The sequence below is a fragment of the Diplotaxodon limnothrissa genome, linkage group LG22, assembly GCF_057381915.1.
Source record: "Diplotaxodon limnothrissa isolate DT_005_m linkage group LG22, D_limnothrissa_male_GT1.1, whole genome shotgun sequence".
NCBI lineage: Eukaryota > Metazoa > Chordata > Actinopteri > Cichliformes > Cichlidae > Diplotaxodon > Diplotaxodon limnothrissa.
Window position 1 is genome coordinate 26,088,869 of NC_140616.1, and position 111,317 is coordinate 26,200,185.

Here is a 111,317-nt window from a genome sequence, read left to right on the forward strand (position 1 = left end):
ACTTGGTGTCTGTATGTATGTGTATGAGTGTGAGATACTGCAGATAAGTGCTTGGTAGTGACATGTGTGAAGGTGTGCGTGTGCCAGTGCAGTCACTGAGTGTTCAGGGGTCTGACGGCTTGTGGGAAGAAACTTTTCCGTAGTTTGGTAGCGAGGGCCCGGATGTTCTGGGACCTCTTTCCAGAAGGCAGCAGGGTGAAGAGTGTGTTTGAAGGCTGTGTGGGGTCCTCCAGCAAGCGGGTGTTATAAGGAGGGGAGAGGGACTCCAATGATCTTCTCAGCTGCTCTCACAATCCGTTGTAGGGTACTGCGATCTAATACGCTGCAGTTACCATACCAGACAGTGATGCAGCTACTTAGGATGCTCTTGTTAGTCCCACTGTAAAAGGTGGTGAGAATGGATGGTGGGAGATGGGCTTTCCTCAGCTTCTGCTTGAAGTAGAGACGCTGCTGGGCCTTCTTGGTTATGGAGCTGGTGTTGAGGGAGCAGGAGAGGTTCTCCGCCAGGTGGACACCAAGAAATCTGGTGCTCTTGACGACCTCCACAGAGGATCCATTCATGTTAAGTGGGCAGTGATCCCACTGTGCTCTCCTGAAGTCAACAATCTCTTTTGTTTTGTCCACGTTCACAGACAGGTTGTTGACTCTACACCTCTACAGATGGCCCGCAGTGCAACCCTTCAGCTTCCTACTAGATTCACCTATATACAAATTTAAAGACCTAGGAGACTTACTTCTCGTCACAGAGTTGTAGCATTCACAAGATTTTCAGAAAACTTGAACTCAAGGTCAAGGTCACTGATATTCAAACTGACCCCAGAACTTTAGTAGATGCACCAATGGTATCAATTCAAAATCCTACGCTTCTCGTTCCATTTTTATTTCACTATCTGTAACTAAGACAAATAAACAGTATTTGGGACACAAGTCACTATTAAAGTGGTTCGTGAGACTCCACATCTGATAACAGTATAACACACTGCTTATTTATGTAAAATTGTCATCAATAAATGTGTTCAAAACAGAAGCTACACTGGCTTTAAAAGTTTTTGTTAACTCTGACTACCTGTCTGCTCTTACCTGTTTCTTTTGCTCTCTGCTGTCTTCATCCTCCATCCAACTCTACATTGTATTGTTAGGGATGACATGATGAAACTGAAGGGTGTCTGGGCACCGAAAAAAGAAAAGAAGAGAGATTGGATTAGGCTGCAGCTGGCGTGCCATTCTCTCACTTCAGGATGAGATGCTGTGTCTTCTTACGTTAATCTTGTAAAACAGGATGTAGGCTGAGTGCTGCTGTTCCTCACAAGCTGCAGATCTAGTTGTGTGCAGCACCTGTGCGTCATTATAGGTGAGCCAAGGATGTAGAGTGTGGACTCTCCTCGGGACGGACAGAATTACAGATGCAGCAGCTGTTTCCGATGTATGGAAACCTGACACACAAACAAAAGTTTACAGTATCAGTGTAAAATAATTCATTTTGTCCAGGTTGAGAAGGTGAGCTTTGGTCCTTGTGCACCACGTGTACTCACCTGAAGCTGTCTGTAGTCTGAATTTTATTTTCCATTATTTATCCACCGCCCAAATGTTTCACTGCGCTACTGCAAAAAGGTAAAAACACAAACACACAATTAGACACTGAGCACTGGATGTGCATGCATGCATGAGCTTTGAAGTTTAAACTTTTTTTTATCATCAACAATTTTTATTTATTTCATTTTAAACTTCAATAACAGAGCTTAAGGATAACTACATAAATAAATAGTTTAAAAAACAAACAAACAAAAACAAAACAACAACAAAACAAAACAAAGGGAAGTTATCCTATTCTTTCTTCGCTCACCAATTCCCACACCACCACTCTGTCATTACTCCTCTGTTCTTCAAGTTACAGAAAGCCAGCTTGTAAAGGGGGACCAAATACAATCATATTGATGCAATTTGTCTAATAAACCATAAGTCACTTTTTCATAAGACGCCAACTTAGCCATTGTCTTTAGCCACTCTTCATAGGGAGGGGGGGTTCTTTTTCCGCCAATGTCTTAGCAGGACCCGTTTGGCCGTAGTAAGAGCCAAAATAATCCATCTTTTTGTATAACTGGAAAAATCTACAGGGAGTGCAGAATTATTAGGCAAGTTGTATTTTTGAGGAATAATTTTATTATTGAACAACAACCATGTTCTCAATGAACCCAAAAAACTCATTAATATCAAAGCTGAATGTTTTTGGAAGTAGTTTTTGTTTTTAGTTTGAGCTATTTTAGGGGGATATCTGTGTGTGCAGGTGACTATTACTGTGCATAATTATTAGGCAACTCAACAAAAAACAAATATATACCCATTTCAATTATTTATTTTTACCAGTGAAACCAATATAACATCTCCACATTCACAAATATACATTTCTGACATTCAAAAACAAAACAAAAACAAATCAGCGACCAATATAGCCACCTTTCTTTGCAAGGACACTCAAAAGCCTGCCATCCATGGATTCTGTCAGTGTTTTGATCTGTTCACCATCAACATTGCGTGCAGCAGCAACCACAGCCTCCCAGACACTGTTCAGAGAGGTGTACTGTTTTCCCTCCTTGTAAATCTCACATTTGATGATGGACCACAGGTTCTCAATGGGGTTCAGATCAGGTGAACAAGGAGGCCATGTCATTAGTTTTTCTTCTTTTATACCCTTTCTTGCCAGCCACGCTGTGGAGTACTTGGACGCGTGTGATGGAGCATTGTCCTGCATGAAAATCATGTTTTTCTTGAAGGATGCAGACTTCTTCCTGTACCACTGCTTGAAGAAGGTGTCTTCCAGAAACTGGCAGTAGGACTGGGAGTTGAACTTGACTCCATCCTCAACCCGAAAAGGCCCCACAAGCTCATCTTTGATGATACCAGCCCAAACCAGTACTCCACCTCCACCTTGCTGGCATCTGAGTCGGACTGGAGCTCTCTGCCCTTTACCTTTTTTTTTTTTTTTTTTTTTTTTTTTTTTTGCCTGTCCCGTTTGGCTCTTTTGCCACCAGAATTGTTGTCTAAAGGCAAAGAAAGATGCCCAACGGATTTACTTTACCAAATTGACCATCCCAGCCTTGCCGTAATGGTCCATTTGATTCACCTTTTATTGTTTATTTTATTTTCACTTGCTGAATACGGGACAGACTTGACTGGGGGAAAGAAGGGGAGAAAGAAAGAGGGAAAGAGAAACAGCTGAGAAGAGGGACGGGGGAGAAGGGCAAAAAACAAAAACCAACAGAATGGGCAGAAAAAAAAAAGAAAGAAAAAGAAAATGCATATATCAATCACCTGGATCACCTGTTGAGAAAGAAAAAGGAAAACAAGCAGAAGAGAACAAGAGTAATAGAATAAACAACATCACAATGATATATGGGAATATGACAGTAAATACTAAATATTAAACATTATTGTGCAGCACATAAGATCAACAGAACACAGTGTGCTTTGAGGTAGGAGCCAAAAAGGGTGTAGTTTGTGGATGTGATCACCTGTGTGTACACCTGTGAGCATGGACGCGCTTGTTTTTTTAAAAGGTTCCTTCATGTAATGATCTGCTAGAGGGTGTGGGGGGGCCACAGCCCCGTCCCCCAGGGCATGAAGCAGGTATGGAGGAGATCAAAACTCCAGACATCCAGAGGCCCTCAGAACACAAGAGACCAAGGAAGACCAACAGAGGGGCAGCCGCGCCACTGTCCCAGAAAGAGCTGAGGAGAGTCCCGGATGAGGGTTCACTCAGCAGCCGCGAAGCAGAAGCCAGGGGGAGTTGCAGTGACGCGCCCGTGAGCTCCGCCGGCAGCCAGCTGTGCCTGAGTGACCGAGCCCCAGGCCGAGAGGCCGGGGGCACCCCACCTCCGAAGTGGCCCGAGCGAGCCCCAGGCTCCAGGCCCCGACAAGCGGCCGCCAAGGAGTGAGCCGGTGTGTACCTGGACGCCCATCCCCAGACACAAAGAACCACCAACGCACCGATGTCTGAGGGAGTCCGCCACTGGCAGGGGAAGTGGTGGTGGGGGGAGATAGGCCTCTAAACCTTGGAGGGCCTGAGATGTCCTCAGAGAGGTGGCGTCTGATACCCAACCTGACATATAGACACAGACATACAGGCACACACAGATACAAACATCCATTCCCACCCTCATGCTCTCATATGCACTTACTCCACACTCAACCAACGTGGAGACAGACATAAAGAGACGCTGTACACACGATCACACTCCCCAAGCGTACTCTACGAACCGGGTCTAGGTACCCTTGCCCCTGGAGGGGGGAACTGCACCCAGACCCAGGTGGTGTTACCCTTTTCCACAGAGCTCGGGACAGTCCACCCAACCCAGAACCTCACGCCCATCCCGGACCCACCCAGGCTACCAGGTCAGTAACCCACGTCCGTCAGCACAGACCCTCCCCTAGCCCCGCTGCACGCAGCCACGAGGAAACAGTCACCCGAGAGCCAACAGAGCCCCTAACCGGACATGACCGCTACCCCGGATTGAGCCCCCCAAGGAAGATGCCTCTGGGGAACCCCCTGACGCCCTAGGCCTGTCCCTACCCCCACACCAATCACAACAGTGAAGGCGGGACCAAACTATGACCCCCCACCCCCACTAGGTGATGGAGCTGATCAAAGGAGCCCAGAGCAATTGATCTGATGTGGTGGCAGAGGCTGTATCAAGACTAATGTAATCTAATAGATAATTTCTATATTGGTTAGAATTAAGATTATTTTTATTTTTCCAGTTCATGAGGACTGTTTTCTTGGCTATGCATAGGGCAGTGAAAACCATATGGGCGATATTCTTTTCTGAAGTAACATTATCTAAGCTGCCCAACAAACACACTAAGGGGGAAGCTGGAATGTTACATTTCAGACACTTCGATAAGTCTTCACATATCTCGCGCCAAAACTTCTGAACTGGTGGACAGAACCAAAGAGCGTGGATATAATTGTCCGGTGAATTGGTTTGGCAGTGTGAGCAGTTGTTGGTAGGCGTAAAGCCCATCTTGAACATCCGATGACCTGTATAGTGCACTCTATGTAATATTTTGTATTGAATTAATTGAAGACTGGGATTTCTAATTAGATGAAAGGTTTTTAAGCAAGTCTGAGACCAGAAGTTTTGGTCTAAGTTAACTGATAAATCCGCTTCCCATTTTGCAATAGGAAGTGATATTGATTCATCTGTTTTAGAAAGCATTCTATATATTTTGGATAGTAATTTGGGGGTTTTAAGAGTAAGAAATTGAACCACACTTGGTGGTGTTTGTAGTTCAACTTGACCCGGTTTAAATTTCTTTTTTACTATGGATTTAATTTGTTGATATTCTAAAAATCTTTTCTTGTTGATCCCATATTGTGTAACTAGTCCGTCAAATGAAATAAATTCTGTTCCTTCTAGTATATGTTCTAAATATTTGATTCCTTTACCACTCCAATCTGAAAAGTTTAGAGTGTGCATCCCTGTCTGGTGCCCCTCAAGAGACAGAAGCTGGAGGATGTCTGGTCATTTGTTCTGACACAAGCTGTTGGGGAATTATATACTATTTTAACCAGTTTATGAAAGAGGATCCAAAACCAAATTTGTGTAAAGTTGCAAATAGAAATTTCCAGTTAACTCTGTCAAATGCTTTTTCTGCGTCTAAAGAGAATATTGTAGTTTCTAGGTTTTTACTGTATGAGTAGTCTATCAAATTAAGTAATCTGCGTGTATTTGTTGATGAGTGCCTACCTTTTATGAAACCAGTTTGGTCAGGATGAATTAAGAGGGGGGTTATTTTCTCCAGTCTCTTTGAGAGAGCTTTGCAGATTATTTTAAGGTCTACATTTATAAGGGATATTGGACGATAGCTTGAGGGATATACAGGGTCTTTGCCTGGTTTTAGCAGGAGATTAATGTTTGCAGAATTCATATTTGATGGAAGTCTGCCCTTTTCTTTAATTTCCAACAACGTTCTGTAGAAAAATTCTTTGTAGAATTCTGCAGGAAAGCCGTCTGGACCTGGAGCCTTATTATTGGGCATACTTATCAGGGCTTCCTGGAGTTCACCTGGTGTCAGTGGTGAATCCAGTGCCATTGCTTGAGTGTCTAATAATTTTGGAAGAGTTATGTTGTCCAAAAACTGATCAATTTCTTTTTTAGATGGGTTTATTTGTGGTGAATACAACGTTTTATAGAAATCCCTGAAAATGTTGTTTATTTGTATCGGTTCATATATTGTGTTCCCAGATAAATCTTGAACAGCACATATAGTTGTTTTTTCTTTATTTATTTTTAGCTGGTTTGCTAGAAATTGACCAGATTTATTACCATGTTCATAATAAGCTCTCTGCCCTTTACCAATCCAGCCACGGGCCCATCCATCTGGCCCATCAAGACTCACTCTCATTTCATCAGTCCATAAAACCTTAGAAAAACCAGTCTTGAGATATTTCTTGGCCCAGTCTTGACGTTTCAGCTTGTGTGTCTTGTTCAGTGGTGGTCGTCTTTCAGCCTTTCTTACCTTGGCCATGTCTCTGAGTATTGCACACCTTGTGCTTTTGGGCACTCCAGTGATGTTGCAGCTCTGAAATATGGCCAAACTGGTGGCAAGTGGCATCTTGGCAGCTGCACGCTTGACTTTTCTCAGTTCATGGGCAGTTATTTTGCGCCTTGGTTTTTGCACACCAAGGCGCAAAATAAATTTTTAATATTTTGAAAACATGAATCCCATTCAACTGAAGATATGTCCAATGCCATGTCCTGGGCCCAGTAGCCCTTAACTTTAAGGAGAGGGTCAGCTGACCGTTCTTGCAATAAGTGATAAATCTTAGAGGTAATGCCTTTACCCAAGGGTGATCTTGAGAGCAGGACTTCCACAGGGCTGCCCACAGGACAACTCAAAGGGGTTCCCAGCCACTTCGATAATGAACTATGTATTTGGACATATCTCCAGAATTGATTACGCTGCAACTTATATAACTCTACAATTTTATCAAAGCTTAAAAAACATTTAGTCCCACAGTCAAATAAATCTGATACATTAAGGATGCCTGCTTTACGGCACTGTAACCAGTCAACCGATGTCCCTCCAATTAAAATTCTTTTATTACTCCATAAGGTTGCCGAAGGTGATTTAATAAAGTCCCAGCGACCTGCCCTATGTAATTTAAACCACAATGTCTTTGCAATTATAGGATGGGTAGTTTTATGACTGGTATCAAACAAGCAAAATCCTGTTTAGCCATGGCTCATCGAGGTCGGGGGGTTTTAGCAATTTTATTCGATAACTTTCCTGGGGATCTTGTACTACAACGGACTGACTTGAATGGTCATTGGTTGATTGCTGTAATGAGAGTTGAAAGTTTGTTTTTCATTTTAGTCAACGTTTATGGATATAATAATGAAAGTCAAAATAAAATTATGTTAGAAGATTTAACTCTAAATATTTTTGAACGTAAAGGTCGATACCCTACGGAATACATTTTAATGGGTGGTGATTGGAATATGACTCCTGATGAATGGACTGATAGATGGCCCTCAAGGACAGGTAGACCACAAAAAAATAACCTAATTATAGATTTTTTGATAAATAACAACTTGACAGATATTTGGAGAGTAAGAAATCCAGGAATTAAGAGCTTTTCCTGGTTTAAACCAAATGGAGCTTGTAAATCTAGAATAGACTATTGGCTAGGAAGTGACATCATTCTTAGCCACACTGTAAAAGTTGTGATGTCAAATGCACCTCTATCTGATCATTGCTTTATTGAACTGTGCTTAGAATCGGAAATTAGACAATCAAATAAAAGAACTTATTGGAAGTTCAATGCCAAACTTTTACAAAATGAAGACTACTGCAACATAGTCAAAAAAATTATAAAAGATAGTATGGCTGATCATCTAATTGTAGGATATATCAGTAAATGGGAATTCATTAAATTCAAAATTAGAGATTTTAGTATTCAATTCAGTAACATAAGTCAAAAGCAAAGAGAATATGAATGTAAATTATTCCAAGAAATTACTTATTGCTGTAGTAAAGATGATCTAAATACCCAAGAAAGGAGTAAACTTATGGAGTTGCAAACTAAATTAGATCAGCTCTACCTAAATAAAGCAGAAGGAGGTTCTGTGTGTTCACGGGCCAAGTGGATTGAGGAGGGGGGGAAAAATTCCTCATATTTTTTTAATTTAGAAAAGAGCAGACAGAAAAGAAACTTTATATCTTCTCTGTTAATTGATGGCATTGAATATGACGACCCTAAAATTTTGGAGAATGAAACTTCTACATTCTATTCCAATTTATGCTCCTCACAGTTCTCCCAAGCAGATTGTGATGTCTTTTTTGATCAAATAGATAATCTGATCCCTAAAATTGATGAATCATTTAAGGAATTTTGTGAATCTGACTTTAGAATTGAAGAGTTAGATGCATCTGTTAAGAAAATGGCACTTAATAAATCCCCTGGTCCAGATGGGCTTACAGTTAATTTCTTCCAATTTTTTTGGGAAGACTTACGGGAAATTTTATTCAAAGCTATACTGGCCAGTATTGAAAAGGGAGAATTGATGTCTAGCATGAAACAAGGATTAATTACATTAATTCCTAAACCAAACAAAGATAAACGACAATTGGATAACTTAAGGCCCATAACTTTATTAAATACAGATTATAAAATTTTCTCTAGCTCAATTGCAACAAGGCTCAAACAAGGGGTTTCAAGTATAATTAGTGAGACACAATCAGGGTTTTTGAAAGACAGGAACATTCATAATAATATCAGATTGGTTTTAGACTTACTGGACTACAATGATCTAATTAGTGATGACAGTTTTATTCTTTTCTTGGACTTTTATAAAGCTTTCGATTCAGTAGAACATCCTTTTATTTTAGAAACACTAACTCGATTTGGATTTGGGGATAAATTTAGGAAGATAATAGATATACTGTATAATGATATAAATAGCTCTGTGTCATTAGGCTATGGTACTGGTAAAAGATTTAGCGTCAAAAGAGGAATTAGGCAAGGGTGTGGAAGCTCTCCGTTGTTGTTCATAATGGTTGTGGAGATGCTCGCAATTCTAATTAAAAACAGCAGCGTTGCCGGAATTGAGATTATGGATAATTTTTTAATAATTAGTCAACTTGCGGATGACACTACTCTTTTCTTAAAAAATGAACATCAGATTCCCCTGGTAAAACAAATAATCACTACATTCTCAAAAGCTTCAGGCTTAAAGTTAAATTTAAATAAATGTGAACTATTGGCATTAAAGGAGTGTAATTCACAATTACTGTACGATATAAAGGTGAAGAAGGAGGTAAAATATTTGGGCATCACAATTTCAAAAGATCACAAAGTCTTAGAAAAAGTAAATATTTTAGATAATGTTGACAAATGTAAGACAATCTTAAATAAGTGGTTGCAAAGAGACATCACAATTTTTGGAAGAATATTATTAACCAAAATGGATAGTTTATCTAGATTTATATATCCAGCTTACTCTTTATCAATATCGAATAAAGTTATTAAAACAATTAATAGCTTGAATTTTAATTTTATTTGGAGGAATAAGTGCCATTATATATCTAAAGATGATTTGGTTAAACCATACATTGAAGGCGGTGGAAACGCAATTGATTTTGATATAATGAATGGTGTTTTGAAACTTAAATGGTTAAAATCCTTCCTAAATAATCCACACTCCATTTGGTTTTTTATACCAAGTAAGGTCTTTAACACACTGGGGGGTATCGACTTTCTCCTAAAGTGTGACTTTGAAATTACTAAGCTACCTGCTAAACTCTCTGAATTCCATAAACCGGTCCTTCTTTATTGGAAAATGTTATTTAAACATAATTTCACTCCACATAATAGCCCAATTTGGAACAATAGATATATACTGATGAACAGAAAATCTATTTTTATTCAAGATTGGTTATCAAAAGGTGTTTGGGCAATTGCCCATTTTGTAGATGAGGAAGGACATGTTCTAGGACATCAAGATTTTTGCCAAAAGTTTAATATCCAATGTTCTAAAAGTAAATTTAATCGGGTTATAAAATCCATTCCATTGTCACTTAAAAACATAGTTGTAAATGATATAATATATTCTGACATCTCCCCCGAGTTAGGGCAATTATATATAGATGGTATTCGATTTTGTGATGTTAAATGCAATAATAAGTTTCTTAGATCTTCATTAAGGAGTCTTTATTCTCCAAATTTACTTAGACGTAATTACATATTAAAAGATTTCCAAAGGGAAGAAATTGAAAAAATAAGAACTGATTATATCACCTTCCCTATCCCTCCTAAAGGGAAAGAAGTCCAATTTAAAATCTTGAATAAAATTTACCCGACAAATAGACTCCTTAGTGATAGATTCAAAATAGAAACGGGTAATTGTGTATTTTGTGAAACAGAAGAGGAGGATTTGGACCATCTATTCTTTTTGTGCAATTTCATACAAATATTTTGGTTGGATTTTCATACCTGGCTTTATTCCAGTGGGATTCAAATTACCCCATTTACCTTAAATATGATAATGTTTGGAGTGTTTTTGAAAGAAAAGAAAGCTAATTATGGTGTTAATGTGTTATTAATCCTGTGCAAGCAATTTATACATAAATGTCGCTTTTTTAAGACTAAACCAACACTAGCTTACTGGAAAAACGACTTAAACCTGTTGGTTAAATCTTTGACCTTAGTTAAAAAGAAAAAGGCTGTTTTTTTTGTTTCCTTTATGGAAGATTTTGATTTAGTGAGTTAATAATCTGTTAAATTATGTGACCCCATCTTTATATTTTCTTTTCACTATGTATGAAAGTTGCTAATATATAAGAAATGTCTATTCTCTGAATCTGTAATATATGGTGCATTTTGTTTGTATGTTTATATTACTAATAAAAAAAAAAAAATTTAAAAAAAGCCTTCTTTTTAAAGGAAGCGTAAGAAATTGTCCTCCCCCTTAAGAGACTGCACGCTTGAAGTACGCGTGTGATTTTGAGTGCGATCCCAATTCGAAGTGTACTTCAAATTTTTTATTAAAATTGGAACAATACAGTCACAAACAACATAACACAATATAGTATAGTGCAAATGAACTCTCGTGGAGGATAAATAAAAAAGAACACAGTCAATACAACAAAACTAACAGCAAGGATATGGGGGGAGGGGGCTAGACGAAAATTCACAGTATTAACGGGGAAGAATTAAAAAAGAGCACAGGTTGATACACAATAGAGGTAATGATCAAAACAGTAGCAAATGGGAAATGTCATCATAGATTGTGGCAAATCTGCTTGACTTCAGTTTTTTAAGTGACATGAAATAATGTTTGAAGTCATTGATGAACCATGTAAAGGATGGTTTTCTATCCCTCCATTTACAACAATGTATATGGTATTTACCTAACAGGATGACAATGTTGATCACAGTAGAGACAGATGGATGTTGTTTAGCCATATAGAAAATAATATCAGAAATATTAAACTGGGGAATATCGTTGCATACTCCAAAGCTGTGTCCCAAAACGTCGGCTGCATCCTCCGGAGGCCGCATTTGAAGGCCGATTACGTCACAGCCAGGCGACAAAGGCTGTCCCAATTTGTCGACTCCTTCAAATCCGGCCGACAAATGCGTCTGTCACTACCCGATCCGTACCGGAAACCCGATCGGTATCCTGCATGCGCAAATCTTACGTCACTTCCTCTCTTTGCCAACATTGCGACATTCAATATATTTGGCGTTCCAAGATGGCCGAGTAAGTACACGCTTACTGCCGAGCTTAGCAAATGTAACCTTATAATACGGTAGCAACACTGTGTCAACTCAGACCTTAGAAGCTTTTACGGTATTTAAGCCAGAAAAGGACTGATTTTGATCAATTAAGAGACAAAATGTCACAGCGTGACAATAAAAGACCCTCGTCTAGCTCCAAGACGAAGCTACTGCTAAAGGCTAATGCTAGCCAAACAACCGGGTCGGTAAACCCACTCCTTGACAACTGCCATGACTATACGGCTCTTTCACTACCTCTCCCAATAACTAAGGACGTAATGGACGAGTTTCCACCTCTACCCGTCTCACCCAGCCAGTCTCCGGCGCCAAAGAAAGCGATGCATTCAAAGGGAGATAGCGTGGATATTGTTGAAACTCTATCAAAGCTAATAAACGAAAGAATGGATAACCTTCCACTACAGATTGACGGGATCAGAAAAACTGTGGACTTTGCATGTGAAGAGATAAAAGATGTCAAATGCAGAGTGGGCACATTGGAGCAGAAAATCTCCAAAGAGGAAGAGCGTATGGATAAAAACCAGCAAAGAATCACAGATCTCGAGCGATATTCCAGACGGTGGAACCTCAGGCTGTTTGGTGTCAAAGAAGAGCAACAGGAGGATACATGGAAAGTTGCTGTTGAGATTTGTCAGGCTGCATTGCCTGAATGTAAAAACCAACTTTATGACACCATTGACACCGTACATCGGGTCGGCTCCAAATGCCCAAACAACACCAGTCCCAGACCTATTATCATCCAGTTCATCTCCCGCAGAACCAGAGATAGCCTGTGGAAAGCAGCCAAGACATCTCCATTCTTAAAGGAAAACCAGGACTTGAAGTTTGCTGAGGACCTTTCCAGAGAAGAGAGGGAGCGCCGGAGCAAGTTGTGGCCCATTATCGAGAAGGCTCGCAGAGAAAATAAAAAGGCCTATTACGTCGGATGCCGGGGTTTTGTTAATGGGACAGAAGTTTTCCCATCTTCAGAATGAGAGGTGAATATGGGGGAAGCTAAGGAATAGAAAAGACCCTACAATGTTGCACAGTTGCTTGGACTTGGTTGGCTGTTTTTCCATTGATCCTTCTGGTGTTTTGGATCATTAAGTCTATGCCTCATTTATAGTGTGAGGACAAGTTTCAGCACCTGAGTTGTATCCTAAAAAATATTTCGTGTATTTCTGCCGAGTTATTTTCATCCTTGCAATGCTCGGTCCCTTAGTGAGGTTTATTTTTTGTTAAGCACATAATATTGGTTCTTTAAATTTCTAGCTGTTTATTTTTTGTTTTCTTAATTGTCATTTTCTATTGTTTCCCTAAATGCCAGGGGGTTGAGACAGATCTGTAAACGTAAAGCCTTATTTTTGTTTGCTAAGAAATATAAAAGTCATTTTTGTTTTTTCCAAGAAAACCATTCTGTATCTGCTGATGTGAACTTCTGGAAGTCTCAGTGGGGTAACGATGTTTGGTATTCGCACGGCACAGAGAGGTCAGCTGGGGTCACAACTCTCAAAGGTAGCTTCGAAGGTATTGTTCTACATTCAGATTGTGACTCTTTGGGTAATTAAATTTGTCTGGTAGTAGAATACAATCACTCCATTTTCATAATTGTCAATTTATATGGCTATAATACCAAACCTGAAAATGATAATTTAATTGACTCTTTAGATACAAGGATTAGTTTTTGGCTCTCTAAATATCCCAGTTCAAACTTAATAATTGGAGGAGATTTTAATGTTTCACTAAATGACACTATAGATAGATGGCCACCAGCACAACATTTTAGGAATAATTTGAGATTGGAAACATTTATGGATAAATTTAATGTAACTGATATTTGGAGAGACAAATTTCCTGATGATATATCATTTACCTGGAGTAACCGTTCTGGTTCAAGGAAATCGCGTATTGATTTCTGGTTAATATCAAGTAGTCTATCAAAGAACAGTGTCACGGTCAATATCCTTACAATTCCACTTACGGATCATAGAGCAATATATATTAACCTGCAACTCTTTCCTACTATTGCAATTAATAGATCCTCATATTGCTCGCTTTTGAGCCATACAATTGTAAAATCTGAAATTACACGACTGTTAAAACACTTTATACACAAGGCTAATATTGAGAATTCCTATAGCACAAACTGGGAAATTTTTAAATTTGAGACGAGTAAAATGTTGAGACAGTATGGGGCAAAAATAGCTAAGTCAAGGGCAGCAGAAGAAGAAAATCTAATTGTTCAAATTTCCGCAATATATCAACTCCCACCAGACGAGGTCTCGGAGGAGGATAGATTACATCTTAGGTCCTTTCAATCTAAACTGGATGAGATTTACCGCCAGAAAGCTGAAGGAGCTTTCGTTCGTTCAAGAAAAAGATGGATAGAGGAGGGAGAGCAGAATTCTGCTTATTTTTTCAGCTTAGAAAAACATAGCTCTAAAACCAATACTATTCATAAATTGAATATAAATGGTACGGTCAGTGATGATGCAAAAATTATCTCTCAATTTTGTTGTAATTTCTACTCAAAGTTGTATGAATCCAATTATAACGCAAAGGTTGCTACCCAATTTATTGACTCTGTAAACAATGTTGAAATGATTAAAAGTGCTGATAGGCTTTTTTGTGACAGTCCAATTACTGAAAAAGAGATATTGACATCTATTGAATTTCTTAAAAACAACAAATCTCCAGGCACAGATGGGCTGGTGGCTGAATTCTATAAATCATTTTCTTCTCAGCTTGCACCCTTTTTGTTGCAGGTTTATAATGAAAGTATTGAAAGGGGCACTCTTCCTCCCAGCCTTACTCAAGGACTTATTACTTTAATTCCCAAACCTAAGAAGGACCTACTTTTTATAGACAACTGGAGACCAATAAGCCTCCTAAATAATGATTATAAAATATTAGCTCTATTGCTAGCTAGAAGAATTAAATATATTTTGGACGATATTGTAGACGAGACACAGTCTGGTTTTATGACAAACAGGCACATCTCCAATAATATTAGACTCGTCTTGGATATTCTGGACTACTCAGCATTAATATCGGATGACTCATTTATCCTTCTCCTGGACTTCTATAAAGCCTTTGACTCAATTGAGCATGAATTTATATTTCTTACACTTCAGAAATTTGGTTTTGGTGATATCTTCTGCAAAGCTATCAAAACTCTGTATTCCAATGCTAATAGTTCTATTAGAATGAAAAATGGCACCACTTCTCGTTTTAGAATAGAATAGAATAGAATAGAATGCCTTTATTGTCACTATACAGTTGTACAATGAGATACAGAGCATCTCCTACTCAGTGTAAACATGCTGGGGGGGTACAGTTCTGCAGCGCTATGTACATATGGACAGTATTAACAAAGGGAAAAACATATATATATATAAAATGTACAATATACAAGACGTAAGTAATATGTAATAAATAGTGTTACGTATATACAGTTGAGTTATTGCACATAGAATTGGTATTGCACAGTGGTGGTCCATAGAGGAAGTGGGAAGTGGGGGGGCTGTGTTATCTGTGCATGTGTGAGTTCAGGGTGGTTATCGCTTTGGGGAAGAAACTGTTTTTGAGTCTGTGGGTTTTTGTGTTGATGCACCTGTAGCGCTTCCCTGAGGGAAGCAGGCTGAACATGTTGAAACCAGGGTGGGAGCTGTCCTTGATAATGTTTGCTGCTCTACTGAGGCAGCGGGAGGAATAAATGTCCATCAGGGAGGGGAGAGGGCAGCCGATGATCTTTTGTGCTGTCTTGACCACACTCTGAAGCCTCACTCTATCTGCTTTGGTGCAGCTGCCGTACCATACCGTGATGCAGTAGGTTAGCAGGCTCTCAATGGACGAGCGGTAGAAGGTCAGCAGCAGGTTGGAGTTCAGCTTGTACTTCCTGAGGACTCTCAGGAAGTGCAGCCGCTGTTGGGCCTTCTTGATGACCGCTGAGATGTTTCCTGTCCAGGAGATGTCAGCAGAGATGAGGACACCAAGGAACCGGAAGGTGTGGACCCTCTCCACACACTCCCCGTTGATGTAGAGGGGGGCCAAGTCGGTGCTGTGTCTCCTGAAGTCAACAATGAGCTCTTTGGTTTTCTTAGTGTTCAGTGCCAGGTTGTTTTCTGAACACCATGCTGCCAGCTTCAGGACTTCCTCTCTGTACTCTGCCTCGTCTCCCTTTGAGATGAGTCCGACTACCGTGGTGTCATCAGCAAACTTGATGATGAGAGTGTTGTTGTGGGTCGAACTGCAGTCGTGGGTGTAGAGAGAATACAAGAGGGGGCTCAGCACACAGCCCTGTGGGGAGCCGGTGCTCAGTGTGCGAGTGGAGGAGAGATGAGGGCCGAGTCTTACAGTCTGGGGCCGGTTTGTGAGGAAATCCTTTATCCAGGCACATGTGAGAGGAGGGAGGCCAAGAGTGACCAGTTTGGTGATGAGGATGTCCGGGATGATTGTATTAAAGGCTGAGCTGTAGTCCACAAAGAGCATTCGGACGTAGCTTTGCCGCTGCTCTAGGTGACTCAGCACAGCGTGGAGGGCTGGTGGGGGTCGAATTCTGGGGGGAGGTAATCCTTGATGTGCTGAAGGACTAGTCTCTCAAAGCATTTCATTTTAGTCTTAATCAAGGTGTACGCCAAGGTTGCCCGATTAGCCCTTATCTTTTTTTACTTTGCACCCAAATTCTTGCCTCTCATATTTTGAATAGCCCTGTGAAGGGTATAAACATAGCAGACAGAGAGATTGTCATCAGTCAATTGGCAGATGATACCACAATTTTTCTTAAAAATGCCAGCCAAGTGCCAATTGCTTTACGTGTAATAGAGGATTTGTCAAAAGGGTCTGGATTGGTCCTAAACTTAAATAAATGTCAATTATTACCTGTCAAAGAGTGTAATGTTCAGAGTATTTGTAATATAACAGTTAAAAATGAAGCAACATATTTAGGTCTGATTATCTGCAAAGATCCAAAAGACAGAATTTTACTAAATTTTCCCCCAATTATTAAAAAATCTCAAACCAAATTAAATCAATGGTTGCAGAGAGATTTAAGTTTAAGAGGAAGGGTATTGCTCTCAAAAGCAGAAGGTCTGTCTCGACTGACTTATGCAGCAATTTTGCTGCATGTGGACGGCAAAACTTGTAAGGATATTGACCGAATGCTCTTCAACTTCCTTTGGAAAAACCGGACACATTACATCAGAAAAAGTGTATTGATGAATGACTATGAACACGGTGGTCTCAATGTTTTGGATTTTACTACTCTAAACAATACATTTAAGATTAATTGGGCTAAACATTTTCTTAAAAATCCAGTATCCATTTGGAATTTTATTCCTCACTACATTTTCTCTAAGTTTGGTGGTCTAAGTTTTATCTTAGGTTGTGATTATAATATAGATAAGCTTCCAGAAAAGCTCTTGATGTTTCACAAACAAGTTCTATTAGCTTGGTCCCTTATATATAAACACAACTTTACACCCCATACGTATTCAATTTGGAATAATAGGAACATATTGTATAAAAATAAATCATTATTTTTTTCTAGGTGGGTTGAGAAACGGATTGTTTTAGTGAATCAGCTGTTTAATCCTAATGGGCAGCTTATGTCCTATTCAGAATTCTTAAACACCTATAAATTTCCAGCCACGCCCAAAGAATATGCCATATTATTTGATGCAATACCTACGGGTATTATAATGCTTTTTAAAGGTATTCAACCTTGCATATCATCTGTTTCTCTCCCCAACCCTTTAGATTCACACATAGGAAGAATCTGTCTAACAAACCACAGTAAAAGTAATAAGAATATCCGTGCTTTGTTCCAGACAGAATCTCTAACTATCCCACATGTGGTCTCTTATTGGAATTTCTTTGTCAGTGACATTAACTGGAAAAGAGTATGGACAATTCCTAACAAGTATCTGGTAACGAATAAAGTGAAGGAAGTCTCATTTAAAATACTGCATAAATTTTATCCTGCTAATCATTACATGACGAAGTTCAAAAGGGACATAAATGTGAACTGTGGATTTTGTGGAAGCCATCCTGAGACTGTGCAACACCTCTTCTGGATCTGTTCATACGCTAGAACATTTTGGAAAGACTTCAGTAGATTCATTGCTGGACATCTCTATAAAGACTTTACTGTGAAATGGGAAAATGTTGTATTTTGTTTCTTTCGAAGGCAAAAAAAAGAAGATGTTTACTTTATAATAAACTTGTTAGTTATCTTAGCTAAATTTTATTTTCACAAATGCAAATACAGTAACAAAAAACCTAATTTTAAAGATTACTATAATGATGTTTTATGTTACATAAAATTGATTAGTGGATCACTTAACAAAAAGGCTATGAAAACTATTACTATTTGTAGTAATTACAAATTATTTGAATGTTTGTAATTCTTTGTATTACACCCCCTGGCATATGTTAATTTTGTTCTGATTGTATAGTATACATGTTCTGTATACTGTTTCTTAATAAAGTTTAATATTTAAAAAAAAAAAAAAAAAAAGGATGGGTAGAGAATGATGACGTTTAAATCTACGTGTAATTTCTAGCAAAACAGGATGAGGCTGCGCCTGCACTCTGCCCTTCAAAATAACGGTTCCTAACTTACATAAAAGGTTTAAGAGACAATAGGACGTAAATAAAGACAAAAAGTGTTAAAATAATCTTTACAGTCCGTAAACTTTATTTAAAAAACCTAGCGAAAAATGTTTAGTGCGTTTCTCCCGGGGCACATGCATGCATATATATTATTGTATTTACATGAATATAACAGACGCTTTTCCTGGGAGCATTTTATCCTTGCGGGTAGTGAACTCTGTGGCGGAAGTGCTGCCTGTGAGTGTCGTGGTTAACCTGTCTGTGTGAATCCGGTAACAACAATCGATGGACTTCAGCTGCTCGCCGCTAACTCTGCGCTTTATTTAACAGCAGTGTCGAATCATCGGCGGTTCTGATGTTTAGGCTCCTCTTCTCTGCTTCCCTGCGTTGAGTCCAATATGGCGGGTGTGTTTTTTAAGAGATCGCGGTGAGTAGAGCTAACGGTATTGCTAACGTGTTAGCAACTTGTTAGCATTAGCAGACTGCTCAATACAAAGAAAATCACGTTGTAAGCCGCTTAAAGTGTGTGATATTAGCTCTTTTTTAAGTTATTGATGGGTTATTAATGATCAGCTGAGTGAAATATTGCTGTGTCTGTGTTAATGAATCTGCTCATTACTCATTTATTGATTAGGTTTGTTGCTGTTTTATTGGATGATTAATTTTATCATCCAATCAAATAGTAATTAGGCTGTGTACTCTTATATTAAATACACTGAACTGTGATCATCTGCACTCTGATTATCGATTAGCAAAGTGACACATGTTTGATTTTTCAGCTCTCAATAGCGTGGAGCCTTAAGGCTTTGATCAATGTGAGCATCATGGTAAAAGACTGACTACAGCTTGGACTGATAGCACTCGGCCACGAATCATAATTTTTCAATAACCGGTCAGGAAGCGGACAGCGTGGCGACGGCGTTGTGGTGCTGGGGCAGCAGACTGATGGAGGGTGACTGTCGGATCCCTGTCGCCTGCTGCCGCCCACGCGTCCTTGTACTGCATGCCCTGTTCTGGGGTCTTGTGTCACTCAGGTAAGTTCAGAGGTCAACCAAACCTGCAGGCAGCACTGTGGTAAAGTCATATGACTTTCAAAAATGTTCATGTGTTCAGGGTGTTCGGATCAGCTCTGCTGAATGAGGAGAAATCTATAGGAACAGTTACAGGTATGTCTCAAACTCTTGTCATCTGTTTTTAGAGCTATGTTTTGTTAGCTTGCTTTAAAAAAAATGCAGTTATTGTTCTTTCTGTATTAAAGTCAAGTCCATAATTATTCATTCCCCTGGCAAATTCTGACTTAAAGTTACTGTTATTCAACCAGCATGTGTTTTTTTTTTTTTTTTCTTTTACCAGAAATGACACAGGCTTCTCCTAAAATATTAAAATATAATAAGACGACATACAAGTGGCATCATTGTAGAAAAAAAATATTTCTCAGCTTTTATTTACAAAAAGTGTTGCGTCTAAAATTATTCATACCCTTCACAACTGTCACAGTCTCTGGGAAAATCCAAAGTTCTATACTATTCCAAATAGTCCAAGCACTTATAAAGCATCATAATTACCCTGATTAATTGGGAATAGATGTTTTAATCAACTCAACAGGTGAAAAACAGCAGCTCTCTGCAGTTGGCTTGTGGATAGTCATTGCTAAGACAAAGGAGCTCAGTAAGGACCAGCGGCTGTGCATTGTGGCTGCTCACAAGGCAGGAAAGGGCTACAAGGCCATATATAAATGTTTTCAAGTTCCAGTGGCTACAGTATAAATTATTATTAAAAAATACAAGATGTTCTGCACTGTGGAAAATCACAGAGGATATGGTCGGAAGCCAAGTGACACCTGTGCTGGCCAGGAGGATAGTGAGAGAGGTGAAAAAGAATCCAAGGCTCACTACCAAGATCATCCTGGTGAATCTGTGCTCTGCTGGTGGTTGTTGATCAATGGTCATGAGAATTTGCATAATTATGATGAAGGAACTGACCTCCCAGCCCATTGTTCATTCAGTGGGCTGGCTTCAGTCATTATGCAAATGTACTGTTTATAAGATTGGGGAAACCTTCAGTCAGCTGAGACTGAAGAAGTCACTTGGATGAGTGACGAAACGTTTCTCCCACTGAAAATGCTACATCCAAATGAACAGAATCAACTTCTAGAGAGACCAAGGATAATGCCACTTCTCCAGAGAGGCATACAAAAGCCTACATGGCTAAATGCTCATCTGGACAAAGAAGAAGACTTCTGGTCTTCTGTGTTAGATGAAACAAAAATTGGATTGTTTGGCCACAATGATGTTTCCTTAATTTGGTTTGTTTATTTGTTTGTTTGTTTTTAAAAAGATCAGAAGCCTTCAACCCTTAGAACCCCATCCCCGCTGTAAAACATGGACCTAATGCTTTAGAGCTCTTTTTCAGGCCATGTACCAGGCAACCTAATCCGGGGCTCTAGACTGCGACCAATTTGGTCACACACAATTTCTCAATCGTGTGACAAAAAAAAAATCCTACATTGCAACAGTGCGACCAGCCGTTTGAGGGAAAAAAGATTCCGCACAAAGACGTAAAGACAGCGTGGACCATATGCATCAGAATCAGTGAGATGTCGGGTGAGAAAGCCGACATCTCACTGATTCTGATGTGCCAGGTCCGCGCTGTGTGTTATGTCTTTTTATGCACTAGACCAGGGGTTGGCAACCTTTCTGATGACGAGTGCCTTCTAAAATTTCCTCAGAAGTCAATGTGCCATATGATTGCATTAGCAATAAACTTTATAACACTCTATATGAACAGTTACACACTAGAATCTGGTAGTAATAATTATGGGCTTGACTGTATACCTCGCTGAGCTAACCAGAAATCCCATTTGTTCTATGTGTATCCCTAAATGGATTCCTCCTGCCTCTTCCTTCTTTGTTAACAGCATAAAGTGTGGCTTTAATTAAAGATTTCTTTTTTTTAAAGAACTGTTGAAGAACTCATTCTGTGGAAACAAAGTCATGTCATGTGACAGGTTCACTAGTTTTAATCCAACAGCAAAAATAATAATAATAATAATAATAATAATTTCACTTCCAGGTACACACACAAAGTATATGCAGCCAATAACATATTGTTGTTGTCCTGGCAGCAGTTAAGCCTGAGGCCCCCCCCTGCTGGCTGTTGGAGGAGTTTGTGGTGACGGAGGCGTGCGTGCGCTGCAGCGACTTCAATACTGTGAGTCATTTCAGTCCCACATAGGGCAGCGTCAACTCTCAGGTCACCACTGTTCAGAAATCAGCTGATCAAGTCATCGGACAGGCAGATGAAGTTATCTGGCAGATGGTCATGTGTTTTGTTTTGTTTTGTTTTTTTGTGGGTTTTTTTGTTTTGTTTCAATTATTTATTTATTTATTTATTTTATTTTATTTTAAAATACATTTTTATTTATTTATTTTTTAAATAGTTACCTAAAGCCCTTTTTCCATTAGTACTTACCTGATTGGCTGCTCAGTGGCATCATGAGTCAGGAGAGTCTTAGGCTACGTTCACACTGCAGGCAAAAGCGCATCAAATCTGACTTTTTTGACTCTATGCGACCCATATCCGATCATAGTATGACATTGTGAACAGCACAAATCCGATATTTTCAAATCCGATCTGGGTCACTTTCGTATGTGTACTGTATTTGATGTTTTAGAAAGCGACTGCTGTTTGAATGAATGAATGAATGAATGAATCAAGGCTTTATTGGCCACATGCAGGTTGCCCCGCAGTGGAATAGACCCCCCCCCGACTTGCACACACAACACAGACATCACATGGGAATACAGGTCGGAGATCGGCAGCGTTACAGAAAAACACTGAAAAAGTACACAACAATGGGGAAAGTAGAAGAGGAAAAAGAGACCTCTACTCATGCTGGGCTCCTATTTCTCCTAATTCTCCGATAAGCCAGGCCCAAGCCAGCTCCGATCAGCAAGAACCCTGTTATCATGGTTCCGAATAGGTAGATATCTTCAGCGTCCTTGATCGACAGTCCCGCCAGGCACACGACCCTCCATTTCTGCCACCCGTCCATCGTGTATCCGGCACGGAAAGTCCCTCCAGGGCATGAGTCGTTTGGTACCGGGCCGCGAGAGTTGAGGCTCAGGTGTGAAATGTATGGTTTTCAGGGTTTTTATCGATTTTCAGCGTTATGTTGTTATCGTTTTTATCGTTTACTCGGTTTTCCTTGGTCTCTTCACGTGTGTTATGAATAAATTTTCTTTTTTTCGGTACCGGTACTAGTTATATTTTGTTGTATTTATCCGCGACACCTTAAAGGCCGGTCCGTGAAAATATTGTCGGGCATAAACCGGTCCGTGGCGCAAAAAAGGTTGGGGACCGCTGCTCTTAATTGTTGTGACACATGTTCGAAATGCAGAGAGGTGCGCTCGATTTGCCACACGGAGCAGCGCGAGGGTAAAGCACGAGGGAGGGGCTAATAATCGGCTCAGTCATTTTTAATGATCGTTGAAAGCCCAGATCGTAATCGAGATTAAAATTCGATTAATTGAGCAGCCCTATCTGACAGAAATCTGCAACTATCCTTTGAAGCACCGCTCCTCTCTAAAACAGCAACAAGGACAATTATTAGGCCATGTGTAAATAACAAAATTACGTTTCCCAATTTTCCTTCAAGTTATAAAGTTAAGTCTGGAACAAGTCTTTATATTCAGGGCCATCAGTCAAACAATGCTGTTTGGTCTGGGTCTAAACGGAGCGCATTGTGTGTGACGTCTTTTTTTGCGCATGCGGGACGCTTGGAGGGTTCACACTAGAGCGCGTTTGCTGTCACATTTTATTTGTAGTGTGAAGGAGTGTGAGGATTTCATCAAAAAATCGGAATTAAGCATTAAGACCTGCAGTGTGAATGTAGCCTTATTCAAGAAAATCATACCAACCTCTTTTTGAAACCTGGCAATGAGAGAAATGGCTACAAAAAACGCTGTGCTCCCCTGAGTCTGATGAAAAGCCACAAACCAAGTAGCAGGCCTCGATGTCTACCTTTGTTGTAGTGTTCGTGTTACATATTAATTACATCACGGGAAGCGTGGACGCAATGCTATGTAGGGCTGCCACTATTAGTCGACTAGTCACGATTACGTCGACTATCAAAATCGTTTAATAGTCAACGCGTCTTTTGAAGCTTTGTAAGATCACAAAAGCCGCAGAAGTAGTAGGATTTAAGAGTGTAATAACGGATTGAAACAGAAGATGACAGCACTGCATGTACAAGGATGCCAGCTGCCGTTAAACCCCGAAGAAGAAGCTCTGTCCCAGAATTCATAGCGCAGCCCAGCTCAGTTTCCAACAATGGCGGCAGCTAGTTAGTTTTGATATTACTCTTATTATTCTTTCTGGGTCACAAAATACACGTTTAACATATTTTCAGACGAGAATGTAGCTGTGTAAACCTCAAATATCTGCTCAGTTTATCAAGACACCACATACTTTCAAAAGCGCTCCGACGTTTTCGGAGACGTCTGTTACCCACTAGCTCGATAGCTAGCCGGGGGCAAGGCTCACTAGAGCCCGTGAGAACACCGGACTCCCGGCAAATCGTTTTCAAACCCACCGCTGTCTTTCACTACTCAGGTTAAACATGATACAGGGCTCTAGAGTGCGACCAATTTAGTCGCAAATACGACCAATTTTTTCAGTGGTGCGACTAAAAAAATATTTGGTTGCACCTGTGCGACCAACTGTTCGGGTAGCAAAAAAAAAAAAAAATCTGCAACCTTCCCTGTGGTCAACAACAGACACATTTTGCCCCTATCGTGGACTAAACCAATCAGAGATAGTAAGGGGCGGGACCTCTCTGATTGGCCGTGGTCCAGTTGAAAGTGCAGGTGGAAGTGGGAGGTGAGTAGCTTGAATAAAGCGATATCAATTCATTAAATCCTGAATGACTTTTAAATATAACTGTGTTTTGCCAGAAACGTCAGATTAAAGCTCACAAAACCATTTCAACAACAACCAAACAGCAAATGAGAGCAGGTACACGGATTCCACACAAAGACGTAAACACAGAGGACTGACGCATCAGAATCAACTTTGTCTTTCTCGGCTTTCTCACCCGACGGCCCGTAGACGGACACGCTGTCGGAGCTTAGCGATCCTGATGCGTCCGGTCCGCGCTGTGTTTACGTCTTTTTATGCTGATTCTGAGCTGCAGGTTTTGTCTCTCTCCAACCAAAATTCACCGAGCCAGCAGCAAAAGAAGCAGCAAACTGCGCTTCACATTTGATCGATGTCGTCATGAATTTTGCTGTTTTGCTTCCACGACTATTAAAATCCCACTCCATGCACAGCTAGCTCTCTCTATCTCTCTCTGTACTTCAAGAACAGTTTTCCGTCTCCAATCTCTGTTTTCTGTATTATTCATTCGCTTATTACCCACCAGTCTACCGTTGTTTACAGCGCTGTCGGCTGCTGTCTTTTTCTTTTCTTTTTCTTTTTTTCCCTTAAATGACCTCTGATAAGAAAGCCTATTTTTTCTGTTGTTCAATACTGAAGAAATTTAAACTTTATATGCAGAACATTGTAGAATATTTTTAAGGTTATCTGCTATAAAAAGCCAGACCAGGAAAATCTCCTTCATGTTTTTCTGTGTTTTATTCTCAGTTACTTTCACACAAAGGCATCTGCTGTGATGTTCACAATTCTGATGAAGTCAGTACTGATAAATGATCAGAGTTATAATATTTCTGACTGTCTGAGGCTAAGTTGAATCGAATCGGGACTTTGAAAACCGGAATCGAATGGATTATAGAAATCAGTGATGATACCCAGCCCTAGTGAGCCGCCTAGCCACGACAGAAGTGGATGTAGCTGCAATAGGAAAAGAACTATTGCTAACTTTTCTGTTAAGTTAAGGCCTGATCCTTCTGAAATTCATAGCCAGTGCTCGGACACGGTGTCATCAATCTTTGAATGCTGAAAAAGCACAGTGTATCCAGAAAAACACATTATATTATATAAATTATTATAAAATTTGTGTGCGCCTAACTTTAAAAAGTTAGGCGTACCGGTACGCCCATGACAAAAAGTTAGTCTAGAGCCCTGTGATATATAAGTCACTTAGATAACTTAAAAATGTTATTGTTTGGCTTTTTTTTTAGTGTTTTATTTGTTCCTGAGTAAATCGGTTTGGCTGAGATTAAAGTTATAGTTTTTACACAGCTGAATAAACGTCAAGCAGACAGCTGATTATCAGAAGTGTGAGATGCTCGAGAATATACTCCGGTGTCCTGATATATTTTAGATAGCAAGAAGTTTATTAAATTTCACCAAAACAATCTGCAAATTTCATTAACATTTAACAAACTATCATCTTGTCTTTATTTTTAGTTAGCACATACCTTAAACACTTAAAGCTGTAAGCTAATGATAGTTATATAAGAGCAGATGCTGCTGGTGCAATAAGCTGTACATTTTACGTCCAATGGATGCACGATCTGCATGATTCGACTAATTGCAAAAATAATCGGTGACTAGTCGACTATCAAAATCATCGTTTGTGGCAGCCCTAATGTTGCCACAAACGATGTTGAAAACACATATTGGGTTCTACTCGATTGCAATGGAAAACCAGCCAATCAGAGTTGTGTTTTGGTGACTCCATCCGAATGGGTACTAATGAAAAATGGGCTTTTGGGTGAATCAAAGTAAAAATTAGACACCTCCACATGAGTTTTTTCCATCATATTTAAAATGTAACTTTAAATACATAAGCACAGATCAATCTTCTCTGTTTTCTGAAGCATCATCTAATTGGCCGTGTGTGTGTTTTTCAGAAGTCACAGTTGGCCTGCAGACTGACAGGCTATGTAGAGCGAGTGAACTGCAGCCAGTCCAGCAGAGAGGAGTACAAAAGGTGAGTCTGGGTCCTGATTAACCAGACAGGCGACATGTATCATTCAAAATCATGATGAATGCAAGCAACAGGTGGGAGGACTAAAATCTGAGCAGCTGATCATTCTAAATTAAAGGAAATACTCTAATGGATGACAGCAAGCAAACAATAAAGGTCGCCAACCTTCAACATCAAAAGAGCCATTTTAGCCCCTCTGACCAAATAGTGGGAGGAAAACAAAGCAGTGAGTGTGGTAACAAACAGACGGATATAATTCAGAGAGGATAAAACATATACTTTTAATACAAGAATAATAAGATGTTTTAATAATAAGAAGAGCTTTTTTACTTTTTAGAGGTGAAAAAAATAACACTGGCATGTGCAGGCATACCTTTAAACAAAACCTAAATTTAACCTCCTAAGACCCGAACTCTTACACGGCATGTTGTCTTGTGTAGTTAGTGTGTAGTGTAGTCGATAGTTTTGTTTTGTGTGTCAGAACAATGAGACGACTGCTGAATGTCACAGTTGCTGCAAAAAAGCCACCAAAGGCAGACAGCAACATGAGTGATACACCTCTTTTTTATTTTTTTATTTTTTTGAAACTGACATTTTGGAATCACTGTACAATACCATCAACTTCAGCAATTTGTCAGTGTGTGTGTGTATGTATGTATGTATGTATATATATATATATATATATATATATACACACACACACACACACACACACACACACACACACACACACACACACACACACATGGTTTTGTTTTTTTTTTTGTTTTTTTTATTAAACCTCTTGTTGTCAGACCTGCAGAGTTTTGGTATGTGGTGTTCTCCTCTGTCTTAATTTGGACCGAAAATATTTTTTGGATTGGTACAACTAATTTATGTGCCTTCTTATTTGATGCAGAACACCTAATTGTTCTGTTAATAGTTTTAAATGGTTATATAAAAACTGCCTGAGGCCTTGGCTGCATTTTTAGGTAAATAGCTGCATATAACTTTGTTTTTTCCCAAACCTGTGCATAATTTTAAAAAAATTACAATTTCTATTGTTACGACTATTTGCATTTCCAAGTTATGAAAATGATTCATTGAACATTCTTCTTTGGTTTTTACAGTGAAAAATAGAACTTTTTTTTTCCTACTCTGATGTGATCTTTTTTGTCTTAATTTAGATCAATCGTGCTAATACAGTATGTCAAAATGAAATAACTGTAAATTCAGACATTTGAAATTGTGCTGAAAAGAATGATTCCAAACAAGACAAATCAAAAATAGTCAAAAATGGCCAATTATACCCTAGACCCCAGAGAGTTAATTGCTATAGTCATTTATGGACTAGGCTACACATGGTTCATGAATAACTTTCACATCACATCAGAATATTTTGAACCCTTTATGGACTCATCAGCTAATAGATGAGCATGCACCTCAGCCATAGATTAATCGTCACTACAGGAACTGACGTTATTCCAATGAAGGTACTAATTTTTCTTCCTCCTCCTATTCAGCTGCCGCTCTGTTCTCATGGAAGAACATCTGTTCTGGAAGTTTGAGGCGGCCATGTTGGCTCTGACAACCCTCTTCGCCGTCCTCGTTGTCATCCGCCAGCGACGACTTGACCGCCTTGCCTCTGAGAAGGTCCGTCGCCAGATTGAGTCCATCTAGGATACCTGGACAAGAACTATGACTGTAGTGGTGTCTTAACAGTAGAGGGCAAATGGACCTGCAGAGACTGTTTTCACACTTAACTCTAAATTTGAAACAAATATAGGAAACAGAAAGTCTTGGCACAGAAACAAGGATGGCTGACATGCCCTGCCCTAAGAAATATGATAAACAGGAACCAGTCAAGTCAAGGGGTGGAGTCATGTCCGCGACATCATTAGAATTAATGAGATTGGAGAAGATGGATTGCGGCTATTGTTTCTGCTTCCTGTTTTCAATGCCATGGTAACCAGCAGCTCTCACCTTCTTCTTTTTTTTTTCTTCCTTTTTTCTGGTTGTTTGGTTCTTTGCTAAAACGTTTGGATCAATAAAGTTAGGGGATGAGAATTGATAAGAATTTTGCAATTCTGATTCCATTATTAATATCACTTATAAATTCGTTTCCTTATCGATTCCTTTATCCATTCTCTTTGGCTCCACTTTGTGAGTCACCACCATCTCTAAGCAGCATATCAAAGACACTGCAGTCACCCAAAATTATTACATGCTCAGATGTCAAATGTGTGTGCATGTTGCAGGTGTTTCCTCTCATTGTTTTGATCAGTGTTAGGGTCAATACTCAGTCATTCTTGCTCATATTACACAGAACCCTTTTATTTTAAAAGTAATGCAGTACGTTACTTAATTACACCCAGGAGAAAGACATTTGTTATACTACTCGTTACGTTACTGTCATGTTAGTCTGTAAAATAATCTGCAACACACTGTATCATAATTAGCAATACAAACCTGAGGCTACAGCCCGACACACTAACACAAATCCCTATCCTAATGTGGACAGCACAAAGCAAAGATGAAAACCTTAAAGGTTTTCACAAAGAGACCTTAAAGTGATTCTACTTTAGAAACATGAACCAGTAAAAACGGAGGCTGCAAGTTGTGTGGGCTGGGGTCAGCATTTACTCAGCTTTAACATCACTCGGGGTTCTTGTTAGCTTAGTGTTAGCATGCTGCCGGAGTTTTGTTAACAGTATAATGCAGTTGTTTCTGTCCTGAAGTGGTCTCCACTTTACCATCACGCTCTCATCCTTTGAGAACTGGTTCTCGATTCACATCCCTAAATAAAGTTATTCAGTACTTAATTTAATGCAGCAGAGTTCTGGTCCTTTCTTTGAAGCTTCACATCCTGTGTAGCTGGATGGGCAGGGCCTTTGACACGAATGTGGAGTTGATAGTTGATCAATAGATATTTAAAGTGGAAATATGAAATTTGCTAATCTAAATAAAACATTTTCCGTTTTTGTTCTGTTTTTGTCTATATTTGTTTGGGAGTTTGTAAAGAGGAGTGGCTTTGTGTTCAGTAACAGAAGTAGACACATGTTAATGTGAGAAAGGTCATAGCCTCCTCATCCTCAATACACATACAGCTGACAGTTTGTTTTTTAAACATTTTCAGATTTCTTTTTCTCCAAATAATAATAGGAAAAACTATCCATCCATCCACTTCCACTTATTTAATTAATGGTCACAAGAGGCTGAAACCTTTCCCAGCCGTAGGGCAGTGTATCCCTGGACAGATCACCATTCTGTGCCATGGCTAACAACAAGACCCATTCACACCTATGGGCAATTTAGAATTACCAGTTCACCCTCTAACTGGATATCTTTGGACTATTTAAGGATGCTAGAGCCGGCTGTGATCCTTTCTGGTTTTTTATTATTATTGTCCGCAATCACGGGTTTATGCATCCAGTGGGACCTTGCTGTGGCTAGAATTCTTCTCTTTGCTGTCGTAGGGATTTGGCTCAGCAATCTACATCTGCATCAAGTATCCTTCACAAATATAATTAAAACAATCCCAAAAGTTCATTCTGCTCATCTTGAGGCAGCGTTTTAAGTGGGAGAAACGTTTTGTCACTCGTCCAAGTGACTTCAGTCTTAGCTGACTGCTGGTTTCCCCAGCCTTATAAATATCACATTGAAATATCACATAATGAGCAAAACTAGCACCACTGATTAACAATGGGCCATGGGGTCAGTTTAATGATCATTAATATGCAAATTTTCTTGATTATAAATAAATGGCTGCAAGTACCATACACAGAGAGTTGGGAAATGGTTGCAATCAAAGCATTGTAAAATAGTGAAAGATGTACCCTTAGGCCTTCCCTCCTGGAGCATTCTTTAGGCGCCTTCCCATCTTTGACAAATGTCCAGCTAGGATAACCACATTTACTCAGGGCTTCTTGATATGAAGTTCTTCTGCTTTCCTAGCTTTCTCTGTGGGGATGGTGTTCTCTGTGTTGTAGCGTCCTGATGACACTCAATTGGCCCACGTTTAACCAGTGGTGCTAGTTTTGGTCGTTATGCAAATTTAATCTTTATGAGTTTGGCATAGAAATAAAGAATTCTGTCTTTAAAGAATGAATTGTAGAATACATTCTGCATTTGTAATTCATTTTTGAATTCCAATTTAATAAAGTGATTTTCAAAATTCTTTTTAAATTACCAATTCCACTCATTTCAAAATCCATTTGCCTTTCCTGTTGGCTTAGGGATTAACCTTTGGATTAGCAACTTCAACTTCCGTTGCCTACTGGTGGTGTTCAGAGGGCCCGGTGGCGCCAGTGTCTGATAGCCTCGCCTCTGTCAGTGCGCCCCAGGGTGGCTGTGGCTACAATGTAGCTTGCCATCACCAGTGTGTGAATGGGTGGATGACTGAATGTACTGTAAAGCGCTTTGGGGTCCTTAGGGACTAAGTAAAGCACTATACAAATACAGGCCATTTACCATTTTCATCTCTCCAGACATTACACACAGACCCTTTTTGCCCACCAGGTGTCAGTTCTCTATGCTTCTTTTCCCTCTTAGGCCCTCTGTCCCCCTTTAACCATATATGAGATGACTGCTGTGTTTGGGCAATTGTCATAACATAAAAATAACAGACTATTACTAAGGCTAATTCTTAGATCACCTATTCTGGTTGTTTCCTGCTTTAACCTTTGTGCTCAGACTAGAACCTCTGTCTGAGGGGCTTTTGACATTCTTTACAGTTAAACAACTAATCTTCCAGGATGGGTGATTCTCTGCGCTCTTCTCCTCTTCCTTCTTCAAACCTCAGGGGTTAGAATATAGTGATGTGTTGGTCGCGAATCAAACAGCTCTTAGAGCCGACTCTTTGAAGTGAACCACACGAGCCGGCTCCTTATTGGGAGCCGTGGGGGTTTTTTTTTTTTGGTTTTTTCCCCCCCCTTTCTCTCTCACTTTTTTTCCGCTTCACTCTGCACGTGAGCCTTGTGCTTGCGCTGGGCAGAAGGGGGAGGGGCGGTAGTTACAATCACAATAGCACAGGAACAGAGTGGGAGGGAGAGAGAAAGAGTGCCAGGGACAACAACGTCACATTATAAAGGTATAGTAATCATCCACAACTATTTTCAGTTGAAGATGATAAAGGATTCAGAAAGTTTATTCATGCAGGCCCATATGACAGAGAATGTGCATCTTTTTGTTTTCATATTATAATTTACCGTATTTTCACGACCATAAGGCGCACTGTGCTAAAAGGCGCAGTCTCAGTTATGTGTGCCCTTACTGTATTTAACACACACATAAGGCGCACTGGACCATAGGGCGCATACAAGTACCGTATGCGTATTTAAAAATAAAGCGGGAGCAAACCTGAGTTTGGTACCTTACTCACATTTTTATTACCAGTAATCGTCATCATCAACAACACACAAGCATACAAGTGTGCATATTTAACAATAAAGCAGGAGCAAAACAAAGTTTGGTACTCACATTTTTATCATCAATCAAACCCATCGAAGTCCTCATCCTCTGTGTCTGAATTGAACAGCTGCGCTAAATCTCCATCAAACATGCCAGGTTCACTTTCTTCACTGTCAGAGTCACTTTCCGTGCCGTGCGGCTCCTCGGAAATGATGCCGGCTTTTGCGAAAGCTCGAACAACAGTGCCAGCAGACATGTTAGCCCAAGCATCTACAATCCATTCGCAAATTGTGGCGTAACTCGCCCGGCGCTGCCTTCCACTCTTAGTGAAACTGTGGTCTCCATCGGTCATCCATCGCTCCCAGGCCGCTCGCAGCCTTACTTTGAACGGGCGGTTCACACCGATGTCCAGCGGTTGGAGTTCCTTTGTCAGGCCTCCCGGAATGACAGCAAGCTCACAGTTCCTTTGTTTCATTAGTTTTTTCACATCGGCTGTGAGATGGGCACGCATAGAGTCACAGATTAAGAGCGATGGTGACGCGTGGAAAAAACCACCTGGTCTCCTTACATACACCTCCCTCAGCCACTCTTTCATCATTTCCTCATCCATCCAGCCCTTTTCATTTGCCTTAATGATGATTCCTGCTGGAAACTTCTCTTTAGGCAAAGTCTTTCTCTTAAAAATCACCATAGGCGGCAGTTTCTGTCCATTAGCATGGCAGTCAAGCACAACAGTAAAAGAAGACTTTTCGTGCCCTGTTGTGCGTATCGCTACCGTGCTGGTCCCCTTCTTCTCCACAGTGTGACTCACCGGGATGTCAAAAGTGAGCGGGACCTCGTCCATGTTTGTGATGTGGCTGGGCTGGATGTTTTTGTCGCCGATGTGTTTGCTGCAGTAGGAGCGGAAGATGGCCAGCTTTTCCTTATAATCCGCTGGAAGTTGCTGCGCTACCGTAGTCCTGGTCCGGATGGAAAAATGGCACCGTTTCATAAAAAGTGAAAGTGAAACTGCTTTTAGCCGAATGGTGACCGTCGAAACGCTTCTCCCGCTCGTTCTTTGCTCGATGATCCACCGCTCGAGTCTTTCCTCCAACTCGGGCCACCTCGCCTTATGTCCGCGGAAACTCAGCTGCGTTTTCTTGACCTGCCGGAGCTTGTTTTCCAGCTTCCTCCATTTGCGAACCATCGATTCGTTAATCTTAAATTCTCTCGCCGCTGCTCGATTTCCATGTTCCTCCGCGTAGCTGATGGCCTTCAGTTTAAACTGTGCTTCATAAGCGTGTCTCGTTGCCATTTTCAGGGTTGCGCCCACACTTCACCCTTTAGCGTTCTCATGGTGTTCTCTACTACGTCCTCCTTACAACACACAGGGCGCACTGCGCTATAGGGCGCGCCGTACTTTTTGAAGAAAATCTAAGACTTTTAAGTGCGCCTTATGGTCGTGAAAATACGGTATGTTTAATTGTGTTGTGGTTTGCAGTGTTTTGTGTTGTTTCACTTTAAATTTGTAAAAGGAAAAAGCTGAAAATTTAAATAGTTAAAAGTTTAAATGTGAATAGTTGGTTTTTGTATTATATGATTTATTTATTACATTTTATGTGGAGTGAATAAATAAAAGCATATTTACAGTGGCCCCTAGAGACAAAGCACATACAAACTTCAAATCACGTACAAACTCTGAAGCACGTACAAACTCCAAAACACGTAAAAACTCCAAAAACACGCAAAAAATCCAAAACACGTAAAAACACGTACACACTCCGAAGCACGTACAAACTCCAAAACACTTAAAAACTCAGAAGCACATAAAAACTCAAAACACGTACAAAACACAACAGAAGTGCTCCAGGATGCTGGGCGCAGTGTTGAGCTTTTGTTACCTAGTGGCTACACAAGCCAGCAAGTACCAACGACCGGATTTGGTGTGTGGTAATAACAGGTAAATGAACATTTTTTTTTATTTTTATTATTTGACTATATATGAATGCTTGTGTATAAATACACAAACAATACACACATGCTTTCAATTGTGTACTTTAAGTGATCTAGGTAGCTCTGTTTTGGAAGCTCAGTTCATGCTAGAAATGTGTTTTGGAGTTTGTACGCGTTTTGTCTCTAGGGGCCACTGTATATATTTATATATAAACATATATAAATAAAACCACTTTCTTTTTTTTACAATAGTAATTCCTTTTGTGCATAATTTTATATTATTGTTAATAATAAATTAATTAAAGCAACAAAACAACCTGAAGAGCCGGTTCGGAGCCTAAAGAGCCGGGAAACAGGAAAGGGAAATGGATTTTGAAATGCAGTTGATTAAAGTGCAATTCGAAAATGTTTTTGAAATGAAGACTTAAAAAGCATTTTAAAAATCAGTTTATTAAATTGGAATTCAAAAATGAATTTACAAATGCAGATTTTGTTCTACAATTCATTATTTAAACACAGAATCATTTATTTCGATGCGCGTGGCTCTTGTGGTCCTCCATACCACACAAAACACAGCTCTAACAAAACTACTAAAGATGGATCATGTTTCACCACAAACTACGGGAACTCTACTTTCAAGACATTTGATCTTTGAAGTCTAAAACAACTTAAAAGATCAAATATCTTCTCTTTCACTAAAAGCCATATTCTGGCCACCTACGGAGGTTTGGCTTTATTCTCTCTCTCATTTGATGCCACAATGGTTTCCATCACTCAGTGGTACTTTTAGAAAGAGATGCTGGGTACACAAGCACTACCAGTCCAGTGCTTAGAGGGCGAGGCATCAGAATTTGGTTTCTGGATGGTCTACGGTTTGCAGAACGACAGACACGCTGATGGTCTTGCATGTGATGCTTCCGAGTAAACATTTTGTGACAGAAGCCACAGCTGAAACTTTTCTCACCAGTGTGGATCTTCATGTGAGTCTTCAAGTTTGTTTTACGACTGAATGTTTTATTGCACTCTGGGCAGCTGTAGGGTTTCTCTCCTGTGTGAATGCTCAGGTGCTGTTTCAAACTGCCACTGTGTGTGAAGGTTTTACTACAAAATGGGCAACTGAATGGTTTCTCGCCCGTGTGAGTCCTCAAGTGGTTCATTAGAGTAGACTTGTCTTTAAAACCTCGGCCACACTCAGAACAGCTAAACGGTTTCTTCTCTGTGTGAATCCCCACGTGTCTGTGCAGGTTTCCACTGTCAACAAATCTTTTCCCACACTGAGAGCAGATGAAGGGTTTCTCTCCAGTGTGGGTTCTCAGGTGCCTGTTAAGATTTCTGCGATGACCAAATTTTCTCCCACACACAAAGCAGTTGAATGGTTTCTCATCATTGTCACATTGCATCTGAGGCAGTGCAGGTTCACAGGGCTGCTCACAGTCGGCATCACTGACATCTGTGTCTGAAGTCTTCTCATCAGGCTGCAGATATGGATCAGGATCTGGCCATCCGACAGAATCTTTAATGTCTTCAGTCTGGCTGTGATGAGGCTGTAAAGATCCAGGTTTTTCTTCATCCTCTTCACTCTTAACAGGGAGAGCACTAAAGGTGAACTGGGTGATATTGACTTCCTCCTGCTCCTCTTTAATGCTTGGGTCCTCCTGGTCCAGACTGGAGCTCCACTCTTGCCTCTCTTCTTCACCAACAATCACTTTTCGGATGCCTGGAGGTAAACCTGAAACACAGATATTGATATTGAGCTTGCGTTATCTTTAAACTACAAGTATTTTTATACATTGACAGTTTATTGGAGTTTGACTCTTTAGTTAGAAATAAAGAGATGATTGCTTTACATATTAACAGCATATGAAATTGACTTGTAAAGGTTTCACATCATGAGATTTCATAAGCATACATTACACAAGGCTAATATGTCAAAGGAGTTAAAGAAGAACAACAATCATCTGGTTTGGTCAAGAGAAGCAGACGGTTACACAAAACTGTACCAACAGGATAACATCCACACCAGGTGAGCAGCAGAAGACCAACACATAGCCTAAGCTAAAACTAGAGTTTACTGTCAAACACAGCAATAACGCTGATCATGTTGCAGCTACACCACAAACTGAAAAAAAGATTGTCATTAAATTGAAATTGTATTTTATATTTTGAAAATGAATTAATTTTCTTTGAAACTGTATTTTATCCTTTAAAAAGTAGCTCTCGAATAATTTCAGTTTCACTTCTCACTATTATGTTTAGGGATGGGTACCGTTCTGACATAAACGGTAGTAACCAGACTGAAAAGCAGCGCACATTTCGGTGCTTTATTTCGGTGCTTTTTTTTCCTGAGCTGTGATACACTTTAGATTCTAGCCAATCATTTTACGTTTCCGAGGATAGTAGGCGGGGCCAGGTACGTACGTTCTGTTAGAGCAGAGCTACAGATTAAAAATGTCCAAGGCGAAGCGGTCAGAAGTCTGGCTGTACTTCACAGCAAAAGATGCAAACTCAGCAGCCTGCAACAAGTGCTTGAAGCTGATACTGTGATACTGTCAAAGGAGGTAACACCTCAAATCCGATGAAACACCTGGCGACGCATAGCGTTTTTTTTAAAAGCCCAGAAATGCGCTGTATTTGATAGCTTGCTGCGAGACCTCACACCGAGCACATCTACTGCGGGTGGGTTGCCTGTTATGCAACATCCCCCAAAAACACGAAGAGGAGAGTCCTGGCCCCTAGCCCTGCCAGTGTAGCAGAAATGATGACGGATGATGGTGGCAGCAGCCGTTCTTCTCTGCGTGAGTAGCTAATTTACGTTGAGTAGGCTAACCACGTTATTACATTAATGCATGTAAGGTGAACTAGCAAACATCATCATAGCTACATGCGGCTGTCCTCTTGTTTGATGGCAGATACTCCCTTCACCCTGGCTAAAAAGGCTAAAATGACCAAAGAAAAAGTGGAAAACAGTTAAACATGAGAGGTTTAGGACAAAGTTTGTGTTTTTTCCATTGTTTAAGCACTGCTTCCAGCCAAGAGTGATACCATATATGCCCCATAGCTGCAGAAAAGGCTAACATTGTTATATTTTTTACAAAAAACAGCTGAACATGAGAGGTTTTTGGACCAATTTTGTGTTCTCCATTCTTTAAGCACCGGTTTGAGCACCGTTTGAGCACCGGCACCGTTTCAAAAGTACCGATTTGGCACCGGTATCGGATAAAACCTAAACGATACCCATCCCTAATTATGTTTCAGTTCTACAATTCAATTTCAGTTCCAAAATTCAGTTTTTTGGGACTTAATCTGGTTCCGGTTAATAGAACTCCATTTTACCAGCTTGTTACTGACGGGAATCTACAGCATCTTGAGCTGGATTAAGACCTCAGAAGTCATGTTGATTGACCTGCAGATAAACTCTCAGGTTGATAATAAATGTATTACATGTATAAGAACATGTTAACAAATGATAGCCGTACAGCAACTTTTATGCTTATTGTAGCTGTTAGCTAAAAACGCTAATTTAGCGTAGTTTGCCCTGGGTTCAGCTTTGACAAACAAATATGATTCCAAAGTTGTCATCTTGTACCTTCTAAGAGTCCTGTATGCTTGAGGAAACCGCTACAGTAGGGAAACATGCAAAAGAATGTCCAAACCATTGTATTTTAGGTTTATTCATGTATTACACAGCATCCCAACTCTCTAGCTAACCTAATAACTACACTAATCCGGATAAATTTGAAAACGTTTCAATTGTTTTAATCCATATTGAAAATGCTACATTCCTGTACTGCGCATGCGTGAAACGTAAGACAATTTGACCTGCATCATTTCCGTCTGCTGCTTATTTACTTTCCGGTAAGATGTCGAGGACAAATACTTTATCCAGAGCTTTCTGGAGCATGTACAAATTGATATTAATCTAATAGGGCTGTCCAAATTGAGAGCAAACAAAACAACTGCTGTAAAATGCCGTCCGTCATCTTAGTTGAATTGGTCACATGACTGCATCATATGACAAAAATACATCATCATATTCGAAAGACTCCGTTTATGCAGTCCACACTGTGACGCGAAAACAGCATTTTCAAATTTATCCACTTTGGAGAGCATTTTCAAAAACCTCAGCTTTCCTTGACCAAAAACGCCATCTCATTGTTGACGGAAAGCCAAAACAGAGAGAAAAAGATGCATTTTCAAACGAAAACCTATTAGTGCGGAAATGGCTTGAGGCAGTTCAACAACTCCTTGGCAGCAGAGCCTCTGGGGTGGATGAGGTCCGCCCTGAGGGGGTGGTACCTGTGGATTGGCAGACCGGGGTGGTGGTGGTGCCTGTCCACATTCTCATGCTTTTCAGCCTCTTTATTCTTATGCTTGCTGTTTCACAAACAAACGGCTGCAGCTTTGCAGCCACACACACACACACACACACACACGGCCCAATACAGACTTTAAGCTGGTGAGACATGATTGCAGCTGCCATGCAGGTGCATCTGGCTTCCCTGCAGCAGCACCGCAGATCACTCCCCACCACATATTCCATTGCCCAACTGAGCCCCCCCCCATTTGAGTTTACTCCAAAGATTTTTGTACTTTTGTTGTGCTTTTCTTTCTATTCTGACTTCTCTGTTATGGAAAAATATTGTTTGGCTTTTTTTTTTGGATTACCCTGCAAATAGGACAAAAATTTTATTTGATTAATTTACTAATCTTACTGGCTAAATTTCGTATACATAAATCCACTTTTTCTAATGCAAAACTGTTTTTTCAATGATTTATAAATGAAACCAGACAATATTTTAAAAATGTACAGCATTCTCATAATATAAAAGCAATTAAAACTATAAACTTATGCTCCTCGTGGAGCTCATCGTGGACTACAGGAGGAATGCTGACCCACATCCACCCATCTACATTAAGGGGACGGCTGGGGAGCGTGTGAGCAGCTTCAAGTTCCTGGGAGTCCACATCTCCGAGGATCTTATCTGGATGACCAACTGCTCCAAGCTGGTCAAGAAGGCTCACCAGTGCCTCTTCTTGAGGACTCTGAGGAAGAACCACCTGTCCTCAGACATCCTGGTGAACTTCTATCGTTGCACCATCGAGAGCATCCTGACCAACTGTATAACAGTCTGGTACGGGAACTGCTCTGCCTCGGACCGGAAGGCGTTGCAGAGGGTTGTGAAGACTGCCCAGCGCATCGCCGGAGCACCACTTCCTGCCATAAAGGACATCTACAGGAAGCGGTGTCTGAAAAGGGCTGGGAAAATCATCAAAGACCCCAGTCACCCATCACATGGACTCTTCACCCTCCTGCCCTCTGGGAGGCGCTACAGGAGCCTCCGGACTAAGACCACCAGGTACCGGAACAGCTTCTTCTCCACAGCTGTCAGACTCATGAACTCTGCCTCCTGACATCTGACCCACGTTAACACATGGACTGGACATACACACACCCACAACCACCCACACACACACACACACACACACAGGACAACTGTACCCTCAAACACACAATAATAACATGGACTGAACCACCACTCACAACCACTAGCACTTTATATAGCCTCTTAACTGCACTACTGTATAGTTCTGTGTAAATAATCATACGATCATTTTTAATTCTATAACTGTTTACAATTTGCGTAGTTCCCATTTCTGTATAGCTGTATATCTCAGATTTCTGTAAAGTTCTTTATTTCATATTCTGTATAGTTTTTTTTTCATATTTATATCCTGTTCATAGCCTGTACATAGCTTGTACTCACTACAGCCTGTACATACTTGTAGCATATTCACAACATACTTCATACTGTGTACATATAACATACCGTAATAGACCCATTTCTGTAATATACTTACATATCTCTATTATTGCTAATATATATTGTAATATATCTATATCATGGCTAAAGCACTTCTGAATGGCTGCAAACTGCATTTCGTTGCCCTGTACCTGTGCATGTGCAATGACAATAAAGTTTAATTCTATTCTATTCCTTGTTTGGTATCTTCTTAGACTTGTTATAATTGTTATTACACGAAACACTCTGTAACACTGTCTTCTGCTCGTTTAATTCTGAAATGTTTGAACTGCTAATTAAGACAGAGAACCCCCACCACACAAAAGTACGCATATTGAGAAACGGCTCCGGATTAACAAGAATGCGAGTATGTACTTGTGTACTTGAGAAACGCCCAGTGAAATGCAGAAAGCACAGAAACTGATAACTGCTGGCACCAGGACCGATGCTGTCAGAACAGCGTCAGGAACTGTTTCAGTTAAGATCTAACTTAATACAGTCCTCCGCTCTCCTCCTAGTACGCTATGTACGCAAGTAGGAGCTAAGAGGAAGTGACGTAAAATAAGAGAAAGGAAAAGCTGAAATTAGCACGATGCTAACGTTAGCTTAGCAGCTCCGTTTCTAGCAACAGGAATTAAACTAACCTCCTCTTCTCGCCTCCATTTCCGCTTTTAATTCCACATCCGGCGGTTAACTATGTCAGCCCCCCTCTATTCTGTCCACAGAACCGAACTCTGGAGGACTTTCTGGCTCTGCGGTTCAATCTGCTAACGGAGGGTGGGTCAAGTCCTCTGAAGTGTCAGTTACTACTTCCGGGACACTTTTAAAAATAAAGCTACAATGACGCGAAATAAAAGTATGTTTCCGGCGTGATTACAACAACTGGTACATCATACTGCAAAAATTGGTCAAATGCAGTATCACTGATACCAAGTACAATGCTAATACTTTTTACTTATGAAAGTAAAGGGTTATTATATCCAGATATTTTCATACTCACATGTTTGATGTTTTTTTTCTTGGTTGCATAAAATATCTTTTGTTCCTTGCTTGCTTTTGTTCGGTTTATTTTATATTTCCATTCTATTCCTCTACTTTGGTTTCTGTGTTTCTTTAACTCCTCTGTTTCCTCACAGACTGTCATGTCTCTCTCTATATTTTGTCTTCTGTCTATGTCAACTTTGTGTATCTTAGTCCTGGTTTCTATGTTTGTTACCTTGTATGTTATATTAAGTTTTGCGTTCCCTTACTTGTTACTCTTGATTTGTCCGTGCTGTCTCCACCCCTAATTAGCCTCTTGTGTATAGAGATTGAAAATGTGACGTCATTTCCGGGGTAAAACCGCAAAGGATTGTAGGTACGAGTGGCAAGCGGTACTAGCGCACGCAGGCTTTCACATGAAAACAGTCACACAGCGATAAAAAGAAACACAAAGAATGGCAAGAAGCTGTAGTATTATTAACTGCAATAGCCGGTCGCATGACAGCCATGGGAAGCCAACGGGTAAAGAGATCAGTCTTTATCGAATTCCGTCGTGGAAGAGAAATTGTTCAAGCCATGTTTCCGAAGTAACAAAGAGCCGACGGATGGCCTGGATTGCAGCCATTCAAAGACCAAATATAACGTTCCAGAGCACTCCAGCTCACATGTTAGTCTGCTCCAAGCATTTCCACAAAGGTAAGTCTTCTGTTATAGTTATTACGTAATTAATCATAACATCATTGTTGATGTAGGTCACAAATAAGTCTTATATTGATTTGAATTAAATTTGTTGCGCTATGCTGCTTTGTTCACTGTGGCTTTGCGGGCTAATATTTGTTGTGTTTTGTAGGAAAACCAGAATACAAAATGCTGGAATGCGATCCAGACTGGACACCCTCTATCATCCTGGGTCATACAGAGTTTAAAGCTGCTACCACAGCGAGATTTGATCAGTTAAGAGAGAGAGAGCAATATCAAAACAGCCACGAAAAGTCTCTCCCTGGCACTGTGTCACTGCTCAGTGCCAAGCGAGGATCTGTTATGACTCGGCCTCTCCAGCCAGCAGCTCCGACTTCCTTCTGGAGCGTCATCCGCATATCGTGGGTTTCTGTCACGGCGATAGCCAGCTGCCGTGCTCGAGTGGTAGACTGGGTTCTCCTGGCATATTGCCTGCGTTCGCCAGCTTACACGCCAGTCTGACCTCGCTGCGGCGAGTGACAATTCTCCAGCCTAGTGTAGCCTATTCTGTCTGGCGTGTTGCCCGCAGTGCGCTGTTACATACCTGTTACAATACCTGATGGGCTGGGCTTTTGTCAAAATGTGTGTAACTGTTAATATAGGCCGTTATTAAATTGATTGCTAATGCAACCATATGGTACATTGACCTCTGAGGAAATTTTAGATGGCACTCATCAGAAAGGTTGCCGACCCCTGATTTAGAGCAAGCAATAACACAGTTGTCAAGGGGCCTGGGAACCAGTACATGGGAGTGGACCCAAATGCAGACACAATCGAGACAGCAATTTTAACAAAGCTTTACTGAGTACACAGGGATTCAAAATCATGGAATGTGGGAACATAGCGAAAGTCTCTGCTGGAAAAGCACTGAAACAGAGGGAGAGAGAGAGATTGGATACAAAGCGAGGAAAGAGCTGTACTGGGCAAACCCCAAAAAGTTAATTCTGTTCATCTGGACATAGCGTTTTAAGTGGGAGAAACGTTTAGTCACTCATCCAAGTGACTTCTTCCATCTCAGCCGAGTGGAAGTTTCCTCAACCTTATAAACAGTACATTTGCACAATGACTGAAATTCACCACCACTGGTGAACAATGGGCTGTGAGGTCAGTTCATTAATATGCAAATGGTTATGACTATTGATCTTCAACCACTGATTAAAGACCGCCGATCAGTGACCATTGATTAATGGCCATAAGTACCATTCACAGAGAGTTGGGGAGTGGCTGCAATCACAGCACTGCAAGATGGCGAATGATGTACTCTTGGGCCCTGTAGCGTAACTCTTCGGTCCTTCTTTGCTTATTCTGCAGAACGTAAAGTTTCTGACTCGAGCCTTTCTTGGATAGCTTCTATGCTTTATGCCTAACCCGTCTCCCACTGAAAACTCTACGTCCAGATGAACAGAATGAACACTTTGGTAATTATTTAGCTGTAACATGATAGGACAAAAAAAGCAGCTATGAATGGTCTAAAAACAAATGCCGATTGCAAGAGCTGGTAAATGACTAGAGCCAAATTGGAACCAAATTGGATGAGACTGACTTCCTCAGCCTGAACAAAAGTAAAGCAGAAATTATTTTATTTGATAACCCATCCTGTGAGACTGATAAAACATCACCATTGGTCTTTTAGTTTCTTACTGTCATTTGGTTGCAAAGAACCTTGGTGTGACTTTTGACACTGTTTTATCACATTAGCTCTGTTGTTAAGACCAGTTTCTTTCAACTGAGGCTTCTCAGTTAATAGTTTAATATGTGCATTGAAGGACATGTCCTGGTCAAAAATGGCTCCAAGATTCCTCACAGTGTTACTGGAGACCAAGGTAATACCATCCATTGTAAGCATCTGGTTAGATACAGGATTTCTAAGATTTTTTGATGAAATACAATAACCTCAATTTTATCTGAATTTACAAGCAGAAAACTAGAGGTCATACTGGTCTTTATGGCTTTTAGACATTCCTGCAGTTTAACGAACTGGTGTGTGTTATCTGGATTTATGGATAGATAAAGTTGGATATAATCTCCATACGAGTGAAACTGTATGGTATGCGATCTAATGATACTGCCTAAGGGAAGCATGAATAACGTAAACAGAATTGGTCCAAGTGGAACTCCATAATTATCCTTAGTGTGTAAAAAGGACTCAGCATTTACATTTAGATAAGATAACATAAGAATCTATATCGCAATATAATGCATTTTCGGTAAATTCAGTGAATAGTTTATATAATCACCACATCAAAAGTACTATTTCTCATATACATTTAAATGAAATGATCAGTAATGAAATAAATATGGGCCTTACCTGGCATTATCCTATAGCAACACACACTAGATGACTCCATGCGGTCACGCAGGTGCTTTCCTCAGGCCTTAAGCTAACATTACTGCTCCTGTATGGTTGTTAGGAAACCAGCCTGTCTGCAAACGACAACTGCAGATGTCCAGTCTGTGAAGAGCACAGTTAAGCTCATAAAGGTATATGTTGTTCAGCTCCTCCACATATCTGTTGTTGTTTGGTGGGTGGTGACTATACCATGGAAAGTATTGCAAATCATCATCTAAAGCAGGGGTGGCCAACTCCAGGCCTTGAGAGCTGGTGTCCTGCAGGTTTTTAGATGTGTAAATGGCTAAATTACCTCCTCAACATTTCTTGAAGTTCTCCAGAGGCCTGGTAATGAACTAATTATTTGATTCAGGTGTGTTGACCCAGGGTGACATCTAAAACCTGAAGGGCACTGGCTCTCGAGGCCTGGAGTTTGCCACCCCGGATCTAAAGCAATGGAAAAATATTGCAGTAAACGGTAATTTTTGCAACAGCACAAAATACATGAGTATAATCGTCTATCATCTAATATATTTTCGTCATTTGCACAGCCCTGATTCAACCACAATCTGTCAATCTGAAGACCCTTCACACACTGGAGTGCCAGTTCACTTGCCCGTTCTGTGAGAAAGGGTTCTTGCACATGACTCGGCAAATGGCCATCCACATGGTGAAAAGCAGTTGCAGGGCATGCAACAAATAGTTCACTTGACTGTCAGGCTTAAAGCAGCAAAAGTGCTGCGGTGAGCAGCTGGAGCTGGACAATGGTCGAACAGACTGTGCAGACCAAGAACCCAGAGAAAAAAAACATTTTCCTGCCATGAGTGTGAGAACAGCCTGAAATATCACATGAGGAATCAGACTGGAGAGAAGCAAATCAAACTCCATTTGTGAGAAAGGTTTCACAGTGAATGCAGTACTGAACAAACATCTGACTACTCAATCATTTGTTAAACCCTTCAGTTACCACTTTTGCAGTGAGGAAGATATCTGGAAAGACATATTACTCAGCACACAGATTATTTCTTAATCTGCAGAAAACTCTTCATACAGTCTCAAACATAAAGTGACATATCCAGTGGCTGAAGCTGAGCTGCAGGAAGGAAGGTTCACACAAGACTGACTTCATACATGAGTCTATAGAATAAACCACAGACAAAAAAGAGATACAGGAACATATGGAAGGCAAGAAGGACGTGCGGAATAAACTGAGACCAAGAACAGACACAACTGGCCAGTAAGCAGACTGAACATTCTTATGTGGTTTGTAGTGACACATTTGGTTCATTTGCAGTTCACTTGGATTTTTATCTGTGTGAAAACAAACCTAACCATGGGTAAAAGCTACAAGTTTACAAACTTGTAGGTCTGAAAACACCCTTAGATTCCAAACAGGAAACAGAGTTCCTCAGTCTCGGTTTCCCTCTGAGATTATCTGATTCTGAGCGTTTTTATTTCTTTGTGGGGGAAAAGTAAAAGTTGACCTGGCTTTTAGACCACACTGAGGAAGTGAATATGCTGATGAGCCTCTTTCAGTGGAGTGTTTGGAGTTTGGAGTGTTCAGATAAATGTTCAAAATTCCAGGGTAATTCTGAATAGTCATTCATCTCTAAAATTCTTTAGAAAGCTTTTTCACTTGATCCAGAGTGCACCAGATGTAGTGAGATATTCATTCCCAGCTTATTTGTGAAAACATGAAGCTGACTTAGCAAATGGAATGATCAAAAATGCAGCTGTCCATCAGATGGCGCTCTGTTACAGATTCAGAATACCTTAATAATCCCTAAGGAAATTACATAAATTATGTTTATCTCAGATTATAATTACTGATCAGTTCCTGATTAATTTATATTCAAACAGCTGTTAGTGTTTGAATAAGAATAAAATGTGTATGTTTTTCTGTCATATACTCATAGACTTAGGGTGTGATTTGTAAAAACAGGGAGCACTGGGATTGGTTTAGTGGACTTTCAGTGGGAGTAGTGTTTCATCGCTCTAGGTGATGTCTTCAGTCTCTAAACCACAGTGCTCCCTTGTACTCTGTACCTGTCACAGCATATTGCTGTTGATAAACCTAGCACAAAAAGTAAGGACATTTGTCTTTGGCTGATTACTTCTTTGTTGTAACAATGCTTCTTGGCAACACCTTTTATATTGTTGGAACACAACAATAAACAAGAGTAAATCAGCTGTTTGACTCTAGCAAAGAAGTTTTTCATGGGCTCAGGCCACATACTCAACTCTGCAAAGCAACCCACAAATGCATTTTCCTTAAAAAAGTGGCACCATTTAAGGGGAAATAAACAGGCTTTCCAACAATATAGGATTTATTGCGTTTCACAGAAGCATTGTTACGATAAAGTAATAAACAAACAAACAAAATTACCTTGCTTTTGGTGTTAACTTTAAAATAATTAAGAACAAATGAATAATTAGGATTATTATAACTTTAATCATAAACAGCTTTGGCATGGACACTGTAACATATTTTCTTTAAATAATATGCACAGTACTCTTCACATTTTCTTCTTTAGGCACATAAAACCCAGTCAATCATAATGCCAGCGTTGTCATACAGAAAATATTTATGCCAACATTTGAACACAAAAAGAACACAACACAGTTTGCCCATCGGCAGCAGACTTTCCAGGTTGGCAGTTCATTATGCTGCCGGGTCGTTATCGCATATTTATTAACTTGTGAATAATGACTGACTGTCAGATTAGGGTTGACCTGTCTAAACAGCTGTACCTTCACGCAATGCCAATGAACAGTGAATTTCCTTAGACTCTTTTCACTGCAAATTCCTGCATGATGCCTCTTTTTAAAATTTAATTACCGTAATTTTCACGCAGAAACAGCAGCACCTATAGCTTAATAGATATCACTTAGCTTAAAAATCACAAGTTAATGTCTTAGATAATATAATATATACTTTGACATAACTTGTGTTACATAGCACTACAGTCTTTTCGATTCGATTACACTGTATTATCGTTTATAATTATGTCTGTTAGAATTCACAGACGGCCTGTATTTCATGAATTCTACACTTTCTACTTTAAATTTAAAGTGGTGTATTTTTTTATTTGTTTTAATGCGCTCTTACTGTAGCGTAGAGCTGCCACCCAGGCAAAAGAAAAATAGAGCTATATCACGTTATAACCTGAAAAGTTTGTTTTTCTAACGTTATACTTTTCATGTTTGTTCAATATACTATCAGTACAATATACTTTTCACGTTTGAACAACACAATATCACTTTATTAAAGTATACATAATTATCACGTTTTAGCAAAAACATTTTAGGTTCTTACAATATCAATATTATAACGTACTAACGCTTTCTTTTGTCTGAGTGGCAGCTCTACGCTGTACCATTATTCTTTCACATTATTAAATATGTTTGTTATCGATCCATCAGTTGACTGGGTGACTGACTGATGACGCTGTTTGTAGCTTCCTCTGCAGCTCTATCTTTACTCCTCCCCCCCGCCCGACCAGCTGATCTTTGTTGTAGTACGTCACGTCGTGCCCCCCTCCCTCCCCGTCATGTGAAGATTTATTTATTTTCTCCTCCTCGCCCCTGCGCCTGTTATCGCCGAGAAGCACCGTACAACCACAGCGGGACACCGCGACCACAGAAGGCCAAGTATTAGGGCCGCAGGGCCGGGAGGAGCGGGACGGAACCGCCGCTGACCCCGGAGGCGACATGACTGCGGAGTAGCGAGCAAAAGGACGCCGCTGCGCCTGCTGGTGAGCCGGAGGAGGAGGAGGATGGTGGTGAATGGTGGATGGTCTGATGGAGGTGCAGCTGCAGGTGGAGCGGCTCCTCGAGCCTTCGCCGCGGCAGCACAGCCGCTGAACGCACCTGGAGCTGGACAAAATAATGTGAACACTCTGCAACTCCCTGGCCTTCGTCGTTAACATCATCATTTATGATTATGATGACGGGATCCAGTCACGTGGCTCTGGCCTGACCGACGCTACCTTCTCTTCCAGCGGCCCACAGACACAATGTCCGGGCCGGCTGGACCGGCACTGGCTGCGGAGCCTGGGCTTGGGCCGGAGCTGCCGGACCTGAGCCACCTGACGGAGGAGGAGCGCAGCATCATCCTGTCGGTGATGGAGAGGCAGAAGGAGGAGGAGACGAAGGAAAAGAGCATGCTCAAGTAAGATTATTGATTATGGAATCAGCTGGTGTTCAGAGAAAATAAAAGCATCAGTGAGCATTTTAATTAAAAAAACCTCAGCAGCTGCAGCAGGAAGGTTTAAGAAGTTGACCTCTCCAGATCGTCAGTGGCAGAAGCAGACTGCAGGTGTTCAGGCAGCAACGGAAGAAAAAAAGTGAAGATAAAATAAAGTAAAGATTTAAAAGCTGCTCATAAATTTGGCGTTTACTTAAAAACAAAACCGATTAAACTAATCAGAAATGGTTATACCCACACAGCACGCTGGTCTGGCCTGGATCACCGTCAGCCAGCAGTGGCTGACGTCTGGCATGCTGAGTGGTATGTCATCCAGATATGGGCCAGGCCTGGCATAGTTGTCACTGTTTAAGTGATGGCATGCCGTATCTGGCTCGATTGTGGTTTGGTTTATGTGGCCCAGGCTCATAGAAAACGGGTCTGGCCCAGATCTATCATCAAGCTGGCACTTCTGACTGACTGGTGTCATGGCAGGGTGTATTCCAACCAGATGTGGGCCAAGTCTGGCATTGATAGCACTATTCATGTTCCTAATTTCCTATTTTAGTTTGAAGACCCAAATCCCATGTTGCAAACATTTCAAATGCAGGTTTGACAGGTTTGTGAGTGTACACTTTATCCAAAACCTAGTGAAGGTTTACTCATGTTTACCACTGGGTGGCTGTAGCTCAGGAGGTAGAGCAGGTTACCTACTGATCGGAAGGTTAGTGGTTCAATCTCCCTAGCTTCTCCTATCTGCATGTCAAGAGTGTGAATGTGTATTAATGTAGTTAGGACGTACTCAGTTGATAGAAAGGATGTGATTGAGTGAATGTGGCATGTTGTGTTCAGTGCCTTCCGTAATCCGGCAGAGTAGAAAAGCACTTTATAAGAATCGTTCTTCATGTTACTTTGCAGTATTATGTTCCGGCACGTTGTTATTACATGGCTTGATTAAGGTACACATTAGGCTTACATCTAGTGCCAGAGCTGAAACTGTTCTGGGTCAGTACAGGACCACCAGTTTGTCTGCAACTGGCCTTGTGCGGGCCATCATTCTTTGCGGTATGTGGGCCATGTGTAAGCACATTGTGCGGGCCAGATCCGGGCCATACCAATTTTGCTATGTGGGTATTAGAATAACTGCTTAATGCAATCATTAATCTAATTCACTCCCCTATAAAATTTTGCTGTATGTCAGGTTAGGCTGATTGATGAACTGTTTCACTGATCACTTTTAATTGGGTTGATATTGAGCTCACAGAGAAGAAGCTGTTTCTAAGTTTCATTTGAGGGACCTGTACTGATTGGCAGAGAACAACAGATCCTTCAGGTGAGAACAAGGATGTGATTGGGAGGGCAGAGAGTGGCCAGCTATCTTCTGAGCTGTGCTCATTGATCTGCTGAAGCTGTGATATAAATATGCCAGAAGATGCTACTGCTAATCTTTTAGCGTGCTGGCATAAAGATTAGCAGTAGCATCTTTTGACCCAGGTTGTTTTTCCTGAGCATTGTCAGGAAGTGACATAATTGCTCTGCCTCTTTGGTGTTTTCTGAGATGTTTTAGAATGAAATTAAACTTCTTTACACCAAAATAAAGGGGAACCATGTGAAGGTCACTGGGAAATATTTTTAGTGATCAAACTGGTCTGAATGTGGTGCACAGACTGAAGTGAGTTAGAACTTTCTGCTGAAAGCAGTCAGTATTTAAGGAATGAATACTCCCCCCTTCACAGAGCAACACAGTCCACTGAAATGTCTTCATTTTTGACATAATAATAAAATCAAATAGGCTGGTGATCTGCATATTAAACAGAGGTTCATTGGTTCATTCAGCAGATCAGTTTCACCAGTAACTGGAAAATGTTTTTGTAATGATCAATCAGCCTTTTATTGTGTTATTTATTATAGACTGGTTCTCATAGTGGTGAAGAGAGAGCTGAGCATAAAAGCAAATCTCTCAATTTACCGGTCGATCTACGTCCCTACCCTCACCTATGGTCACGAGCTGTAGGTAGTGACCGAAAGAATGAGATCGCGGATACAAGCGGCGGAAATGAGCTTCCTCCGAAGGGTGGCTGGACTCTCACTTAGAGATAGGGTGAGAAGTTCAGCCATCCGGGAGGGGCTCAGAGTAGAGCCGCTGCTCCTCCACATCGAAAGGAGCCAGTTGAGGTGATTCAGGCATCTGACAAGGATGCCTCCTGGGCGCCTCCTGGAGGAGGTGTTCCGGCAGACCCAGCATCCATTTACCATAAATGCATCCTTGAAGAGTTGTTTGTAATTTTTGTGTCTCCTCACACATCAGAGTGTTGTCCTGATCTACATACAGTAAATGTTTATACATTCACTCGAGAAGGTCACCAGATAAATGTGAAAGCTCATCAGATAATAGATGAATAATTTTAAGTCACATTTTTATGTCATGTTGAAATTTTTTGGAATCTTTGCTCAAATCCTTCATGACGTGTTTTTAATGTAAAATCTTCCAAATGAACTGCGGCCATCTCAGTGTGGTTCATCCTGTTCGAGGAGGTTTTGATGAGACAGCGGTGGCAGACTGAGCTAATTGAGACAGGCTTGGTATGAGTACAGATCCTACAGAATGAGGACTGGCGTGTTCAGTTTGATTGTGCAGGGTGCAGATGGAGCTGGTTTTCACTGTTTCTCTGTACAGTGCTGTGCTGCAGTAGAATAAGTAGTGTCTGTCAGAATTTTTCCCAGAATGCTTTGCTGTATTTCTGGTGGATATTGTAGGTTTTACAGGCTTGCTGGTTCTTAACAGTCTGTCTCTCGAGTTTACTGTAACTGCAGACTAAATCCAGTTATCCCATTAGTGTGGGTGTTGCTTGGTGGATGAGGGGGTTTGTGGTTTAACAGGGATCAGAGCATCTGGTGGTTTTGGGCCGTCTGAGGACTGTAGCTATCTGTGAGGTGCTGTAACCACGTGTGGCCTCCAGATGTCACTGCAGAGTCACTGAGGTCAAAGGGTTTCAAAGCAGTCTTCGTGAACACATCTGACACAGTTTTATTTTAGTCTGTTTAAAATGTTTAGTTTGTGTGGGCCCTTTCATCAGTGAAGTCAAACCGAGCATCTTACTGTCCTCACTGTGTGTTGGATGTTTTTTTTCTTTTGTTGTTTTAAGCCCCTACATTGCCTGTCACTTACTGCCTATCCCAAGCATGATTAGCTTTGAAAGTTTTGTTTGTTTGTTTTGCTTTTTTGTTTGTGGTTTGTTTGGTGTGTGTCACAAGTATGAGCCAATCAGCAATGACTTCTATGTAAACATTGCTGTGTTAAAGAGATGGCACACACTGTAGACCAGCTGCCAACCTTTCAGGGCAGGACAGGGCAGACATCGCAACACTTTCATGATTTTATTGCCAGCATGTGATTAGACCATAAATCACAGACCTCCCGACTCTCAGCTTGCGGACTCTTATGGAGCTGCTGTGACATCATGTCAGGCCTTGGCCAAGCCTGCATCATGACTGTTGACCGTGTGCATTTACTTATTTTATTGTTTCATTCATATTTTGTTCATTTTGCTTTTATGTTTGATTTTCAGTTAAGAACTGGTGAAGTGACAGGAAGACTAATAAAATCATTTCAATGAATCCTTTGTTTGTTTGCTCGGTTTGTTTACCTTTATGGTTGGCCAAACCAACAAACAAACTGTTTCAGCTGTGTGTGCTACTGGATGAGTTGTTGCATTCTGACGCATCCTGGTGGTGGCAGAAGAGAACTGAATTAATCCCGTTTCAGCAGCTCGATGTCTCATTCTGTTTCTGCTTATTTGAAGTAGAGCCCTGTGTGGGACTGTTTTTTTTGTTTTGTTTTGTTTTTTAAAATCCCTCTTCCTCTGAATTTCTGACCATTACCACCCACTCCGTCCGTCTGTGTCCAATCCTGCCCGCACCCACAGACTTATTGATATTTATCTTTCACATGATGTCAGAGCTACTAGGACTCACCCTCCTTGAGGGCAAAACAGTACTTCAGTCCTTTGCCCTCCAGCCATCCATCAAACGTCCGCACATTTAACTTAAACAAAATGCCATTTAGTTTCTGTGCTATCAGATGCACTAATCAGCATTTATTTACAGCTGCCAGAAGGATGTAGAGTATGGCATGTGAGTACATCTGCTAGCCGTGCCTTACAGGCCAAATCCCACCAATACCTGCTTCTCCACAGCAACATGATAATAATGTGACAAATTAATACTACCAGAACTTTTCTGACACTACACTGTAAATGTACGAGTCAACAAAATATAAGATTTACATGTGGTAGTTCGTTTAAGCGAACTATGTAGCACTTACCTTTGCTTTAACAACAAACGGTTTCTTTCTCTTCACCTCCTACACACTGCATTATTTACCTAGATCAGAAGTACCTGTAGCTTTTGAAAGCTTTCGTCCTGGCAGCAGCAGAAGGTGAGGGATTCTCTACAAGATGCATGTAGATGTTATCGAACTGGAGCCTTTATGAGAGGCATCGCCACTTTCAGGGATTTAAATAAAGCGTCTCTCCATGTCTTCATTTTTCTTCAATCAATTGATTATCCAGTTAATCTTGGGTTGAGACAGGTGAAAAAAACAACACTTTTGTCCTGCAGTACTATCAACTGTAATGTCTTGCCCACTGGGGTAGTGAGTTGGTCACGTGAACCACATTATAAACGCGCTATGATTAATGCATGTGTATGTGGCACTTTATGTCCAGCGCTTTACTTTCTTTATTTTATAACTTTTCCAAATATCCATCTTTCCACTCTTTTCTTTAGTTTTAGACTCTCCAATCTGAATTTTGTTACCAACAGCAGTTGCACTCTTCGTCCTGCTAACAATTTTGAGACCAACTGTTGCCCACGGCAACCTTAAAACCCCCCACTCCTGCGAGATTTGCGTTGGGTGGGATCCCAGTCCCAATGCAGGGCTCTAATTTAAAGCTTCAGTTTCAGTTTGTTTCTGTTATGATTTTGTTTTTATATTATTTCATGATTAATTATATCACTGACATCATCATCATCATCATCATCATCATCATCATCATCGCCATCATGTCTATGTCTGCAGGGAGCAGGAGGAAGTGAAACCTCCCTCGTCCTCGTAAGTACCTCATCTCCCAGAGTGCACTCCCTTAGCCACGCCTCTTTTCCTCAATAAGCTATTTCTTGTGTCCCACGCTGCCCCTCCCACCCACTGATGTGCTTCCTGTCAGCTGACTGTGTGTATTACCTGGACAGGTGGAATCCATTCTCAGGGTTCAGTCAGTTGGTCAGTAACGTTGCCACCAACGTGTCCGAAGTTCTGCAGGTTAAAAGTCCAACAGACAACGAGCTGCAGATGTGAGTAAACCCAGAGGCTTACCTGAGCACAGGTGTTTGTGTCTCACCTGAGCCTCAGTTCAGGTAGACACCTGATGCTGTGTTTATTCATCATGTCGCAGTCTGACACTGAAGGTCCAAATCCAATCGTACATGCCTGGCTTCGCCTCTTTAATGAACCAAACAAGGACCAGCTCACTGGTCCTTTAGACTTCAGTACAAGTTTAGCATATGTCACCCTCTGACCTCTCCTCTCTCTAAAAACCTCCTCCTCACAGGAAGTTACATCAGCAGTTTGAGATGTATAAAGACCACATGAAGAAGCTGGGTGAGGAGTCTCCAGAGGCTCAGACAGCGCGGGCAGAGTCTCCAACCTGCGGGATCTGTCGCAAGACCAAGTTTGCCGATGGCTGTGGCCGAGCATGCTGCTACTGCCAGAGTCGTTTCTGCGGCCGCTGTGGGGGGCGTGTCTCCTTGAGAGCCAATAAGGTTGGTCTATGAGTGCATTTTTGCTGTGGACATTGCTGAATATCTGGGGTCATTTTCAGTTTAATTATTTTTTTCAGTGACAGTTTAACAACTCTAGATCGTCTGAAATGAAACGATTAAATGTCAGACTGTTAGCTTTGATTTGATTGACACAGGCTGGATACTGTGCATAAAAGCAACAGCAATTCATAAGTGGTAAATGAAATGTTTATACAGCCATGGTCTGGATGCGTTTGGTATTGTCCCTCAGGTAGCTCTGCTTTGATACGGTAAAATGGAAATGTTACTTAAGATCAGACTCACAAAGTTTCAGCACCACTGTCACTGCTTTGAGTCATCTGCCCACTTATGTATAAATCAAGATTGCTACCATCAACTATCACAACTGTGCCCTGTACTACAAAATGCCCTGTACTCACCCTAACACTGGAGATCAGGATAAGTGTTCACACGAAGCTGATTATCAACTCAGCATTTAACCTGTGCATTCACATGAAAGGGATGGTGCTGCAGCATCTGATCAATCTAAAAGGGGCATTTTGCAGGTCACGGGACTCTTCTTCCACAGAAAATGATCCCTATGAGTGCCACCTACTCTAGACATGTTCTAGCTGGTGATTAAATATTTTTAAAGAATCTAAAAACAGAATTCAATACAAATTTGATACGAGGTCAGCAGGTGCAGTGCAGGTTTTTTGTTTTAGGATCAGATTTTAATGCTTTGAATCTTCCTACCAAGCTATTCTCGACTCTGTGGCACCATTAAAAACCAGGCAGCTCAAGGCTAAAACCGAGCCGTGGTTTAATGACACCACTCGGGCTGTGAGGAGGCAGTGTTGTAGAGCTGAACGCAGATGGAAGAGGGACAAACTGCAGGTGTCTCTTCAAATCTTAAAGGACTGGTGGTGTCTCTATCAGGATACAGTCAAGGAGGCTAAAAGGGAATACTTTTAATACAAGACAATTTCCTCCAACAGTTATAATCCACGTGTGTTATTTAACTCCATCAACTTAGTTTTAAATGCTCCACAAAGTGGCTGTTTGGAAGCCTCTCATAAACTATCTAAGGATTTTGTGTTGGGTTTTTTTATTAATGAGAAGATAGCAGCTACGTGGGCTCTCATCTCTGCCCCTGAATCTGACCCCTCCGTCTCGATCCCTTGCTCTGCTGTTTTTGACCAGTTTGAGCCTGTAACTCTCTTTTTTAGAGGATGTGGTTGGTCATCTGAGGCCCTGTTTGTCTCCAAATGATCCTGTCCCTTGACAATTTTTTAAAAAGATTTTGCCTCACACAGACTGTTCTTACTACGGTATTATAAACAGCCGTTTAATGTCTGGTGTAGTCCCTGCTTATTTTAAGCAGGAAGTAGTACAACCCCTTCTTAAGAAACCCGCCCTGGACCACACTGTATTGACTAACCACAGGCCTATCTCCAAGCTGACTTTACTGTCTAAAATCTTAGAGAAAATTGTACATTCCCAATTGATTGATTTAAGAAAAAATGAGAATAGTATCCTGAGTCAGCACTCTTAAAGGTTTTTAATGATATCTTCCCTACCTGTGATTCTGGTAATCATGTTGTTCTTGTCCTCCTTGACCTAACAGCTGCTTTTGACTCTGTAGACCACAACATTTTACTGTCTCGTTTACACCGTCTTGCAGGCATTCGTGGTACTACTTTGAATGGGTTTAGGTCTTATCTTTCTGATCAAACTTAGTGTTAACTTTTTAGGGTATGAGTCCTTTTCTGCGGCTCTTCAGTTTGGGGTCCCGAAGGGCTCAATTCTAGAGCCTCTGCTTTTTTCATCATATTTACAGCCCTTGGGAACCATCCTTAAAAAGCATGGAATTTCCTTCCACTGTTATGCTGATAACTGCCAGATTTATCTGCCTCTGAAGCAGAAAGATGCCTTCTCTATTAAACTACTTCTGGCATGTCTAGAAGATATTAAAACTTGGATGTCCCTAAACTTTTAAAAATGTAATTCAAGAAAAATCGAGGAGATTGTGTTTGGTCCTTGCGGACCTAGTGATCCCTCCGCTATTGATTTGGGACCCCCGGCATTTTAAACTTGTTGTTACTAATTTGGGTTTTAAGATGGACAGTGACTTTAAATTGGACACTCAAATTAGGGCTCCTGTCAAGTCCAGTTTTTATCATTTAAGGTGCTTGGCAAAGGTAAGACCTATTTTATCCAGGCCACATTTTGAAACAGTAAGCCATGCTTTTATTTCATCTCATTTGGATTACTGTAATGCACTGTATTTTGTAGTAAGTCTGTTTCTTCTCTTTCGTCTGCAGCTGGTTCAAAATGCTGCTGCACGACTTTTAACCCAGAATTTGCAAAAGAGAGCACATAACTCCCATTCTGGCTTCACTCCATTGGCTGGCTGCCTTTAATCTAATGTGCTGATTTATAATTTTAATTTAATTCTAATTAGTATTTTATATTTCTTAAGTTATTCAATGTATTGTTTCTTAGGCATGTCAAGTGTACGGCACTTTGTTTTCAGCTGGGAGTTGTCTGAAAGTGCCTTATAAATAAATTGCTTGCTTATAGAACAATAAAGTGTTGTTAAATTGTTTGCTGACAACAGGAAAAACTTAGCTCTGTGAACCTGACTGGCTCTCTGGCGGCTGGTCCCTCTGACTTCTCCCCTCCTGCCGCACATGAACCAGCTGACTGACCATATGACTCATTTTCTCATTCATGAAGCCGGAGCAGACAGAAACATAAGAGCAGACATTGTAGCTATATCTTATTCAGTATTTGATTAAAATTACTTTTTTCTCCCCTCCTGTTTCTACGGTAAATATCATGTCAGCACTGATGCATCTTCATATTCCAGCTCCTCTGGATTAAATGGAAGCTCTACTCTTCATTTACCCGTTGCCACACATTGCTATGGTGAATTCTGATACCAGGGCCCTGTTTCAGGAAGCCGGTTTAGAAAACTCAGAGTGAAAAACGATACGCAGGGTTGAGTAACCCCGAACTGTCCAACTCGGAATATTCGGTTTCAGAAAGGCTGATAACAATTAGTTCAGTCAACGCGGAGTTGCTTTAACCCCAAGTGAAGCGCGCGGACGAGGATACATAAAGCCCTGATAAGCGGAGCACAGATTAAGCGAGTCACCATGGAGACGGAGGGAAAGAAGGCGCGGTCAATGTATGTCACAGCGCTTGAGGCCGAAATTCTGATGGCAGCATATGCCGATAACATACAAATTCCGCGGAAAAAAGTAACGCAGCCACAGCTGCAAAAGACAGGGAGCATGCATGGCAAAACATAGCTGACAGAGTCAATGCGTGAGTGTTAATATAAACATTGATCTAGGGATTTCCACCCATTTAACACGTTATTTTATCATATGTTATTTTATTTGTTATTTTATACATTTTATTTTGTGATGTGATGTGAGCGCAGGTGCAACCCAACAGGCCCCAAACGTGCCTGGCAGCAAGTAAAAATGAAATATAAAAATATAGTCCAAACAGGTAAGGTGTAATTGTATTATGAGCCACAGTGCTTGGTCAGTTTGTCCCATGTAAATCAATTGCAGTTAGAGGCTACATTAATTTCCTTTCTGTAAGCACTTATTGAAATTATCTGAGCACATTACAAGTACATATTTGCTTACTCTGTATGCTCAAATGTGGCCTGTTATAGCCAACAGAAAAAAAGCGGAGGCCCGAAAAACAGGTGGGGGTCCTCCACCACCACTACACAGAGGCTGAGCAGTTGGCCCTCAGCCAAAACAGTGGGCGCCCTGTGGCCGAAGGCATCTCTGCGGGGACATCCTCTGAGTCAATAACCCCGCAAGACACAAGTGCCGACATAAGGGGTAAATTCAAAATAATACATGATGTGTATACATCCTTTCTTCACAGTCACCTTTGCAGTGCCACTCATTCATCTGATAAACTCTTCACCATAATGGATTATTTTGTAGTGAAGTAATTTTCCTACTGATTTTGCCTTCCCTCAGTCTTGGTTGTCTTTGAGAGCATAATGACAATGAAGTGTAAGGTGCTTGGTATGTTTGTTAATTGCCATTTGGTCCCTTGTAAGTTTAAGTGACCTGTATAAACCTCATATTCTATCAGTTGATGGTGATGGTGTACTGCATCTGGTGCAGCCTCCTGTTGAGCCAGACCAACATGCAGTTGTGAGTAATACTCCACAGATTAGATGAGTTTACAGTAGAACAGCAATGTTGTTTATTTCTTTACTACAGGAAAATAATGAAGAAACATTGACAGCTGTTACAGAGGAGGAAGCAACAGAGACACTTTATGAGGTTTACATCTTTTAATACTTTGTGTACAGGAAATACAGGCGACCAATAAAGCCAGTTGAACAAAAAATCTGTTTATTCTTCTTTCAACATGTTGAGGTGATGGGTCAAAAGAAATGATTGTGACATATGGTGTCTCTGACTGCACTTCCATCTTGTATGTCCGTGGGAGGGTCAGGATGTTCATGGTTTGGATCACTGCTGATGTTTGGTTCAGAAGGACAGTGTTCTCCTCTAATTGTGGCAATGTTGTGAAGAATCACACATGCCACAATAATGTCACATGCCCTTTCTGGGGTGACCCTGAGTCTTTGCAGGCACTGGAACCGGGCCTTAAGCATTCCGATAGTCATTTCAATTCTGGCTCTTGTCCTGCAATTAGCCAGATTATATCGCTGCTGTGGGCCCGGTTCAGGGTCAGGGTAAGGGGTAAGCAAATAGGGTAAACATGGATACCCCCTATCACCAAGCAAGTAGCCAGTGAACTCTCCTAAGACAGAAGGATACACTTCAGTTCAAATGTCCCTGAAGCAATTGGTCTTTATATATTTTAAAGTATTCTCAACTCACCATGTCCAAATTTTGTGCTCAGTGTACATTCACGGAATATTTGTGAGTCATGGACAGAGCCTGGCCACTTGGCTTCCACATTTGTGATAATGTTGGCAGCATCACATATGATCTTCACAGTGCAGAGAACACGAATTAGCATCCATTACTATAATGAAATAATTTGTTAGTTTGAAATGCTACAGGGAACTATGTACCTGTACATTGATGCTGTGGAAAGACTTCCTGTTCACATAGTCTCCTTCATTTACTGAAGGAGCAATGATTGGAATGTGAGTGCCATCTACAGTGGGGCAAAAAAGTATTTAGTCAGCCACCGATTGTGCAAGTTCCCCCACCTAAAATGATGACAGAGGTCAGTAATTTGCACCAGAGGTACACTTCAACTGTGAGAGACAGAATGTGAAAAAAAAATCCATGAATCCACATGGTAGGATTTGTAAAGAATTTATTCGTAAATCAGGGTGGAAAATAAGTATTTGGTCAATAACAAAAATACAACTCAATACTTTGTAACATAACCTTTGTTGGTAATAACAGAGGTCAAACGTTTACTATAGGTCTTTACCAGGTTTGCACACACAGTAGCTGGTATTTTGGCCCATTCCTCCATGCAGATCTTCTCGAGAGCAGTGATGTTTTGGGGCTGCCGCCGAGCAACACGGACTTTCAACTCCCGCCACAGATTTTCTATGGGGTTGAGGTCTGGAGACTGGCTAGGCCACTCCAGGACTTTCAAATGCTTCTTACGGAGCCACTCCTTTGTTGCCCGGGCGGTGTGTTCTGGATCATTGTCATGTTGGAAGACCCAGCCTCGTTTCATCTTCAAAGTTCTCACTGATGGAAGGAGGTTTTGGCTCAAAATCTCACGATACATGGCCCCATTCATTCTGTCCTTAACACGGATCAGTCGTCCTGTCCCCTTGGCAGAAAAACAGCCCCATAGCATGATGTTTCCACCCCCATGCTTCACAGTAGGTATGGTGTTCTTGGGATGCAACTCGGTATTCTTCGTCCTCCAAACACGACGAGTTGAGTTTATACCAAAAAGTTCTACTTTGGTTTCATCTGACCACATGACATTCTCTCAATCCTCTGCTGTATCATCCATGTGCTCTCTGGCAAACTTCAGACGGGCCTGGACATGCACTGGCTTCAGCAGCGGAACACGTCTGGCACTGCGGGATTTGATTCCCTGCCGTTGTAGTGTGTTACTGATGGTGACCTTTGTTACTTTGGTCCCAGCTCTCTGCAGGTCATTCACCAGGTCCCCCCGTGTGGTTCTGGGATCTTTGCTCACCGTTCTCATGATCATTTTGACCCCACGGGATGAGATCTTGCGTGGAGCCCCAGATCGAGGGAGATTATCAGTGGTCTTGTATGTCTTCCATTTTCTGATGATTGCTCCCACAGTTGATTTTTTCACACCAAGCTGCTTGCCTATTGTAGATTCACTCTTCCCAGTCTGGTGCAGGTCTACAATACTTTTCCTGGTGTCCTTCGAAAGCTCTTTGGTCTTGGCCATGGCGGAGTTTGGAGTCTGACTGTTTGAGGCTGTGGACAGGTGTCTTTTATACAGATGATGAGTTCAAACAGGTGCCATTCATACAGGTAACGAGTGGGGGACAGAAAAGCTTCTTACAGAGGACGTTACAGGTCTGTGAGAGCCAGAGATTTTCCTTGTTTGAGGTGACCAAATACTTATTTTCCACCCTAATTTACGAATAAATTCTTTACAAATCCTACCATGTGGATTCATGGATTTTTTTTTCACATTCTGTCTCTCACAGTTGAAGTGTACCTCTGGTGCAAATTACTGACCTCTGTCATCATTTTAGGTGGGGGAACTTGCACAATCGGTGGCTGACTAAATACTTTTTTGCTCCACTGTATACACGCCTGGGAACCCTGAAAATAAATGTAAAATTTAAGTAGTAGTCCAAGTATCACCACATCATACATTACGTTTTGGTCACCCTGATACCTGCAATTTTGTGGCATCCCTCTTTGATAAATCTTGTGGGTCTATGACTGGGGAACACCACAAACGAGTACAGGAGACATTTCAGTGCAACTGTAACATTCCTGACTGCCCGACAGACGGTAGCCTTGGAAGCGTGCTCAGCGTCACCAATATTATACAGAAAGCTCCCGTTTGCAAAAAACCGAAGTGCAATACAAATAATATGTACAGAACTGAGAGCATGTCCGCGATGTGTCACATGCGTAATATATGGCCTGAGGATGTTATTAAAATAAATTATAGATTGTGCTGAAAAACGGTAACGTTCACACAGGAAATCATCAGGAAATGATAAGATGTCCAAACGCGCTCTGATCACTCTCTCCCGGCGGAGAGCTCTGCGGAGAATTTGGGCTTCACGATCTACTGGCTCTTCAAGGAAGGAGCACGCCATGTCCGACACTTCCTACTGTCAGGTTTCCGACAAAGGGGCGGAGACAGTCAGGGTTAGTTGTAGTAAACCTGCTAGGGGGCAGGTTAGCTTCACGGCGTGTGTCGTCATAGTGACTCACTCAGGCTTCAGCTGAACTCGCTTTGTGAAACCGAAAAACCAGTTTTCGTTAACTCAGGGTATACTTACTCAGTTTTTCCACTAAACCGGCTTCCTGAAATAGGGCCCAGGATTCACCATGGCAGGAAAATCTAAGTACAGAGAAAACCTATCCGTTTTTCTCAATATGTAAGTTGTGTAAAAAGATAAACTTACAGGAAATTTAACAGAATGTATTAAACTGAAAGACTAGAAGTTCATTTTCAATAAAAGCAACTTATTTATCAACATCCACTAATGACATAATTGCATCATCTCTGGAAAATATGTGAAGTTGTGCATCTTTGGTTGTTTGGAACTCAGGAGACACCACATGATCTGTAAAGCATGCCAACTATCACATCAGGAGGAAAACCAGCCAATCAGGCAACAGCAGCCTCTTACATGCGTTTATAGTAAACAAACTCGGTGTGTGTGTTTCAGGTGATGTGGGTGTGCAATGTGTGCAGGAAGCAGCAGGAGTTTCTCACTCGGTCAGGGGACTTTTCCCCTGAAATGCTATCCATCAATTACAGCTTACACAGGGCTCCCCACCCACCTACACATGGGCCACTGGGTGCCACGGGGCCCTTGAGTAATGGTGCAGCAGAATGGTGGGTATTATTCATTGTTTATATTATTTATCATTTTTTTGTTCCTGAGGCCATTTAACTGTCAGCTGTGCCTGCATGCTTCTCATTTAAATTTAAACTTTTAATTAGTGAGATTGTTTTTAATTAGAGAGTGACCTCCATCTCTCTCTCTCTCTCTCTCTCTCTCACACACACACACACACACACACACACACACACACACACACACACACACACACACACACATCCTGTAATCAAATTAACAGATTAATAATCTGGTACCTTGCAGAGGATTACTGCTGGTGCTAAATACAGCATGCAGGCTAACAGCAGTGATGTCATTTCCTGTATTGCTGGGATTGGAGAGGGGGAGGGCCTTCCGGTGTGATCCATGTCAGTCATAAACTTGCTGAGCGTGTCAAGGTGTTGGTCAATATGAAGCTTCAAAATTCCTAGGAGAGCTGTAAAAACTTTAATTAAATGTGTATGTGGTTGCACTCAGACTGACTGCATGTAAGTACACATCTCAGCTTCTTTATGCTGTTGTTGTCTGTTTATGCTGTTGTTGTCTGTTTATGTCTGTTGATACAGACTCAAACTTTGTTGATCAGAAATCGGATTCACTTTCACCGTTAGTAGGTTTAACCAGTGCTTTGATATTTTGATGCTTGTGAACACTGCATGTTGTCTGGAGCTGCTGGAGAAAAGTTTAAATGTTTCTATGCTGCATCGATGTCTGCTGCTGGTTCTGGTTTTGGTAACAGAATTTAACTCAGACAGAGTTGAGATTTTATGGCCGTAAACATAGAACAGGAGTCAAAATGTAGTTTTCCTTAAACAATGAGTTTATTATTACAGTGAAGACCTTTTAAAAAAGTTGACAGTACAGGTGAAAAAGCCTTGAAACAGGTCGATAAAAAGGAAGTCTGAACAGGAAGAACTTCATATACTGCTACTAGTAGTAATACTATTAACAATAGACTCCTCAGTTCTTGAAGCTTTGGTTCTGTGTAGAGTGTGGGTATATATGTATCAGCTGGCTGACAATCTGCTCCTCCTCCACTCTCACTGGATCACACTCTGTGACTGACAGGAGGCAGAGCCCCTCGGGATTGTACTATAATGGCAGGAGGAGCAGGATGCCTAGCTCACCATCGGACCTTGCTGTGAACAACCGTTCTCGATCGCCACACTACTGTCATGGTTACGGAGAGGAAGAGCTACAGGCACACAGGCAACCAATAAGAGATGGGCGAGGTCGCTGGTACTCACAGGTGAGTCTGACAGGTGAAATTCATTTATTTGCTCACATTTCTTGTAAATTATTTGATCTGATGCGGGAAGCTGTTTAATAATTTATTTTCTTTAGAAATGAAAGATGAAATGCAACAAAGAAAATGGAGTAGTTGTTGCACAGGTGGTTGACCAGGTCTGCTAGTGTAAAGGTTGAACTGCGTTCCAAATAACTTTTGGGAAAGTTGCTCTCCAGTGCATCCATCAGAGTGTGAATGTGTGTGAATATTAGATAGAAAGCACTGCATAGTATTAAAAAAGTGCTTCTATGAATGGGAGAATGAGGCATGTTGAGGCATATAGCGCTTTTCATTCTGTTTGAGGACTTTATACAACATGCCACTGACACCCATTCATTAAATTCATTCATACGATTGTCTTTGTTACATGGACTGGTTGTCATATAGCATTTTTCTGCACTCCCCGAGTACACAACGTGCTATAAAAGAACCATTCTGTTTGCCAAAAGCAATTAATTAAATGTTTTAACTATTTTTCACTAGTTTAATAGTTTTTTCTTAATGATTTAATTAATTTCATTTATTGATGGTTAAGTCGTGCTATGAATGACAGTTGAGCTGTGATAAACATAGCAGGCTTCAGGGCTTACCAAACTGATGATGATGATAATGTTCACCTTTCTCACCTCCTGGCTCAGGATCACCCTCTAGACCAACGTCAGGATGAGCTTGAGCTGCGGCGACAACAGGAAGTGGAGTTTCAGGCACGGTACCGTAGTGACCCAAACCTTGCCCGATACCCAGTGAAGACACAACCAAGTGAAGAAACCATGAGGATGTTAGCTCAGGTAGGCAGGGTCCGCCACCAGCGCCGCCACAGTGATGTTTCCCTGGCAACCCCAGAGCCTGACCACCTGACCATGAGGCATTCAGGTAAGGGCATGTCCGCCCATCTACTCACATCTTATTTTGTCTCTGTCAGTGCGCCCCAGGGCAGCTGTGGCTACAATGTAGCTTGCTATCACCAGTGTGTGAATGTGTGTGTGAATGGGTGAATGACTGAATGTAGTGTAAAGCGCTTTGGGGTCCTTAGGGACTAAGTAAAGCGCTATACAAATGCAGGCCATTTACCATTTATTAGCAGGCTGTGATCGGTTTTACTCGTTTCATTCTCAGCTCTTCGTCAGAATCTGCCTCTGGGATTGGTCAAATCTGGAGGTCAGAGGTCATACTCTGTGGACCGTGCAACCACTCACATAAGCCCAACATATTCCCGTCACAGCCCATTATCACAACAACTACTGGACCCAAGCTCAACCCTGAAGAGGAAGCCAGCCACTGAGAATGTAGCACAGAGGAGTCGGCATGTAGGGAAGATGCACGTGATTGGCAGCTTTAGCAGCTCAGAGGAGGATCTTGTTACCACACCTGAGTACACTAGCCCTGATGAGCCTGACAGTAAGTGGCTACATGCTAACAGCCAGTCAATCATTTTTCTTACATGTGTGCACATTGCTTGAGAGTTGTTTGTCGCGCTGGATATGATACAGCCACTGGTCACGAGAGAGAAAAGTGTATTCTCTGACCCGTGATCAAGTGGTTATTTTTTTTATTCAAAATATTTTTATTGAGTATTTGTGGATATAGTTTACAAAGAAAAAAAGAAGACGGAAAACACAAGCTGTTTACAATGAATACTAAACAGAACTTCTCATGTTGGAACATTGTTTTCCTCTCGACGTGAAAAAAGAAAAAAAAAACTAAAAGAGGGAAAAAACCACACAGAAGTTAGCTATACCACCACTACAGCTACATTACAGCTTTGCCTGATAGTTGCAAATTAAGGAGCTTGTCCAGTAAATTAGCAGCTGGAGCTTCTGGAAAATTGGAGAGGTGGGATTGCAAAAAATTTCTGAGTTGTAAGTATCTAAAAAAGTGAGTTTTGGGAGGACTGTATTTTCCTGCCAGCTGATCAAATGATGCTAGTTTATTATATATAAAGAGATCTTTAAAGAAAATAATACCTGCTCTAAACCAGACCTGGAACAAGTTGTCCAAAGTTGGGGGGAGGAATAGGTGGTTTGAAAGGATGGGGCTTTGAAGTGAAAAATTATTAAGATTGAAATGTCTCCTTAACTGTGCCCACACCCTGAGGGAGTGCCGAATTATCGGATTAGATGTAAAGTTGTCAATGGATAAAGAAAGAGAAGAACCCAGAAAGGAGGCAAGAGAAATACCCTGAGTTGAGTCTAATTCCATTGCCAGCCAGCTGGTGGGGCCCACACCCTCCCCAGACTGTAACCAGTAGGTCAGGGACCGAATATTGGCAGCCCAATAGTAAAAGCGGAAGTTGGGGAGTGCCAGACCCCCTTCAATCTTAGGTTTCTGTAAATGCATCTTAGCTACTCGAGATCGTTTACCCTTCCAAATATAAGAGGAGATTATAGAATCTAGAGTTATAAAGAAAGACTTGGGGATGAAGACTGGTAAAGATAAGTATGAGAATTTAGGAAGGATATTAATTTTAATTGAATTAATTCATCCGACCAGAGTTGTGTTCAGGGGTGACCACTGTTGAAGGCTTTGTTTGACATTCTTCAATAGTGTAAAAATGTTGGCTTTAAGAAGTTGTTTATACTTTCTTGTAATTGTAATACCCAGGTAGGTGAACTGCTCTTTGATGGGGAAACCCAACAAACCTATTGGAAACGCTTCTTCATTTAGTAGACAAAGTTTGCTCTTGGACAGATTTAATTTATAACCAGAGACTTGACTGAAACACGTGAGTAGTGACAATATAGACGGTAGGGAAGTATTTGGATTTGAAATAAAAAGCAATAAATCGTCAGCATAGAGAGAGACTTTGTGTTCAGTTTGACCTCTTTGTATACTCTGGACAAGTTTACTGCTTCGAAAAAACATTGCTAAGGGTTCAATAGCTAGATCAAATAACAACTGGCTAAGGGGGCAATCCTGACGTGTGCCTCATTTAAGTTAGAATGGTTTTTATTTCTGGCTATTAGTGCAAACAGACGCAACAGGGGACAAGTATAGGTACTTGATCCATGAGATGAAGTTGGGACCCAACCCAAATCTTTCCAGCACAGCAAATAGATAGTTCCATTCTACACGGTCAAATGCTTTTTCCGCATCAAGGGAAAGAACACATTCTGGAGTGTCCTTGGACGGCGTGTGCAGGATATTAAGAAGGCGTCGGATGTTGAAAAAGGGGTGGCGCCCTTTAACAAAGCCAGACTGATCTTCAGATATGACTGCTGGCAGGACCCTTTCCAACCTGTGGGCCAGCGCTTTAGCTCGGATCTTAAAGTCCACATCAAAAGCGAAATTGGCCTGTATGACGCACAGTTTGCCCTGTGTGAATGCTTCAGATAGAACCGAGTGGAGTAGAGGTACGAGCTGTGGGGCAAATGATTTGAAAAATTCTACCAAAAAGCCGTCTGGGCCAGGGGACTTCCCTGACTGTAGAGAGAAAATTGCAGCGCTAATCTCTTCTTTGGAAAATGGCGCATCCAAGATCTCTCTGTGGGTCAGGAAAGTCCAAGCTTTTAAGAAAATTTGTGATTAGTGAGTGGTTGGTGGGAGATTCAGAGGAATAAAGCTTCATATAATATTCCCTGAATGTGTCATTGATTTTGGCATGATCAGTAACGAGCACGTCATCTGAGTTAATGGCAGTTATACACTGACGTGGCTTTACACCCATTATTTGGTCAGCTAGGAGTTTGCCTGATTTCTCTCCATGCACAAAAAAATGTACTCCTACTCTTTAATAGTTGCCTCTCCACAGCATGAGTTGAAAGAAGTTCAAATTTGGTTTGGAGTTCAGTACGTTTCTTGAAGATCTCAGAGTCCTTATTGTGTGCATAGTGATGGACTAAGTCTTTTGTTTTATCGGCTAATTCTTGCCCTTCTTTTAAGTTTACCCTCTTCATATTAGCTGTGTATGAAATAATCTGTCCTCGGAGATAGGCCTTCATTGAATCCCAAACTAAAAGGCTAGAAATATTTGGGGAAAGGTGTGATGGATGTTAGAGAAAAAAAGAGTACTCCCTGTCAGTTGGATGCAGATGTCACCAGATATCCCTAATCCCAAGTAGAAAGAAAGGAATGAATGTGTGAAGACACTTTTTATCCATAATAGCAAATGAACTGTACAACAGAAAATACAAATGCTATTTATGGTCTCCTCACAACACTGATAAGAAAAATAAACTGGGCCAATATGGCATGTCTGTTAATACAGAGATACACATGTTAATATGATCTCTGGTCTCCCACTCAGAGACACAGGTCTCAGAGTGTCCAGCATTCAGACGGCTACCTGAGGACACTCATGTGAGAGAAAATCTGCTCACACAGATATGTAGAGCAAAATACTGTCAATAAGGCCTCTGCAATGTTCAAGACAGTTAAACTTGTCAGGTAGTGATGTCCAGCAGGTGAAAATGCAGCTCCATGAACACACAGCTATGGATTCCAGCTGTTTGTTGCATTAACTGGCATTAACTGAGCCAGTTAATGCCAGTTAATGCGAGACAAATCTAGCTGCTCATTATAGATTTCTGGTTTGTTCAGAAAATAAAACATTGGTCATAAACCATTCATAAACCTGAAAGTCCCAAAAATGCATTGTCTCGAGTCTACGGATGTATCCGTGTATCTCTGTGGTGCTGATGCTGTGCTGAGCGGAAAGCTCCTGAAGCTTTTGAAGTGTTGGAATGTGGAAAGCTAACAATGTCCCTCTCACCAGTAGGCTAAGTTATTTTTAGCCAATTACAAGTTGAATCTGGTAGTTTGGGTTGTTAGCTAAGATACCGTCATTAAGAAGAGACACAACTAATGTGTCTATGCAAGCTGATTTGCGATGTGCACCGCTGGCGCAGCCATTTATTTTTTTGATGCACCTTCTCAGATTAATTCACTGCGTGTCGTGCACAGGGCTGGACTGGGACAAAAAAAAACCCAGCCCGGGCATTTTGACTAAAGACCGGCCCACCAGGTATTAAAGCCATAAAGCCTTTGAATGAAAACAAACGCTGTTGTGACAGTGATGTACAGTCTTGTTGGTATATGTATGATTTCTATACATTTTACGTCAGATAAAAACTTTGGTTGTAAGCTTCAGATAATTATTTAATAACAGCCAGACATTTTAAATGAGAATAAGAAAGTATTTCTTTGTGCCCACCTTTCCCTGTTAATGCCCTACCTGGCCCCCCTGGCAAAACTTTGCTAGATCCACCCCTGCACAGTTACCAGCTGTCAGCTACTTAGAAAATGATATTGGTGTTATTTGTCTCTCAGAAACAGTTCATAACTTCCCTTCAACCCATTCATGTCACCTAAAAGGTAAACCTGTTTCTCCATCACTGTTCAGCTCTGATGATTCAGTAAGGACATCTCCTAGTTTCATCTTCATGTTTCCCTCTCACCAGATATACAAACCGATATCATGACCAGCAGGTTTTACAGCTGTGGCTCCAGCAAACCTCAGCTGATAGTAGAAATTGATATTAAATAAATTCTAACAACATCTGATCAAGCTTAAACGTGCTGCTGTTGTTTAGCGCGACATCCGCTGGTTTCCGCTTTCTGGCATAAAGTGGGCAATAAACAAACAAGAGAGAAAAGCCGATCAGCTGATCATTGATCAGTTTCATGATTAAAGTAGCAACAGGAGAGGGAGGGGGAGAGAATGAGAGAAGAAGAGGCAGCTGTGCAGCGTAAAGACAGAATAACTCCACCTTTGTGTCTTTTTCCATCCTAGACAAACTGCGTCCCTTCTCAGCTCAACACGAAACACGTAATAATTTCTCTGAATGCGGGACGATTCCGTCTTTTTACGGGACGGTTGGCAACTCTACTAACTAATCTTATGAATAAAATAAAGTTCACTATCAGTAACATCATAGCACCGACCCAGCTGTATAGAAACTCCGTCATGCTAGCTAGTTATTGTAACTGACTGTAAAAAGTCAGCACAACGAAAATAAACTCCACCTAAACTTGGTTTATATCTGACCCAGATAGACTGCAGGTCATAACTTCTTACCTGAAGTTCAGTTCACCTGACACTCGGACCGGCAGCCGCCTCGGGTCTCTGCTCCTCCTGCCTCCCCTTCCCTCATCCACCTGCTGGCCTCCACCACTTGTTAATTTTACTGAATCTGTGGAAGCTCCACCATAGCCACCACCAAACAACTGAGTTATTTTTACACACCGGCCAGCATCTGTCCAATCCACCACCTTTCATTGTTTATACCGTTACAAAAAAAAAAATCATTGGCCCATCGAGCAAATGCCCGGTATGCCCGATGGCCAGTCCAGCTATGGTTGTGCCATCAGTTAACCCTTCGCGTGCCAACTGTGGCATGCGTGCCTAGGGTTGCCGACCCCTGCTCTAGAAAGTTTTGAGGATGGAATAACAATGATATAATTTCTGTACCTTTGAAGGGTTCTCTGTGATTTGGTCATTATATTATTATATTGGTTAAATTGTACTTTTTAGGGTCTGTCATGTGTTCTGGCTCTAAAGAGGTCCAGAAGGGGTTGCTCTCTGTTATTAAAGCTCCTGTGACTCTGACCTGTGCTGTAGTGAAAAGTGATGGCCCCTCTCAGGAAATCAGACATCATGCTGACGAGTTAATCTGTTGCATTTATGTTACTGGGCCACAAATCACCTGGTCAGAGATCATGAGCTCTGATTCGCTCATATGACTTTTGGCTCCTCCCCTTAAATCTTGAAGAGACTAAGTAGCACAGAATCTCTGCTACCGTCACTCTGAGAACACCTAGACCAAAACAAAAACCAGCACATTCGCCACCAAAATTGATGGTTCCATTCCTGGAGAACTCTGAAAGATCCTGGAGACATCGTTTGACAATCTGATCCAGATTAGAGCGCATGAGACTGCCGCTCTAGTGCTGTCGGACCTCCAAATCACCATCTTTGCTCTACTTCAATAGGATTAAAAGAGGAGAGTCTGGATTATCAAGAGTCACTGCAGAGATGTAAGAATAGAAGCTCAGACTGCAGGAGAGAACACCACGCTAGACTAACCTGCTCGTGTGTGACCACACAATACAGCGGGGTCCTTAACCAGCAGACTGTTTATGCTGCTGAGCTAGACTTCTGGTGATTACCTGCAAAATTTCTGGATTTTTGGGCATCTGTTTCAGCAACTCTAATCTGGTGGAAAGGTGGGGGAAAGGGGGCGGGGTTAATGTAGCAGTAGTCCCCCAAAGTTGATCCCCTCTATCAACTTCGGGTCTTCTCCAAACTAACTGTAAGTACTGAAGGCACAAACATGCACTTGACAATTGGATTCCAATAATCTCATTACTGACAGGAATGAACTGCTCTGCAACCTGCAGGCAGTGCTCGGGACAAACAGCACACAGAAACCTAGTGAGGAGGAGGAGAGGCTGCTACATGGATTACAGGTTCTTTCTCATCTTCCTCTTGCTCACCTGAAGCCTCCTCCTTGTCCTTCATGGCGTGCAGGCGGACCTGTGAGTGAAGCATTTGAAAGCTATGTAACTTGGAGAACTATGATTACAAGTACACACATCAACATGTTTTGACATTTTGTTGGAGATAAATATGACGTTTCAGTGATCTGGTGTTACTGTTCTGATTTGGCTGTTCTGATTAGTTTTGTCAAGTATCTTCAGGCATTCAGACTATAGCATGTTTGTCCACATATGCAGCACAGCTTCACATGAAGACCAGGAGGAACATTCAGAGAGCAAATGTGAAGATGATGCAGCTGCATTTCACTGCTGAAGATTGAAATAAAAGCAGAAGGAGCCTCATACAGCACAAAGGAGGAAATCCATTCTGTGCTCAGGTCCATGGGTTCATTTTGCAAAGGATTCTTTTCAAAACAATGCTGGTGATGTTTGAAACTAAATTAATTTTTTATCTATCCATTGTTGAATTTGTTCAGGTTTATTAACCAGTCATTTTTAGTGCCTCTGTTTTAACGACTAATGAAGAGTCCGTGCATCCATAATTCACAAGAATCGATTGTGCTCCTAGAGGATTGTTCAGATTTTAGTGAAACTTCTTATGGTCACATAATGGCCAATGGCCATAATGACTCAAGGTCATATTTTTCTTTTCACAGACAAAATCTGTGAATTGTGATGGATGGTGAACCAGGTGAGCTGCTACATGATTGACATCCTGGTTTGCTTAAAACCAGCTCTGCTTAATGTGAAGAGTTGCTGCTTTAACAGTTTAAATCAAATTTTGATTATTTTGAGGGATGGGCTGTTTACAGCCGCATCATTTTGTTCTGCTCATCCAGAACCGAGAATTGACGTGTAAGTAAGTGTGGTTACAGCAGGTTAACTGTTCTTCCTATTCTTCCTGTTGATGATCCATAATTGGTGCCAAAAACCTCAGCTTGTTGAGCAGCTGATTGATAACGTTATTCAGCAATTTTCATGTTGGTGTTAATGTACATAGAGGATGTCTGTGTAGGTTACATGCAGGTCATGAGGAGTCTAAGGAGCTTGGAAAAAACCTCAACTGGACCTAAAGTTCTTTGAAGACGTTTCATTTGAGAGGCTTCTTCATTTCTAAAACCAAACGGTGGAGAGTCCAAGGTGATATTGGGCAACTGGTAAAATTTATCGACCATCAACGATAGGCTGAGCCTTTTGCTAATCGTTTATACAAGAGCGATTTATTTATTTATTTGCCCAAGAGTAACTTTGCTAATACTATTGGTTAAAGTTAAGAGAAGCAGTCAAGGGAAAAAATAATAGAACTGTTTTAACGGCACCGTCTTCCAGCTACGAGCAAATGCACCCTCCTCAGAGTGTGCCCAAATGCTGCAATTCATTTACTCAAACTCATAACAGAAAGAAAGAAAGGCAGTAGCCTATGTTCAGAAAAAAACCAAACATTTTATTTAATTAAAATCCACACAATGGTTGGAAGGAAAACAAAGAGAAACTGGCTTTGTTTTGCCACTATAACTTTGTTTACACATTCCAGTGTTTATCTGTCGTACACGCTCGACCAAACAACAAACACAAAATTAAACAAAAAGTATGTTAAAAATCAAAATGTCTCTTCCAGCAAACATAGCTTTAAGTCTTTTGTTAGATTTGGCGCATCTCAAATGAATAGATAAATGAATAGTCCAAAAAGTAGAAAAGAAAGGTAAGGAAGGTAAAATATTCCCTCTAAACAAAATGTATAAATTCTAAATGTACAAATCACTCCATGCACGAATATATGCTCTCCCCATCAAAAAGTCTGCCCCTGGGCAAATATACCATCTATCGTCGGTTATTGGTCTTAAACCCTAGAGCGGGGTTGTCCCTTAGAAGGGTCGTTAATGAGGCATTTACCATGTGCCTCATCACATGAGACAAGGTGTAAAGAAAGGCGTGGCTCAGTGTGACTGGGAAGGATCTCAGAATGCATTGTAGATAGCAGACGGTGTAATAAGCCATCCTCTCTGTTCAAAGATGGTCATTCACAGTGAACATAGATGGCCTCTTTTACTCCTTTCAAATATCTGTCTTCTCACTCAACAATGTGATCGTTGGCATCCTCAAAAGATTGACCCCCACAAAAGTTCTTCCTGTGTAGATTTTGCAGGTTCACATTGTGCATTTGTGGCTTCTCTCTGGATACTCCCACTTCCTCCTACAAGCCAAAGACATGTGTGTATGTGTTTTAAAACACCTTTAACCTCTTCTGGTTGCTAGGAGACATGGACAGTAGTCAGTGGTGGGATCATGGTTCCTGGCATGGCGAGCCTGCTCCCATGTCTATGGTGAGTTGACGCCCTGCCTTGTCAGTAATCCATCAAACAAACCCTGTTCTGAATGCGGAACTGTTGTTGGTTGCTGTTATTGTTAAGTAACCATGTGTTTCCCATTGTGAATCATCAGCAGCCAGTCACATGGCAACCCTCCAAGGATGGAGAGCGTCTGATTGGTCGAATTCTACTGAACAAGAGGATGAAGGACGGAATTGTTCCTGCAGATACAGGAGCACTCCTGGGACTCAAGGTGGCCTTCTTCTGCTTTGTTCTACTGCCTTTTCTTTTTACTATTTCTTTCACTATTCTTCTCTTCATTCTCCTCTTTTGATAATACAGTTTGGTGCTGTGTGTTTGCAGGTTGTCGGTGGAAAGATGACAGAGTCTGGTCGTCTCTGTGCTTTCATCACTAAGGTGAAGAAAGGTAGTCTGGCTGACACTGTGGGTCACCTGAGACCAGGTAAACACACTGATTTTCCTGATAGGTCTTAGTTACTTTGTTCACTGAGTCAGAGGTTGCTAAAACTGAATTAGATGGACTCTACAATGTTATCTTTTCTTCTTTAGGAGATCAGGTTCTGGAGTGGAACGGTCGGGTTCTTCAAGGAGCCACATTTAATGAGGTCTACAACATCATCCTGGACTCCAAACAAGAACCACAGGTGGAGCTGGTGGTGTGTCGACCAATAGGGTGGGTCTCTGATCAAGCTGAGAGGCAGAAAATATTTCTGAGGTTGTTCTCTTCTCTTAGGACATCATAGTAACAGATTGTTGCTGATTCTATGTTCTTCAGAGATGTTTCCAGATCAGTAGAGAGTGCCCATGTCCAGCTGAACTCCAGTGAGTCTATAAAAAAACAAAAACTACATCTGTCCTGTTCATTAAGAACTTCCATAGATCTGATAGTGGACAAAGTTCCTGCTGACTCAGAATTGGTCTATTTAATGTTCAGGTTCCAGTTCCTTTGACTCTCAGAAAGTTGGCCCATCCATCTCTGTCACATCTCCAATGAGCCCCAGTGTTCTGTCTGGACAGGTCTCGGTAAGTTTACCCAGCATGCACTGCATCAGAACACAGCCACTCAGCAGTCAGTTAATAGCATTTCCATGGTGATGTGTGTTTTCAGACTGTGGACAGGCAACCTCTGGTTCCCCGGATTCAGGTAAAAATTGAAAAGGACGGCGTGTGCATGTTCATCTTTATTTACTCTGTAGTGTAGTCTTTTAGGCTGTAGATAAATGTATCACAGAAGAAGCAGAACAAAGTACTCCAAGTTTCTGGTTTTAGTGGTTCTGAGGGTATCCATTGTTGTTGTAAATGATTCAGCTTATGTGGCTAGAGACAGTTCTAAAATGTGCCTTGTAGTTAAAGTACTTTGAGCGGTCGGTAAGAGTAGAAAAGTGTAGTATAAATATGAGAACTTTACAGTATAGTTCTGTTAGCACTGTTCTTGTCTGTAGGGTCCTTTGCTCTTCCAAAGAATTTTGCCTCCTTTAGCTGTGTTCCATAACTATTTTTCAATATGTATTCATGCTAAGGCTCCCCTGCAGTTTTGTGATTCTGTTTTGTACCTCTACTTTTTGCTTTGTAAAAACTCTCTAAGGTTCCTTCCAGGGGTCCTGACTCTGTTGCTGTTCCTTGGGGTTCCATTACAGTTATGGGTTGATACAATTTTCTTCATGTCCCCTTTTGGTTATCATCTTACTGGGTTTTCTGGGTTTTCTGTAGCAATCACCTGGTGTTTCACTGGGCTCAGCTGGTAATTGGTTATATTGTCTGTTTGAATTTGTAGGTGCTTTCGGTCTGCTCTGCTAACAAAACTTTTCTGCAGGGTATCTCCTGCTGATGACTGGAGCTTCTTTTCTTTGGTCCTTTTTTGTTGTTCTCCAGGCTTCTTCTGTATTACTATGGTGTCCTAATGATGATGTTGTGGGTATTCTACAGGTGAAGCTATGGTATGATAAAGTCGGCCACCAACTGATTGTCACCGTTCTTGGAGCCAAAGAACTTCCTGCTCGGGATGACGGCCGACCCCGGAACCCATACGTCAAGATCTATTTCCTGCCAGATAGAAGGTGAAAAAGCAATCAAAGACCAGTATTTTATGGCTTAGAGGTTCCTTGAAAAGTAAAACTGTAGAACTTCTGATATCCTTTAAAACCAGTAGTGGACTATTCTCTGTGATTGGCTGTTAGTTGTACCTTCCTCCTTTAACAGTGATAAGAGTAAGCGGAGGACAAAGACAGTGAAGAAGTCATTGGAACCTCGGTGGAACCAAACCTTCATGTACTCTCCGGTCCATCGACGTGAGTTCAGAGAGCGAATGCTTGAGCTGACAGTCTGGGACCAGGCTCGAGTCCGAGAGGAGGAGAGCCAGTTCTTGGGAGAGGTGAGAACCCATGAACAATACAGAACAATGGAGAGGATATGGGGAAAACTCATTAAACTAAGAACCTTTAACAGTTCAGTTCTGACCTACTCTGCCTTGCCTTAGGTTTTATCCGATACCGGTGCCAAACCGGTACTTTTGAAATGGTGCCGGTGCTTAAACGGTACTCGAACCGGTGCTTAAAGAATGGAGAACACACACTTTGTCCAAAAACCTCTCATGTTTAGCTGTTTTTAAGTAAAAAGATAACAATGTTAGCCTTTTCTGCAGCTATAAGGTTCAAGGTTCAAGGTTCTTTATTTGTCACATGCATAGTTATACAAGTATAACACACAGTGAAATGTAACCTGACACGCTCCTCGACATGTGCAAAAATGGGGGGGGGGGGGGTAGAGGAAGAACATTATATATATGGTATAGAATAGAATTCAACTTTATTGTCATTGCACATGCACAGGTACAGGGCAACGAAATGCAGTTTGCATCCATCCAGAAGTGCTTTAGTGATATAGATATATTACAATATATATTAGCAATAATATAGATATGTAAGTATATTACAGAAATGGGTCTATTATGGTATGTTATAATGTACACGGTATGAAGTATGTTATGAATATTCTATAACTATAGGTATGTACAGGCTATGAACAGGATATAAGTATGAAAAACTATACAGAAATCTGAGCTATACAGTTATACAGAAATGTGAACTATGCAAGTTATAAACAGTTGTAGGATTAAAAATTATCGTATGTACAGAATGATTATTTACACAGAACTATACAGTAGTGCAGTTAAGATAAGTGAGATATGTGGATAATTTCTACAGAGGCTATATATAGTGCTAGTGGTTGTGAGTGGTGGTTCAGTCCATGTTATTATTGTGTCTTTGAGGGTACAGTTGTCCAGTGTGTGTGTGTGTGTGTGTGTGTGTGTGTGTAGGTGGTTGCGGGTGTGTGTATGTCCAGTCCATGTGTTAACGTGGGTCAGATGTCAGGAGGCAGAGTTCATGAGTCTGACAGCTGTGGGGAAGAAGCTGTTCCGGTACCTGGTGGTCTTAGTCCGGAGGCTCCTGTAGCGCCTCCCAGAGGGCAGGAGGGTGAAGAGTCCATGTGATGGGTGACTGGGGTTTTTGATGATTTTCCCAGCCCTTTTCAGACACCGCTTCCTGTAGATGTCCTTTATGGCAGGAAGTGGTGCTCCGGCGATGCGCTGGGCAGTTTTCACGACCCTCTGCAACGCCTTCCGGTCCGAGGCAGAGCAGTTCCCGTACCAGACTGTTATACAGTTGGTCAGGATGCTCTCGATGGTGCAGCAATAGAAGTTCACCAGGATGTCTGAGGACAGGTGGTTCTTCCTCAGAGTCCTCAAGAAGAAGAGGCGCTGGTGAGCCTTCTTGACCAGCTTGGAGCAGTTGGTCGTCCAGATGAGATCCTCGGAGATGTGGACTACCAGGAACTTGAAGCTGCTCACACGCTCCACAGCCGTCCCCTTAATGTAGATGGGTGGATGTGGGTCAGCATTCCTCCTGTAGTCCACGATGAGCTCCTTGGTCTTCTCAGTGTTAAGCAGAAGGTTGTTTCTGTCGCACCACTCAGCCAGACGATAGGCTAACGTGGTTAGCCTACTCAATGTAAATTACACACAAACAACAGTAAGCTATTCACCCAGAGAAGAACGGCTGCTGCTGCCATCATCATCAACCGATAACAGGCACCACACCCGCAGTAGATGTGCTCGGTGTGAGGTCTTGCAGCAAGCTATCAAATACGGTGCATTTCTCAACTTTTAAGAAAACGCTATGCGTCGCCAGGTGTTTCATCAGATTCGAGGTGTTACCTCCTTTGCACAGTATCACCTTAAAGCACTTGTTGCAGGCTGCTGAGTTTGTATTTTTTGCTGTGAAGTACAGCCAGACTTTTGACCACTTTGCCTTGGGCATTTTTAATCTGTAGCTCTGCTCTGAAAGAACGTATGTACCTGGGCCCGCCTACTATCCTGGGAAAGGTAAAATGATTGGCTAGAATCCAAAGTGTATGACATTTCAGGAAAAAAGGACCGAAATGTGCGCTGCTTTTCGGTCTGGTTACTACCGTTTATGTTAGATAATAATGGCACCGGATACCGTTATCCATTCCTACTGTTCAGTCCTGCAGTAATTATTCAGTTTTTATTGAACTATAGATCCCTAGCACTGGTTCATCTTATTGCAGCCTACATATCAAAATACCAATAAATGATGCATGTTGCTAGGCAACCCAGTGTGACTTGTTGTCTTACATTACTTATTGGGGTCAGAATAACGTCCTCTGCAGTTCTGAATATAAGTGATCGTGATCGTAAAGAATCAGAAGAGTCTGTTCAGTGACAGGTTGCTTCTCCCCAAGACAAGAACTAACAGACTTAAAAACTCCTTTGTCCCACACGCCATCAGGCTGTTTAACTCCTCTCTGGAGGGGAGAGGGAGGGGAAACAGGAGGACAAAGGAGGGGGGAACAACTAAGCTGTAGTGCCTCTTCACCTCACTGTACAATACTTTTGTAAATAGTCAACAGTGCAATAGACTCAATACTTGAAATGTGCAATTCACTTGTATTTTTATTTTTTATTCCTATTTATTCTATTTATCCCCTTTGTATATTTTATTTATATTTGTCTCTGTATTTATATGTGTGTGTGTGTGTGTGTGTGTGTGTGTGTGTGTGTGTGTGTGTGTGTGTGTATATATAACAATTCTGTAACTGTAACTTCGGTCGTTGCTGTGCTTTTTGGAAATTGAATTTCCCAGAGGAACCCACCCGAGGGATTAATAAAGTTCTATCTTATCTTATCTTATCTTATCTTTTTTTTCTTGTCCCACACACCCCTAAATTCACAGATGATTAAACACATTTTCGGAAAAGTCATGAAGTCTGAGATGATGGAATTTTAATTTAACAGAATTTGAAAATTCCAAGGGGTCAAAGTGACCCCCTTTGTGATTCTAGTGTTAATTAGCACTGAAAATGTTAAAACAGGTCCATGTGTTTGCTCCCAATTCTTTATTTGTTCTCCTTTCTACATACTCTGTATATTCTTAGTGTTCTCTGTATGTTTTGCATCCATTCTCCTGAGTCAGATCCTGATAGAGATGGAGTCTGCTCTGCTCGACGATCAGCCTCACTGGTACAAACTGCAGCTTCATGACGTTTCCTCACTGCCACTGCCCAAAGCCTCCCCCTACCTGCAGAGGAGGGGACTGCAAGCTGAGCACACACACAGCAGCAGGAGGCTGCAGAGTAAGACACACACTCTCTCTCTCTCTCACTCACACACACACACACACACAAACACACGCACGCGCACACACACAACAAACCTGTGTCACAACCTCACACAACAACATGTTATTTGATGGATCATTTGGAGGGATGCTCTCCTCTGCTGGGACTGGTAATTTCACTGTAGTTGATACATGCTCTGATCACTGGAAAATGAGTCGGTTGCTAAAGTTTTGTTCAAACTGGTTTACCATGTTATAGAGTCAGAGAAGAAAGGTGAACTCTGAGATTTGTAACGAAAAATTGACAAAAGTCAAATGAGTGAAGGAGTCCAAAACTTGACATTCATCTTTTTGCAGACTTAATGGAGAGTCCAGCCTCTGGTTGCTGAAACCCTCTAACATGTCTATCAATGGTAGCCTTTGTTTCTGTTGGTAGTCAGCGGGTAGTAGCAAAGAAAAAGGGAGAAAAAACCTCGGTATACAGTCACTTTGCTTCACTAACACGATGGTCTCTGCTTGCCACGTTGCTGCTGGGCTCTTCCTACGTGTATGCCCCTGAAGTCAATTGTAGAAGAGCTCAAAATGAAAGAATGTTGGATTGGGCTTATTTCATCAGTGAATGTTTAGTCCAACAACCTAACAACCAGTCACAGCAGAGCAGGCCTCTGGCAGATCCAATCCAACACCAGTCCTCTCATTCATTTCTTTATTTGTTTATTATGCTTTATTGTTAACGTCTTCTTCTTCTTCTTCTTCTTCTTCTTTTGTTTCATTTGTTTTTCTTTATTTTAAATCATCCACAACGCTTTGCTAGACAAAGGTCATTACTATAACTCAGGTAAAAACGTGCGCCTGTGTGTGTGTGTGTGTGTGTGTGTGCATGCACGAGTGAGCTCTATGGCATTTCCCTGTGTGATGCTAAGCTATCCATTTCAAGTGCTATTTAGTATTTATAGTTTTAATAAGTCATTGATTGATAATTGCTGCACAAATATAGCCCTACCTGATCATATCATAGTGATGCAATTAAATGTTATTTTACCAGGCAGAAAGCTCTCATGAAAGATATTATGTAGCCAAATCATGGGAGACGTAGTTCTTGAAATATTTGTACCTCAGCTACTCAAAACTTGATGATTAGGGTTTGATCTTTGAGGGACTAGAACAGAACTAGCTGCCTGGATCCTGGAATGATTGATTAGAGCGAGTGCATCCAGAAGGTTATTGGGTTCCATATAATACTTGAAGACATGTCAAACTGTGCATGAAAAGGTTCTGGACAGACTGTTCAATGGATTATTGGTAAATCTCTCAAGGGAGTTCTGGATCTTCTTGTGGGAGATCTTTGATGTTGTACCAGGAGGAGTCAATTGGACGTTCTAGGTGTAGGATGTTGAATATATGAACATATGGTCAGCCTAATTCAACTTCTTAAAACAAAAAAACAACAACTAAGACACAGTTTTATGAGGAGTTTTATGGTTGGAAATCCTCAGGTGAACGGCTACAATGACCTAACCAGTGGTACATATCAGACAGCTGGTCAAAATGTTGCTTAATTTCGAAGGCAGATTTTTTTTTTTTTGTCAGTATTGCCATTGTAACCTGTAACTGTGTTTTAGTTCAATTATCCTGTGAGTTGGACTTCATTTATGTTATTGATAGCACTGTATGGCCCCGTGGAACAAAATATGACCCATCGCTGATCTGGAGTTCACAACAGAAAAATAAATCAGAGAACAGAAGTGATCACTGCATCATTTCTATAACAGTGATGCAGTTGTTATGTCCAGCTTTATTTCTGCAGAGAGACTCATGTTAAAGTCGTGAGCATGGACTCAGGACGGAGGAGGTCAGTGCTGCTCAAATTCCCACAGGTGTTCTATCGCTCTTTATATTTTTCTTCCAGCTGATCTTTGCTGGATGGGTTTTATTGCTCCACATTTCTCTTTAAAAGATGAGAGCAAGTGACACACTCATCTCTACTTTCCTCCTTGGATCTTTTGTTTGGATGTTTTTATGCTTTAACAGGAAGTTGACTTCATTTGGGTACACTGATACACACTCATGATGCCATCTATAAATGTTCTCTTTCTAGTACCTTAATCTCTCATGCAGCCACCTATCATCAAACTCTGACCACTCTGCTTCACTTTTGGGACTAATGCAGAAATCTTATTTGTGTATAAACATGCTGACCTTTGTGTGGCCAGAAAATTATTAATTTCAGCATTCAGTCCGAAACTCTGACTGCTGTTAAATTTCACGCATTTGTTAAAGGCTGATGTGGATGTGGATGAAAAGGTTCTGGTCAAGGAGTTGTAAAAGGTTTAAGGGAGTCTGTGTGTAATATCAGATGAATGTGTCTTTTATTGCTCCTGCGTTAACTGGTTTGTCCTCTGGCTGTTCGGTCTGGAGTGTTAGATTTGTTGACCTTCTTGTAGAAGATTACAGATGAGCTGCTTACAGGCTTAAATGTCCTCCTTCTCTCCATCTGCAGGGTCTCAGAGGATCAGTGACAGCGAGTTTTCAGATTATGACTGTGAAGACGGCATTGGGGTGATATCAGGTAAACTCCATATCCCATCATTCACTGCAGTCTCATTTTAAAGGATACAGGAGAGAATACTAACTGGCTCAAGTGGATTAAAAACATGCTGCTGTAAGACAATGGGAATCTAATCATTTTATAAGTTCCTCAAACTGCTTAAGGTAAACCATTTGAGGATTATGACATAAATGTGACTGCATAACTTGAAATTACAAAATAACTGAGTCAGGGTTGATGGTTGAACTCCTGCTCTGTTTCTCTGTGTGCAGACTACAGACAGAATGGGCGCGAATTCCATAGCTCCACCCTCTCAGTGCCAGAGCAAGTGATTTCTCCCAATCACTGCTCCCGTTCCGACATGGTCAGAATGAGGTCACGGTCACCGAGCCAGCCGCCTCCTCACAGGTAAGTATCTGTGTGTTGGGGATTTGAGATGGGCCCAAAACATGACAACAGAAGAAGAAACTAAAAAAGGTACCTGAAGAGCTAAAATTAGAAAAACAAGATGGGACGTGAGGGTAGAAAGGGAAAGATGCCACCAGAGAAGATTTGGGAGTACAGCAAGTTGATGCTTTAATCTGCAATCAAACTACAGTATTTGTCTTATCATGTACGTCAAAAGATTCTTGCATGTGAGAGCTTATTGGAGATAATTTATTGTGAGTTTATTGGTCTTTCCCCATAAAGTTATAAATATGTATTTCCATCTTTCTCTATCCTTATTGAGCTTATCCAAAAGAGTGACTGTATGCAAATATTAAGTTTGTAATAAGTAACACCGTGTTTAGGCTATTAAAACTCAGCTGTTCTCAAGCGATATCGAGTCTGATGAAGTGCTTCAGACTTTGTCCAGGTGATCATTTACTGTGTGCAGCATTATCTTATAGTGCATATGTCCTATTTGTATCCCTTGGAAATCACTGCTCCAACAGGTAACAGCAGCTGTGCAGTATGTCTACATGAGTCAAAATGCTGTGGAAATAATGCCAGTGTTTTTATATTATCAGCGGCTGTGGATCGGGTTGAGCAGGTTGTCGAGCAATCGAAAGGTTGGTGGTTCATTCCCCAGCTACTCCAGTCGGTTGAAATTTCCTTGTAAATTATAAACGAAGTGGTTCTTATGACGTGCTTTCTACCTACTATTCAGACTGCAGTGATCGCGTCGGAATGTTCCAGTATCTTGCCCGACGCGCTTTGGCATGCAGGCTAGAGCAGACAGGGATCAACCACCAACCTTACAATTATTAGATGATCTGCTCTACCTCTCAAGCTACAGCCAACCTGAAGTCCAAATGTTCAGCAAATGTTGCACTAAATGAATGTGTGTGTGAGACTGGATGAATGAGACTTGTAATAGAAAGTGCTCTGAGTGCTCAAATTGAGTATAAATGCACTACATAAGTACCAGTCCATTATCAAATAGAAGCCTAATAAACCCAAAACATTAGTAGCTAAATCCATATTGTTCAAGAGGAAGGAATATATTAGTGTTCCTATGACTACAGAATTTTTGACTGGATAAAACGAGCTTGATCAAGACGGATTCTACCAAGTACTTTGGCTCTCATAACTCTTTCAGCATTTTCCAAAAATCCAGACTGTCCTTGATATCATTCAGACTGTTGGTCACCTCAGGGACTTCGACCATGTGTGGAGAATGTGTTAACATCCTTCCCTATTGTTTAGATGTTTTCTAAGAAAGCTAATAATCTTTGCATTGTCCGCGGCTGTTTCACACTCTAGAATTGTAGCACCATCCAAAATTGCTCTCATGTCTACATTAGCAAAGCTAAAGTTATGTTGGTCTGGCATGATGGCAGCCATAAAACTCACATGAGTTGTTATCTTCCCTTTCCTGGCAGTTTCTTTTGCTATGCATTTTTTTGTCACTGGTTTACTGCTTTAAAAGTGTAATCATTAGTATTCAAGGTTTAATATGACTCACAGGTTTTTATCTTGAACTTTGAACTTGAATTTTTAAACAAATAAGCTTTTGAAGCCAGACAGGAAGTGGTCTTCCTAAAGGCATCATCCTCATTTTATCCAGACTTTTCTGTTCTTGCCATTCTGACCTTTGACATCTGGTTGCCAGCAATAACCCTCTTTACCCGTTATATCGGGAGGACGCGGTGCGGCTGCTGCGGGGCTCCAAACTGAGCCGAGCATTCTCTGATGCCAGCCAATACAGCACCCCGAACAGGTAACTATGGTAACACTAGGGATGGGTATCGTTTAGGTTTTATCCGATACCAGTACCAAACCGGTATTTTTGAAACATGAAACCTCTCATGTTCAGCTGTTTTTTTGTAAAAAGATAACAATGTTAGCCTTTTCAGCAGCTATAGGGGATTTATGACATCACGCTTGGCTGGAAGCCGCGCTTAAACAATTAAAAAAAAACACACAAACTTTGTCCAAAAACCTCTCATGTTTAGCTGTTTCCCTCTTTTTCTTTGGTCAATTTAGCCTTTTTTGCCAGGGTGAAGGGAGTATCTGCCATCAAACAAGAAGACAGCCGCATGTAACTACGACGGTGTTTGCTAGTTCACCTTATATGCATTAATGTAATAACGTGGTTAGCCTACTCAACGTAAATTACACACGAACAACATTAAGCTACTCACGCAGAGAAGAACGGCTGCTGCTGCATCATCATCCTCATCATTTCTGCTACACTGGCAGGGCTAGGGGCCAGGACTGTACTCTTCAGGTTCTTGGGGGATGTTGCTAACTCCGGGTCCAATAACAGGCACCACACCTGTAGTAGATGTGCTCGGTGTGAGCTCTTGCAGCAAGCTATCAAATACGGTGCATTTTTCGGCTTTAAAACCCCCCGCTATGCGTCGCCAGGTGAGGTGTTACCTCCTTTGCACAGTATCAGCTTAAAGCACTTGTTGCAGGCTGCTGAGTTTGCATATTTTGCTATGAAGTACAGCCAGACTTTTGACCGCTTCGCTTTGGGCATTTTTAATCTGTAGCTCTGCTCTAAAAGAACGTACGTACCTGGGCCCGCCTACTATCCTTGGAAAGGTAAAATGATTGGCTAGAATTCAAAGTGTGTGACATCTCAGGGGAAAAAAGCACCAAAATAAAGCACCAAAATGTGCGCTGCTTTTCGGTCTGGTTACTACCGTTTATGTCAGAACCGATACCAGTACCCATCCCTAGGTAACACATAGGAACATGCCCAATGTGAGTCATCTGGACATCAGCTAATCAGCATGCACCCTGCATCATGTAATATTGTTTATCTGCAAACTAATAATAAGAATAAGAATAACCAGTAAACATGGTGTCGGACTGCAGCAGGTGTGTCAGAGTCAGGTAAACCCCACCTGTCTGCTGCTGCTGAACAGGTTTGAATCAGGAAACAGGTTGCATACTTGATTGGACATCTGATCCTTGTACAGGTTTTAGAAGTAGATTTAGTGCTTTTCTTTGATGTTTTACTACTAGTTGTTCTGCTTCTGGCTACAGTAGCAGTTAGATCTTGTTGGAGTAAATTAATTTACTGGGTGATGTACTGGGTTACAGAGATATTTTTGTGCTGCAGCATTTAGTTCTGCTTTTGAACTGGTTTTGACATTACAGCTTAGAGTTGTAGTATTGCTTATACTGCCTATATTGATTGTAGTAGTAGTTATGGTCCAGGTTATAATAAGTATTTAGTTTTAGTGTCCCTGTAGAGCACTTAGTGGTACAGTTAATAGTACTGGTTGTAGAACAGCAGTTGTACTGGTCTGACTGGTTCTCTGACTGGACACTGCTTCTCCCTGTGTACTTACAAGGCCATTGAGGAGGATGTCGCTTGCCAACTCACTTGATTCCCATGACAGGTACTTCTCTATCAGAATTCCAGCAGTGGCAGTAGTCATAGTACCAACAGTAAAAGCAATGATCTAAGAAAGTGGGGTATTTTTCTGTCTTGTAATCCTTTTCTGTGTGTAAGATATTTTAATGGCCCTAACCAGAGCTGGACAAACCACATCATCAATGGGAGCTGTGATGACTACAGGTGAGCCTTGGAAATTAGGATGTAGTGTTAGAGGTTGATGGCAGGTTCAGACTCATCATGTTTTGCAGTTCTGACGTCTTTCTGTTCTTCAGTCAGGACTTCATCCCTGATTTTCCCTATGAGCCTGACACCTACGATGAGGAACTACTGAGGTAAATGGATGAACATTTAAACAGTTTGACTATTAGAAAGGTGGACATTCAGACCAGTAGTTATGGCAGTAAAGAACAGATGTATTAAATTCAGATCATTTTTTTTAAATACATCACTTTATATTTTTAGGTAAAACTATACAAGAGATTAAAACCCTACAATCAGATGATCTCCTGTGAGCAGCACTTGGCAACAGTGGAGAATGAAGAACTTCCTTCTAATTTAAAGATGTCAAACTTTTCATCATGGGCAACACATAGCCCACTTTGATCTTCAGTGGGCCGGACCACTGAAATTCGCCTTACTATGTAATAATGTAATAAACTTAACTACACATTTTATCCCTGAGATATTTTAATGTAAGAAAAGGGATTCAAATTTCAAGAACAAATCTCAGTTTTTCTACATTTATAAAAAAAAAAAAGTAAATGAAAGAATTCTGTCAACACGACTGTTAGGGCTTAAATTGTAAGATAATGTGTAAAATAAAAGAAAAAGTTCTGGGACCTCATTGCCCAGATTGATGGAATGGAAACATTTTGTTAATTGACAGACTCAAACAGACAAAATACAGCTAATGTCCAAAATTTATGTCCTTCTTCACATTTTTGAAAGCCACCCAGCGGGCCTGATTTGAGTCTTTGGCGAGCTGATTTAGCATACAGCCCTAACTGTAAGCTTTATTATGAAGGAAAGTTTTGAGTCTTATCTTAAAAGTAAATGGGGGGCCTGTTTCCCTAATCCAAACCTGGTCCTAGGCCTGATGGCTACCCCTTCCTGAGCCTGGTTCTGTTTAAGTTTTCTTCTTGTCAAAAGGGAGGTTTTCTTTCCCACTGTTGCCAAGTGTTTGCTCACCAGGCATTGTCTGGTTATTAGGGTTTCTCTCTAATATTGTAGCATCTCAACCTTACAGCATAAAGCACCTTAAGCCAACTGTTGTGAATTGACACTTTATACAGTGTCATGAAAAAGTATCAGCCCCTGATTTCTTTTTAGGAGTTACTGTAGCTCAAGAGGTAGAGCAGGCGATCTACTAATCAATATTGGTGGTTCTGTCCCAGGATTCTGCAGTCTGCATGCCAAATATCCTTGGGCAAGACACAGAAACCAAAGTTGCTCTCTGACGTGTTCATCGGTGTGTGAATGTTAGATAGAAAGCACAGGGGAAAAAAAGTGCTTGTGTGAAAGGGTGTGAATGAAGCAAGTTATATAATGTACTTTGAGGGGGGTGGGGATATTTGTCAGACTTAAATGTTCCCGATCAAACAATTTTTCTCCACTAAACCTCATAACTGCTTACCTTGGCAGCAAGAATTGCATGAGCAGTGAGTCTTTTATATCACTGTGAAAGAATCATAGCCCACACTGCTTTGCTGAATTGTTTTAGGTCAGCAACATTGGAGGATTTTCCAGCATGAACAGCCTGTTCAAGTTCAGAGCATCTTAATCTCATTTAAATGAGATTTAATGTCCTACAGGATTTTATGGTAGAGAGCAGAATTCATGGTTCCATCAATTACAACAAGTTGTACAGGTCCTGAAACAACAAAGCAGCAGATCATTACACTACCGCCACCATGTTAGCTTTATGTCACATGTAACATGACTCAAACCTTCCAAAAAAGTTCAGCTTTTGTGTCATCGATTCACAGAATGTTTTCCCAGAAATCTTAAGGATCATCATGATGTTTTTCGGGGAAATGTCAAATGAACATTTGTGCTCTGATGACGCAGTGCAATGACTTTCAGGACATAAATGCTAAATTTCTATGATCTATGTCGGGACAAGATCCACAGTGCAATTAAAACTTGACTTGGTTTATTTACATTATGAGAGTAGTTATGTTTATGATGTAGCTGTCTTCTTACCCACTGGTTTCTGGAGTCCACATTTGGACTCAACTTGAACCTTCTTTTATTTTGTGATTTTTGTTTTATTTTTGTTGGTCTTTTTGTTTCATATTTCAAGGATGAAGTGCTCATTTATAAACTAATTCTAGCTAGCTCGGTTATCTAGCTGCATTCAAAGACTGTACAGGAGCATCACTTAGACCAGAGGTGTCCAAACTTTTTTCACTGAGGGCCACATACATAAAAATATAGGAGGGGCTGGGCCACTTACTAGAAATTAGGTATATAACCTTAACTTTAGTGTATTAATTAATTAATTATTAAATCACTTAAAAGTGGTCAAATATGTTATATTGTTGAATATAATTAAAGACAAAACTGCCTTCATCACAGCTTTCCATAAATGGATCTTTATTGATTTATTCAGAAAAAGCTTTGGTTGCTCATTCTCAGAACAGCAGCCTCAGATTTCTTCTTGGACAGAAGATTTACAGCACAGAGAAAAAACAATAAAGGGGAAAATGGGACGAGTACATTTCAAGCTTGTTATTTAAGTTATTAGGCTTAGCAACACACCTATTAACGTTTGTTTGAAACCGTTATCAACATTAACAGACTGAACTGGACTTAATAACAGACTTAATAACTAATTTTAGTAAATTATTCTGGTGAGTATCAGCTGCGCCGGGTATGTAAATCGGGCCATCCAGCTGCGGTGCTGGTCGCCACTCGTGGCAAAAATCCGGACAAATGTCACTTGATCAAGAAGCAGATGTGCATCAGATGAGATCAGCTGATTTTGCATGTGCGTGCGCTGTGCACATCGGTGTGTACTCTTAGTGTTAAAAAACGCATATAAGAAAGTGGTCTGCAAAAGCAGGGTAGTGACAGAATTGATGCGCACATTAACACACGGGTACTGTGGAATATATCTTTTACTCACCTAAAGTGCTCTCGTCCACTCCCCGCAAAACAATTAGCAGCTGTGCGGTGTCTGTGGCATCGGTGCTCTCATCACATGCGATGGAGTAAAAATCAAAAGCACAGCTTTATCAGACAGTTGCAGTTTAATGTTGGCTGACAAGTCTTCAGTGCGTGTGCGTCGCACAACTGTATCTCTGGACATGCTGACGTTGTTGAAGTTCTGCACTTTTTCCGGGCACATTATTTTGGTGACTTTAACGAGGCAGTGTTTTATGAGGTCTCCATCTGAAAAAGGCTTGCCATGTCTTGCGATGAGTTGGGCGACCTCATAGCTGGCTATTGGAGCCTTTTCCTGGACAATTTGAGCATGAAAAAAATACTGTTGCTGACCCCGCAGGAGAGCTACCCTTTGCTTTAATATCTGCTCTCGCTCAGCACCAGTGTAGGATGCATAGGCCTGATGTTTGGTTTCATAATGACGTCGTACATTATACTCTTTCATAACTGCCACAGTTTCAGTGCAGATCAAACAGACACTTCCCCTTGAATTCTTTGAAGAAATATTCACTCTCCCACCGTGTCTGAAATTTTCTGCACTCCCTTTCTACCTTTCGCTTCTTTGGTTCTGCCATATTTAGTAACCTGGGTTAAATTTCTTCTGTGATTGTCAAGACACTTCACCCGTTGTCTACTGGTGGTGGTCAGAGGGCCCGGTGGCGCCAGTGTCCGGCAGCCTCGCCTCTGTCAGTGCGCCCCAGGGTGGCTGTGGCTACACTGTAGCTTGCCATCACCAGTGTGTGAATGTGTGTGTGAATGGGTGGATGACTGGATATGTAAAACGCTTTGGGGTCCTTAGGGACTAGTAAAGCGCCATATAAATACAGGCCATTTACCATTGTCCTTTTTGGTGGAGCAACTGCCTTGATCAACAGTAGCTCCTCCTGGTGTTAAAACTAAGAAGTGCAATCAAAGGAGCTTGCAAAGAAAAGCGTCTGGACTTCTTTAAGTTGCTTGAAGACGTTTCACCTCTCATCCGAGAAGCTTCTTCAGGTCATCTGACTACGATGATGTAGAACCTTCACAGACTAAGAAGTGCAATACACTCAAGCAAAAGTTGAAGTGCGGGCCATAGTCTATTCTATATATAAAATTACTTGTGGGCCAATTAAAAATGGACCGCGGGCCGGAGTTTGGACACCCCTGACTTAGACATAAATACCTGTTAATTACTAAGATCAAAGATCAAAATGAAATCCTAGAATTTCACCAAATGTGGGGCTGAAACTTCTTAGACAGTCTGTTATTACATTAACCTTGCAGCAGCCATATTATTGGTCAGATAATACAATTTAAAAATGCTCCAAAAGGCTCCAACATCACAAACATGGTCCAGAGTCCTGTTCAGAGACTGATTTGCTGAGATGACGTCTAGCAGGGAGCTAGCAGCTACAGCCATCCACCTGTTAGTCAAAGAGGCCACGCCACTAATAATGGAAATTTTAAGCCAGTTTAAACGGGTGAGTTATGAAAACATCCTCCTCATATGAAGGGGTTATGAAGGGGAAAATTATCTATACAGACCAGACCAGTTTTTGTATCAGGCTTTAATTATGTTTATTTCTGTTGTAAAGTTTTAATACGGGAGGACTGACTCACTGCTGGAGCCTCTGTTGGACCTCAAAGGAACTGCAGGTTTTGATATTTATTTTAGTGCTTTGTTGCTAAACTTGCCATCAATGCTAACATCTCCCACAATAATTATTTTATCTAAAGTGATTGCCCTCATTAATTCAAATTAAAAGTAAGTAAGGGGCAAGCAGAAGATAAGCAAAAGCAAATAAAACTTTTTAAAAAATATTTTCTAGTTCAGGTGTAAGAGACTTAAGAATGAAAGGCTGCTGACACTGTGTAGAGCAGATGTAGGGAACACTGTTTTTCTACTGTCTCACTGAAGCCCTCTGGGAAATTCAGTGCCAAATAAAAGCGTCCTCTTCTCTGGTGGCATTTCATCAGCCTTCAGTGCCTTATACTTCATGACTCCCAGTCCACCACATGTGACAAAGATCTGGTCGTCAGCGCGACGTGGATAACTGACCTGTCCTGCAGCTGCAGTGGTTGTCATAGTAATCTAGGTGACAGTTATCATGGTGATGTGCAGGTACAGTCGTGGGATGGACCGGAGAGATTACTACAGCCGATCTCGTTCAGCCGACCGACCCATCTACACACGCTCACACTCAACCGATCGATCTGACTCCACACACATGAGGTCTGGACGGTCTGCTCCCCCCTCACCTGCCCTGATCAGGTGACCCTCAGCCATCCAATTAGAAAGCAGCTCCATCTCCATGTTTGGGGCATGTTTTTTTTTTTTTTTTTTTTTTTTAAATTTGGTTGGTTGTTTGTTTTAGACAAGCATGAATTCTGACTCAATGGTGACCACAACAGTTTTATTTTTCGCCTTTATTTTAGCCCCACCATATGTCCCAGTGACATCACCAACACCTGAACATTTCATATTTGGCCGCAGCTTTTATATTCTGATTGTTTTGTTTTATTTTGGGTGGCAAGTTAGTCTGTGTTGTTGTTGTTCATTTGTTTGATGGTTGTGTTGCATGTGCTTCTAAAGAATTTCTGTTCACTTTCTGACACCTAACTGTTGGATGTTCAGTTTCCTCCAAACTGGGCTTGGCACTCAGGCGTATTGCCTGCAACATACAAGTACCAAATTTAAGCAGGGAGGTTTCTGTCTGCGATCACAGTGCTGCCTCTATCACAGCTCTGAACACACCCAGTGGCAGCTGATGTTGGTCAGCTGTATGTATCTGTATTTCACAGAGACAGATTTGTTTGTAACGTCTTAGAGATATTAGAGCTACAAACAGGTTTTCAGCAGTGATGGGGCCTTGCACTCTTTGTTTCAAGTGTGAATTCTTTCTGTTCATGTTATAATTTTTTTCCAACAGTTATACAGAATTAATGACGTCCAAAGGTTTACATTCCTACCTGGTTGTGTGATGTACAGGTATGCTTCAGGACACTGTAACATCACAGTTGGGTGTGGCTGCATGTGCAAGAAGAGTCCACTCTAACTTTTGCTTGTTACTGCTTCTCAAGCAAAAACATCTGGAGTGACTGCAGACTTTTCATTAACTGACTGAATACAGTGCCAGACTAAATGCTGATCAAACTCTATCTGTGACTATGGAGGGAACCTCAAACTGACTGTCATCCCTGACATCTGACCTTAAATCTCTCCTGTCAGGATGGCGGTTTGATTGTTTAATTTCTTTCTCTTCTTCTTTTTAAGAATTTATTTATTTTTTCATCAGGGCTAATGCTGGAGGCGGTTCCACCTTGACAAGCCCAACGGGGTCGCCTATTTGTGGTCGCCGAGGACGCCAGCTACCTGCTGTCCCCCCCAAAGGAGCTCTCGACAGAAGTGCGTATACTTGAGATATTAGTCAAACAGCACCTCCAAGCATCTCTGAACCAATCAGCTGATGGACCCATCACCATCCACCTATAACAAAACTTTGTTTTATATAAAGGCAAGCCTGCAGACTTATTAAAAAAATAGAGAAAAATAGAGGTTTTACAAATTTCAAGATGAGGTCTGAGATAATTTCCTAATGGGTATGAATATGGATGAAGTGTAACTTCTTTCACACAAAATAAATAATGAATACTGCAAATGGTGCCTAGTCCAATCACAGACAGATGACGATGATAAAAGTGGATAAAAATTGTAGCACTTTTGCAAATGAGACAAGTCGTGAATGCTGCAGTAATTGATGAGAGTTATGACTTCAGACTGGTAAAATTCAGGTGTGTGTTTTGTGTTTTCAGCAAAGTGAAAGAGACTCAGCAGCAGATCAGAATTAAGTAGATCAACATCTAGCCATTGTGGCAATGAAGGACCCAACAACAGTAGCATTGCAGTTTAACACGTCTTTTATTGACTGACTTTCCAATGTGCGTAATTCTCCAGCTGCCCAACTATTGTAGCACACACAAAACCACAGCTGCTTTAATAATAATAATAATAACAATAATAACAATGATGATGATGATGATTATTAATCATTATCTCCCTGGGAATGCTGTTGAAGCATTATTATTATGCTTCAACAGCATTCCCAGGGAGAATGGGACATTGAGTCCAAATGGACCATGTTTAGCACCTCCATTGCTGAAGCCGCTGTACTGAACTGCGGCCGCAAGGTGGTTGATGCCTGTCGTGGTGGTAACCCTGAACCAAGTGGTGAACACCAGAAGTGACGGGAGCCACCAGGCTAAAGAATGAGGCCTAACAGGCTTGGTTAGCCTGTGGGACTTCATAGGCAGACCAAGCAGAAAGTGGGTCGGGCAGTGGCTGAAGCAAAAACATGGGTGTAGGAGAAGTTCGGAGAGGAAAACGATTTTGGAGTGCCTCGAAGAGAGAAACCTGCACTCTGTATTGTGTGGGTGGAGCCCTGCTGACTTTGACTGAGAAGATTGTCAGGTGGTAGAAGGAATACTTCAACGACCTCCTTAATCCCACTGGCACATCTTCCGTGGCGGAAGCACAGTCTGGGGACGAGGGGGAGGACTCATCTATCTCCGGGGTGAGGTCACTGAGGCAGTTAAACAACTCCATGGTTGCACGGCCCCTGGAGGGGGGTTGAGGTTTGCCCTGAGTTCCTGAAAGTTCTGGATGTTGTAGGGCTGTCTTGGTTGACATGCCTCTACAATGTTGCATTGTGGAGAAACGTTGCATGGAGATCAGGGGCCTCTGGATTGTCAGACCAGGGTGGCAGTTCCCATCTTTAAGAAGGGGGACCGGAGGGTGTGTTCCAACTATACGTGGATCACACTCCTCAGCCTCTCTGGGATATTTTATGGTAGGGTGCTGCTGTTAGTCGAACCTCGGAAACAGGAGGAACAATGTGGTTTTTGTCCTGGTCATGGAAGAAGGCATTCAACCGTGTCCATCGAAGTGTGGCAGAAGTCTTTCACTTGGGTGGTCTCAGAATCTCATCTCTGCTTTTCACAGAGGATGTAGTTCTGTTGGCCTCATCGGGTGATGGCCTCCAGCTCGCACTGGAACAGTTCGCAGCCAAGTTTGAAGCGGTGGGAATGAGAATGAGCACCTCCAAATCGGAGGCCATGATCCTCAGCCATAAAAGGGTGGAGTTCCCAGTCCGAGTCAAGGACAAGTTTCTACACCAAGTGGAGGAGTTTGAGTATCTCAGGGTCTTGTTCATGAGTGATGGGAGACAGGAGCTTGAGATCGACAGATAAATTGGTGTCAATTATCACTCAGTTTTGAATATATGTAGACATTGAGGTTTCTCGGGAGGGTCTGTGCTGACACCGGTTGCTATCTGGCAGAGGGTCGTTGGTACCATCCCACTCCCATGTTCCCACTTCAGAACAGCACACAATCGCCATCTGGGATATGTGTGCATGAGGGTGGGAATGCATGTTTGTGTCTGAGTGTGCCTGTTTGTCTACATCTGTTTGTCAAGTCGGGTCTTAGACTAGACTCTGTCATCATGCTCTTCTGTGTTCTGTGGTCTTTTGGTGTTGCTGCTCGGTGGATTCAGTCTTTTTAAGAAAGTTTTTGCCTGACTGGTTCATTTGGGTATTTCAGCCTAACAATGTCCTCCTTCACTTACACTGGCATGTATTTGAACCTCATGTTGAAAGTTTTAGTGAAATAATACAAATTCAATCCAATTCAACTCCAGATCTTCATTAACTTAATTAATTTCATACAATTATACAGGCAGGGCCTCATATTTCAATATTTTCATATTTACAGTGAAAATGTAAATCAAACACTTTAAATCAACAAGATATTGTGTCTACATTATTTGTTATAAATAAATTAGGGAACAGGTCTCACCTGGTGATGAAACAGCTTGTCAGCTTCCTCACTTACTTTTGAGTCTCTGAAAATGGAGAACTGTGTATAAAGATAGCTGTAGAAAACCTAAATAGTTAATCCACAACTGCTTAAATTAAAGCTGAGAGTCTGCACTGTGGTTGCATACAATATAGACAAAAGCTACAAAAACTGTCTCACATAAATTATGACTCTACCTATATGTGTTATATTAAATGCCTAGAGACACAAGCTGGGAAATCCCAAACCCATTAAAAAGAAACCAGAGCAAATATTCAGGGTTTGACAAAATGCTGATAGCAACTGTTTGCTTTCAGTCTCTTCTCTGGTTTTGTTAAATACCTGCACCCTATCCTTCCATGAGCTATCTAAACTGAATTTTGCACATTTACTGACACAGAACAACAGCAGTAAGCTAATGAATTGATTGTTACTTAAAAAACGTAATTAACTGATTCAAAAGGTTTTGAATTCTGTGTCACAGAAAAGTTCAAGCATGAGATGCTGGCAGTAAAGAATTTTTGTCATTTTAATAAAATAATATTTGTAAAATACTTATAGAAAAGAATAGAATAGAATATAACAGTGGTTTCCTATCTATGTCAGATGATTAATTGAATAAATTCATTGAGATTTTTACTTTAGCTACAGAGTGTTCACTGGTTTCTGGGACAAATAATGAAAATGACATAGTTAGGAGCAGAGATGGGCGCGTTACTGTAATCCGATTACTTTTTTCAAGTAACGAGTAAAGTAAGGGATTACTATTGCAAAAACGGTAATTAGATTACCGTTACTTTCCCGTAGGAACGCTGCGTTACTGCGTTACTAAAACCATGATTTTTTGCGAGAATGTCTCATGACAGTGACGTAAGCAAGTGCGACGTTAGTGTCAACAGCTGTGTGCAGATCAACAATGGATAATATATCGAGTGCGGGAGAGAATGTGAGCGTGCAGCGTTTAAAGCGTGGAAGTACTGACCTTACTTTGAGTTTGATTCCATAAAAAGTGACAAAAACATTAGCGTCCATCGTGCGTGGGAAGAAAACTTCTTTTTACAGCGAAAAAAACCCCTAAACTTCCGAGCAAGCACCGAGTGCGCAACGACGTAATGGGAAACTCACAGAGAAACTCGCGGATTCTTCAACTGACCGCAGCACACCTGCACCAGGGTAAACCTCCGCCTATCCTACTCCTGCTTTACAGGTGAAAATAGAGCAACAGGACCGCTGAGTCTTTGACTTTATTTATTTTCTGCTGTGTTTTACTTGCATCTATTTGAAAGAGTGAGTGTAAACACAAAAAAAATATTTTATGTGCTGGAATGTGCAGAAAATAGGTTTAAATGTTAAACAAATTTCTTCCAGTCAGAGAATGTTGCATATAATTACATTTTTGCTTGATGCATAAAGTTAAAAGATTAAAACTGATAAAACAAGTTTTAAAAAGAGACTTTTCCATTTTTATTACATTTTGTATGATGGATTATGTAGAAAAAGTAGAATTGGGCTGAAAGATCTATCGCTTTATTACCTATTCAGGTTGTAAATCGTCTTTTTAAAAAGTAACTAAGTAACTAAGTAATTAATTACTTTTGAAAATAAGTAATCAGTAAAGTAACTGGATTACTTTTTTGGGGAAGTAATCAGTAATTAGTTACTGATTACTTTTTTCAAGTAACTTGACCAACACTGGTTAGGAGTCAGTAAGCACCCGCATATGGACCACTGAGGGTCATAGCTATCTAACATGGATTTGTTTGTTTTTTTAGACTCTGCGCAGACAGGTAATGAACTGAAAGTTTACCTACTTAGAGTAGTAACTCCTTAATAACAAGCCCCCTGTAGTGGTAGTAATTTAGTGATTCAGTGGCACTGCCGATAAAAGATGAGTGCTGAGATGTGTAAATAAAAACTTGACTAGCTCTTCACATTACTGTTCCACAGTCAGGAACTTTCCAGTGAAATAAAGACTAATTTCACCTTACCTTAAAGTCCTGTGAATACAGAATATAAATCAGTCAGATGAACAAAAATAAAGGATAACAACCCCAGTTAATGTAGACCACCTCATGACAAAAACAGCACATTGTTTTGAATTATTTTAAAATTGTGGCTACAAAACTATTCCAATAAATAGTGTATAGCAGTGCACGCTCCAACCAAAAGTTCCTGGACCTTCAGAGTGTTCAAAGTATCATTGTTGGGGGCATAAACATTGTCTCTCCCGAACTTCTCTCTGACCCAAGCTCCTTTACTGGAAACTACTATAACAGGATTCCACAAAGGTTCTTGGGGGACAATTCCTCTGGTGAAAGCATGTTAGTACTGAGAGATGTAGTCCCTTGACCAGGTCCAGGTTTCTGTGCCGGGATTGGCTCAGGTTTCAGCCTGCATAATAATAGAGAAATTCAACATGACTGAGTTCCTTCTAGTGGTAGTGAATATGTATGCTACCATCAGGATCTGCATCCATCCAGCAGAACCCACCCTCTAAGAACAGGTGTTAGAGGGTGGATACCGTTTGAGTAGGTCACTCCTGTGATTTTGCTTCTGGAAAAGGTCGTGTGGTCATTCATCATGTCATTGTTTTCATTCTTCTCACAGCTTTTTTTTTCCCCCCATCAGCTTTGACCATGACTGCAGCTCCAGCAACAGCAACTAAAATCCCTCCACATCATCACCCCCCTGCCCCTGTCCATAAACAACACTTTCCCTCTGTCAGTCAACAACCTCCTCTTATAAGGGTCCAAGCCCCGCCTCCCCCACTCACCCAACCCCAGCCACTTCCTGCACCTGTGCTCCCACCTGTAGTTACAGCAGCACCACCACTATTTTTACCCACACCGGTACCTGTTCCTGTACCCACAACTGTATCCACAGCTGTATCCACAACTTTATCCACAGCTTTACCCACAACTTTATCCACAGCTTTACCCACAACTGTATCCACAGCTGTATCCACAACTTTATCCACAGCTTTACCCACAACTGTATCCACAGCTGTATCCACAGCTTTATCCACAGCTTTACCCACAACTTTATCCACAGCTTTACCCACAACTTTACCCACAACTGTACCCACAACTGCACAAACAACTCCACTGGTAGCTCCACCTCCCCCTGCTCCACCCCCTGCACCTGCTCCAGTTCAGCCTCCACCTCCTGAACCCACCCTACCCCCTCCAACTCCAACGCCTTCCCCTTCACCTGCCCCATCACCAGTCCCACCCCCACAGACTCCAGGTGTGTACATCAGGTTTAACATTCAATGCATCTCCAATAGAACAGAACAATTAGCGTGATTCTTCTAGTCAGATGTCTGTCAGACATTCTTTATCATAATCATTACTTATTGATTCACGTGTTCATGTTGTTTACATAACGCCATCACATATTACCCTGCATGTCAGAGCCGGATAGGCGCTCAGCAACACCAGGAGGAACCAGAAAAGGCAAGTCCAGTCACTGGTGGATCTAATGAAGTGTCAGGTGATCCTCACCATGTAAACTATGAGGGTTTGTAAGAAGATAAGTATAGCCGCAGCATTTAGGTGATGAAAATTTATAGTTTTGTGTGGAGAAAGAGAGAGGGGGGTTTTAAGCTCAGGCTAGGATCCATCACGAGCATCTTATGATGATTCAAATTTTAAACATTTATCTCCAGTCAGAAACAGATTTTCTTGGTAACTGCCCCCAAAGGCTCAGTAAAACCAACAGATGATGTCTGTGTAGGTTCTCAGTCATCCAATTCATTGTAGTGTAAGGAACTTGAAAAGCAAGCAGCCTCTTTAGTTCTAAAAATCAAATAGAGAGTCCCTGGTGTTTAAACCCTAGTTTTACACTCTGTTTTCTTTGTATTATTGTAGGGGTTTACTTTACAATATAAAGCAGGTAACTGTTGATGTAACTGTTTTGATTTGGCATAATATAAATAAAATGGAAATGAGTTGAATATTGGGGGCTGTTGAGAGAGTCAATGACCCACTATTAGTCCTGTCCTCCTTCTTATTTTGGTTTCTCCCTTGGGTGTTAATGACCCATCTCTTTTTATTAACACCTTGGCTCATGTGATGAGGTAAATTCTTAATAGTGTGTCAGCAACTCTCTTAAGGGACAACAACCCCTGCTAGGGTTAAATAGCTGCGACTCTCCACCATTTGGTTTTTAGAACCAAAGAAGCCTCTTGGATGAGACGTGAAACATCCACATGAAACTTAAAGAAGACAAGAACAGATGATAAATTTCAGATTTGTAACCTGCTCAAAATGTTGCTGTTCAGGTGTGTTTATATCACTGCGGTTTGGTGCTGGTTTGGATGGGTCATCTGACTAGAGTATGAGCATTAGTGTAGCCTGACCAATCACCTCTCTTTGTCCGCACTATGCAGAGGTCACATGGGAGGACCAACAGAAGAAAACAGCCAATGGTATTATGCCCACCTTAAGCCACACCCACATATAGAAATGTAGTGTTTAGCTCGTGTTATCTAGTTAGTTATCTAGTTAGACTGAAGTGGATTGGTTTTGGATTTGGTTTTTAGACTCATTCACCCATTTGCGCAAGCACTTTTGAATCCTCAGTGTAGAAAAGCTCTATATAAGAACCAGACTAATCCATGTATTCATAAAGCACTCCACCAGCCATCTGTCCATCCATTCATCTGTTTTTCCATCCATCTAGTCTTCTGTCAATCTATCCAGCTCTGTGTGCTTTGAGGAGTCTGTGGTTTCTCGTTGATATTCTTCTGTTTCCATCTTTTTATAAGGGGAGATGTTACCAACCGGCAGAGAAGGTACACACACTTTCTGTCAGCTTCATCTTTTTTTCTGACCTGCTGTGAATTGAAACTAACTTCTGTGCTGTCAGAAATCAGCAGCCTGAAGCTGTCCGAAGAGAGAAAAAAGTGAAATCTATTGTCATTTCCTGCTATCACACATTACCAACCTAGACTATGACTAATGCTGCTCTTCTGTCTCTACAGGTGTACTGAAGGACCCTTCAAAGGTAAACAAACATTACACCACTTTTATTTATATATATGTGTCTACATTACGTGTGTGCCACAGCTTGCTTACCTCTTCTCCTCCATCTATAGATGAAGGACAATCTCTCCTTTAAGTCATCAGACAGTGATGTCAGTGATGTCTCAGCTATGTCCAACGCCTCTGACACTCAATCTGTCCACAAGATCGGGTAAGCAGGAATCCATTCTTGGATGACAAGAGAGAATAAAGTGTCCATGATTTCTAGACAGAATCTCAGCTTCTGATTGGTTGGAGCACAATGGTATTTCTGGCTCCTGTTTCTCTGACCTTTCAGTGGAAGTCTTAGCTTTCTGAATCCATGCAGGGATTTCAGTAATATGTAAGGGTTTGCTCTGCAGGTGCTCTCTGTGGGCACACATTTCTCTGAATCTTTTCATCAGATTATGAATCACAGATGATGGCATCCAATGTTTTATTGCGCTCTTCTAATGTGGGGTTGTAGGGTTTTTTTTCTCAAAGTAATAATATATTTTTAACGGTAAGGTGTTGACTTTGTCTACTGATCAGAAAGATATCTAAAGCAACATGAAAATTCACTTTTATGAAACAGAGGGCAAAAGGAAAAGAAAATGGCAACAAACAAGTATTTTTTTAAATATGTTTGTGGCTTTTAGGTAAAAGTATTTAGAACATATTCCATCTTTGTGCTGTTTCACTTAGTAAACGGTTTACTGCTAGATGCCAGCTTGTTTCTTCCACTGTGCAGGTCACAAACTGCACAGTGTATGTCCTGCTGCAGGTGGGTCTAGGGCATACCCCCAAGTAGACACAGAAACTGTATTTTGTCTGAAAGAATTGCTGTGTATTTAAGTCAACACACTTAAAATGTTCACCTCTTTATCTGCTCTCAGACAGGAATTGAAATTTTTACTTTCTACCAGACTCCATTTATAAGAACAGAAAGTTTGGCTCATAGGGCAGGTGACCCTCTTTGTCTATTGCTGCATCTGCTGATTATTCAGTTTGTGTTAATGTGTGGATTTGGTGTTAATGGGTCAGTTTGGATTAGAATCCCTGTTAAAAACACAAAAATTCACACAAAATGACCAGAAATGTTTTCTGTGAGGTCAGATTGCTGGTTTTAAGATTGTCAGATTGCTAAATAGAGTCTAGCGGATTGTATTTGTTAATACAGGTAGTTTCTCAAAATTTTGAGTATTGTCACAAATGGAAATGAAATATTAAGTTGACATGTGTTTCAAATATCACCTACATGATTGTTGGAGTCAGAAAGGAATAATACAGAGTAAACTATATTAAAATCAACCGCTCACTCTCATCCTGTGTACAATCACAGTTCACGCTCATAAGCATGTGTCCTGTAAATCCTCCCACAACACATCATTCTGAATGTTTAACTCTGCTGCTGGTTTCAAATCAGTGAAAATACATAATGCTTAGTCCCGTTTTTGTTAGCATGTGTTACCTTCACCATGGGGTGGTTGTAGCTCAGAAGGTGGAGTAGGTCACCTACTTATTGGAAAGTTGTTATATACGGTAAAGCACTTTGAGTGCTCAGGTAAAGTAGAAAAGCACTACATAAGAACCAGTCCATTTACCATTTACCATTCTGCATGATTCTGTCTGCATGCTACTCTTCTCTTCTCATATTGGCTGCCACAGTCTGATTGAATGTCTGGAGGGCCAGTCAGCAGAGCTGGGGGTGGGCTCGCAGGGAACAGAGGAAATAGTGGGGGCATCAGAAGGCGGGGATACACTGCAGAAGAGCAACTCAGTGGAAGAAGGGGAGGAGGAGCCTGAGCCTTCAAAGTAAGAAATTAACAGATGACCTCCTGTTGGAATCAGTTGTCATAGCAACAGCTGCCTCACTACCCTTTTCCTCTCTGTGCTATTGTGATGTGTTTGTGCCCTGCCTCTTGTGTTTTGGCCCTTTTCCCTCACTTATTATTGTGGTGGTCCTTCCTCCTGCAGGGTGTCTGCAGCTGCCACTCCTCTCACCAAGTCGTCAAGTGTCGGTGGTGAGATTTGCTCATTGGGGAGAAACGATGATGACGATGATGACAAGAAGCGACGCTCAAGCTTCGGTGCAAGGATGATGGGGATGGTTGGACTTGGAAAGAAGAGTCAGAGTGCCTCCCAGCTCAACCCAGAGGGTCAGTCCTAGTTTAACCATTAAAAAATATAACCTCAATTCTTGCTGTTTTTCTTTTATTTCATGGACTCTGCCATAAACAAAGTTTTCTCTGAATTGAATCTTCAGACATACAGTGTGTTTTAGCCAAACTGGGAATCTGAGTAGCATTGCAAGAGTGTCTCAATAAAAACTCACTATCAGAATGAAAATCCAAAGAGGAACATCAGCCAAAAAATAAACTATGACCAAATGAGTTAGGTACTAACAAGCAATTGAGCAAACATATTACGGAACCAGTTGAACCAGTGAAAACAGAACAGAACAGAACCAATATGAGTCACAGAGCACCCTGTCCAGGGCTCTGATTAGTCTCTGGCTGTTTATGCTCTTGTAACAACTTATTCTGCTTCTTTTCTCTTTCTTCTTCCATCCTTACAGAGGAAGAGAAGAAGAAGAAGGTGGTGAGACTTCCCGTTCAGAGAAGTGTTGAAACCGGTTTGGCCATCGAGTTTAAAGCTCGTTTCACCAGACAGCCGAGTCGAGACCCAGATGCCGAGGACCCAAAACCTGGAGCGTACGAATCACTCCTCTTTCTACTCTTTTTATCTTGTATTCTCTGTTTAGTTAAACTTTATTCATACAGCACTCATTTAAAGCAAGGGTTTTCCTAAGGTACTTTATGATAGCAATAATCTGTGATAGCAGAGGGAAAAACTCAACAATGACACAACCCCCTGTGAACAATCACTTGGTAACAGCAGGGAAGAAAAACCACATTTTAACAGGAAGAAACCTCTAGCAGAACCAGGTTCGGGGAGAGGCAGCCATCTGCTATGACCTTTTGGAGTGAAGGGAGGACAAAAGACAAACTAAGGGAGAGGGAAGACTAAATATGATGTGCTGCACCTGTGCTATATAAACACAGAGGAGCTAGAACAAAGTGGAATGAAGGCTTCTTGTTTTCACTCAGTATTGTTTAGATGAAAGAAGGCAGTTCTACATAGTTACAGTTCTACTTCTACTTTTTTCTCTCTGAACTTTGAATTTAGTTTTTCCTGAGTGCAATTTTTAACCTCCTTTTTTAATTGCTCATTTAGTCACTCCCTCCTTTTTTAGTCTTCCCTTTCACCCTTTTCCCTATTTTTTCTACCCCTCAATCTGTCAATCCCCTTTAATGTGTATTTATTCTCACATTGAACTTAAACACTTCCCATTTCCCTGGGGTTGCCATCTAACATGTCGGATATTTTCTTTTTCTTTTTTTCTTTCTGTCTGGTCAGGCTTATATTTCCAGGAGTAAAACTTGCATCAGACAAACAGTTCACTGGTTTCCTTGAAGGATTAGGCCCCGCCCAGCTGGCTGGACGGCAGACATTGGCCACGCCCCCCATGGGTTAGCATGAATAAAAATGTCATTGTTTTTATGTATTTCAACCTACCAACATACAAACTCATTAATTCAGATTTATGTAATCTGGACAAATGTGTGTGTTAATAAATCATATTAAAATACAATACCACTTTCTGCCCATGAAAGCGTGCGGTTGTGTTTCAGTAAAATCTCTCCTCTGATTGGCTTTCTTTTGGTTAGGTGACATCCAGATCGGGATGGTGTACAGGAAGGAGCGTCTGGACGTGGAGGTTATCCGAGCCCGGGGGCTTGTGGGTAAACAAGGCAACAAGAACACTCCAGGTGACAAAGCTATACACAATGCACACTTGACTACAAATACACTCTACCTAGTACACTCTAGTGTAAGAACGTGAACTTAATCAGTTCCTCCATGCTGCTCTCAGCTCTCTCCTGCCTCGTGTATTGTATCTCATTCAGTCTCTCATCCAGATGAGAGCTGCTTTGTTACAACCTGAATTCTGTCTTCCAGCTGAGCTGTACAAAGAGCAAAAGATCCCAAACATGATTTACTCTCAGAACCTGACCTTTCACGTACTCAAGCTCCGCATTAACTGTGTTACTTGTGGAAATGCTCACAATGCCATTGTTTACAAGGTGTTTATTAAAGTCAGTGTTAAATGTAAAGTCAGAACCTATATTAATCTGAGATACTTGGAGCATTGTGACAGATCTGAGACAAGAAACTCCATGAACCTGAGCTGTGGTGATGCAGAGATGTGTGACTACACTTTTATTATGGACTCATTTCTGATTAATAAATCTGAAATAGTTTAGAAATATATATACATTTTTTGGAGGTGTCTTGTATTGTGGATCATGCAGTGCTGGAGTTCTTCATTCTTCCTCAAAGATGAACTGCTTTCTGCTCCTCATTAATAATATAAGGGCTTAGCTGAAAGCTAGCACAACTACTTGTGTTGTGCTAACAAGTATTAGGGCTTTTCAGTTTTACGCATCACCAGAAAATTAAAACCTCTTCGATGCTTTAATTTTCTCAGTAGCGCTCATTACTTTCATGTAATTTTTGGTCGCAAGTTTCTGTGTCAAGGTAATTCTTTTAATGTTTCTTCCAACTTTTCCAATCATTCCACATTTTTTCCAATGTGGAATTATTGAACAGCATACATCTTTAATATATTTTGGATTTTTAATAATCCACACAGACAGAAAATTGCAACTTAGGAAGTTGCAACTCAACCAAATGCTTTTGTTAGCCATCATTACGCTTCTAGCATAATTCTGGATGCATATTTGGCTGCTCATCTTTGCAGAATTCCCTTAAATTAGCTGGTTTCCTGGCACAGGCCCGACCTTTAAGCGAAGTCCACAAATTTTCACACTTGAATACTACTGCACACAACCATCGCAGTACAAAGGTTTAGTAGTCATGGGTTATGATCTGTGAAACAGCTCGTGTGTGTGTGTGTGTGTGTGTGTGTGTGTGTGTGTGTGTGTGTGTGTGTGTGTGTGTGTGTGTGTGTGTGTGTGTGTGTGTGTGTGTGTGTTTTGCAGCTCCTTATGTGAAGGTGTATCTAATGGATAATGGAAAGTGTCTGTTGAAGAGAAGAACTCGTCTGGCAAGGAAAACCCTTGACCCTCTTTATCAGCAACAGCTGCAGTTTGAAGAAAACCCTGAGGGCAAAGTTCTACAGGTAATTATATATGTACTGATACTGCAGGATGCCAGACAGCTGGACAGCACAGGATTACAGGACCCTGGGATCAGGGCCTGCAGCCCTTCTTTTGTTGCTTCAGCCTCTACACAAAGAGGCTGAAGCAACTCCACTCCTCATCTGGCTAGCAGTCATAGCAATGTGTGTATGAAGAGGAATCTAGGATAGAATGTGGGTGGGGCGTTCTGAACGTCCAAGTTGAGTGGAGGAGGGGGTGTTAAGATTAATACTATTTGAGCAGGGACAACAGAGGGTTCACTATTGAACCTGTTGAAAAACAGATTCAGTTCACTGGCTCTGTCCAGACTGCCCCCGCAGCTGCTGATCACTTTGAGGCCGGTAATCAACTTCATCCCCCCCCCACATGCCTTTGATGTTATTCAGTTGGCGTTTGGTCTCCCTGTATGTATATTTACACCTTCTCCGCCCTGCTTTCAGTTCATACTATGTGCTTTTCGAGTAATCCTTGTTCCCAGAATTGAAGACCATCTACTTTGGCCTTCATTTCACTGGCGATCCTGCACTCTGGATACTCCTTCTGATGTCTTACCTGCACTCAAAGCTCCATTCATATTACTAATGAGACCACCTGCTTTGGCACAACAGTGCAGCAATCATAAGTCAGAGCAAAAGCTGCTCCCCAAAGAGAGAGAGATGTGGTGTTTAGAGAAAATGCATCTCAGCGGTTCCAATACTCCCGACACTTGATCACTAAAGGTTTTCGCTTAGGGAGCAGTTGTCCTTCTCTCCTGGATCACCACATTTACTCAAGGCCTTCTTGATATGATCTTCTTCTGGCCACCGCATCTGTGGGGATGGTGTTTAGTCTGTGCTCTAGTGTCCTGATCACACTCAGTTTGTGCTCAAGTGGATGATGAGTACTGATCTGTATGTAATGGATTACAGTACACAATAACTTTTAAATTTCCCTTATTACTGATGGAAATCTCACAGTCTAAGCTGGCTAGCCTGTCATTTTCATATCCTCCATGGTGAACTTGATGTGTTTGTCCACTGAGGTTAACATAATCAGTGAATTATGGTACATCCTGAGATTTGATTTTAACCCAGGTGTATTCCACATACCTGAACTAATTACTTTGTCGTGTTCCAGGGTAGGATAACAGAGCCCTCTTTTATATTTCCCCCATATAAAAGTTGGCCACAATAGATGAAATTGGGTAACTCATGGGATACCCATGTTTCTGCCTGTAGTAGTGAACATTGTATGTGACAATAACAACTGCTTCAGTCACCATCTTCCTGTAACCACTACCTGGGTCTCGTTTCAGAGTTTCATAAGTATTTTTATCACAGTGAGTAGTGACAAAATTTTCACATGATAGTCTTTCAAGTTTAGCTAAACCATGCACTAACCCTTATCTGCTGGTAGGATGATAATTTTGTTGGATGCTGGGGGCTTTGCATTGCTGAGACAGGCCGAAACTTTCGTCCACATCTGTAATATTGTTGCTTCGAATTGCTAATTCTGTGGCTGTGATCAGTTCCACTAGGGGGATTTGTCTTGGCATCACAGCAAAGTTCAGCCTTTTTGCAAGGATGTTTTTCTCCGCTTGTGTGAGTTGTCAAATTGACAAGATTTTGATAACATTTTTTGTCAGAAATTGACAAATCTTTCACTGATTTGTCCACACCCTCAGTGTGGCATCCTTCTCTCTTCTGGCCGCTGAGGACATTCTGTGCTAGACGAGCCTTCTCAGTGAATTCAAACACCTCTCGAAGGGTATTCTCTAGAACCATAGTAAGTCTTTGTCGGCTCTACTCCCCTTTTGATTTTAGCATGTTGATGGTAAAATCAGAATCAGAATACTTTATTGAATCCTAGGGGAAATTATTAAAAAAATGTTTGTCTTACCCATTCATTGAGCAGCTGGCCTTCTGGTGCATTTTTGTTGCTTTTGTAGCTCAGAGGCTCTTAACTGAAGATCTAATTTGCAGACTTTTAGAAGTAATCCTGTTTTGTCTGCATCTGAGGCCGAATCCTTGGTGGTTTCTGTATTCAGCCATCTTACATGCTGTTTGCTTGTGCTCGGGTACTAGCTTTAGGCAATCCTTGCCAAAGTGCGTTAGAATGTCTCAGTGGACAAACACATCAAGTTCACCAGGATATGGTCGCCTCAGAGCCACATGAAAAATAACAAGTTAGCCTTCTTAGACTTTGAGATCAGTAACGGGGGATATTTAGGTTGATGTGTACCATAATCACAGAGCAAACACCGTCCCCACAGATACAGTGGCCAGGGAAGCAGAAGAAAATCATTTCAAAAAGGCCCCAAGTAAATGTGATTATCCCAGCTGGACATTTGTCAAAGCTGGGAAGGCTTTAAAGAATGCTCCAGGCAAATCAGAAGAGAAGGACAACTTCTGCCTAAGTGAAAACCTTTAGTGATCCCGTACTGCAGTCAGCTGAGACTGAAGAAGTCACAAGTCTAGATAAACAAAATCAGCCTTTTGGGAGGTTTAAAAAGAACATGGGGACCGAGATCATGAGGACTTTGAGAACAGAGGAAACCTACTGGTATCCATGGTTCATAAAAACTGACTCGGTGTCTCGAGTCAGGTTCTTCATTGTTGTAGATATTAATCGTATCTTTCTGAGGTTCATTAGATAATGAACCTCAGAAAGATACAATTAATATCTACAACAATGAAGAAAACAGCAAAGAAAAAAAAATTATGGAAAATGCTGCAACACTCACAGTGTCATCTACAAAGAAAAAAAACACACCTTCATGTGTGTGATGTCACTAAGGATCTCCTCCTCTCCTCTCTCTGCAGATCATCGTCTGGGGTGACTACGGTCGGATGGACCATAAATCATTCATGGGCGCTGCCCAGATTCTATTGGATGATCTGGACCTGTCCAATATGGTAATTGGCTGGTTCAAACTGTTTCCTGCCACCTCATTAGTGGATCCTGCGTTGGCGTCGTTGACCAATAAGGAGACAGAAGGTAGCAAGTCTTAGCATCAGGAGGCATGGCTGATTGGTCCTATGACCAATCAGCCATGCCTCCTGATGCATGGCTGATTGGTCTCCTGATGGGCCCTAAAACAAAGTCTCAGAATCCTCTGCTGCTGCATGCTGCATGATGACATCACAGAGATGACAATTCATGATGATGTCACTAGGACGATGAGGAAGGTGCTATTCCTGATCCGCCCACTGCGGGGGGAGACACTCAACAAAGGATGCTGGGTAAAGAAAGGAGTGGCCATGTGACCTCCAGCTGCCAGCTAATCACAGCAGCTCCTTGGAAGTCATACGACTGTTAAAGACACGTCAGGAACCCACAAGATTGAGTTATGTGATAGTATTCATGGAGACACAGGAACATAGAGGGGGCTTCTTTATGTTTATGCATGGAATGACAAAAACATTAGAACATAAACTCCATCGAAGAAAAACACCACACCAACCAGTAAAATCATGAAAACGTGAAAACAAAAGAACATGAGAACCACAAACATGACAACATGTGAGAGCATGAAAATATGTAAGACCATGCCAGACTGTGAGAACATGAGAATGTTGTCTAAAACTTCAAAATAAAGATTCTTAAACAATCTCTGTGTTTCTGTTTAGGACATTATGATCAAGTTAGGTACATAACTCTGGTTTTACAAGGTTCTGATGATATTACTGAGAACACTGGTTCTGTGATTTTTACAAAGGTGACTGTGAGCTTCTACACATTAAAATGTTTTGGGGTCTTTAAAAGTTCGCCTGTAGCTGACTCACTATTTCTGAAGCAAGAGTTCATTAGGTTCTACAAGTTCTATTGCACCGCTGACCCTGGTGTATCTAAAAGATCCTACTACTCTATGGGTAAATGCTACATAAACTGGTTCTTAAATGCTTTTCTACTGTACTTGAGCAATCAAAGCGCTTTCTGCAACATGCCCCATTCACACAAGCACTTTTTTCTTTGCTTGATTGCATTCTATCTAACATTCACACGCCAATGCATCAGAGAGCAACTTGGGGTTAGTATCTTGCCCAATGATATTTGGCATGCAGACTAGAGCAGCCAATGATTGACTCACCTTCCAATTAGCAGGTGAGCTATAACGTCTGTTATCTTTTCTGTATTCTCTCTGTTTACCTGTATGCAAAGTCATGGAGATGCAAAGTCATGATTTTTGGCTCCCTGGTGTTTGACTCGGATTAAAAGACTGGGTCAGCGTTCTCCATTTGGTGAACTGTTGTTGTGTTTTAGCTATGTATAAATAAAACTGAACTGAATAGATAGCTGGAGTAGGAGTTCAGGTTTGGATCCAGCTGCATCCGGGTGAAGGATTTAAAGCATCGTGGGATGAGAGCCTTTACTGGTTTGCAAAACTGATTCTCACTGTGTTGCTATACACCTCTTGTGGTCTGATTTCACTAGCCACTTCTGGATCCAAACATGATATGCCATGTTCTGACTGAGGGATTTACATAAAAAAACTAAAACGGGCAACTCGACTAAAATTTCTGGCAAAAAAAATGAAGACCGAAACTAAACAATGTTTGTAGGATTACTTAATTTCGGGTACCTGGAATATAATGCTGTGCTACCTGGTGACTAGCTACAAAGTAATGGTACTTATTCAAATCTTAGAAAGCGTCGTAGTCGTTCCTTTCTGAAGTGTTCAAATATTTGGTGTCTGGCAAATCTTGAGCCCATGGGCTGTAGTAGCATCATAAGGTTTTAGAAGTTACACAGTGGGGCCAAACCTGACGGGGCAGATCACATCTACTGAAAAAGTGATCCAGTTCATTTGCCCACTTTTGTGTCCCTTACAGGCTCTGTTGCTTATGGCCCAGGATGGTTCTGAAATCACTCCACACTTTGTTAACATTGTTAATGAAGTTGCAGCTGAAGATTTTCTGCTTGGTGTTGCAATGTCCTATTAGGACAAGTTTGTATTTCAGAGGTTCTTGTCTGTGTGTTTGGGCCTCCAGTGAACTTCAGTGTTGAAGCTTCCATCCTCCTTAATGCACACAGCACAGTCCAGAAGCGGCAAACTGTTATCCTTTGCAGAGGTGGGAAGTAACAAAGGACAAATACTTCATTACTGTAGCAACATAAGTACAATTTTCAGTTATCTCTACTTCAGTAGTTTTTACTGACTACTTTTTACTTATCAAACTAAGGAGGACTGCTGCAGGTTAGTGCAAGATAAACTGGTTAGTTTACTGTACTGTGATAGGTTTAAAGTAAAGAACAGTGACAATGAAACCACAGCCACCGTGCACCGAGTTAGGTGACAACAAATGTAGCGGAGATTCAAAAAGAATAGAAATAAAAATTATTGTGAGTTGTGATTCCTTTACCCACACCGAGCTGTTACAACCAATTTCAGGGTTCCCCCGTCTTTACACATTTTCCTATTTAGAGGCAAAGTCATCCTCTACAGTGTTGGCAACAGAAAATAGATATATAGTTTTTATTATCATTCTTTTTCCTCAGACTCAGGCTGAGCATAATCGGAATGAAAAAAGTTCGACTAAAGTTTCTTTTCCATCTACTGATAATATTTTATCACTATGTTAGCACAAGATTCAGTTAGCTTTGCACAGAAATAGAAACATACTCCTTTTTACTTTCTTACTCTGAGTACATTTCAAAGCCTGTACGTTTTTACTTTTACTTACTAAAGTAAAGAAGTTAAATCAGTACTTCAACTTTTACTGGTGTATTTTTAACAGAAGTATTTGTACTTCTACTTAAGCACAGAATCTCTGTACTGTTGGTGAAGTCAGTAGAGGTGTGATGGGGCATGTTCACCACAAGCTTAGGTCTCAGACAAATCACATATGATCCAGCATTTTTCAAAGAATGCAAACTTTAGCTGCCATAAAGCGGTAGATTTCCGATCACTGATCTCTCTGTGGATTTGCTGCACGGAGGATGTAACGTCTATGATAAGCACTGAGGTTTGTGTCCTTGTCAGGATTTCCAGGTTAGGAAAAGTGGAACAGAAGATATTCAAATACATCTCTCCACAGCTGCTGATAAATTGTACAAAAACAAGAAACAGTTTGTTAAAAACATTTCCAGGTGAATTTCACAACTGGTTTATCAGTGATATCAGTGAAAAATGACTGATAAGCGGAACTGGAATATATAGTTTATAATTTCAACAATGTACTATATAAAATGAGATGTGGTGTGTTTCTTATGTGATCTTTAACAGGGTGTTACAACACTTAAAAACGGTACTCATACTTTACCAGACTTTTAAAAGCTAGGTGTGCAGTTCCTAATTTAAATGCATTCATTCTTTAGATTCAGAAATCTAAGCGATCAGATTTTAAAGATAAATAATAATAAACAAAATGAAATCAATAGTGTCCTCTTCAATCTTGGCAGAGGGCAGTAATATAAATAATGAGAGAACTGACAGCTATTATTTTAATCACCCTGTTCTTTTAACTAGAAGTATCAGAAAAGTAATGTGGTGACATCTGGACTGATGTTTGCAGACAGTATTTTAATCACAAGTTTAAAGGCTGCAGTCGTTGCACACACTGTGTATAAAATATAAATATTTTGATGCGCACCACACTTCTAGTACTCTGTAGTATTGTAGTGAGGCACTTGGAAAGTGGTTGTAGGTGATTCATTTGATACTGCTAACAGTGGTTATGAGTGGGACTGATTCCCTATAACTAATGACTGGTTGGGCCACCCATAGCAGCAACAACTGCAATCAAGTGTCTGCTGTTTATATCTGCAATCTCATTCTTTTTGTCACTACCCAGAGCTTGTGACCATAGGTAAGGGTAGTAATATAGATTGACGAGTAAATCAAAATTCGCTTCTCTTCACTACAAAAGATCAATACAGCAGCCACGTCACTGCGGACACTGCCCCCAATCCACTGGTAGCTCTCACACTTCATTCTCCACTCTTTTGTGACCATGACCCCAAGATACTTCAACTCTGCCACCTGGGAAATTAACTCGTACCTGACCTGGACTCCTGGGCACTCCTAGACTTGGACAAGGAGGTGCTGATTCTCATTCCCACTACTTCACATTCGGATGCGAACTGCTCCAGCTCAAGCTGCAGGTCACCTGCTTGATGAAACCAACAGAACCACATCATCTGCAAAAAGCATAGATAAAATCCCAAGGCAAATGAAGCGGAGACCACTGTCCACCATCTGGCAAAACCAGATATTCTGTTCATTAAAAACTATGAACAGTATTGGTGACAAAGGGCTGAGTCCACTGAATCCACATGGACTGTGTCCCCAGGCTCCCTTGGAATGCAATCAAAGCTTTTTGGAGGTAGGAGTCTTAGGGGCCTCTGCTAGGTGTTGTCAGTGCACTCTCACTATGCATTTGGATACACCACATCAGTTCAGCATGTTCCCCTACCTGATCAAAGCCAACACCAAGTACCGATCAGTTGACAGCTCAGCACCTGTGTTCAATCAATCGAATTCATTTTACTTTGATCTGTGGCAAAATGCAGTGATTTAAGCTTTAATGATTAAATTGATTCA

At 41.2% G+C, this 111,317-nt stretch overlaps 4 protein-coding genes across 6 annotated transcripts in view; 2 read left to right on the plus strand and 2 right to left on the minus strand.

Annotated features, from left to right (window-relative positions):
• Positions 1-1,116, minus strand: part of LOC146610039 (ubiquitin carboxyl-terminal hydrolase 29-like) — a 5,856-nt gene extending 4,740 nt beyond the window's left edge. Inside the window, exon 1 of the mRNA XM_085346168.1 lies at positions 1,081-1,116. Coding sequence (XP_085202294.1) covers positions 1,081-1,116 — 36 coding nt within the window. The remainder of the gene's footprint in view (positions 1-1,080) is intronic.
• A 17,521-nt stretch (positions 1,117-18,637) lies between these two features.
• jtb (jumping translocation breakpoint) lies at positions 18,638-29,278 on the plus strand. 2 transcript variants are annotated; one of them, XM_085346003.1, is made up of 6 exons: positions 18,638-18,815; positions 19,168-19,422; positions 19,502-19,554; positions 21,513-21,598; positions 26,203-26,282; positions 27,782-29,278. In XM_085346003.1, exons 2-6 carry the CDS (start codon positions 19,334-19,336, stop codon positions 27,936-27,938), a joined length of 465 nt encoding a protein of 154 aa, XP_085202129.1. In that variant the 5' UTR covers positions 18,638-18,815; positions 19,168-19,333; the 3' UTR covers positions 27,939-29,278. The 2 variants fall into 2 exon arrangements, with proteins under 2 accessions (XP_085202129.1, XP_085202130.1); XM_085346004.1 differs by having other exon boundaries at positions 21,516-21,598.
• A 4,841-nt stretch (positions 29,279-34,119) lies between these two features.
• LOC146610041 (uncharacterized) lies at positions 34,120-40,176 on the minus strand. The gene is made up of 2 exons (XM_085346549.1): positions 40,045-40,176; positions 34,120-35,328 (listed from the first exon to the last, which is right to left on the minus strand). The coding sequence occupies exons 1-2, from the start codon at positions 40,061-40,063 to the stop codon at positions 34,370-34,372; spliced, it is 978 nt and encodes a 325-aa protein (XP_085202675.1). The 5' UTR covers positions 40,064-40,176; the 3' UTR covers positions 34,120-34,369.
• A 7,288-nt stretch (positions 40,177-47,464) lies between these two features.
• Positions 47,465-106,785, plus strand: LOC146610042 (regulating synaptic membrane exocytosis protein 2-like). Of its 2 annotated transcripts, XM_085346774.1 has the most exons (40): positions 47,465-47,619; positions 52,715-52,747; positions 52,885-52,986; positions 53,244-53,454; positions 61,322-61,491; positions 62,564-62,744; positions 63,422-63,656; positions 63,900-64,181; positions 72,474-72,541; positions 72,660-72,779; positions 72,890-72,989; positions 73,097-73,220; positions 73,323-73,369; positions 73,482-73,570; positions 73,656-73,691; positions 74,474-74,604; positions 74,747-74,918; positions 78,040-78,199; positions 78,998-79,021; positions 80,684-80,752; positions 81,004-81,139; positions 82,827-82,934; positions 84,523-84,570; positions 84,684-84,749; positions 84,842-84,901; positions 91,010-91,119; positions 96,196-96,522; positions 96,631-96,813; positions 96,981-97,022; positions 97,958-97,996; positions 98,336-98,362; positions 98,552-98,574; positions 98,666-98,763; positions 100,239-100,385; positions 100,548-100,729; positions 101,149-101,284; positions 101,991-102,103; positions 102,302-102,403; positions 103,637-103,776; positions 106,597-106,785. In XM_085346774.1, the coding sequence occupies exons 1-40, from the start codon at positions 47,465-47,467 to the stop codon at positions 106,783-106,785; spliced, it is 4,785 nt and encodes a 1,594-aa protein (XP_085202900.1). The 2 variants fall into 2 exon arrangements, with proteins under 2 accessions (XP_085202900.1, XP_085202901.1); XM_085346775.1 differs by lacking the exons at positions 73,656-73,691; positions 96,196-96,522; positions 96,631-96,813; ... (1 more) ...; positions 97,958-97,996; positions 98,336-98,362.
• The last annotated feature ends 4,532 nt before the right edge of the window (positions 106,786-111,317 follow it).

What these genes read in the sequence shown, in the direction of transcription:
- jtb (XM_085346003.1), top strand. Translation starts at nt 19,334, where the DNA reads ATGGAGGGTGACTGTCGGATCCCTGTCGCCTGCTGCCGCCCACGCGTC. An exon ending in TGGGGTCTTGTGTCACTCAG is followed by an intron (nt 19,423 to 19,501) that starts GTAAGTTCAGAG and finishes TCATGTGTTCAG; the next exon opens with GGTGTTCGGATCAGCTCTGC. An exon ending in GCTGCAGCGACTTCAATACT is followed by an intron (nt 21,599 to 26,202) that starts GTGAGTCATTTC and finishes TGTGTTTTTCAG; the next exon opens with AAGTCACAGTTGGCCTGCAG.
- LOC146610042 (XM_085346774.1), top strand. Translation starts at nt 47,465, where the DNA reads ATGTCCGGGCCGGCTGGACCGGCACTGGCTGCGGAGCCTGGGCTTGGG. An exon ending in AGTAATGGTGCAGCAGAATG is followed by an intron (nt 61,492 to 62,563) that starts GTGGGTATTATT and finishes TGTGACTGACAG; the next exon opens with GAGGCAGAGCCCCTCGGGAT. An exon ending in AGCCTGCTCCCATGTCTATG is followed by an intron (nt 72,542 to 72,659) that starts GTGAGTTGACGC and finishes GTGAATCATCAG; the next exon opens with CAGCCAGTCACATGGCAACC.